This window comes from Drosophila pseudoobscura, chromosome X (assembly GCF_009870125.1).
Source record: "Drosophila pseudoobscura strain MV-25-SWS-2005 chromosome X, UCI_Dpse_MV25, whole genome shotgun sequence".
In the NCBI taxonomy this organism is placed as follows: Eukaryota; Metazoa; Arthropoda; class Insecta; order Diptera; family Drosophilidae; genus Drosophila; species Drosophila pseudoobscura.
This window is the reverse complement of record NC_046683.1, coordinates 43,343,533-43,464,101: the sequence shown is the minus strand read 5'-3', so window position 1 is coordinate 43,464,101 and position 120,569 is coordinate 43,343,533. Positions and strand designations below refer to the sequence as shown.

The following is a 120,569-nucleotide window of genomic DNA, read 5'->3' as shown; positions in this document are numbered from 1 at the left end:
AATTTCGAGGGTGATTTATCCAATGCAGATACCAAATCTTCAGAAGCTGCGAGAAGAGTGTGCGGACGCCGAGAAACTGCTCGCGACGCGATGGACAAGGAGCGGTCCAGACCATGGGGGTAGTAGGCGCAGGGAAGAGCACAAAGTACATGAATTGGATGCGAACACTCACGACCCGGAGGAACAGACCGAGGCATTGGACGCTGTCCATAGGACGAGGGAACCCGGAGGCGATCGCACCCAGCTGAGGTGCTGGAATTGCGCTCAGCCGGGTCACACCTATTTTGAGTGTGAGTCGGCCGTGCGTAACCTGTTCTGCTACAAGTGCGGGCTGGCCGGGGTCATCCTCCCTAAATGCCCTAAATGTCGGCCGGGAAACGCGAAAAGGAGCACGACACTATTGGAGGAGTCGAGTTCCACGTCGCCGCGAAGCAGCCAATGGATAGATTCTCCAACGTTAAATTAGATACCCCTAAGGAAAGAAGTAGCAATAATAATATTTACACTACCATATATAAGGTTAACCAAGCTGTATTACCCGAAGCTAGATGGTCCGAGCGCAAGCCGATAAAGGAAAGACAGCGGCAGTACGAGCAGGCTAGGAATCGGATAATGGGGGACGAAGCCGATGAGAGTATCCGAACGGGAGCAGTCAGAGCACAGCGGGCTCGGGACAGGTTTCAGGGGCGCAAGAGGAGGCGGCTCCAGGTGTGTGCAGCAGTCCACTCGGCAATGCGTCAGGATGACAGGCCATTCGCACGAGTAAAGTTGGGCCCGAGGACGCTGATGGGACTACTGGATACACTACTGGTGGCCTGGAACTGATAGGAGAATTGGAGCTGAAACTTCAAGACATAAAGAAATTCTCAGTACATACAGCGGGCGGCACTCCTCATAAAATACTGGGACATGTGTCGACGGTAATGACGTATGGAGGCCAGAAGCAGACTATGGAGTTGTTCCTGTGTCCCTCGCTGAAGCAACCGCTGTACCTAGGGGTCGATTTCTGGCGGAAGTTTGGTCTGGCTCCGCATATAGTAGGCCTAGAACGATACAAGGAATTAGCCGAAATTGATGCTGAGGTGCTGACTAGGAGTAGACCAATGGAACCGCACGAGTTGACGCACACGCAGCAGACACGTCTGGACCAGGTGAAGAACAACTTCACGGCATTCGACACACATGGTTTGGGAAGAACGACGCTCGAAAGGCACGAAATTCAATTAATCGAGGGAGCCGTACCCGTAAAGGAGCGATTCTTCCCGGTATCTCCCGCGGTGCAAGAGCTGTTGTTTGCCGAGGTGGACGAAATGTTGCGTCTGGAGCCTGAAAGTCGGACGTACACAGCATTCACGGTGCCGGGCAGACCACTCTATCAATTTAAATCGATGCCCTTTGTGTTGAGCAATGCAGCTCACCGGCTGTGTCGGTCGATGGATCGAGTAATTCCACAACGACTCCGAAGCCATGTCTTTGTATACTTAGACGATCTACTAGTTATTTCCCGGACGTTTGAGGAGCTTCCCCTGTTGGAGGAAGTGGCCAAGTGTCTCAAGGAGGCAAACCTGACAATTGGAAGAAAAAAATCGAAATTCGGCTATTTAAAGTATTTAAGGTACATCGTAGGCGACGGCGCACTTAGGACAGATCCGGAGAAAGTACAGGCGATCACCCAAATACCAATGCCAAGGAACTTGAGACAAATCCGGAGATTTTTGGGTACAGCTGGCTGGTATCGGCGGTTTATCCGAAATTTCTCGGCACTCTCGGCTCTTCTGACAGACTGTCTGAAAGGAAAAGGGCAATTTAAGCTGACGGAGGAGGCAGGAAAATCGTTCGATGAGCTCAAAAAAGCACTTACCAGCGCCCCCGTGCTACATCACCCGGACTTTAAGAAGCACTTCTTTATCCAGTTTGATGCGAGTCACGTGGGGATTGGAGCAGTTCTCTTCCAGAGGGATGATGAAGGAGCAGAGCACCCGATCGCCTTCTTTTCGGCGAAGCTAAGAGGGGCACAGCTCAACTATAGCGTACCAGAGAAGGAGTGTCTGGCGGCGGTAAGAGCCATAGAGAAGTTCCGTGCATACGTAGAACTGATACCATTCACGGTGATAACAGATCACGCAAAGCACTGGATGGGAGGCTAGCCAGGTGGTCGTTGGCTCTCCAGGCTTATGACTTCGAAATCGAGCACCGCAAAGGAAAGGAAAATATCATCGCCGATATGCTGTCACGTCCCTTTGACGTTGACGCTATCGACTTCCTGGAGTTCGACACCACAGCCTTCGAGGATGAAGAATACCGAAGAAAAATCGAGTCCGTCCAGAGCGATGAGGATGAGTTCCCAGACCTGAAGGTGGAGGAAGGACTGCTGTTTAAGCGCACACAATTTGGCCGGCCGGAATTAGAGGAGTTTTCGTGGAAGCTATGGATCCCGGAAGCCCTGACGAGCACACTGATCCAACAGGCTCTCGACAGCGATGTGGCAATGCATGGAGGAATCGCGAGGACACTGGGACGGCTGCGACAGTTTTATTATTGGCCCCGGATGACCGTGCAGGTGAAGGCATATGTGGCTGATTGTGACACCTGCAAAGAAACAAAACATTCAACACAGGTTCACCGTCCACTCATGGGGGCCGAAACCAGAACGGAGAGGCCGATTCAAAAACTGTACCTGGATTTCCTGGGCCCATATCCGAGGACTCGAAGTGGCAATGTAGTCATACTAATAGTCCTCGATCACATTTCCAGATATGTCTGGTTGAAGGCTTTGCCTAAGGCGACGTCTTCGGCCGTGATCCGATTCTTGCACGCCGAGGTCTTCGCGCAGTTTGGCGTGCCTGAAATAGTACACACCGATAATGGAAAGCAATTTGTATCAGCTGAATTCTCTCAATACCTGGATAGGAGAAGCATAACGCACCTGAAGTCGGGGAGCTATGAACCGCAGGCGAACGCGGCCAAACGAGTGAACCAGACAGTACTGGCAGCACAAAGGACGTACGCTAGTGAGGATCCCACGCGCTGGGAACGATAGGCCAGGGTGGCAAAGAGGCGGATCATAACAAATGGCGCCCAATGGTAATAGAAGGGATCGATTTTAAACGCGAGTCTTAAAGACCCGGTGTAAAATGGAACCCTGGTAGATCGAAACTCAGCCGGTGCGCGAGCCGGGAATAAATCCTAGCCGTCGTAGCCGCTGAGAGGAGTGGAAGTGAGGAAAATGGACATGGTAGCTATGTATCGGAGGTAGAAGGGAAGGAAGTGTGTGTCCCGAGTTGTGGTCCAGCCTCGTTGTCCGACTCGTGGAGCTCGCTGTCCGGATCTGAAAAGAGGAAGAGGTGCCGGAGGATCTGTCGAGTCGGGGTCCGGGTTATGTCCAGAGGCATTAACGTCGTTGTCCGATTCTGGGGGATTTAGTTATTTAGTGTTGTATTTAATTAGGCGATTAATTGTAGATGTAGGTGCTTATTTATTTGATTGAATCAATTTAGATATTTAGATTTATCAATTTATTGATTTAAATTAACCGATTTATGTATTTAAATTTATTTATTTGGTTATCTAAACATTGAATTAATTATTCGCTTATTTATTTATTTGTTTTTTCGTTACGATTGAAGGTATTGAGGATTAATTAGCCAGGAACTAGGTGTTTAGTGGAGTAGGGTAGTCAGATAATAAACAATCCAATTTATTTATCACCAAGATAGTTAAGTAAATAGGGAATAGACGAAGGAAAGGAGTACGTTAGGAAAATTGGTTGATGAGTGACCCGGAGAATTTTAAAGGGTCGGGAAAGACAAGGCGTAGCCCAGAAGCACAGCCGACGACTCGGTCCCAGTTTCAAGTTCGTCGGACAGAGTTCGAGCGAGAGCAAGAGCTCAGGGAACGCCGACAACGCCACGGGGAGTCGGCGGACCAGTACATCCAGGAGATGTTGGTGTTGAGGTCGAGATTGCTGAATCCGTTCTCGGATTATGATCTAATAAAGATCATAAAGATGCAATTTCGAGGGTTATTTATCCAATGCAGATACCAAATCTACAGAAGCTGCGAGAAGAGTGTGCGGACGCCGAGAAACTGCTGGCGACGAGGACAAGGAGCGGTCCAGACCATGGGGGTAGTAGGCGCAGGGAAGAGCACAAAGTACATGAATTGGATGCGAACACTCACGACCCGGAGGAACAGACCGAGGCATTGGATGCTGTCCATAGGACGAGGGAACCCGGAGCCGATCGCACTCAGCTGAGGTGCTGGAATTGCGCTCAGCCGGGTCACACCTATTTTGAGTGTGAGTCGGCCGTGCGTAACCTGTTCTGCTACAAGTGCGGGCTGGCCGGGGTCATCCTCCCTAAATGCCCTAAATGTCGGCCGGGAAACGCGAAAAGGAGCACGACGCAATTGGAGGAGTCGAGTTCCACGTCGCCGCGAAGCAGCCAATAGATAGGCCCTCCAACGTTAAATTAGATACCCCTAAGGAAAGAAGTAGCAATAATAATATTTACACTACCATATATAAGGTTAACCAAGCTGTATTACCCGAAGCTAGATGGTCCGAGCGCAAGCCGATAAAGGAAAGACAGCGGCAGTACGAACAGGCCAGGAATCGGATAATGGGGGACGAAGCCGATGAGAGTATCCGAACGGGAGCAGTCAGAGTACAGCGGGCTCGGGACAGGTTTCAGGGGCGCAAGAGGAGGCGGCTCCAGGTGTGTGCAGCAGTCCACTCGGCAATGCGTCAGGATGACAGGCCATTCGCACGAGTAAAGTTGGGCCCGAGGACGCTGATGGGACTACTGGATACACTACTGGTGGCCTGGAACTGATAGGAGAATTGGAGCTGAAACTTCAAGACATAAAGAAATTCTCAGTACATACAGCGGGCGGCACTCCTCATAAAATACTGGGACATGTGTCGACGGTAATGACGTATGGAGGCCAGAAGCAGACTATGGAGTTGTTCCTGTGTCCCTCGCTGAAGCAACCGCTGTACCTAGGGGTCGATTTCTGGCGGAAGTTTGGTCTGGCTCCGCATATAGTAGGCCTAGAACGATACAAGGAATTAGCCGAAATTGATGCTGAGGTGCTGACTAGGAGTAGACCAATGGAACCGCACGAGTTGACGCACACGCAGCAGACACGTCTGGACCAGGTGAAGAACAACTTCACGGCATTCGACACACATGGTTTGGGAAGAACGACGCTCGAAAGGCACGAAATTCAATTAATCGAGGGAGCCGTACCCGTAAAGGAGCGATTCTTCCCGGTATCTCCCGCGGTGCAAGAGCTGTTGTTTGCCGAGGTGGACGAAATGTTGCGTCTGGAGCCTGAAAGTCGGACGTACACAGCATTCACGGTGCCGGGCAGACCACTCTATCAATTTAAATCGATGCCCTTTGGGTTGAGCAATGCAGCTCACCGGCTGTGTCGGTCGATGGATCGAGTAATTCCACAACGACTCCGAAGCCATGTCTTTGTATACTTAGACGATCTACTAGTTATTTCCCGGACGTTTGAGGAGCTTCCCCTGTTGGAGGAAGTGGCCAAGTGTCTCAAGGAGGCAAACCTGACAATTGGAAGAAAAAAATCGAAATTCGGCTATTTAAAGTATTTAAGGTACATCGTAGGCGACGGCGCACTTAGGACAGATCCGGAGAAAGTACAGGCGATCACCCAAATACCAATGCCAAGGAACTTGAGACAAATCCGGAGATTTTTGGGTACAGCTGGCTGGTATCGGCGGTTTATCCGAAATTTCTCGGCACTCTCGGCTCTTCTGACAGACTGTCTGAAAGGAAAAGGGCAATTTAAGCTGACGGAGGAGGCAGGAAAATCGTTCGATGAGCTCAAAAAAGCACTTACCAGCGCCCCCGTGCTACGTCACCCGGACTTTAAGAAGCACTTCTTTATCCAGTTTGATGCGAGTCACGTGGGGATTGGAGCAGTTCTCTTCCAGAGGGATGATGAAGGAGCAGAGCACCCGATCGCCTTCTTTTCGGCGAAGCTAAGAGGGGCACAGCTCAACTATAGCGTACCAGAGAAGGAGTGTCTGGCGGCGGTAAGAGCCATAGAGAAGTTCCGTGCATACGTAGAACTGATACCATTCACGGTGATAACAGATCACGCAAAGCACTGGATGGGAGGCTAGCCAGGTGGTCGTTGGCTCTCCAGGCTTATGACTTCGAAATCGAGCACCGCAAAGGAAAGGAAAATATCATCGCCGATATGCTGTCACGTCCCTTTGACGTTGACGCTATCGACTTCCTGGAGTTCGACACCACAGCCTTCGAGGATGAAGAATACCGAAGAAAAATCGAGTCCGTCCAGAGCGATGAGGATGAGTTCCCAGACCTGAAGGTGGAGGAAGGACTGCTGTTTAAGCGCACACAATTTGGCCGGCCGGAATTAGAGGAGTTTTCGTGGAAGCTATGGATCCCGGAAGCCCTGACGAGCACACTGATCCAACAGGCTCTCGACAGCGATGTGGCAATGCATGGAGGAATCGCGAGGACACTGGGACGGCTGCGACAGTTTTATTATTGGCCCCGGATGACCGTGCAGGTGAAGGCATATGTGGCTGATTGTGACACCTGCAAAGAAACAAAACATTCAACACAGGTTCACCGTCCACTCATGGGGGCCGAAACCAGAACGGAGAGGCCGATTCAAAAACTGTACCTGGATTTCCTGGGCCCATATCCGAGGACTCGAAGTGGCAATGTAGTCATACTAATAGTCCTCGATCACATTTCCAGATATGTCTGGTTGAAGGCTTTGCCTAAGGCGACGTCTTCGGCCGTGATCCGATTCTTGCACGCCGAGGTCTTCGCGCAGTTTGGCGTGCCTGAAATAGTACACACCGATAATGGAAAGCAATTTGTATCAGCTGAATTCTCTCAATACCTGGATAGGAGAAGCATAACGCACCTGAAGTCGGGGAGCTATGAACCGCAGGCGAACGCGGCCGAACGAGTGAACCAGACAGTACTGGCAGCAATAAGGACGTACGCTAGTGAGGATCACACGCGCTGGAAACGATAGGCCAGGGTGGCAAAGAGGCGGATCATAACAGTTTATTAGAATAAAACTACAATAAAACATAAGACATGTGTTTTTAATGGGTTTTCGCGCAGAATACTTATACAAACGCATACTCCATTCGGTTTATTAACACAGACATGCATACATACATGCATGTATACATTTGTGTAAAAAAGCACCACACGAGAGCCATAATTTATTTGTTGATTAACTAAACAGATTTGCACTTCAAAAACCATCGTACGAAAATATGATTTGTTCGGTTTTCGTTCCTTCGTGGTTTTTTTATACCCTATTTACACTTGGCTTGAGTTATTGAGCTATTCAATAAGCATATGTATGTAGGCGTCTGGTGGTGTCTAAAAGTTTGGTTATGATTGTATTTCTCGAATATTTTCGCCCCCGTTCTGCTTATCGTGCTAAACATCCACAACTAGCAACAGCAAAAACTAGCGGATCAAACTTCTCATCAATGTATTTAAACATTTTAATAATCTGGAAACACCCGCACGTTTAGGATAACAAATTCATGTCAGCATCAATTGCCAGTCAGCGTGACCTCTTCAACTGCGTATGCTTATATTTGCAGAAGTGTAAGCAGCAGCAGCTTATATTGGCATACAAAAATAAATACGATTTCGACTTCAAAAAAATGTAATTCTTTGTATTCAAAATACGCAAAAACAGGTGAGAGTCTTAAAGTACGTATTAAATGTTCGTTTTGTCTTGTTTAAAAATGTTTCATTTTATTTTCTCCTCTTGGTCCTGTTGCTTCTCTTGACCCTTTGGTTCCCCTTGACCCTGTGGTTCCTCCTGTCCGTCCTCCAATGCCATGGGTTGTAGTGGCTGCAAGTCCTCCGGATCCACCACTAGTGAACGACTTGTGGTGGTCACAGCATCTAACATTCTTTGGGTCAGATATATGCGCTGATTGACTTGATTCTCAATTTCACTCGACATAATGGTCAATAAGCCATCAAAAGTTTTGTCCATATTTCCTGCGGGAAATAGCCAAAGGTATAAATAAAATAGTATCGTAATCTATAATTTACAGTACAAACCTTCTGCTTATGGACTTCTAATAACAATCAACAGGTTTTTTCTCGTTTGAATGAACGTTTTCTCTGTAAATTTCCTTTTTTGATTTCAGGCGCATCAGAGACACGATAAATTCACTCCACACGACTTTTCGATCAAATAACGGATGACGTCGGGTTTCTTTCACTGGAGGTGTGAAACCATCGATAGTGGCGCAATCAATAGATTGGAATGCTTGGATTCCAAAAATCGATACTATCGTCGTAGGAAGTAGTTCATTTTAAAAAGGCTATTATATTTTCAAGCGAAGTTAAATAACGATTCTTCAAAATTAAACATCAGTCTAAAAATAGATATAATAATTCATAGTTTTAAATTATTTTCTAAAATTCTGTTTCAAATTCTACGTCATAATTGGTAATCCACCAATTTTTGGTTTAAGACCGTACATGCCCCCTCGAAAATAATTTGACCAGCTTTAAAAAACCAGCACAACTTTAGCAGGCATCAGTGATGGATTTTTTACACATGATTATGATGCATTCATTTACATATATCAGATTTTCAGAAATGGAGAGTAAAATGGTACGATCCATTTTCTTAATCTTGATGCATTGCTGTTGGCTCATATCGATAGCTGACATATTGATTAGAGTATGAACTAAATCGCGCTTAAAAAAATAAGCAAAACCAAGATAATAAAAATTCAGTATTTCGGCTATTACAATTTGAAGCCCACTATTACTAATATCGATAGGTTCTGAGCCGATTATAATTATGGTAAGGAATATATCATAGGCTTTCACCAGCACTCAGAACATGATAGATGTCATAATGACATGATTCATTAAATCTTGAGTACATTTACAACTTTAACTGATTGTATGGTTGCTGTTCCCATCCATTAACTTGATACGTTGTAGATCTCAGTCTAACTTAAACTCATTGACTGAAATATTCAAACAACAAACAACCTTGGCGCCATGTCGTGGTATTTGGAACTATCGCCAAAACATGTCGCATTCGTCAATTATATTAAATTATATTCAGCATTAAATTATTATCAATATGCTCTGCGCTTTAACACTCATATGTCGACTGTCATATGTAGCATGTATATTTTTTTTTGGATGAATAAATATTAATCATTGATTAATATACTTGGCACGATATCCATATCGCGATACTGGCCGCTTGCTGGGCTCATCCCTAGTGAGTATACATCTGACTAAGTTTCCATCGCTAGAAAAATTCGCTGTGGAACTTGCAAAAAAATACGTATTGATGAAAAAATGGAACTAGCCAGGAAATTGCGAGAAAGCGGCTGGTAAGTGAAGCATAAACATCTCGAAATCGATTGCCACTAACAGCTCACACAGGCACCTAACGGACGAGGGCATCAAGACTCTGACCGCCGCTGTCGGGGGTGAGGACACACGCAAAATTATTGATGAGGCACTGAACGTGAGTAAGTGGGCGGACCGGCTGGCAGGCGTCTAATAGCTGTTCTTATTGATTTCAGCGCGATATCCGCGATATTGGCGGTGGAGCTCTGCCAGTTAAGCGCGAGGATGCCCCTATCTCCGGCCGCATTGTCCTGCAGGTTCAGCGGGTTCGCAATATCGCGGCCCCCAAATCCAACGAAGAGTCAAAGGCGGCGCCACGCCTCTTGCAACTGGACTTGAGCGATGGCCAGAATAGCATACAGGGCCTGGAGTTGGAGTCGGTGCCGGCGCTCAATCTGAACGTGGCCCCAGGCTCAAAGATCTACTTCAAGGCGGAGAAGCTGCAACTAATGCAGGGATTCCTGCTTTTGCGCCCAAACGAGCTGCAACTGCTGGGCGGTCGCGTTGATGCAATGTACGAGAAGTGGGATCTGGCCCGCACCATGCTCAAATATGCCCGCAGCGGGCGCCCGTTGAACGGGACGTCTGTGCCGCCCCCCTGGGTGGCCTTTGGCAAGAAATTCGACTCGACGGCCGACCGCAACTTCAGGAGCCACGCCTTGGCCGACAAGGATAAGCCAGCCAGAGAGAACGACGAGTTTAATGCCATGCGCAACGAGGCCATTGCCGTGGCCACCAAAGCCGGTGGCAAGAAGGTTTTTGGTGGAGGCGGCCAGAACATCGTGGACCACAATATCAAGAAGATTCTTGACAAGGGGTTCTCCGAGGAGGAGGCCAGAAGCGCTCTTCACGTCACCCGCAACAATCTGGAGCGGGCTCTGTTCAACCTCAAGCGCCGCAAAGAATCCGGCGGCGGGCCCATCGAAATGGATGTGCGGCCCGGCCGCAGTGATCGGCACGGCAGAGAGGGCAAACGAGGTGCCAGCAGCAAGGATGAAGCCGAGGCACCCAAGCCAGCAGCCAATGCCACACTCTTCGATTTTCTCACCACCAAACTGCCCGCAACGGATGCAGGAACAAGCGTCACCGCCACTGCCACCGAATCCGCCTCCGCTGTCGCATCCACTGCCAACAGTTCAGTATTTAAGCAATATGGCCCTCGATTTGGGGAATCTTCATCGGCTAACAAATTTTCAGATCGTTCTCGCTTCGAGAACAATGTCTCGAGCAGCTTTGCCGCCAATCGTGGCGGTTACTCTGGCCCAGGGCGTGGCGGAGCCCGTAATCGAGGCGGTGGTCGAGATGAACGTCCGCCCAGAGAAGAGCGGCCACCACGAGATGAGCGTCCACGTCGGGAGGAGCGCCCTCCTAGAGACGAGCGTCCACCGCGGGATCGTGGAGGTGCATTCAATGAGCGCGGCAGTGCGCGCAACAAGCCAGAATCGGCTCCAATCAAAAATTCCAATCGTAATGGCCCAGAAAATCCGCCAATTAAAAGCAATTCAGAGTTAAAAACTGAGCACGAGGCTTCGATTTCGAATGCCAAGGACCAATCGGCCAACAGGCGCGGTAGCGAGCGTCGCGGAGGAGGAGGAGGCGGCGGCGGCTCAGTCCGTGTTGAGAATGGCACTGGCAACAGACGCCGGCCGCAGCAGGCAAGCAGTTCGGGAGTTGGAGCCGGAACCGGAGCAGGAGCAGCCAAGCCAGATCCTAAGCAGCAGAACAATTCGGGCGATGACTTCAATGCGCGCCTGAACAAAGTCACCGAGGATACTGCAAATCTTAAAGTGAGTGCCCCGAAGCGAGAGAGTCAGCCGCGCCGTCAGCGAGGCCAGGGGCAGTCAAACCGCCAGTCAACGGATCCTCCACAGACAGCACAGTCTTCACAGCCCTCGCAGAAGTCGGAAAAGGCACCGCAGACTCAGAGACAGCAGCATCAGAACCATCAACCCCATTATAATCCATTCAAGCAATCAATTGCCAACTACAGTCAATTGCCCAACGGCTATACATATGATCCCAGCAAGATAATGGGTTTCCAGAGCAAGGAGACGAACGAGTTCGCAATGAGCCTGCTAAAGAGTCAGGGCACAGGAGCCACGGCTGTTTCAGCTGCTCCGGCTGCTTCGGCTCCTTCAGCTGGAGCAGCGGGGTCGAAGACAGTCAAAGATGTTCTGCAAGTGGCCAGTCAGCCGTCTCCACCGTCGCTCTATGCCGGCATCAATCCTCAGCCAAGGGCAGTGACTCCTGCAGCGGCAGCACAGCAGTTTGGAATGTTGCCCGGTGATGGGTGGATCTGGCAGAAGGGCGATTTGTGCATGGCCAAGTACTGGGATGATGGACGCGTAAGTTTCAAACAATTCCTATATTTGGTGACGACCCCCACTAATTTGTGCAAATTTGTTCCTTCCCTTCCCCAATTCCGACAGTATTATGAGGCTGAGATAACGGGTGTCACGGAGAAAACTTGTGTGGTCTTCTTTATGGGCTATGGAAACCACGAGGAGGTCCTCAACGGTGACATTCTCCCCATCATGGATGCCCAGAACAGGCCCCTGAGCAATGTGCAGCATTGTGCACCGCCGCCGCCACTGCAGGAGCAGCACCAGCCCCAGCATCACAATCAGCAGCAGCAGCACTCGCGCTACCGCAGCGATCGCCAGGCCCAGCAACAGCAGGTATATGTGCCGCCGCACAAAAGAGAGCATTGAGACAGCCTTTGTATACACTTATAAATCCATTAAAATTTTTCGAATAAACAACTTTACAGTGTATTCAAGCTATTTACTTCGTTCCTATCGAGGCTCCACTGTGGCTGGTATTCATAAAACTATATCGATAGTATCGATAGACGAACTGCTTTCGTCGAATCGAGTATTGGCTCTCAAACATTCAATTTGTATGGGCCAAGCCAGAAACAGTATAGAAACATTTTTTTTAATTCTCGCTCTACCGAATTGTCCTTCCCTGCACTATTTATCCCAATGGATTGTCACCATTCACTTTCAAACTTGTGCGGGCAGTCGATAGTATCGATATACTTTTGTTCACATCTGTCATCTTTTCGTCAGTATATTTACAGTATATTTTTTAAATGAGACGGTATATTTCTGAGGATTGAAACCAACACTGATACCAACACTGATACTAACGCTGATATCAACACGTGCTTCGGTTCGGCTGCTTTGAATTAAATCAAATTTGTTTAACAAAAAGATTATGATGAAGGTGAAAGTAGAGCGCTCTAGTGATCCCAATGAATCCGTCCAGATCAGCGGAGACGTGACCATCAAGGAGGAGGAGACGTACGACGACAAACTGCTGTTTGTGAATGCCATAGCCAAGCCCATGGCGGGCAAGAAGCTCGCCAAGAAGTGCTATAAACTGGTCAAGAAAGCCATGAAACACAAGACCTATCTGCGAAATGGTCTTAAGGATGTGCAGACCCGTTTGCGAAAAGGAGAGACTGGGTTAGTATGAGTAATGAGCATGGGAAAACTGAAGACCCTCATCTTCTTCCTCCTCCACAGTATTTGCATCTTTGCTGGCGATGTGACACCTGTGGACATCATGTGCCATCTGCCTGCCGTCTGCGAGGAGAAGGGCATTCCCTATGCCTACACCCCGAGTCGTGCAGACCTGGGTGCTGCCATGGGCGTCAAGCGGGGAACAGTTGCGCTGCTCATCCGCCAAAACGACGACTACAAGGATCTGTACGACGAGGTCAAGGAGGAGTTGTCCGGCCTGAATGTCCCCATCTAAGCCTTTAGGATTAAGTCTTGTATCAACTTTAGAATCTAGTTAAGCTTTATAAACTAATAAAGGTCAGGCTCCCCTTCCCATTTGGGAGGTCTTGCTGCCGCCAAATAAATCCAAACATTCAAGTTTTTTTTTTCTTTTTTTGCTGTCCCTTGGGGATCTTTTTTTGTTTTTTTGTGTTTTTTTTTGTAATTTTGTTCAAAAGAATTTTCAGCGTAGCTGATTTCATATAAATTTGTGTACATATACAATACAGTTGAGAGGGGAGGGGGGCTATTTAGTTAATAATGTCTCGTTTTTTGTTTGTTTGTTTGTCGTGCGAAATGAGTTGTTGTGGCTTGTCGGGTGTTTAGTTAGGATGCGTCTAAATTTACATAAAATGTAACACTAAATGTCGTGTGTGTGTGTGTGTGTGTGTATTCGTTTGCAATGTATTTATTATCTAGAATTTCGTTTAACAAATGACGTGAGTGAGTGTGTGGGTGGGGAGAGGGGTTGGGTTGGGGGGTTGGTTGGATTATTAAAAGTACAATTATTTGTATGTATATTAAATGTAAATTTCGCTTTCTTCTGTTGCTACTCTCGTACGTGTTACATTGATTAAATAATTACAGTTATATATATATATATATATTATATATGCTTGTATATATGTGTGTATGCTTGCTATCGAAGTCGCTAGCCAAATACTACGATAAAACAAGGATCGATCGAAACGGGTCTAAACTAGTACGGGACAGGGCGTGAGCGGGGGTTCAGCATTCAGCAGAATACGATCGCCGTGCGGCAGTCGCTCGGTCGGGGTCGGGGCTGGGGCTGGGGTCGGGGTCGTAACAGTAATGTAATTAAAACACACACTTCAGAAATTTTGGATTGCCCAAGGAACAAATAACTCGTGCACAACTTTATGTATATATGTATGTATATATATTAATGGTTTTTTTTTGCCTTTTTTTTGTTTTGTTTTCCGTACACAAACATTTCAATATCCCTTTTAGCCACTTAATATATAAATATATATGCATGTTTGTATATATATATAAGTATATATTCTGAAGTACAATTAAGGATAATAAGTTGTGTATTTTTGAGTGCATGACAAAATTTCATTTTTTTGTTTTAATGGTTTTTTGTTTTTTTTTTTGTAGTTGTAGTTGTTAATAATGTTTTTGAATAGTCAACTGCTGTACAAAATTGAAAGCTTTACATTGTATAACCGAGAACTAAGGGTATAATAATATAGTAGAGAAAGACCAAAGGTTTACGTAGCATATGGACTACGGACTAAAGATAGAAAAAAATGTACAATACAAATTTTCTTGGATTACCTTAGATCTAAAGCTAACTACTCGTATGCATCCTGCATTTAATAGTTATTACATAATTAATCTTTTTTTTGTTTTTATTTTTTTTGCATTTTTTCGTATATTTCTTTGTTTTTTTTTTTGTAAGGTTTTTTTGTTTCTTCTAGTTTTTTTTTTCGTTTCATGAGTCTAATCGATAAGGTTTTTTGTGTTCATTTTTTATGTGTTTTTTTGTTTTTTGTTTTTTGTAAGGCTGCTCAGAGCAACCCTTTGGATGCTGCGAGCCGATAAATGGCGCCTGTGGCGTACTTGGAGGGGACTATCGGGATCTGGGTCTGGGTCTGGATCGGGATCGGTATCGGGATCGGACCGGACCGGAATCAATACGAACAACATCCTGCTGCGGCATTTGGGACGAGCTTTAGTAACCACTAAACATTAACTAAATAGGTTTGTATATTATTAATTAATCATAATAATTCACACGCTCAACTTATGGCTATCGTAAAAAAAATAATTTGCAATTAAAATGAAAGCAAAATAAGGATAGGGGCAACTATAATTAACAAGCAGTTCTTTTTCTATATTTTCTCTTTCCTTCATTTATCGTTTTCGTTTCCGTTTTTGTTTTTTCCTTTTCCCTTTTTTTTGGGGGGACATTTTTACGTTTTTTTTTGTGTTCTCAGCTAAGAATTTTGCAATTTTTTTCTTTGTTAATTTTCTCTTTTTTTTTAGTTTTTATTTTTGTTTTTGTTTTTTGTTGTTTTATTTTAAGACCCTTTGATGCCACAACAGGAGGTCGTCCGCTGCCCGTGCCTCACTGAAAATAGTTGTAGAATCCGGTTGTGGCCTGGCCCAGTTCCCGTATGGCCGCGAACGGATCCTTCTCCAGCTCGCCGCCCGCCTGCGAGGATTTGGCCGCCGGGGCGGGCTGCGACTGCGACTGCGCCTGTGACTGTGACTGGGCCTGCCCCTGCCCTTGATTCTGATTCTGGCCCTGTCCTTGGCCTTGACCCGCTCCACCAGCCGACGATGCCGCCTGTGGGCCCTGACTCAACACCGCCGCATAGGTGGTGGCCGCGGAAGAGGCCTGCTGATGCTGCTGGTGCTGATGGTGGTGATTGTTGGCCTCCGAGTGTGGCACTGGCAGCGGCATCGACTGGAACAGGTCCATTTCGTGGCCGCTCTTTAGCGCACTGAAATTGTTGTACAGCAGGCCCTGCACATGGTCGGACGACTTCACAGAGTGATCCGCCACGGCGTTGTTGGCGTGGAACAGGGCCTCAATCAGATTGGTGCCCGTGTCCAGGCCGGGCATGTTGTTGTAGCTGTTCCCGATGCCATGGCCAATGCCAATGCCAATGCCATTGCCGGTCAGGGCCTGGCGTCGGTAGAGCGGCACCGAGTTCCCATTGCTCAGCAGGCCATTGGTGCCGGGAACTCCAGCCACTCCCACGCCCACTCCAACGCCCACTCCAGCGTTGTTCGGTCCCACGTTGTTGTGCATGTTCATCTGGTTGTTGTAGGGCTTGTCGTTGAGCAGAGGATTGACAGCTGGTGGAAAACAGAAGGCGAAAGGTTACAAACGGAACAAAATCAAGGAATCAATAGCATTGCAAAGTCATCTAATATCTATATCCCCATGCGACACCCGTCTATCGTCTAGCAGGCATCTCCAGTCTCTTGTAGCTTGTGCTACACCATCGGATACCTGCGATACCTTCCATCCATCAATGATGGCCACATTCGGGGCCTGCAAACCTTTTTTGCGGAATTCCACAATCTTAAATCGAACATAACGAAACATTCGTGCTTTGCCGGGCTACAATCGGCTACAATCGACACCTCTCCCAAGCCCCCTTACCCATAAAGTTGGAGTTGTTGGCGCTGCTATTGGGCGGAGGCTGATGTGGTCCAGGTCCAGGGCCTGGTCCCGGTCCCGGTCCTGGCCCTCCTCCCTGTGGCGGCCCGCCAGCTAGATGCCCGGCATACAGACCCGGTCCCGGGCCAGGCGGTATCTTCGCCTGCTGCTGCTGTTGTTGCTGCTGCTGCTGCATGATGGCAAAGAGGCGACTCTGCTGCTGCTGCTGTTGTTGCTGCTGCTGCTGCTGCAGCTCGAGGGCATTCAATCCATTGGTTAGAGAAGGTCCCGCGCCGGGGGCACTGGCCGTGCCGGCCACCATGCCCAGCACGTCCCGCAGTATGGGCTGGGCAATGTCGTTGGCTCCGTTCATGATCGAGTTAAAGACCAAGTCGATTTGGTGATTGAAGTTCTCCAGCGGCGGCGAGGCCTCCACGGACTGTGGCTGGAGCGGCTGCTGCGGCTGGTTCTGGGGATACATCATGGGATATTGCGGCCTCTGGCCCTGGCCGCCTCCGCCGCCGCCACCGCCCATCACATGGGGATTGTTCAGCATCGGATTGTTCACCATCTGCTGGTGGGGCGGCTGCTTGAGCTGCTGCTGGTGGCCCTGCTGCTGCTGCTGTTGCTGCTGCTGCTGCTGCAGGGTGACCATCACCTGGCGCAGCATGTCCGCGAACTTGTTGGCCCCCTCCTGGCCGACGGTCTCGAGGAGCTTGAGGTACCACTTGTACTGCTCCTCCTTGGGGTTGAAGGCCATCTCGTAGATGCTCACATTCGGGGGCAGCAGGTCGTGCGAGGGAGGGCCAAAGCGCAGCGAGCTGGGGGATGGCTGCTTCGCTCCGTACATGAAGGGCGGCTGCTGCTGCTGCTGTTGCTGCTGGGGCGGCACCAGCGGCTTGTCGTAGCTGTTGTATCCGCTGCCATTGTGCCTCAGGTAGGGCAGCGGCGGCCCGTTCTCCATGGGGCTCATGGGCCCGTTGGGCACGCTGCTGCCCCTCTGCATGCCCTGCATTGGCGGCGGCGCCTGCTGCTGCGGCGGCGGCGGCCCGTACAGGTGGTGGGGCGGTGGCGGCGGAGGCTGCGCCTGGCCATGGTTGTAGAGTGTCTTCTTGGCCAAGTAGCCCAGTTCGCTGGGATTGCGCAGCAGCTGGGCAGCGGGCGGCGCATTGGGTGGCGGCGGTGGCACGCTTCCGCCGCGCAATGGCAGCGAGGGATTCGCATTTGGTGGGGGCGGTTGCAGGGATCCCGGACCCGGTCCGGGCCCTCGTCCCGGAGCAGTCACCGGTGGCTGCTGCTGCTGCTTGTTCGGGGGCAGCACGCTCCACGGATTCGTCTGCGGCGGCGGCCCCCAGAGACTGGCATTGGGATTCTGCGGCTGGGGCCCTTGTCCTTGGCCCTGTCCGCCCGGCTGCTGCTGCGGTGCAATGGGCGGACGCCAGTGCTGCATGGTTGCGTACTGGTTGTAGGGCGGCGGTGGAGGTCCACCTGCGCCCGGCGGGGGTGGTCCAGGCGGCCCGGGTCCGGGCATTCCCCGCAGATGCGGCGGCTGGGGCGCACCATTGGGCGGCGGTCCCCGCATGCCCATGTGCCCCCCTCCACCATAGTGGGGAGGAGGACCTGGACCCGGACCGGGCCCGTTAGCAGCCTTGCCCCCGCCCACGGCGGCGGCTGCGGCCATCATGGCCGCCATGTGGGTGGAGTACATGTGGGAGAGCTGCTGGTTTGCGGCCATGGCAGCGGCCATTTGGTTCATCTGGTGAGCGGCAGCCGGTCCGGGTCCCAACATCCCGGCCGCGCTGGCATAGTGGGCCGGAGGACCCGGCGGCCCGTGGGTGCCGTGTCCGTGCTGGGGTCCGTTCAGATAGAGGGCCGCCTGGTCCCGCAGATAGGCCTCCGGCTGGAGGGCGCGCGGAACGAACTCCGGGGCCAAGGGGTTGAGCACGTAGCCGCGTTTCAGCTCCACTCCGTCCAGCTGGGAGCGCAGGTTGGACCAGGTCAGGCCGAACAGAGACTTGTGCTCGTCGCAGATCTCGATGAAGCGCTCCCAGACCTTGCGGCAGCGGCCGATCGAGCAGAGGGCGACGGGATCGCCCACGACCGCTACGAGCGACTGGGCGCGCGTGATGGCCGTGTTGAGGAGCTTCGAGTTGCTCAGGAAACCGTAGTCCGTGTCGGCGTCGCCAATGCTGGTGGCGGCGGCAACCCCGGGTCCGCTGCCCTGCGGCATGCAGGTGCGCCTGGTCCGCACCGTGGACAGGAAGACGGCACGAAACTGTTTGCCCTGGACATTGAGAACGCGCTCCACAGAGATGCCGCCCATGCGGCGCTTGCGCAGCTCGGAGCGAATGCGGAACACCTGGTCCGCGTAGGGGGTCATGATGCCGATGCTGGTGTCGTTGAGCTTGCCCCAGGCGCTGGGCCAGCGCTTGCGCAGCTCGGAGACCCGCTCGACGACCTCGTAGACCTCGGCATTGTTGTAGAAGGCGGTCGAGTTCTTGTCCTGCACATCCTCGCCCCGCGTGGTGAAGAAGGTCAGCGGGTAGAAGCGCTCGTGGCGCGGCTGCTTGCCGGAGGCCACCAGCTTCTGCTCGTAGAAGAGCTCCGAGGTGAAGCGGATGATGGCCTCGTGGGCGCGGTAGTTCTCGCAGAGCAGGATCTTGCAGGGGAAGTTCGAGGGGTAGTGGTCGTAGAGCCGCTCCAGCAGCGAGATGTGCAGCTTGCGCTCCTTGGCAAAGGCCGAGAAGAGCTCGGGGCTCATCTGCATGTGGTCTCCGGCCAGGACGATGCGCGTCGAGTCGTTGGCCAGGGCCAGCGGCATGATGGCCTCGCACTCCATGGCCTGGGCCGCCTCGTCCAGAAAGATGTGCGTGAACAGGCCCTTGGGCAGGCCCAGCGTGGCCAGCTCCATGCTGATGCTGAGCGTCACGACCACGATGCGATGCCGCATGATGTCCTCCAGCGTGGGGCGCTTGAAGTTGCCGACGCCGTCCGTGATGCAGTACTTCTGGACGACGCCGTTCACTGTCGCCGACCAGCGCTTGTGGTAGTAGACGCGCAGCGGCGTGGCCTCCTCCAGGCCCTCCTCGATCCACGGGTGCAGGTACTCCTTGATGTACAGATCCGCCGCCGAGTTCGAGTGCGTGCAGATGAGTATCTTGGCCTCTGGCTGGGCCAGCAGCTGCTTGATGGCCTGCGCCAGCGTGTAGGTCTTGCCCGTGCCGAACGGTCCGATCAGGAGGATCGGCGGCAGCTTGATGCTCAGCGCGGTGGTGATGGCATTGACCGCCTCCCGCTGCTTGGCGTTCAGCTTCGGCTCGCAGGCGTCGGCCCACTGCTTCTTGGGCGTCCAGGGTATGTTCGGCTCCAGCTCCGTGGCGGGGAAGATCAGCCGGAAGTCGGTGATCTTGTCGACGGCGTTGTGCCACTCGCAGTAGGGCATGCGGTTCAGCTGGAACTGGATGTCCACGTCCAGCTCGGTGTCCGCCTGCAGGGCCATGGCCTCCACGCACTTGGCCGACAGCTTCAAGTAGATCACGTTTTTGCCCTTGTCCTCGATGAGAGCCTCGTACACAGGCCGCGTCTGCTCCGAGCCGGAGGAGGCGGACGAGGCAGAGACCTTTCTGCCGGGCTCCTCCGGCGCCGAGATGTACACGCTGCAGCAGTTGGAGAGGATGAGGCGTCCCGGCGAGGTGTCCTCCGATATGTCCTTGCCCAGCCGCATCAGGGCGAACAGCTCCCCGGCCAGCGAGTACTTGGCCGTGCTGGTGGCCATCCCCGCGGGCGTCAGTATGTAGTTGGAGGCCACTGTCAGCTTCGTGCGGACGTTGTAGCGGGCTATCTGCTCGTAGCGGGCGATCTCCTCCACGTAGAGCAGCTCGTGGATGCGCGACCGGTAGTTGTTCTGCGTCAGGCGCTTCTCCACGATCGTCGACTGGGTGAGGGTGAAGGTGGCCGCCCGGGGACAGGGATAGCGCTCGAGCAGCTCCCGCTCGTGGTCCAGATCGCTGAGGTACGCCTCGGTCTTCAGGTGGGTGCCGATGGTCGTCTCGAAGCGCGTCAGCTGGGTGTTGGCCACGTCCCAGCGGGTGGCCGAGCTGTTGATTATATCACGCTTGATCTCCTCGATCTTCTCCGCATCGTTCACGGGCAGCACGTCCACGCACAGGTGGCGCACCAGCAGCGGCTCCTGCCCCACATCGAAGCAGATGGCCTGCCGGAACGTTCCATAGATTTCCGTGTGAAATTCGACTGTTACTTCGTGGCTGAGCGTCGCAGGCTGCTGCGGCGGCGGCGACGACTCCTCCTCTCCCTCCGCTGGCTCGCTTCCGCTGGCTGCTTCGGCAGCGGCGGCGGCTGCTGCTGCCGCCACCCACTCCTGGTCAGACTTCAGCTCCACCTGGGCTGAAGCTGAGGCCGTGCCCAGCTTGATCGACTTGAGGGCAAAGTGATTGCGATGGGCGTCCTGCAGCAGGGCCACCGCTTTGAGCGGCTGCTTTGTCTCCAGCTGGAAGAGCCACTCGCGCTTGGAGGTCTTCGAGCTGATGCTGGTCACCAGCTGCTGCTCGCACTTGGCCTCTATCTCCGGCACTCGCTCGCACATCACCCGCTCGGGCGCCGTCGCCTGGATCCAGCGCTCCAGCACCTGCTCCGTGTACGACTTCCCGTACAGCTCCTTCTCGCAGGCCTTCTGCACCCGCATGCGCCGGTACTCGAAGCGCTCCTTCCACTCGTTCAACTCGTCCTGGCCGTGCGCCTCCACACACTGGGCCCCGTAGTGGCAGGTGTGTGCATCGCTGAACGTCTCGCACAGACTGTACGTGTCCAGGGTGTAGCCGCGGGGTGGCGGCCGCCATTTCCAGTCTCGTCCTAGACGGGAAAATCGAATGCGAAATGAGTGATTGCAGTATACAAAATCTATATCTACATCTATATCTATAAACAACCGATCCAAGCCCGAGGCAGATGGTCACAACGCGGCTCTACTTTTATACCCGCTGTCCGCAAAAAGAACTGGGAAATTGCTATAAAAGTGCATCGAACCGATTGGGAGATTTTATGTTTCTTTACATTTCCTGTTTTGTACGTCTCTCTCTTTCCTTTCTATTCTCACACCAACGCCAGACGTTCTATCTCGCTCCCCTCCCCGCCCCAGCGCGCACACTGCACGAGGAAGAGAGAGAGAGGGAGAGAGAGAATGAGTAGCCACTGCAATTAGTTCATTGGCTTCTCCTGACCATAATAATGGTCTTATCTGATCCAGATTGAGCAATCTACTAGATATGGCAATTATCAGTAATTCTAAGTTTCTGGTTTTCGTCTTTTGTGGGGGAGGAAGGGAGCGCGCGCACACACAGGAGTCGGCTCACAACATTTGGGTGCTCTAGTTCTTATAATCTCTGAGAACTGGTCAGATATAGCTACCGTATCGACTGGGTTGCTGATGCTGCCTCGAAAATATATACAAGAATACTTTATGGGGTCGGAGACGCTTCCCCTTCGGGTCTGCTAATGGAACCTAACTTCTCCTTGCCTCCCTTCTCGGATAAGTGTATTTTCCACCTAGCCACAAAGACGGTTTGGAAAACGTTCTGTCCTCCTTCCACATCACATATCAAATGGAAAACTTGTGCCATGGAGTCGACAGTCCCTATAAGAATCGGTTTTTCTTATGGCATGTCATTCCATACTTCGGAATATTCGAATAATCTATGCTGTTGCACCACGCACTTTCTACCGGAGCTAATTTACTCTCGAATGCAAATCCAGTGGGTTTTTATTGGGCATTCTTCGCGTATAAATTAAATCAAAATCAGTTTTTGATTATTCCTTGAAGCGGTTTTCACTGGTGCAAGCGGTCACCAAGAGGCAGGAGGTCATAGATTGACTGGGGAATCAAAGCAAATGCAAGAAAGAAGGAGGAACTCAAGGGCATACCTGCGCGAATGCCTGAGAAACAGCAACGACACTTTGCGGGGACTCTTTACTCTCGCTTTCTTTAACAATTATTAGTTTTTGTAATGCTTTTGCTGTCTAACAAGATCCTTCTATGGCCCTTGGCCCTTAATCGAAACAAATTTCTGCTCAAAAGTGAAATATTGTGGCCTGTCTGCAGTGCATTAGGTGAGGTTCAGGCGGGCGCCCAGCCTTGGGCCACGGCGCGCCACTTGTTGCGTTTCAAGGGCCGTCCGGGGCTGGGCTTGGGCATGCGACATTCGAGGTCCGTGGACAGTGGGAGAAGAAATGGGGAAACGGTTCCTACTCTTCCTTGTCGCTACAGTTTATGCGGAAGTCGTTGGAAGGGACTGATCTGTGTGTGTCAGTGTGCCTGGGGTGATGCCTCGGGTAAGGATGTGAGGTAGTAGTAGTAGTAGTAAGGATGTGTGCAGTAGTTTCGCCTAGTTTTGATCATCGACTCGAAGGCAGGATGGACCTTAAGGCATCGCCTTGTTGTTATATTCCGCATTGAACACTCACCCTCATCGCTCATGATCACCTTTTGATGGGCCTCGGTCTGGCAGTGCTGCCGCAGCTCGTTCCTCGTCAGGAAGTTGATGGCGCAGTAGCTGCAAGTGGTCGAGGGCGCCGCCTGATCCCCGCCGGAGGCCGCATCAAGGCTGGGGCCATCCGGCGAGGCCGGCTGGTGCTTGCCAGCCGTGAGCTTCATGGCCGCCAGCAGGTCGTTGGTCTTGTGCAGATTTGTGTTGGAACTGGACATGGTGCTGCTGCTGCCAGTGCTGCTGCTGCTGCTGCTGCTCGCATAGCTGCCGCTGCCGCTGCCCGATCCGTTCTGCTGCTGCTGCTGTTGTTGCTGCTGCTGCTGCTGTTCGCGCTTCTTGAGGCCCTTATTGCTGAGCAGCTTGCTGTACTTGTCCAGGGGCAGGTTGTTGGTGGCCCAGTGGTCCAGCTTGGTGTCCAGTATGGCCATTTCGTCCTCCAGCCGGGCGTGGGGTATCTTCTGCGCCTGGGCCTTGTGCTGGCCGTTCATGATCATCTGGATGATGGACTTGTAGCGCTCTAGGGTCTTGGATATGTCCGAGAATATTTGCTGGCCGCTCAGCTCGTTGATCCACTTGCTCAAAAAGATCTCGGCATCCTACGGAAAAAGCAAGGCCATCAGATATCTCAGGGATTCGTGTACGTGAGGGTTTGCCGATCCGAACTTACCCCATACTTGTGCATCTTGAAGAGAGCGTGGACTAGCCAGCGACGGGCGCGCGAGACACTGGCCAGGCACTCCGTCTGCTCGGCCAGCAGGGTGAGCACCTTGTAGGCATCGGCCAGACAGCCCTCGTACTTGCCCAGCTCCAGCAGGCACTCGCAGCGGCCCAGCAGGCAGGCGATCTGCTGATCCTTCTGCGCCCGCGTCGCCTGTGCCTGTGCGGAGCCAGGCGCTGCGGAGATCAGTTGGTCGTAGAGCGCCACGGCCCGGGCCCAGTTCCGTCGCCGGACCATGTCGTGGGCCAGCATCTCCTTTTCGGCGGCCATCGGTCGTGGGAATCGTTTACTCGTTGGGGCTTGGACTTCTCTTCGGCTGGTGGTTATTCATGCATGTGTCGGGGTCGGTTGCTGTCGGTTCGGTCTGATCCTTGTCTTGGTTGCTCGTCTAGGTCCTATATTGATTCTGGATGGTGAAATTAGCTTCTGCCTCGCGCTCGGACTACTCCCACGCCTGTACTTACATAAGTTAATTGTTTACGGGTAGCTAATAGTAAGAAATCGATTCTGGGCTTTTACATTAGGGGTTTATATACTTCTCGGGCATTATGTTTACTGCAAAGGAAACAGAGATAAACAGATACGGCGAATTAATATTGTGTGTGTGGAATGGTGTGCGTGCTGTGGAGAATCGCTTGGGCAGCCGTAAAAATTGTTTATAACAAACGCGCCGCAGAAGAAGCCCCAGAGCTTATCTGGGCGCAAACAAATGGGAGCGGAGCCGGAGCCCATAGCGGGGGCTGCACCCGCAACAGCACCTGCAGATGCACCGGCAGCCAGCGTATATTAAACAATTCAACGCATTCTTATTCCCATTTTTTGCATTTTCATTTGCATTCGAGTTTTTCTGTTACGCAAAATTTCATAAGAGCAATTTTCCCTCTCACCGGCGGCCGCTCTGCGACAGCGGAGACCCGGGGCCGCCGGGCGCACGCATCGCGGGCCACTCAAACAACATTTGCAAGCATAATTAAAAGTAATTTAAATTTTCTTCTTGCTCTTTTGGAGGTGCTGTGCTGTGCCTCTTCTCTTTTCTTGCGTGTATGTAGTAGGTGCTGTGCTGCTGTTCTGCTGTTCGGCTTTTTATTTATTTATATGCGGCCTGGCATTCGGCGTGCGTTATTTGCAGTTAATGGCGGCTGTCTGCTGGCGAATCGAATGCTTATTATTGAGTCCACAAATACAAGATATCCGATTGTAGTATTATTTAATGTTGTTTTTGCTGCTCAATATACACATTCACATATACGAGTGTGGTGTGTGTACATGTTTTTTCTCCGTAGGTTGTCGCCTCCTCAGCGGCCTGCAGGTGTTTTCACCGCACTTTGCCTATTTAATTTAGAGCCAAAAACTAGTTGGTTGAACTAGGGCCGAACTTTAGTTTATTTAGGTGTTATTTTGCGCAACGGCGGCGAATTTAGTTGATTTATTTTACCATTTTTGCTTTTACGTGCTAGGCACAGCAGACAGTCGTCAGTGTTGCCAAACGCCGAAAGTATCGCATGTGGCAATAAAAGTTGGCAATTAATTAATAACAAATGTTTCCATGCAGAAAATTATGCCATTTTATATATTCGAAAAGCATGAGTTTGAAATAGCTTTTAAGATTTATTGCAAAATTAACAGAATCATTATGATAGCGGCCGCATTTTACAACACTGCAGGCGAATGGTTTTTTGACAAAACAACACTATATATACTGCCATATAAAATAGCAACTTATATATGCACAATACATGCAAATGCAGGGCAATGCAATGCACTTTTATCTGATTAGTCGGTTATTTATATTGCACATTAATCATTTTGCGTGGCCAGCAACGGCCATGCCATGTAAAACTTCAAGGCAAATAACGCAAGTCAGAAGCCAGCTGTCACTTTGCAGCCGAACATAATTTCTTGTCCATTTTCCCGACGGCTTTTTAGACATTTTTGTTACCTTTGCACTTATTCTTAATGTTTATTCACTACTTTCTAATAATATTTTATTTTACATGGTTAAGCACAAAACTATGAGAGAAAATGCACATCACATCACGTCGAAAATTGTTAAAAATAAGTTATGTATGTATGTGAGGCAGTGGTGCCATTTCAGCTTATTTAAAGCTATATATCGCACTTTTGTTCAATATTAAAGATGGTGTGTGAAAGAAACGATGACTTTGTAAAAATTTTAAAATATTTTGAGCACAAAACGATCTAAACGTATTTACTTAATTGCTAACACAAAGACCATACCGCACCATTAAATTTTTGACAAAGTACAAAATTTTCGATATGTATATAAGTTGTGAACACAAGAAAGCTATGATTTGTTATGGAGTCTACGTCAAAATGGAAATATAAAATACTGAAAAAAAAGACTAAAACCACAAATTTTTTACTATTAACTTACTATTTGCGGGCGTAGCTGAATTTAGCTTGTTTTTTGACAGCTTCCGAGATTCTGACAGCACTGATGTGAGCTGTTGGAAAATTCGCAAAATCTGCAGCAGTGTTGGCAAGAACAAGGAGAAAAGTGCTGCCCAGCCCGAAAAATGCTTAACTTAACCCCTGAGCGGGCAATAAGATCAATTTCAAAGTTTATATTATTGTTGTACGTATAAAAACATCTTTCCTTACATTGAACATTTAATACAAATACACATTGTTGATGAAAGTAAAATTGACATAAAACACAATATTAAAATGGACTTATGTACGCCACGTGGTAAATTAGCAAAATATTTTCTTGGCGAATTTGATAACCTCCATCGCTAGTTTCAATTCCCTGGCGCCACGGACCCCGAGAGCCTCAAGATCGTCAAGTGTCATTTGGATCAGAACTTCTAAGTCGATTTCTTGACGCGTGAACATCTCCGTGAGGTGCTCGTTGCCAGAGCGGTTCAGAAGCGAACGCACCCGCGGGCTCAGTGTGGGGTGCTCCACCGGGGAGCCGTGCTTGAACCGCGGGTAGGAACTGTCGCTCAAGCCGGGTTCTCGCTTCACCTTGGTAGAGAAAGTGCTCTTTCTACTGGTACGGGAGCTGGAACTACGAGTTGTTCCTCCACCCGCCGAATAGCTGCTGCCATTTGCTGTACTCTGAGAATTGGGCGAGAAAACAGACCGCGTGCGCAAAAATGACTGCGAAAAACGTGTTGGCACAGTTAGGCGACTCGAAGTCAAACTCCGAAATTCCCCATGGCCCCTACGGCCCATGGTATCACCGCCGGTGGGCGTCAACTCCTCCTTGGTGTCAAACTTGAAGACCTGTGTGGACAGCGGAGTCAATGGCGTCAGCGGGGATCCGGGATCTGTGAAAAATTATCAATAACCTTTGGCCGGCTGTTTTAATAACTATTTTGGCAATTACCTCTCCAGGCGCGATTGTATCGTTCCATATTGCAGCTGGCTTAGTTAGATATTAATTTAAGAACAAAAATTTCAAAGCGGGACAAACATGACAATTGGATTTTGGACTTAACTGTAAATTAAAGATATCGATGAAAAAACTAGCTTAGCCCACTTAACCCCCATTTATTTAAATAGGGGGACACCTTGAGCTAAGCCGGGGAAAATAATGCTGTTTATAAATTCTTTTTGCAGATCCATCCAATCCTTTTTATTTATTGACAAAAAGAACAGGATATCCTTCTCCTAAACTGCGCTAAAATTGTTCAAGACTCATAATTTTCGGGGAGAGTATTTATATTCGGAAATCATATTCCTCGATTTTGATATTCGGTTTGGGATTGCTAGCTAGCTAAAACCCTCAGCCCTGAACACATAATTTTTTCCGATTGATAAATTAATTTTCTACAAGATTGGCTAATTTTAATTTTAATTTTAATTGGCTCTTTTTTAATTGTGTCTAAAATTGGGTCTAAACAAAAAAAGTCAAATCTTAAAACGTAAGTGTAAACGGAATGAAACGTTTTTTCATATAATTAGTATTACAATTCTGTTTTCCAAGCTGATTTGAAGCATTACTAATGACTTTGTCTCAGATCGACATGTTGAAGACCTATTTAGGCATATGATTAGTGTTCTGTATATATTTTTCGATCCAAAATTTATTTGAGATAGCTTTATAATGGGGACTGTCTAGCTTCTGCATTCATTGGAGCCTGAGATGCAAAAACTTTTCCTCAATTCTATAATAACTTTTTTTAAGGGTATGCGGAATGTTGCTAATTTTTCTATAAGTGTTGCTGACAACAAGCTGCCCATACAAATTCGATGTTGCCAACGGTAAGTGGTATGGAACGAACCGTGAACAATGTATGGAATGAGTCTCATTGTTGCTACCGATCCAGTACCCGATTCAAAGAGAGCGAAAAGGACAGCCATAGCCGATTAAACAGAGAAAAAGAGCCAATAACCGTTTTGAAGAAAGCAGTTCGGTCATCGATTCTATCGATTGGACACGAGCGGTGAGCGCCAAAGGGAAATTATTTGAAATGGACAAGGATATAAATGCAATCCAGTGGAATAATGATAAAGTAAATTAAATTAATCGATGAAGAAAAAATACTTAAGATTCATAATTTTCGCGGAGAAAAGTCGACAAGTCTGTCCATGGTTGAATTTTAATATTCGGTTGAATATTACTCGCTAAATAGAACTCCCAGCCCTGAATATATAATTTGTACCGCCTGATGAATCAATTTTCCACTTGATTGGCTAATTTTAAGTACTCTCTTCAATCGTATTGCTTATAAAATAACGTTTGAGCAGGTCTACAAAATTGTACTTTTTACATTATACCTACTCAGTAACTACACTGTAACTATACATTTGCTACATTTCAACAACTGTAAATTACATCTTTTTGTGAGAGTAAAAGAAAATAAGTATTTCAAGCGATATGGCAGCCTTGAAACTGGAGCGATCGCAGTGTTGCAAAACCTTGAAAGTAAATTTCAAATATGGAATAATTTAACCGCCACGGGATTCGAAATTAGGTTTTCAAAACATTATAAATTGGCTTAGTCGGAATCAATAATGCAAGTTCAAGGCACCCAAGACGCCATAATATTTAGCATTTAGCATGTCTAAGTACCAAATGTTGTTTATACTCGTATATCTTCACATAATATTATTTGGCTTCTAATTAAAGCGAGTTTGGCCAGTTTTTTCTTCCAGTTGTTGTTATTGTTGTAGCTGTAGCTGTAGCTGTTGTGCCCCTGCACTGTGTTTCGATTTTTGCGTCGAAGTTTTTGTGAACAACAAATGGACCGATAAAAGTAAACAATTGCAAAACAAAAACAAAGCAGAAATGTGCAAATTAAATGATCAAAAATAATCAATTTAATTCATCAAAATTGATGATGAAAATGCACAATTTGCGTGGGTTTTATTCTCCAAATACCGCAGCCGTATCATGATAAGTTTGCCGTGAAATCATGACTGCCGCCGAAGCAGCGTGCAAAAGCAAAAGCAAAAGCCTCGCATTGCCACCTGTTAAGACTAGACACCTATCGCTGTTGTTGTTGCTGTTGCTGTTTCTGTTTTATCCCATTTGCTTTTATTTTGTTGTCTTTCCGCTCTCGCTTCGCTTCGCCATCCACCATCCACCATCCGCTCTTCGTCAGGCTTCCTTTCCCTCTTTCTCACTCTCTGTGTTCCCGTCTCTGTCGCTCTGTCTCCTGTCCACATGTGAGGCTTGTTTGTTGTTGCCGGCTTTTTACCGAAAACAGCTGAGACCCCCCCTGCCTCCCACCGCCCGCCGCCCTTGCCCAACATCGCTGGCATAGAGAACCAGCTGCTTTGTGTTTATATTTTTTTCACGTCTGCGCACCGTCAGCCAATCATCCGCGCCCCTCTCCCCGCGGCCCGAGCCATCCATCATACCAGACACGAAGCCGCTGCCGAAGCCGAGGCCGAGCGCCGCCGCTGGAGAACCATATAAAACGGCCCCACATCGCTGCTTGGGGCTGAGTCGTCTAACGGAGTTTAACCCAAGCTGAGAGCGAGAAAAGTTCTGGTGCTAGCCGCAGAAAGCACCATTTCAGACAACGAAAATTCTGTTCGTATAGTTGCCTGCCTCGAAAATTGTTGCCACAGTGAACAAACAAAAACAAATAAAAATTTCGCACAAGTCACAAGCAAGTGCTCCGAAAAATACAAAAAAACCCCTGAAAATAATCGCATGGCATAAAAGCAGAACAGCACGCAAGTGTTGCCTAGATTCAAAATAGGTAATAAATCCGACAGAAATTGCAATCAATAAGCAACAAAAATCCCCCCTCAATTTTTTAACAATTTTTTTGAGACATGCAAAAGTGGCCAACAGAGTGTTAACAAAAATCACAGAAAAAGCACCAACAACGGAACGGTAACTTGCGAAACAGTTTTTTTTCAAGTGTTTTGTTTGCTGCCGCTGTGCCGTGTGCTGCCTTCGTCGCTGCTGCGCTGCTCAACAAAAGAACTTTGGGTATGTTTGTATTTTCTTGGAGCTCTGCCTCTGCCTCAGCCTCTGCCTTGCCTTTGCTCCGCTGTTTGTTTTGTTGTATTCCATGCAAATTAAATTAAGCAATTAAACGAAACACACAAAAATTGTATTCGTTGTTTGCCCAAGCTCAATTCTTTATTTCTCTACGATTGGATTACCTCATGCACGGGGGCTGAGACTCTGAGACCTCCCCGGAGTTGAGCGGAGCGGATTGCAAAAGTATCTTTATTATTAATTTTTTGCGTTGCGTTGCGTTTCGTTTCTTGGTATTGGCAATTATTACAACATTTGCACAATCGGTCAGTTATTGGCCGAGTTGATGGCAGTGCAGCACCAGTTTTTGATTCCATTGTAAGAGGAGTATGAATACCACTTTTCTATACCCTTTAGCTATAGTGTCGGAAGGCAATATTGGGCTATACCCCAAAGATATCCTACCACCCTTCCCCTTCACACTGATTCTCCCAGTTCATGGACAAATATAATGTCTTTAAAGCTACGCGGATAGTACTGATCAGATCAGATGAATGTTAAATACAGCTCGAATAAGGAAAAAAATTCGTTGCGTATCTGGTCGGCGGTCCGGGTCCGGGTATCCCATAGTTGGAATATCGACTCTATCGCTCGTACACGTTCTTTTTGTTGATTTTACTTTTACTTTGTGCGCTGCGCTTGGAAATTCAAATAAAAACTCAAAAAACTTTTTTAATAATAACAAACGTAAAAGAGAAGAAGAGTGCTGTGCTGTGCTGGAGAGGGGTCCGGGCACGCTGCACTGGAATACTCGTATATTTAATTGAACAACAAAAAGAAAGCCAAACAATCATAGGCACCCATTGCAAAGTGGTTTGTTGTTGCTGCTCCCCGCTCAAACGATATACAATGGACAGAGACTACAACTTCCAGCTAGAACAAGTGCGATGAAAAACCTGAAAATGAACTCAACCGAAATAAAATCAGCGAATTTTTTTGGAAAGTCTTTGAACCCTATTGCACATTCTGTTCCAAAGATGAATTCAAATAAAAGTTAATTTGAAAATTTTATATCTAGAACACACACAAAAATTTGCTTTGGGAAAAGTATTGGAAAAATGCAACCAAAAGCGATAAGCGGCGGAAAATTGTCTAAGACAAAATCAAATAACACACTTTTAGATTTAAAAAAAAAAGTAAAACAAAACCGTTGATCTGCGGGAAAATTATACAAACAGCCATGGACAGAAAAAATATATAATGTCTTTGGAAATCAGATTCTCTTCTATATTGCAGACCCCAAAAGTAAGATTTACTGGAAGTCAGAATTACTTAATATGGAAACGAGCAGGAACGTTGTGAGTCGCAGTTAGGGCCGCGACTCTACATTTGTACCCGAACTCAATTAGTATAGCTCTCCTCCGCCAGAAGGCGTACACTGCACGACGAGAGTGTGTGTGAGAGAAAGAGAGAGGGGGAAGAGGAAGCGCGTGGAAGGCTTTGCGTAGCCACTGAAAATTGATTTTATCATTTCGTTCATTCATAATAATAATTAGATCTGATCCAGATTCGGCAATCTGGTAGATATGCTCATTCTCTATAATTCTGCGTTTTCTCGTATCTTCAAAATTGTGGATGTCAAAGATTTTCGTTCTTTGTGGAGTCAAAAAGGGGCTTGACTAAATTTTGAAATGTATTTGCCTTAGCTCTTATGGGCTCTGAAATCTGATTTGGTCAGACAGACGTGACTGTAACGACTCGGCTATTAAACCTGATCAAGAATATATATACTTTATGGGGTTGGAAACTCTTTTTTCTGGGTGTTACACACTGTCCACTGTCAACACAAATCGAATATATTCCTATACTCTTTTTGAGTATCGGGTAAACAAAATATACCCATAGTCGAGCCCGATTGGGCCAATATTCGATGGTTCATTATGTAAGAAAGACTTTGAGGAAAAACTTTTATCAATAATCTTCTTTCTTATAAGAGATAATAGCAATGAAAAATATGACTATAAAAATACCAAAAAATATTTTAAAAGGTTTTCAGATAAAAGTTGATGAAATTATATTTAAATTCAATAATATCTGTAAAAAGGTAAAAGCAAATCTGCTTTTATTGAATTTTAATGTTTTTTGTCTGAGAGAACATTTTGGCGGAAATGCCGGAAGGGTATTTACATGATGTCGCACGGGAAAGTCGTCGTACACATATCTATAAAGTGAAAAAAGACAACGTAAACGGATTTCTATTTTGACAATAGGCTTAACTTTTAACTCTTAATTAGCCGTAAAATTGGCGCTAAGGTTGATTCAGGGAAATTTTCCGCTTTCGGGAACGAACAAAAACAGAAGGGGTTTTCGGGGCCAAAAACTAAAACGCTGATTTCAGCGAAACCTGTGACTTATTTTGGAATGTTGTGCATAGATGTTTTTTAAAAATGTTTTCGTTCCTACACAAAAAGCTTGAATACTTTTTTAAATTTAATGTCGTACGGGAGTGACATTTGGGTTAATAAAAGTTAAAAAAATATACCGTGAATATTATGTATGTTAGAAATATTTTCTGGAAGAAATTTGATCATTTTTTTTATGAAATATCTTTTTTTAATGAGACAATAATAGGGACTATAAAATAATGACTAAAAAATACCGAAGAAATTTACGTTAAGTTATTTTAATAATAATTTTTTCCAATACATTTCGTAAAAAAAATATGATATGGAAGTGTGTTTTTATTGAATTTTAATTTCTCGGTCTCAATGTAACATGAATTGATTATCGTATTCCCAGTGAATTATCTTCTGCTGGCTGTGCCTTGTATCCACTACTCTGCTTGCCGTTATTCTTGTCCTTTTCCTATTCTATTGATGTTCTCGGATCATCGTAGCTCAGAGAGGATCATTGAAAGAGGTAGGGGATAAAAGCTGTCGGTCAGTGGGAGTCAGCCGGGAATCTTTGACTTTTTTGGAAGTCCAAGGAAAGGTAAAGGAACAATAGATGAAGCTATTAGTGAGAAAATCGTTGAAAGAAACACGGCGTGTATGTAGGTATTTACACACATACAATATAATATAAATACAAATAAATAAAGTGCAAACTTTCGCTAAAACCTCCCACAAATGTTTTGCCTTAAGGAAGATTAAAACCAATGCGTTGAAAGATTTGGCTTAGCCGAGTTTGAACATTTTTTTTTTTTCTGTTCTCCGCCACTTGCCCCTGGCGCTACTCTAAAATGCAAATTAAATGCGCCAAAGTGTTTGTGGAAAATTAAATGGAAATAATTGAATTAGGCTTAAATCATATGACAGCCGTTCAATTGAATTCCAATAAAAGTCAACAGTCGCATTGAATAAATAAATATGTAATCATTATAGATTCGTGTTTAGGTGTGGAGAACCCATGGAAAGATTTGAGTAGCTTCGCAAATTTGCATAAGCCACCAAAGAAAACTAAATGGGGGGAAAAACTTAGCACTCAAGACTTTCCAGTTGGTCGATTTTACTCGAAAGGACATGTGACAGGCAGCAGGAAAAGCTGTCAATTAGAGCAGGATGCCCATGGCAGGATTTAGTTTTGCAAATGCACAGAAATGGAAATCTTTTAAATAAATTAAAATCTCGAATTCCACCAAAGGCAAATAAAAATCTGCCTCTCGTTCAACACTTTAGAGTTCTCTCGACGAAAAAAAATCCATAATTAATTGTCGGAATAAAAGCATTTATATCAAACGAAAAGTGGCAGAAATGTGTGAAATTCTATACATACATACGTGTATGAAGACATCTCTCTCGCTCCTCCACTGTGTGCTCCATTAATTCCCCAAGGATATGTTTCCACTCTGAGAACGAGCACGAGAATGAATATGAATGTGCATCGTATATTTTGGTAACTTGAGTCGCCTGCATTGGGGATTTACCAAACAAACCTACACAAAAAAACGATGCACACAAAAATTGTCCAACCAAAATTTATTCTGTTGTCGCTTTAGAATAGAGCAGCCACCAAGGACCCACTAAAAAAACCAAGGATAGAACACATAAAAATACAGATACAATTTGCCAGAAACGAGCAGATGTTGACTGAAAAAAAAAATATATACTCGTCGCTGAAGAACTGCAGCCACCATGGGCGCAGTGCTAGAATTGGTTTCCAAACGTGAGAACGATCCAGGGATACCCTAGATTAAGGAATAAACTAAATATTCGCTGAGCAAAACCTGCATAGATGAGGATAACACAAGGATGTTTTATTAGGCACTTCCAGATGCCATTTCTGTCCATCCTCTAGGGCTGGACCATTATAAGTCCATTAACCATTCTCAGTCATTTTATTGTTGCGAATAAAAGCAAAGAAACCCCTTAAAAATAAAGTATTTCAAGGGGTTGTAGTGCTGCCAGTGTGAAGCATGGATTACCTTCGTTTTGACAATTTCCAGCTCATTGTATGCCCATTGTATAACAGACAGGATATAGGAGACAGAAGACAGTAGTCGTGGGTCGTGGGTCGGGAGTCGGGAGTCGAGCCGAGCCAAAGTCACATGAGAGCAATTTTAAAACAGTAAAAGATATAAAGCAAAGGCAAACAACTGATCAAATCTCGACGCTATTGCAATGGGCGTCGTTTTCTAAAATGACGTCTTAGATGGGAGCATACGAATGGCTAAGACACACACAAAAAAAAAAAAAAGGGAACAGTCTAAACCTGGAACCCAAAGAAATGGTGCAAGTCGAGCAAGAAGCAGATGAAGATGGGCAAACAACTGAGGCTGCAATAAATCCCCGGCCAGACACGCCAATGGAGATGGAGGAGCTGCAATATTGGGAAGCAGTTGAACCTCCTTGGTGCTTTGGTCCTTGGGTGCTTTGGTGCTTTGGAGCATGGGTTCCTGGGTCGAATAGCGCAACAGAATGTCAATTACTTGGATGTGAGGTTAGGTCAAAGAAGAACTTGATTTTCATTTGGACATGCCCCACACCACCCCAAAACCCGCCCGCACCTCCCAGCCCTGCCTTGCCCTGCCCTGCGCCAAGAAAGGAAAGAGAACTTTTTCTGGGGTCCTTCCGATTGCCTTTGCCCTGGTTACTTTGACTAATTTAAGTCTGTTGCATTCGGCAATCGTTTTGCGGAAAGCAATAAATTTTCATGCAGATGCAGGAACATTTTAAGGATTAAGGCATACGGGGCATAAGCAATTTTGTACCTCCTTCCGCCAGCCTGATTGTGTGGCTCGATTTGGGGTTTGATTTTTCATATTCCAGCCGCATCTCTCACCTCCTCCACATCCTCTTCCCCCCCAATCCCTTTTCTTTGTGCGTTGCCATCGACAAGTGAACTGAAGTTGAGTATTAGGTCGTGGCTTCGTCCCGTGGTCGTCCTGTCCCCAGGTCCAAGCGTTCTTCAGTGGGCTTTCATTTATCGATGGCCAGTTTGCATGTTTGTCTGTCAATTGGATTTCGTCCTGTAAGTGAGCTAGCTTTGAGTTCTGAGTTTTCTCTGTCCAAGAGCCAGGCAGTCCAGTCGCAGTCGCAGTCGGCAGGGCACTTGCTTGCTTGCCTTTGAGCTAAGTAACATTCAATGGGCTGGGCCGAGGTCGTCTCGAACATTTCTTTGTGCCTTTGAGCTTGGAATTCCTCGAGCTTCGAGTTGAAATTTCCAAATTGTTCACAAATTTGTACATTCTTTCTGCATTGAGAATTTCTTTAATTGTTAGATTGGAAAACCCTAAAGTCATGCTTTTGAGTCGCCTTTATATATATCTGGTTCCAAGTAGATGGAATAAAATATATCTCTCATTTTTAATGCAGGCGAATCCCTTCTATCATCCATCATAGCTGATGTGAAACCATCGAGTCAATATCGAAGCTATCCATCGATTTCTTATCTTCGTTGAGAAGATATCGGTTTTCGATATTGTGAAGAAAATTTCAAGAAGATGAAAACCTTTCTAAAACAAAAATGAGAGTTTATTAGACTTGAAGTTAAATTTTTATTTGCTAATAATTTTGTAATTTTGCTATTACTATTTTTTTTGTTAATTATGTATTTTTAATCACAATCTCATAACGTATTTAATTTTGGATTAATTCCTAAATTGAATCTTCAAAATATCCATTGAAAACATTTTTTGCTTCACCAATAGAGAAGTCTATGTAAAATAAATACATATATGTATTTTAAATTCTAAAAAATAGTTTAAAAGGAATGTTGGGGCGAGACTTTAGGGCAGCACTTACTGAGCAATTTACTCTCAAAATTAGTTAAAAAGTGTCTGCTTTGCTCGAGTTGATAAACAGCAATAAATGGGGCATACTCGCAAGCTCGAAAAGAGTATAAGGGGGCCCCCACAATAACAGTTACAATAGCCGAGACGAACTGCGATGACTGTAACGAGTCTTGCTCCACGAAAGTGACGTCTTCTGGCTGTGGTGGAGGGGGAATCACCAGTCGAGGAAGAAGTTGAAGTCGTCGCATCAAAATGAATGGATATAGTTTAAGCGTACGAAAAACATACCCGAAACGGAACAACTAATGGATGGATGTATGGCTGGCTGACTGGCTAAAAGATGGGCTCTGACAGGGGATAGGGATAGAGAACTGTCAGATCGTAGTGATGCTACTGCCACTGCCACTGGCACTGCCACTGCTACTGATGTTGTTGTCGCTATTTTATTCCACTATGAACTCGGAACGCGTCGCGTCATTCGCAATTTTTCTATTGTTTGCGCAGTTTTTTTTTCCTTCCTCGTGTTTTGTTCCTTTTTGCACGTTACGTCTGTTTGTCTGACAGCTGAGCACTGTTTATATGCCAGACATATACGTATACGTATGCGTATGTATGTATATAGCCTGTATACAGATATCTGGCTAATACTTATGTCTGGTTTCTGTGAGTGGGGGCAGCCAGCAGACGACTGTCTGTCGACAGAGTTCGTTCGTATTACCCGTCAATCTTTACTTTCATGTGCTCGTTTGTTACGTTTTTACACTGCCAGCGAGGGGTAAGTGAGTGCTCAGTTTTTTTTCTTCTATTTTTGCCCCCGAACTTCATAGTAGAGGAATAGGTATCAGTATTTTGATTTTAGGCTTCAAGTGGAGAGTATTCATAGAGCTTTAGGGTTGGTTGTAACACTCTCAGAGCCTAACTGAGAGCAAAGCCATTTTTAAATAAAATTTCACGCTGATTAAAAACTCTTTTTTAACCATATTTAATCTTAAAATAATACATAAAATTTGTAGGAAATATTTATTTATTTCTACATTTTAAAATTTCTGGCATTTTTTCTCTCGGTGTAGAATAATAAATTCTTTCTAGAAATGTTCAATAAGATGCAGATCAAAAATTGAAAATTAATAAAAACACATTTCTACAATTAATTTAAACTTTATAGATTTAGCCAAAAAACAAATAATAACAAAAAAACAGGAAATGGTTTAAAAATTAATAGCTTGAAAATTAAACACTCTATATTTATATAGTTTAAGTACAGAAAATATTATACAGATATTCTTAGCCAACTCGCAAAGCTGTTCCAATTTTTTAAACTGAACCTCAAATTTTGTTGACTCTTTTCTTATATTTTTTAACTTTCTGTCGTACGAATGTCCGCAGATTTGAAGAGCTCAATTGTTACGCTCGTAAAGTGTCCGCAGAGAGTAAAACGCATTTTCTAAATGTGAAAGGAGGATATCAAAAACACTTTCACAATAAAAAAATCGCAAAATAAACCAGAAAACCCCTAATAGTTTTCATCCATACAGACGTATTAAAATCTTAAAAAAGCTCGCACCAAAGGATGAAAAAAAGAACATACATACAAACACACACACACACATACACACCAGCTACGAATGCTTTGTCCTTGTTTGCTGCTGGAGAAATGAGCAAAAAATTCCACCGAAACGGCAAACGAAGTGCGCGGGGAGGCGGGGTTGAGGTGGAGCTGCAGCTGAAGCTGGAGCTGGAGCTGAAGCTGGGGAACGAGTGCCTTGTGTGACAGAAGTGACACTATTTTCTGGTGTTGCCACAGTAGAAATTCGCTAATGCTCGTGCAGCAGGCAGCAGGCAACAGCGGCATTTGGTACACTGGGGATCCAGATCCAGCGCCGCCATGTTGCAATTATTATTTCCGGCTGGAAGCAAAATAAAGTTGGATATGCAATGAGCAGGAAGCAGCACACAGGAGGCGTGGCGTGTGAAAAAATGAGGCCTCCTAACAGACACACACACACACAGCGTCGGCCAACCTCAGAGCGTGCTAGAAATGGGACCGTGAGGAAGGATAATTTCGATCGACGAAGAAGGAAAATTCTCGATTACTACACAGTGATCGTCGTAGGATTCGTAGTATGTATGTACTCGTAAAGCACTGGTCGGGACGCATTCTGCCTGGTGCTTGCTTCTTCTGTAGAGTGTAGAGTGGCTGAGGGTCTACTGAAATCTGCTGAACTCTCCTGGCATCGATGTGCATCACGGGCTCTTCACTAATCCGTACGCCAATTTCGAAAACGGGAATTCTGTTCTTTGTTTAATGAGGTTATTGTTTTTCTTGTACTGATATTTGAGATGTGTATTGAGTGTTCAATTACCAATTCCTTGGTGGACATTTCGCCGGGAATTTTGGCTCTGATCGTGCCTACATTGACGTGCATCACGCGACTATCGCAGGACTAAAGGGTTTCTCTGTCGGTTACCCTCAGCTGCATTCCAGCCAGTGAGCCAGCCAGCCAGCAAAAAAATAACCGTACATAGCACTGCCACTGCCACGTCGTCGTCGTCGTCGTTTCCTCTTTTGTTTGTGCGCAGCGCATAATTTGCGAGACAAACATGCAAAAATGCCCCAGAAGTGAAAAAAATTTGCAAACCTACATAGATACGCGCGCACACACACACACACACACACACACGTACACTCAAAAATACATATGTACGTAGGGGTAAAAATGGCAAACAATTCCCCAGAATATTGAAGTGCAAAATGGCGAGGAGCGTCAGGCCCTAGCCCAGGCTCAAAGGGGGTGTTGGGCCTGCCAGGAGTGGGTGGGGGTGTGGCTGTGGGTGTGCGGTAACGGGTTTCAAGATTTTGAACTTTTTGCGGTGGCCGTCGACGACGTCTGGGCCGCTGTCGCTGCCACTGCCGCTGCCACTGCCGCTGCCACTGCCGCTGTTCGTTTCGCTTCAAGACGCAAAAGTTTATCTTGTGCTTAGGCGCAACAGCAGCGCAGCGTATTGCAACGGCTTCATCACAAAGTAACCGCTTCTAACGGTACTCCTTCGCTGCTCTCCTGCTCTCCTGCCCCCCATTTTATCTCTGTCTCTCTGTGTGTGTGTGTGTCTGGGTGTGCTGGTTGGTGTGGCAGCTTTTGGGGCGCTCTTTGACTTGTTTATGGTTATAAGTTGATAGCCGAAATGAAATCCTCCGAAAGGGATTTGGCTGTGAGGCTCTGTGGCTCTGTGGGCCCAAAACCTCATTATTGGACAGACCAGGCGAGAACTTCAAAGCGAACGAAATCCGACGGCCAAAGCTGGACGGAGCTACCGTTTATTTAAAGGAAATACCCTCCCACACCCGCACCCCCTCTCTTTCTCTCTACCTCTCTCTGCTGGTACATTTTTTATACCCCATGTGTGTGTGTGTGTGTATGTGTGTGTGCTTGGGGATATTATTGACTAATGGCTGCAGCGGACGGGAGGGAAATTTATGATGGTTTCCAGGAGTCTCGAATGTAATTTAATGAACATTTTTGATGGTAATTGAATATGGCGTTTGGGTTTGCCGAATTCTGATGAATTCCGTCCACTCTGCGCTGGGGCCAAAAAAAAACATTTATAGTTTATATGCGACTGATAGAGGAAAATGCATTTGTCACGTGTAAGCGGGACTCCAGCTATTTCTCAGAGCCCCTCCCATGCCCACGCCCACACCCACAGACTGACGACTAGGCAATAATAAACTATATAAATAATTATAGATAATGCCCAGAATCGGACGGTGCCTGTCACCGCATCGAAATCTGAGACTCAACTCTCAATTTTCTCCTCCCCCTTTAAACAACACCGTCTGCTGGCGCTGAGGCACAGTGGGGCAGGGTCGGCAAGTACAAGCGAAATGGAATCGTAAAAACGGAAACAAGTTGCAAATAAACAGTAGACCAAATCCCCAAGAACGTTAAGAAAGCAACAGAAACGTTTGTTTAGCACTTGAAAAATGTGCTCGACTCGACGGCACAAAGGAACGGCAACAGCAACAGCAACCAGCCCGATCATCAGGCTCATACCACCCCCATGCCTCCCCTCCCCTACCCCCCGTGCTTTGTACTGTCAACCTTTATATGAATATTTTGTAAGCCTTTTTTTTTTGTCAAGTTAGCCCAGAAAAGGGGCTGCGTGTGAAGGCATTTGGCGGTTTTCTATACAGAATGGACAGTGGTTTTCATTGCATAAAAAGTTTGTACAGCTAAAGTTTCCATCATTACAGAAATAAATGAAATTCCGATGCTCATATTATGAGGATTTTTTTTCTTATAAGTAATATAATATATTAAATATATTTTAATGAATGGAAAGCATATACATTTAAAGGGCAGGCACTATTCTGTTAATTAACACACATTTAAGTTTTATCGATATGGAAAACACCCAAGCGATATGTTGATGGACAAAGTCTGTCTTTGGAATCAGCAGGGAAGAGTGGAAAAATTGCAATTGCTAATGGATACCTTTTTGAAACGTATTCTGAATAAACAGTACATTACTTATAGTACTATTTTATTTACATATTTCGACGTTTGGAAAACCCAACCAAAATGTTGTTCATAAATAACAAATATTTTTGAGCACTGTGCGTAACCTTTTCATTCTGTTTTTTCGTCACTGTGGTCACGTCGTTGTCATCAAGGCAACCAAGGCACCACGCCCTAAAAGTTCGCCTCTCCTGCCATCATCATCAAAAAAAGCAGGGGCAAATGGAAAAGGGAGACGAGAGCGACGGCGACGGCGACGGCGTAGGGTTGAAGGGAAGTAGGGGAAGGAAGGGAAAAACTTTGGGGACAAACCGAGGAATACAACATAATTGCAATTTGCGTAATTGTGCCCCTAAAGCTGAATGAGAAATGAGCGGCAACGAGTCGTGCCTGGAGTAAGTGAGAAGCGACCAGAGTCGGAGTCAGAGCCGGAGCCAGAGCCGGTGCCGGTGCCAGGGCTTGCTTAGCCAGTGCGCGGATGACAGGCCCCGGACGGACAGTGCGGACAGCACGCGGACAAGTGAGCGGACGGAATGGAGCACGGCTAAAATATGAATATCCGAATGTACTTAATAAACAAAAATACAAAAGAAAAGTAGCCAAAACAAACAGAATGTAGTATGCATTAAAAGAGAGAGCGAACAATGCTCTCGCTTCCACTGCCACTCCCGCCTCCAGTGGGTGGAGTGCCACATTTTTTGGGGCACTCAGATCGCCCGGGGGGATACCGGAGTCGGGGGAAGTTGTTGGCTTCCGTATGACACCCATGGCAAACTGCAGCGAAGTTTTCATATATATATATTTTTTTTTGCCCTCTGTTTTGTTTTCTCGTTGGGGAATATTTTTAATTTTAATATGCATGCTGGACGTTGCCCCGGCGTTAGGGGTTGTGGTTGCGTTCGGGGGGGATACGGGGGATACCAGCTGAAAGTTTTTTGTTTGGGTTGTTATTGTGCATTTTTGAGGGACTCGTTCTTTACCGCTCACTCGTTAATATATCACACGGTGCGTTAGGGCTTTGCCCACTGAATAAAGACGGATTGGAATATCTTTTCTATGAGGAATGTGTCATACGATACACATGGAATTTTGTATAATTTTAGGTGCCCAAGATTTCAACTTTCTTGCCATCGAATACATTCCCATCATTCGATTGTACAACCTTGTTTCAATGACTATAAATCATATTTGGAAGACAAAACAGAAAGTAGCATGTACAGATGTGAAACACAATAATTATCGCATTGTGAATCCACAATTGCTGACCTCCGCACGGACTGGCGCTGCCGTGTAAAGCCAGCCCTCTACACGTCAATTTGGAGCTCTGCTTGAGTCGCCTTCACCTTTTTTGTGGGCCATGTGCTGTTCTCGGCCATGTTCTCGGCAAAAGTCAACTGGGGACTAGCAAAAAGTGCTCAAAATTACACACAGTCAGTCCACCCACGCGTCGAAAAGCCGAGGTTGTTGCCGCTGTCGCTGCCGCTGCCGCTGCTGCTGCCTCTGTGGCTGTGGCTGTTAGCCAGCTTATTGTCAACTATTTAAATGCTGCAATTTTGGCCTTTTGTGCAGTCGGAATGTGTGTGAGGCGGCCCGAGCAGCCATTACACTTGTGGCCATTGTTTGCCTTTATAGCCTTTTGTTGCATAAATCGTTTACACAGAAAAAGAAGGAAAAGTTACTGGTGCTCTCGCCACGTTTTTTTCCCCCTGCCTGCCTGCTGCTGTTCTTATGCTGGCTGCTGGCTGCTGGCTGCTGGCTGCTGACTGCCGTGTGTAATTTGTCATTCACACCACGTGCTTGGCAGAAGGCGATGGAGGCGACCGAGGAGATGGTGTCGTCGGTGTCGGTGGCGGTGGCAAAGGATCCACTAGAAGCTGCAGCACTGCAGTTGTACTTTTACTTTCTCCCTACAAGCCCCCTCCCAGGCACCAACATCCAGAATTTTTAATGGCAGCGAATACACGCGTAAGACGCGACCATTTCCATAATGCAGCACAAGAAGCGCTCAGCTACAAGCATCTTCAGCGCGAATAGGTTGCACGTTGCACAAGCAAGACCAAAAGGACTCGGCTGGCACATACTCTGTACTACAACGGCTAGAATGGTTCTAGGCATTAGGACCTACTCCACGAAGTAAATTGTGAATATCCTGGATATCCTCTTCCTCGATCTAAGTTGACGAAGTGTGACAGGATGTCGCATGCCCCTAGACTCTACGATTACAGCGCATAAAAACAAAAAACAGAAAGAGAGAACAAAACTTTTTACACTCAAACTGTATTTAAATGGTTTGGATCTGGGTCTGCGTGAGTCTTATCCTGTTTCCCCTTCTCCTTGGCGCAGCATCTCCATGCCCTTTTTTTTTGCTTCTTTTGGCGCACTTTTGTTCTTAAAATTCTGCGAACGTGATCGAAATGTTTGGCTGTGTAATACATTCGGATATTCAGTGCTGGCAGACCGTACTCCCCATGTATCACTTGAATATAAATGTATTTTATTTCGTTTTATATATTGTTTGAATTTATGTAAATTATTCACTGAATTTAGTGGATTTCATTTGGGGAGTCTGTGTGTGTCTTTGGCCGACATCTAAGTTCATGAAATACGTATAAATTCTCAGCGGGTTCTCATTTCACAGAACCATAAATGTAAATGATTCAATGTCTTTGGCTAATTGAGAGTAGTTGTAATTTCCCAAAGGAAAAAATCTATTGAAATGTTTTTGTTGCGGTAATACGATACAATAATGTGCTCTGGCGTCTCGCCTTCTTTCTGGGATACAGGACACAGCTGTCGTTCTCATCACACTCCTTTGAAAACTTTTATCCTGTGTCTCTTATCGAGTGTAACAACACCCCTTTGTTCGCTTGATAATTATATTTCGTGTGTTTATCGCTTTACGAGCTAATATCACGTATACGCCACAGTACACAATTCGTTTATTCATTCATATTTCAGCTATGTGTTTTTTGGTGTTGCCAAACACGATTAATATGCTTGTTGGGTTTTGTGTTTACTTAGGTCTAAGTATCGTAACCAAAACAGGTGGCTCCCCTCAAAACTTTGGGCCTCTCAATGACCTTTTGTCTTAATTACACAGACACGCACAGCCCCACATCCCAACAGCCCAGTCAACCTGCTTCAAGGCGAGACGACTCCAAGAGCGCGTCTCCCATGCAAAGAAATATTAATGAGCTGGCTGAGGCTCCGGCTGTGAGCTCCGAGTGCTGTCCAAACAACAGCAACAGCATTTTGTCTACCGCTTTGTTTGTCGTTCGTTTGGCCATAGATTTTTGATTCAAATTTAATTACTTAAAGGAAATTATACTCAAATTGGCTTTCAGCCCGGCTCACGCAAGTGGAAAACATTTTCATCATTTCTTCATCAAGATTATTTTGGGGCTGCTTCGACCAGAGGGGGTTGTGTTTTCTGATTGGGTGCTGGTGCTCTTTTCTGTGTGTGTTTAATGCTATTAAAAAGGCTTTCAAGGGTTACTTGAAAATCAATTAATCCATTAAATTGTAGATATTTAATGGCACAAAATGTTTGTGGCTCCCTCGATGCCAGTTTTTGGGATATTTTCCAGCAATTTGGGGTTTTTACCAAAACGAAAATGATATTTTCAACGGCCTGTAATTAGGTGAAGCACTTTGTTCGAGATGATAAATTAATTAGATCATTTACGGTCGTTTTACTAATGATTTCTATTTATAGGCAAGCTAAATTGTATAATACTGTTTATATTCAAGATATTACAGACAAAATGTTCTTTAACTCTTCAAGTTTGGCTGGATCTAAGTTAATAAAATGTTTTTCTAAAATACTTCAATCGTATTCTTTTAAGCATATTCTTTAGATAAATATATAGATAAAATATTCACATTTAATCGAAGTTGTTACTATATCACAATTCATGTATTTTTATGTCCTACAACTTTTGTGCTTTTCTAATTCGAAAAAATATGATGCACATTTAAATAGTTGCATGACGTCGTATGAAAAAGAAGCTGCAAAAATAAAGTAATCAGACTCGGGTTTAAAGCACATTTGCACATTCCTGCCCAAGTAAATTGCGCAAATATTGACAATATGATCAAGCCAAAGTTGAAGCCCGAGACCGAGGAAACCAAGGAAACCAATGCCACGACAATTTGCCAAACCCCAAGTCAAATACCAGATTTTCATCACAAGAAAAGTGTCAGCCAAAGGGAAAATTTGCCAAAATTCTAATTGTGCCAAGAAACAGACAAACAAACAAACACAGAACAGAAAAATACTTGCATGAACAACATATGTACGAAAATATGTATGTATATGTATAGAGAATCCTCGCATGTGCAAGTAAATCATAGTTCAAGGCTGGATTTAATGCATTTGCAGCCATCTCGGGCTTAGCACAAGGGCGACGACCACTTGGGCCTGGCTGTACTTCAATAAAAATGCAATGTTTCATGCACCAAGTATACACCAGGCACTATATATGTACATATCATATGTACATGCATGGTCGGATACTCGGACACTCATACCACGAAGCACTGCCAGTACCAGTACCAGTACCAGTTCCAGTACTAGTTCCAGTACCATATAGAAGACCGCAACTAGCACTTAATACAAATAGAAATAAAAATGGGAGAACGGGAGAACGGAACTAGGTTGCCCCCAGCCCTGGGAGAGGGAAGCCAAAGTTACATCAGAAAAGAGAGCTTTGCCTGACCTTGACTTATACACACTTATAACAATTATTTTTTATTTTAGCGTTTTTTTCTCTCTGCTGCTCCGACGACTGCTTATAATTCCAACAGAAATCATTAAAAAAAAGAAGAAACAGAAACCCACTCGACTTGATGCAAATAAGCAAAGCAGCAGCAACGTTTGCTTTGAGTGATGCTTATGATGAGGCAGCGGCAGCTGAGTGGGTCAGCAGTCGGGGCAGGCACATGCAACCACAGTGCGCACTGGCTATGGCGAGCCAGCCACGGAGGGAGGGCTTGCAGTGGGGAGTGTAAGGGCTTGGGTGATTTATGGCACAAGTCAAGTGATAGGGAAAATCGAATGGAATAAATTAGTTGACATATGTACACTTTATATAAAATTGCAGTGGGAATTCTTGTTCCCAATTGCTCCCAGATAATGCAAAATAGAATACTCCAAAATGTAAAATAACAGCACCCATGTCGTGTGCATGATGAGGTGTTTGTAGGGCTGCTTTCAAATTAAAAAAGCCTTTTTAGCGCTGGCATAGGCTTTAATAAATTATTAGCGGGAACAATTGGATTGGAATATTAATATAATACCATAATTATTGTTTTTTTGTGCACATATCGCCAGTTTAGAGAACAAACTAATTTTGAAAACTATTTTTAGATATATAGCATAGCATCATATACATATTCTCTAGCTTTAAACATAGCAATTTTATCAATTTTTGTTGTACCAAAATGCAAAACAGTTGCCATCATATCGAGCACCTACTGTTGCCTCTTTGAAATGCACACACTCGGTTGACTCTCAGCCAGTTATAGATGTGCCCATGTGGGTTGGGCCCGGTCCCAGCCCCCCGGCCACCACTCTCCGGGCACTTTGGGTGGGGGGGAGGTGGGGAGTGGGGTGCAAACCGAACAGAATCCACAATATCCAAGCACGAGTTCTATGAAAGTCGAACAATACTCGTAATGATTGTAACGAACCTCAAAACTCAAAACCGACTGAGGCGCAAGATCAATAATTAAAATCGCTGCTAGGTGCTGCTTCTCTTGATTACACAGAAAGATACTCGGCTACAGCGGCAGGTACAAAAAGAGGAGGCAGAGATGTACAGAGAGAGAAGCTCTAGGCAAAGAAGATGAAGATAGTTATCTGCGAAGAGCAGAGAAGCCAGAGAGCGTAAAACAACAGCAACAAAGCGTAAACCGCAAAACGAAACGAAACGAAAAAAAACAACAAAAACACAAAATGGCATCGTTGGATGATGCGCCTCAAGGTCATGTGAGCATTTTTATCGTATTGAATTCACAGCGTTGAAAATCAGATAAAGAAAAATATCAAAAATAATAAAAATCATAATAATAATAACTCGAAGCAATTAAAGTCGAGTAGGAAAGGGTCTGCTGGGCATTATCTGTGGTCGGGACTGAACAATTGATTGAAAAGAGATGGCAATACTTGATAAATTTACCGAGTTCTTTAAACGGAACTGGAAAGTCAACTATGTATAAATACCAAAAGGAGAGAGGGGATACAAAGGGGTACGATATTGATAATTGCATCTTTTCATTGCTCCAACATGTGTGTACAGCAAGCCAGAGGGCTTACAAACTTGTTGTTGGGGACTCTCGAACATCTTGTGTTAGAAAGTTATAAGGCCGTAATCGGTTATCCTGTCCTGTTGTTGGCTTAAGTGTGTGTGTGTGTGTTTGCCTGTTAGCGGAGTGTCAGGAGTGGAGCTGTTGAAGCGCACCGAAGGGCGGCAAAATGTGCGACACGAACTGTCAGGGCAAAAGCTCAAAACTATGTATGTATTTTGTTTGGTTCGGGCCCCAGAGGCGTTCTCAACCTGTCAGACAGCGATTGCAAAATGTCTCGCACAACCGACGAGCGAACAATCGCAATTGACACGAGCTGGATAAGCTGACAAAGGTGCTAAAAAATGTGAGAAGATTGAACGCTTCAATGACTGAATGACTGACTGAATGACTGACTGCCAGTTAGGGAACTGACTGACTGACTGACTGCCACTTTATCAAATGACGTACGGGTGACATCTCCTGTTCCCCCCTTTCCAGTTGGCATCTATTTTTGTCGCTTAGTTGTGCATCTACTGGTAAGCTGCTAAGTAACCGAAACTGGAATTAGCCGAAGCCATATTTAGTGACAATTAGTGAGAAAACAACAACACCAACAACAGTGGCAAAGCAAAACAATTTCGAACGAGGAACGAGGAACGAGCAGTACGAGTATTATATGCCAAAAATGTGTAATGCGACACAGTTTGTGAAATGCGAGACCCAACGAAAAGTTCATCCAATCGCTGGCTGGCGGTGGCGACTCCAGCCGGCAAATGTGGCAGGCAGGTGCCGCACACTGTCGACCAAAATGCAAATTTTAGAGCGGATTTGATGGGATTGCTGTTGTTTTGAAATGCCCGGAGTGGAGCATTCGTTATGTAGATGGATGGATGGAGCTCCGGGTACGATAACGAGATGAGATTTTCAATATCAAAAGGCACTTTATCACATTATTAAAATATTGAGAGGAGTTTTCTGAAATAAAGAAATATAAACGAATACGAATGGAAATTAAATGAATAAAAATATAAATAGAATACATAGTTGACTGCAGGTAAAAAAAGCAGCGATCACGCACACAACGTGTATGTTGTTTTCGCTTCAGTGTGTCCTGTGAGAGCGATGGGAGACACTCTGAAGACTGACAGAAAAACATATAAAAAGCGATTGGGTAAGATCTATGTACAAGCCATCAAAACTGTCCCAGATAACGGCTATAAAAACCAAAGCCCGACATTTGCAGCAAGACAACGTAACAAACGTAATGAATTATTGGCCAAAATACTTAATATTCTGTGGATGAAAGGGCCAAAGACCAGAAAAAATCTGTTCCACGTCCATCTCCAAGTGACAACTGGCACTGGCCTCAGGGGGGGGGTCTGCGGGAGGCGGTGACTGGATGGAGTCTAACGAGTGGCATTGAAACACTTAACGCGTTTATATTTAAAATGTATGACTACGCATATGGTGTCTGGCTAAGTACATAAATGTATAAGTGTCTCTACGATATACTGGGGGTCTACTATACATACATACATACATACATATATGCATACGGATCGTACGCGTATGTGGGTCTTGAGTTGTTGCTGTTTCTGCTGAGCTGCTTCTGCTTTTGGCTTACAGCACACACACACACAGTGCATACATAATTAATTTATAAATTGTTAAGACAACGAACGAAACAACACTTGGCTGTACATTTCTTTTGATGCTTTATCAACTGAGTGAGGTGGAGTGGGGGTCGATTGCGGCTGTGGCTGGGTGGGTTGGGTTGGGTTGGGTGGCAGCGATACGCTTCGTTTGGGCTGGCTTGACAGCTGCCTACTGGTCGGGTGGTCGGGGTGGTCGGGATGGTCGGGGTGGTCGGGATGGCCGGGGCGTGTGTGATTGGATGGGAGATGGGATGGCGAGTACAGTCAGCCCGTCTCAATTAAGCGCAAATTGAATTAAATACTTTCACATGCGAAAACAAAGCTGGCCAAACACGCACATGGCCGGAGACACAGCCACACAGACTGGCAGAGATAGACATGCTGGGGAAGTGTTTTTGCTATTAAAAAGGAAGATGGGAATGTACCGGAGAGCAGGAGACAGGGACAGCCAGTCAGCGGAGGCAGGACTTGAAAGGCAGTGAGCACCTAAAGGGAAATTCACCAAAATCTGGAAGACGAAATAACAACCTGAGAAAGCCGAGATGCAAAGATAACAAATTGAATCTCCGAGGGAGATTGTGGGAGTAGTCGTTTCTTAGAGTTTGGCCAAGGTCCTCAGGAGTACCACTGGCTGGCAAGGACACGATTCAATGACTTTGGATCGCTGTATTCCACAATTAGGCGGCACTCACTTGGCTGTGCTGTTTTGCCCCACTGTGCTAAGGCCTCTGATTGTTGCCGTAAATCCGATTCGCCGCCGAGACTATTACGTGGTTAAACGCACAATGTCCACATAGGTCTCAGATGGCAGATCCTCCTGCTGATGCGGCTGCTGCTGCTGCTGCTGTTGGCCAGGCACACACAATCAGTTGACCCACACGAGCACACACACGTACGATAGATAGAGGGATACATGGGACATAGATACAAATTCAATCTTTTACTGCCTCCTCCTATCTGACGGCATCGTTTCACTTTTGTTTCTACAATTTTACACTTGCTTTGGTTTTGGCTTTGGCTTTGGCTTTCGCCTGGGCTGCTGACTCTCTCAATTCTGGCCCTGGCCACCTTTTTGTTTTATTTCGGGTGGGGTTTTGTTTTTGGTGTGGCACAATCTCCTCCAGTGCCCGGTTTTGTACGAGTGTGGCTCCTCCTATCCGCTCCTGACAGATTTTTCTGCGTTGATTTGTCTTGGTCCGTGTGTGCGAGTCGGTTCAGCCTTTAATTCATTAGACCACAATCGTATTAAGTCTGCAGTTGGGGCGGGCCTGCAATTTCATTTCATTTCAGTTGAGGTTTTTTCTTTTTTCTCTCCCTTTCATGACACTTTTTTCCCCATGGCATCGCTTACACACACACACAAACACACAGGCGGCCACACTTGGCTCTGGGACATGACAGCTTTTGGCTGTCATGTTTAGTCCGCGCGTTGTGTTGTGATTTCCGTTTCCGCTGGCACGGCAATCCGGCAATCCGGCAAATGCATGCGGCTGTCTCTTTCACGCTTTTTACGCACCCCACCGCACCGCACCGAACCGCACCGCACCGCACGCTACGTGTCGCGTCCAATGAAGAGTACAAGCAAAAAGCGAGCAGACGGAAAAAAGTACTACCGACGGAATTACAAGTTATCCCGCAGAATGGGACACGCACCGCCATTCACTTCGAAAGCTGTAAAAGTCAATAACATCGTTAGCAAAAAATAAAAGAATCAAATTGAAAATATAGTAAGACAGCCACGACAAACACACAAAAAAAGCACCGAAACGCAGCGAAAATAAAATAAAACTTCAGACATCGCTCCGCTAATAAATTCGTCAACGGAATAATTTGCCAAAAAACAAAAAGAAAGATAAAGATACTCTCAGCAGTGCTTCGACTAGGAGATACTCAGTACTAAGGCAACTGATTGACAGGGAAGGGTAGTAGAATTAGAGACATGACATGATAACTGATCTTTCTTAAGATAGCTTTGTATCTTTGGGATGCTTAGATGACTTTCTGCTAGCCTGCTATCATATGATTGATTCTTAGAAGTTCAGTGGGTTAATTAATCCTTTCAGATAAAGATCTTTTAACTGTTTAAACTATTATCAATTACTATATCCTTAGATAAAGTACAAGCACATGGAAATGTGAATTGTTCCTTCATTAGTTAGGAATGGAACCCAGTGCTCGTTAAGAGACGATTTTTCAATCGATAATTATCGATAATTACCATTATAAAGTTCGTATTCCGCTGTGCAACTCTAAGTTTGTCTATTAAGACCTGCTATAGGTTATATATGGTTTCCTTAGCCTCGATTTGTAATCGATCTGGTGGCTGCAGGGCTTCTTCTCTCTCTCTATCTCTCAGCTTAGATTGGTCTTGAAGTGTAGTAGAGCACGATCACAATCGACAGTTAAATGTATAATGCTTCAGTTCAGTCTTCTTTGATTCTAATAGGAAAATCAGGAATCGGCTGTCAGTATGCAAAAAGATGATATTTTTTCTTAGTCCTTTGCCCAAACGAACACTGAACATTTTCCAACCGTTTAAGGGCGCCGCTCCTTGCCCATTTCGTACATTCCCCGCCGCAGAGCTCTGCATACCCCGTTAGGATAACCTCTTGGTTATTGGGTATTAAAAATGTAGAGACTCTAAGCGGATTTCAACATGCTTCATCCGCCCACGCTCGCTCATTGCTCATTGTGTGTGCGCGCCTGTGTCTGTGTGTGTGTGTGTGTCTGAGGAGACGATTTTGTCGACGCCATCGCTGCCTGTTACAGGAAATCAAAGCTTATCAGCGACTACAAGGACGACTGTCGTTGGCGCTGCGTCCTCGCTGCGAACCCTCCATTCCCTTGGAACCCTCTTTAGGCCTGGCATGCGATGCTATTCTATGCTATTCGAGCATCCAGAACAGTCAGAGCAGCCAGAACCGCCAGAACAGCCAGAAATGGCGGGGATTCGGATTCCCACCCATTAAATTACATGTCGATGGCATTTCGAGCATTTGCTTTTTTTGGGTGGCAAGAGCAGGGCGGAAAGGGGAGGGTGTGCATCCACCCACACTTGTGTGGTAATCGTAATGTGCGTGGAAATTGATGTCAACAGGTTAATAAGATCTATATTTATGGCGCATTTATACTATACTCGTCGTATGTGTGTTCTCTAAGTGACTCCCTCTCTGCCCCAGCCCCTGTCCGCGTCTCTGCCTCTGGCATTGACTCCGTCTGACTCACGCCGCGTGTGTACCGAGCAGATAAAAGATTATACAGCTTTGCTTCAAGTGGCTTGAATGTGTAATATAATGCGCCATAAGAGGTAAGTGGGTGGTTAATTAAGGAATCTTTTTAAATACGTGCCACGGTATTTCTTTGAAACTGAGGAAGGTATCATTTCGGTTGCTGATCTGGTGGGTGTCGTGTCTCATTTTGCCCTGAGATTAGCAAAAAGGATTATTCGTGTCCTGCAAGTTGGACAGAGTGTTTTCCAGCACATAATTTATGATATATTTATCTAGGAATACCTATTACCCATCCGAGTACCGGACTTTAGATTTTCTCAGCGTAACCCCCAAAAACCACATCACAAAGAACATTTTTAATTACATCAGTATTTCGACTTTTTAGTCCCTCTCTTCCCTGTCTCTCTTTCTCTGTGTCTCCCTCTCTACTTAATACTATGGCTCAAGCGAAACTTTAATATTAATACTTTGGTGAAAGGAAATAAAAAAGAGAAAAGTGAAAATATTGAGAGCAAATTTTTCACAGTCCATTTAATTTAATTAATTTTCATTCGCAATAAATTTTGTTTTTCTGCTGTGGCGGGCATTCTGTCCTCGGAAAGGATGAGGGCGAGGACGAGGGCGATGACAAAGACGTCGACAGAGCAGAGATGAGATGCGACGAGCGAAAAAAAATGTTGAATTTAAATATATATCATGCTTCGATATCACAGACACGGCTATGATTGACTTTTCCACTAAGTGGAAGGAGCTGGCAGGGGGTTCCGGGGGGAGAGTCCCCGCTCGTATAGAAACCGGGCTATCTATAATCAATTTACACAATTTCCTCGTCATTTCCGCGATGCGATGCCTGCACAGAGCCACGGCCATGGCTGGCAGAGCCATGGCACAGGCCAAAGTAAGCTTTTAGAGAAGTAGCCTGAATTAGTATCCCACTGATTGCTTTCAGCTCTGCTCTCTCCCTTGCCCTCCCACGTCTTTCCCAATTCTTTCCGCGTCTATCGCTTTCGCTGGCTTCCTTTGAGCCAGCCATAGTACAATGTTCCCTGTCAGCAGTAGTTGTAGGACAGGCGTTTTTGTTAGCCGCTGCTCAAAATAGATTAACATCTTCACGCAGCAGCAATTAAACATGTAGCAGACACATAGATTTTCCTCGGCACAAATGCTTTCCTCCACTCAAGTAAAAAGTTCATTGGAAATTGGCAATAGACGAACAAAAGATGCTCTAGAGAAGCTGTGCTAATTTTTCGGGGGGGATTACATATCCCATTCCATACGCCTTTGATATCATTTCTTACGAACTTTGAGGGCGTTCTTGGAATCCTTCGACTTTAAATTAGAATGAAATATAAATCAATATACAAAATGTATACGCCACCAAAATGATTTAGCTTCTGGCTTAGTTATGATTAGGGGGAAGCCTTCATGGGGCTCCATCCTTATTCCCAGTTGCTTATTCCGTATTCCCTTCTCCATGCTACCCCAAGTGAGGGCATCTAAATACTGACCCCGCATATTGATACGCAGACGACGACGTAAAGTCGACTTAGGGTACACGAGAACTCCACCCCAACAGCCAGCCGGATGTCAGTGGAAGTGGAGGAAAGACAAGGCATAAGAAGGCAACTTTTCTTTGGCTTTGGCTTTTCTTTTCTGGTTTCCTTTTTTTCGCCATGCTGTACGTTCGCTTTAGTTGTGTTTTGTGGGCGGCGCACATGACTGGAAATTATTTAAGCAGCTGTCAGCTTTGCACCGTCGCGCTTTGCCACAGCCACGGCCCGTCCCAGCCTGGCCCGCCCCGACCCCGAGCTGGAGACAGGCCCAGAGTCAGCGACAGGGCCAGAGTCAGAGCCAGAGCCAGAGCCAGAGCCAAGTCGAGATGAGGAATATGGTAGGATCGGAAATGGGAGATAGGGGTAGGGTTGGATGAAGAGACAGTCACAAATTGGCAGGCTGCCTTCCTAGTTTGCTCCGTTGACTTTTTAAGCGCCAAGTGCGCACCCTGAACGCATGAAGATAAAAAGTACGAAAATAATCTTTCCCGTCTGTCTGCCTCGCCTCTGTTCCAGTGCTCCACTCCGCCAGTGCGTGTGTGTGGCGTGGTGTGGCTTAACTACCCGTACGAGGAGTATGTCTGCATAAAAGTGAAGTTTAAGGATAAGAAATGGGGAGCGGAACCGATTTTCTGCCACGTCCAAGTTGCGCCACTACAAAAAATGAGAGAACGTGGAAATTCAATCAGCCAAGAGTTCGGGGTTAATTAAAAATTCGATGGCTGTGGTTGTTCCCAAAGAACCCTAATGGATTCTCCGATGCTGTGCCAGTGCTCAAGTAAATAATCATTGCATTCAATCGAAGATTTCTATCTGAAGTTCAGACTTTTATGTAGCACAAAATTACATAATTAACGATTTCCAGTATCCGTTCTATTTAATTGTTAAATTGATTTTATTTATAAACACACCAAGGAATAACACTACAGATAAGAGCACTGTATCTTTTATTTATACCACGCACTAGATTGGGTTCTCCAGATAACGAATGTTGTCCAGTAAAATCCCAATCCATTCAAATGGATTATGTGACCAGTGTTAAGATGCGTCGAAGGCAGTCAGCTTGTGTTGCTATCTCGCTCCCTTCCGCCAGAGGGCGCACACTGCACGAGGAAGAGTGTGTGGGAGAGAGAGAAAATGAGTAAACGCTTGGAAGGGGGTTGCGTAGTTTCATTTGTTCCTTCTGGCTATAATAATGATCTGATCTCGTAGATATGGTAGTTTTTTCGGTTTTCTCGAATGCCAGATTTTCATTTTTTCGGGTGGCGGAAAGAGGCGGGGTGTAATTTTGAAATACACTTGAAATAGTGTGACATCACAGGAGTCTGAATACAAAATTTGATTACTCTAGCTCTTATTGTATCTAAAATCTAGGCGCTCATCGGGACGGACGGACAGACAGACATGGCTATATCGGCTATCCTATTGATGATGATGAAGAATATATATACTTTATGGGGCCTGAAACGCTTTTTTCTGGGTGTTACACAAATCTATTTCCACCACAAATATAATGCATCCCTAAAATCTTTGAGTATCGGGTATAAAAATGTATGCAATAAAAATTGGCAATAAAAGTATATATATCTTGTTCCAGGATGTTACATTTTTCATACACCTAGGTTTCTTTCGACACTGATTTTTTTAAACTCAGAATTCTTATTTTTGATCTCTGCTTTTTTATTGTTAGCAAATAGCACGATACTTTTTATGCAGCGATAAAATCACGAAAAAATATAATTTATGAAAAAAAAAATTGTATTCTATTCCATGCCAACGAATTCTAGATAGGCCCTTTAATAAGATAAAATGGCAGCCCTGCATCAGTGTTTCAGTATAAAATAGATTCAAGGACTAGTATAGTTAGACTATGCGATGAATGTTCTTTAGTGTAGATCCTATGGACACACTTCTTCAATATTCAAAATGTTCCCATAACCAGCTCCATGATCAGGTCGATATTTGGAGTTCCAGTTAAAAACCGAAATAATTTAATACGATCCTTGAATTGGCTTACTCTCGGTAACAAGTCTTTGAAGTGGAATGCAAAAAATGTAAGAAAAATAATGTGAACTGTAGATGGAATTTCATTACTTGCACCTTTGCAAAGTAATTGAAATGTTTATCTAGAAGACATCGCAGCTAGTCCCAACTGACCCTAATAAAGCCGGAAACTATTTTAGCTGCTTTTTAGCTAAGAGATATGTATGTATTTAATCAAATAAAAGGTTTCCCATCCCACAAAGCACCTCGACTTAAGGACTTACCATATGCATATTGCCAACACGCCACATCGTGGATGGCAAAAAATGTCAACCCAAAAGGGAAGGAAAAAATAGATGGGATAACTTGCTGCAGTACCGTACTCCAAACCCCGAACCCGAACCCGTACCCGTACCCGTACCCGTACCCAAATACAAAGACTGTGGTGTGGTTAAAGTCAAAGTTGGTCTCGAGTTGATACTGCTGTTGCTGTTGGGATGTTGGGAGTACTGCTGTTTGTTTTTTGGGGTGTTTGAGAATTTATTTATTGGCGCAGACTGGCATTGCTGCTGCTGCGTTGCTGCGTTGCCGCGGAAGACGTGGCAGTTTTGGTGGCAGCCGTTGGTCGGGCAACATTTTAGTGCCGGCTTTATTTAGCTGCAGCGCACGGTCTGAGGACTGAGAACTGACTCCCAGAGTAATGGGTTAAATAAAAAGCTAACTGCTAACTGCTATGCAGGTGCACGGGCGACTATCACCGAGACAATGTTTAACTATGGCTTTAAATGCTTAATTGTGAAATAGTTTTGCCGCTAGGACCAGGACTCTGTTCCTGTTGGTTCGGCTGTGTTGGCCAGTTGTTTATTCCTGTTGCCCCTAATGGAGGTTTAATGCAATTTGTGTACACAGTACAGAGAATGCCAACACACAAAGAAATTGTTTGCTATCGATAGACGGATACTTTACACTCGGAGAAAAAAAGGCCTGACCACCGATAAGATACACTTGGATTTAAATAATTACGTATGCCAATTATATTTGCCACGAGAGTGGACATTAATATGAAAATATTTCACATTTAAATTAAGTATTTTCATATTTCAAATAAATTAAATATGGGCTGTATCAAAAACGAGTTTTGGATATATTTATGTTTAAATCAAATTCTATTTAATTTAGAAATTTTTAAATTTCAATATACCATTTTTCTCTCAGTGTTGTTGGCCAGGAAGTGCAGTCACACCTTTTGTGGTGTTTAATTAATTCTTAGCCACTGTGCGCTGTAGTCTTTTATTAAAAAAGAATCTAGACTCTGCACGTATACATATAAAGAGTAATCTATCTATGGATAAATAACAGAGCAGAAAAGATGCACTTACGATTATAGTTTGTAAGATACATCACTTATTTTGGTTAGTTTTTGGGATTATCGTTGTAGTTTTAATACTGTAGCTGATTAGTTCGGAAAGATTCGGTAAGATTTTGATTTATTGGGTATTTTTGTCGTCGCAAAAGCGCAGCCACACCTGTGATTATTGCTACTCAAAATACGTACTATGGGTATTCGCGTGCCTTTCCCCAAAATGCCGTTCACTGTTTTCTGAAGAATCCCTGAACCACAACACAAATAACGTTTATTCCTTCAACTTCTGCTTAGCTCTCCCCTCGGCTGTTTTCGGGGGGGGGGAACCCCACTCCTGCTCCTGCTGAGAGCGTGGTAATTAAAGCGAAATAAAGTGTGGGTGGGTGGGTTTTTATGGCTTGGTCCCGAAGATGTGGAATGTGGGATGGGGAGGGGGTGGCAGCCTGCCGGCAATCCTTTAAATGTTTGTCTAGCTGTTTGGAAGTCATCCTTATCCTTGGCAGTAGGGGGGAGGGAGGGAGCCCCATGTAGATGTTGGAGTTATGGGCGTGCCTGGCATAGTTGTTGTTGCTGCTGCTGTCTGCTATTCATCGTCGCTGCCGGGGAGGTTCTGCTGTAGTCACAGTCACAGTCACAGTCGCACTTTCTTTTGTTGCTACTGTTGCTGTTGTTGTTCGTACTACGTAAAATTAATTTGCACAGCCGTTTTTCATTTCGTTTGTCGCTTCAATGTTTAATGTCTACGCTGTGTGTGCCTGTGTCTGCCTGTGTGCCTGTGTGTGTGTGTGGGGGAGTGGGCGTGGGAGTGGGCGTGTCTGTATCTCTGTGTGAACGTTCCTTGCATATTTTAGCAAGATTGCATTCATTCCAAATTCATCGCACTTATACCCACCCACCCAGAAGCCCACCTGCCCTACACACCTTTCGCTCCAATACTTCCAAAAGGAGCTACAATCACTTACTCCTCTGCCTGGCACGGCCTGTCCTGGAGTGGACTGGGCCTGGGCCTGGGCCCGAGACTTGGAGCACTGGGAGCACCGTGGGGACTGTGACTGCGACTGCGACTGCGACTAAGAGGAGCAGTTACGACGAGGTCTAAAGGTAGATTTATTTGTGCTTAGCTTCCTCTGAAACGTTTACCTGCAAATTTATAACATTTTTAATGCTAATGCAAATTTGCAAACACAATTCGAGCGTTTATGCCATGAAAGGAGTTAATTTCCTTTATGAACAAAAGGCGTCTACATTGTGAGCACCTCGACCCAGATCCTTTTCAGAGGTGGGATGGCTGGGGATGGGGATGGGGATGGTAAATGAAGGAATGCCATAGAAATGTCTCAGATTTTCTTAAGTAAGCTTAAGGCTTAAGGAGAATATTGAAAGAAAAATTACAATCGAAAGGGTGCTTTTATATCGGGTGTTTATATCGTAGCTACTCATTATTTTCCTTAATACTATTCATAGATATAAATACGAGTATGGAGACTAATTGATAACTATATTTTCCACTTTCCTTGCAGAACTTGAACGATTTAAACGAATGACTTGAATGAATTTGTGGAAGACTTTGAAGGAGAAAAGATTCAGCAGTCGCATACTTTATGAGCCACGTAAGTCCGATCTCCCAGCTCATTAACATCGAACCCCCATCGGGCTGCCGAGCAGTCGATATATCATTTTACGAGTGCCGTCATGGGCCGCCATCAAAGTAAACAATTTGACCAGAATGATACCCTTAAGCGCGCTGCAATAGCTGGCAATTTACCTCTTTTTTTGGGTTCTGAATGGCCGTAAAGTCTGTGTCGGAGGGCTGAGAGAGACAGAGAAAGAGAGAGAGAGACAGGGAGAGAGTGAGAGATATATAGAGAGGACTGAAATTGGGAGGCAAAAAAAATTTATAGACAAACTTGTGCTACTGCAGCGCGGGGCGAGGCGAGGCGGTGCTTGGGTGGCCGAACTTTTGCCTGAATATAATATTCATAAATTTAATCCGAACAAACACTTTTCGCGTATTTCGTGGGCTTTATATTTGGTTTTTCTTGGTTTTGTTCTTGCTCTTATTTCTGCCCGTTTATCACTGAGACGACGTCAAGTATTCCACTTTTGCAACATTTTCCGGGTTCGGTTCAGTTCGGTTTGCTTTTGCTTCTGCCTCGCCCCCGCCATCACCCGCCCTCTCCCTGTGTTTTTGGTGGCAGAGAAGAAATAAACAAAATAAATAATTCATAATGCAAATAGGCCAAAATACACACAGACAAACCGAATGCCAAGGCAACGAGAAAATAAGAGCCCGAGGCACCATTGCAACCCAGCTCAGACTCAGCCCCATCCCTAGCCTCAGCCTCAGCCTCAGCCTCAGTCTCAATCTGGCTCTGACTTAGATTCGGACTCCACTCGACTCCACTCCATGCCAGGCCTCCACGCCACTCTAAACCACTTGGATCCGTCGAGGACTGGGAGGCAATCTGGCCTATGTCCTGTGTCCTGTGTACATAAGCAGTTTTCAGCCGAAAGGATTATCAAACGAATCAGGTATTCCCAGCATTGTTGGCATTGCCCCCCAAATGAGGGATTCTTTGGGGACATAAAACAGTAAAACAATAAAAAAGAATGTCAAAAGAACGCTTCAACAGGCACTGGAAGAAAATTCTAAACTATTACCAAATAAGTTTATATTTGTCAATGTTTTAGGAATAGTTTAGCCAAGCACAACTGGATTAGGGATCAGTCATGCTTACATGCATCAGTTTTTCAGAAATGAGGCGTAAAAATAGTACGGTCCATTTTCGTGTTGGATTCATTGCTGGTGCTTTATTTCGATAGCTGATAGTATTGTTAAGAACACGCCCTAAGTCGCGAAAACGATTATACGAATGTTTTTCGGTGCGATTCGCGAAACTTCGAAGTTCGATAGTTCCTGAGCTGATTATATTCACGACGGTGCGATAGTAAGGAATGTTTCAAAGGCTTTTACCTGCAGGCGAAAATATGGCACATGACACCTGATACATGATGCATGATACATTGTATATTAATTGAGAGATCCCTTTCCCTTAAATCATGTAACATTGAGAGCGTTCATCAGCACAGCTTGCTCAGCGCTCAGTGATGGACTGCATACGATAGTGTCGATGATTAGCGATTGTCATGCATGAATTCATGCAACAGATGGAGCATAAAAATGCATGTGATGTGCTCCATGTGATGCATTTCTTTTTGCCTATATCGAACTGATGGATGGACTTATGCATGTGCAAATTAATCATCGCCACTATCGGATGAAATCCATCACTGAGTGATGATCCATTGATTCGGATTGTCCAAAACTTGAATAAACCAAATTCAAACCAATCTTTAAAGATTTTGTTGTGGGAACACGGCTATTTTGGTTTAATTAATTCAACAGTCTGTGGCCCTGTCTGCATTAGTGGCAATAGTGTCAAGTCCATATCCCCTTTTCTCGCTGTGCACGCTCTTTCGGGGTGAACTTATGGTCTGCATGGCTAAGCCACGGTTAAGGGTTTTACGGCTTAAAATAGTCAACCAAGGCTAAGCAGAAACAGGGGCCGCAACATCAACCGGATGCGGGGTGCTTCGCGCGGGGGAGGAGAAGAGAACTGGAAAGGGCAGCAGCGCATATATTAAATAAAAAATGCAAAATCGTGGGTCGTCTGAGGGTGATGAACGGGGGTGTGGGGGGAGGTAAATGCAACTAAAATAATCAACAAAAAAAGAAGGAAAAAGTAGGTGGAAATGCAAGAAAAAGCAGCAAAAGCAGGCAACATCTAGCGTAATCGCCATGCAACACACAGATACACACACCAACACACACCAGCACACATACAAAGAGAGAACATGGTAAAAAATGCAACAAAATCGGATTAAAAAGTGCTCACGGGTTGAGCAACCGAGCAAAAGACCAAAGCCAAAGCCAGGCAGAAACAAACGCAAACGCAAACACCAAAACCCTCAACCAAAAGCATTTTTGCCCTGGCAAAAGAGATACAAATTGCAGTAAGACGGTTTTTTATAGTTCAACGATGGATTTACGATGTTGCCTGACTTTGAACTACATTTATTGGGGTTGTGTTTCAGCCCCCAAGCCACCGGGCCACCCAGCCACCGAGCCACCCAGCCACTAACCACGCCACATGGAGGAGACCTCTGACTGACAGCGCGCCTCGCGAGCCGCTTAAGTTGCCGGGAAGGTTCATCTACTTCCACTACGTAGTGGTACTATGAATGGTGCTGGAGGAGACTACGGGCATCTATCTGTCTAGTTGGTTAACAGCTGGCTGCGGTACACTGCGGGAAAGTCCTGGCCGAAGAACCATGGAAGACTGATCGCTAGGATATCGTTTTTCTCAGTGCAGTCCGGTGTGCTGCTCCACCGGGTGTAACTGTACTTGGGTGCTCGTTCGACCGTTACGAGTCTGGGGCTGCATCGTAAAAGTTGCAACTTTCTCTCTGCCTCCTACACTCGATGAAGTACAAGTAGATGCAAAAAAAGAGAGAAATAATAAAAGCCGGAGGAGTCAGAGGAGCCGGCAAGGAGCATATAATACGGCCGTAAACTGAAATGCTACGGCCGCCGGAACGTTGCAACAAAATTGCAACCATGTTCTAAGCCGTTTTACGGTCACACCCACAAGGGAGCAGCGGAATGGTGGCGGGTGGAGGGTGGAGTGTGGAGGGTGGAGGCATTTCAGGGAAATTACGGATTCAAATTAGCGGCACTCAATCTCAATCTAGAGAGTTCTGGCCGCCCACTCAACCGCCGTCTAATGCGTTTTATGATGCCCACTTTGTAGGGGGGCCGACCACCTCTCCACCCTCGCAGGCCACTCCCCCGTGCCGTCGTTCGTGTTCGGCCCAGTTCTATGCAATTTAATCAACTTATCGCGTTAAATGCACAAAGCGTTCTTTTTTTTTTTTAGTAGTTTTTCCTCCAGCCACCGCCCATTGACCATCGCCCATCGCAACCCCAACAGCAACCCCATCGGTATCCAAAGTAATCAATGATTTTTCAGTTTTTGCATTAAAATGCAAAAACCCACCGCCCGTGCCCCTGTCCCTGCCCGTGCCACTGCCCGTGCCACTGCCCGTGTCCCTGCCCCTGTCCCTGTTTGCGCTCTTTGTTTCCCTCTTAGCCCAAACTTCCCCGCCATTTGAGCCACATTTTACTCATTGGCTCTGTTGCTTATTTAGGGCTAATTAAGTTTCATTTAATGGCTGCTGCCATTGGAAGTAGCTGCTCAGCTGTGAGTGGGGGGAGCGGTGAGAGGGGCCTTGGGAGCAGGAGTGGGGCTGCGAGTAAAGTTGGCTGGGGCTTGGGTACTTTACAGTTTAGCAGTTTGCTGTTGTTGTTGATGGGTTGCACAAAAAACAAAAACAAAAAAATAAAGGAAAATAGAAAATTTCCGCGTGCCGCTTTTTAACTTTTCCCCGAGTTGGCAATTGAAAGTTTCTTGCGGCTGCGGCAAGGGGCTGTGGATAGAGCCAGTGCAAAGGGGAATGCCAGATACATACATATATAGATAAAGATATAGATATAGATACCCCCGCCCCTTCCCAATTTAGGATTTTAAGTGAACTATGGATAACTTTTGTTTGAATGATCCGAGTCCTATTTGGACAGAGTTTTGGTTTTTGTTAGAGTGCACTCTGCTCTCCGCTCTCCGCTCTCCGGGTATCGTTTAAGGTTTGCTTAACCCAATTGGGGTATCGCCCTTTTGGGATGATTAATACTAATCGGTAATGCTTTACTGGTTACGTTTCGATTATCCATAACTAGTTGATGGTTGATTGAACAACACCCCTAGGCCACTTTAAGCTATTAGCAGCCGTCCTGGCTAACTAAACTTTTGGCTATTTTTAATGTAGACTCGAATAAATGTGCCTTTATCCGACAATATATCGATGGTCAACCACAACGGTTTGCTCAAACATGGTCAATATAAACAAACACTTCATAATAATTAAGCTTAAAACCAAAAACTATTCCATCAGCGGAACATTACCAAAACATGAAGACAATAGTACCGCAGGACCACTTGGTCCTTGACCATATTAAAAATTCCTTGACTACGGCAAGGACTAGGTACGGATATCAACTATTTTACCATCTGCCCAAAGAATATTCCACTCACTTACGGAATTTCCATCTGCAATATCATACAATACAAGAGTACCAAAAATATTCCGGAATACCCACACTGATTATTTACTATTAGAGTACCAAAAATAGTCCGTAATATCCACACTGATTATTCACTATTATAGTACTGGTACTCTTAAAGAAAAAAGCATAGCCATATTTAAATTAAATATTCGTTTTAAAATACAAAAATAGAGAAGTTATATAGAATTAGCTGTGATTTGAACATAAATTTTTATATAAAAGTCTTTTAAATACGGCTCATATTTAAACCAAATATAAAACAATTTAAAATCAATAGTATAATATATTACATTTACAGGAAATATATTTAATTTATTAATAAATAAATAATATAATAAATACAAAAAATATCTGGCGACGACCCAAAGTAAAATTTTGGGCTACGAAGACGACCCAAAACCTTTCTTTATATCAGAGGGAGTTTCGAAAATATTTAATTTAAAATTTATTTACTTTAAACATGAAATATATTTGTGCCAAAACTAAAGTGCAGACACTTGCACTTCCAGCAACATGAAGGAATTAGCGCCGATCACCCGTGCAAAATACAAGCCGATAGATGATGTTTTGAGGGTCTTAAGCAGACACGAGACACGAAATCTGTTAATTACATGTACTACGTTAAGCTGACGACAATAGCAATACCCGTCTATGAAACTAGAGTAAGATTCTAGTACGGGGGCCATTCAAGTGCGGTCTTGATTCAAACTTAAGCAGAAATTATGTGAAGCACAGCATTGTCAATCAATTAGGGCTCTAAACAATGCACATTGTTCAGGGCCAGACAGGTGATGTTGTGGTGCACCTAAATCCGAAAATCCTCAGTGGAACAATGGGTATTGCCAAGCTCCTGATGTTTTCATTCTACACATTGAACTCTAAAACTTTGAGCCCAAGCAAAGACCCATCTCAACATATCATCAGAATGAAAATAAAAATAATTGTTTTAATTAAATAAATTAGCTGACCACAAGCAAACCTCGTGTGGTTTTTCTCCTACACGAGTATACGTATTTATGTACATCATTAGTCGGCTTGTGGCTTTAGTTCACAGAACAGAAATAGCAGGCAATTTTCGACTAATGGTTCGACCTTCTAGGGTTGAGATTTAGTGAAAATTATTTCGTAAATCTTTCTGGTTTCAATCATTCACAGGTGGTATACAATCAGCTATGCCCATGCTACGGCATATAGCTAGAACAGACTTAAATGATTTATAATTGACAGCTTGAGCTGAACAGAATATAGCAGAACAGAGCAGAGCAGAGCAGAGCAGAGAGAAACCGAGTGGAGTCACTTGTAACACCAACACAGCAGCCCTGTCCAGTCAGCTGGCCCGGTCGGTCGGTCGGACGGTCGGGCACTCATTATTCATAGACAGTCCAGGCCAGGCCAGGCCAAGCCAGGCCGGGCTAATATATAGATTTGTGTATATACATAGGTATACTCGTACCTGCGGGGCAGCGTAATCCGAACCGGTTCGTGTAAGGCATTTCTTTCAAGTGCACACTCCACTCCGCGTGCTGTACGTAGGTTCTCGCTCACCCTTTACTGCGCCAAACCAAGCCAAACCAAACCAAATCAAATCAAATATATGTACTGCGAGATATACTGCATACGAGTATACCCGTGCTGGTGCAAAACAAGTTTTCGAGCAACAAACTGGCTCGGCAGGCCATTTGAATATTTATGAATTCTAGTGCAAAATGAACAGCAACCAATACTACGCAAATGAATACAAAATAAATACAAAATACATAAAAAAAACGTTGGATTCGGGCGCCGAATCGTATCACACCCTTGCAGATCGATCCATAGCCTTTCAGGCAGGAATACAATGAAACTCATGAAGGGTATTCATAAGATCGCATAGTGTGAAGGTGAAACGAACCAAAAATCGACAGCTGTAAATCGTGTGCATCTTTATTGGTTGTGGTTTGTGTGATTTTAGCTTGACTTTTGTTTTTGCCCATTCACACCTCGAGTGGAAAACGAGAGAGATGCAGATACACACTTAAAATAAATGCTGCGAGACAATTAACCGAGACTAAGTACTTCGCAAACAGTTACAAGGTCAAGGCAGCCCCAAAGCCGAGAGAGTTACGTCCCCCAAAGCCACCAGAGACACCAGAGCCACTGGACCACTCCATGAATTCCGACAGTGATTCAAACAGAAACAGCTGTTCCGAGCAATCGACGCGTTACGCCTGCGCACAAATATGCAAATTTTTCAATGAGACTCCCGACCAAAGATTAAGACAAAGACAAAGAGACAACAGCTGTCTAGCTGCAACAGCTGACGGAGTAGGAATGTGTGTGCCTCTGCCTGTGTGTGTGTGTGTGTGTTCGAGGCAAAGTTCTCTAATAATTTAGTGTGATTAGGGTGGGACTAATTTGAGTTCTTTGTTTGACGATAATATACATACGTATGAAACTGAAGTGGAAAAGTTGGCAAAGTTGGAGATGAAATTTCAGCAGTAAGCTGACGCTGTGGAACGGACACCAGTTGGGGAAAAAGTAATAAAATGTTGGGGAAGAAATAAGCTCATGCTGCCAAGTAAATTTATTAAATAGATGGCTTTAATTAAAAATTTGAAAACAGCTTTAAAATATTGCCTTTGACAAGTACAGACATTCAAATAATTGCAGGACTGTGGCCAAACACATTTTCCGAGTCCAAACTAATTATTTAATCCCGTAAGAAAATGATTCGGATTCTCGATAAATATAATTCAATTAAGAAATGTCCACATTCCGTGCCAAATCAAACAACTACTGACGGACGTGGATGGAGACGTATGTACATGAGCAGTGACAACCTAATTGAATCTTTGTGTCGGCAACAATTTCGGCAAGGTGAAAATGTTGTTATTCTACACTTGAATTACATTTGCATGTAGCTACACGTGTATCTGTCCAAGGACAACAGTGCGTATTAGTAATGCATATGCTATGCATCGGCGTGTATGGGCCTTCTGTGGGTGGCGCCAGGGCACAGGCGGAGGCCCACAGAGAGCATCCGCCTGTCACCCTCCTGTCCCCTTTGGGAAATATTTCAATTCATGCGGGATTCATTTAAATTGTCCATCTTTAATGCTGTTAATAGTCTGCAATCAAGCGGTTATTTGTTGTAGTTGCTGTCCTGGCTGCCTCTCCTGTCGGCTGTGCATGCTAATGCAATTTCTAGACAGCCGAGAGACAGACAAAGCGTTAACAAAGACGTCTTGTTCGCCGTCTTCGTCGTCGTCTTCGTTCTCGTTCTCGTCCTTGTCCTTGTCGTCGTCCTGCTAGACAATGTTCATTGGACTTGGTCTGGGCTGGCTGGATAATTTTGCATTTATAATGCTGTCAAATACATTCAGTGTTGTTTTTGGCCTTAAGATAATTTATTTAGCAGAGGTAAATGTGGTCAGGTGTGTGTGAGGAGAGTCCTGACGATGGGGAATTTGTGGTTGGCAGACGACTGTTTCGATAGTGTGGGCTTGGACATTCAAGGAAGCCTCTTGGGGTAATTCTGGTGGCGATGTAAATACTTCATTGATCAAATATATCGACTGATAAAGCCATGGTAGATCCCAGCGGCTGGGCTATAGCCGCATTTGGTGTAGTGTTCGGAAATGAGGAGAAAAGTATCCTACTTTGCTCTCCATCCACTGGGAATTGTGTAAAAATGGGAGTTTAATTGGCTCGAAATGGGCTGTCCTCAAATTCCATCCCACCTTGGATTACCCATCCCTTGTGACGCTTTGATCATTCCAAATATATTAAAACTAATTGCCGGATATTTCGATGACAAAACGACAAAAACATTCAGAATCACTTCTCAGTTTTTGGGGCGAATTTAATTGCATTTTCGTTATTTCGGATCGCTAGACGGGGAGAAAGAAGATAAGCGAATCAGGTTTCAAATACGTTTCCAAACAAATTGTACGAGTATTTTTTACGGCATATAGCACATTAATTTGGCAATGAAAACATCAGAAAAAGTGTCACAAGATGAGCTCCGTATTTGTCCAGCCAGTATTTTATCAGAGATCTAAACGCTGATTCTTATTAGTCATCAATTATGGCGGCTATAAGAAGAGACAGTTGATTAGATTATTCGCAGTACTATTGAATCGAATGTTGCTCAGAACCCTTTTAGCAGGTCTATAAATATAGTCTCGGCTTTGGGGGGTTAGCGTAATAAACATTTATGGCGGCTAATACTGGTATTGAACTGTGTGAAAGAATTATTCTTGTTGGGGGTGTGTCATCGTCATCTCAACCGTCGAGCCCGGCCGGATAAAGGGGCAAGTTCAAGACACATAAATTACATTTGATTATCAAAAACAGTTACCAAAACTACTTACAGCCATTCTCATACTTTCTGCCATAACTTTGAGCCTCGTACCCACCCAGCCCCGACCACGGGGAAAAAATGAATAGATGAGAATACAAAAGACGCCCACAAAACTATGTCAGTCGGTGGGCTGTGGGTCTCCTCCTCCCCTGCCCTCTTGCCCTCTTGTAGTTACATGTCAAGCTGCCTTGTCAACGGCAAAGTTTTCCCCCCTTCCCACATGTTGGGGTGTTGCGTTCTCCGTTGGTGGGTTGTTAGGGGTTGGGGGGTGGTTGGATGGTCGGGTATGGCGTCCGGATAATACGTATTTGGGTCTATATGGTTGGGTATAAATTTCACTTTGTGTTTCGCTGGGCTTATATTTATTTGGAGCCCCTCCTTGTGCCGGCTGTCTGTCTGAGGATTTGTGAGCGAGTATTTTCAATTATACATATACATACATATACACGCAATTTCGTATACATGGTAAGTACGGGTATCCCACACACAGATCCAGGCATGCATAAACAAAGTAACAACAAAGTCGACAGGTTGAAACAGAGCGCAAATCGGATGGGGAAGACGGAGACGGAGACAGAAACAGAAACAGAGACAGCCGGGCCAGACATACGGACGGACAGACAGACGTAGCTGTGCAAAAGTTAACAAAACACAAAACCAATTTAACTTCTTGATTTTTGGTTCATTTTCATAAATAAGTGAAAAAGCGGCAACAGCACAAGTCCCGGAATAAACCCCATGCCATACCCTAATCGTAATGCCGCTGCACGCTCTTACGCCTCGACACCCAACAAGCCCCGGTTCCAGGTCCCACGTATCCCTGCCCGTATCCGAATCCCCCTTCCGATTCGTGGCCCCTTCACACACGTCCTTGCCTTCACTGTTCCGAGCATCATCAGCTGCTTTTTGTGTGCTCATTACGGCAACTTGACATTAATAGGCAGCAAACAGCAACACACACACACACACACAGAAATCTATACAAATATATATATATTACGTATTACGTGTGTGTGTGCACACACACAGATACAAACGATTACAAATAAGCCCTGCTGGGCTTTTCCCTCCCTCTCTGCAAATAATTAAATTTTCAATTATAATCAGGAGTAAATCGGGAACGGCTTTTTTTTGAGTGAGATTTTCTGTCTTGGCAGATATTTATATAAATGTGCAATCTTTTTGGGGATTTGTAGGACGGACTGTATTAAAGGGAGAACCACATTTGGCTTGAACAAGGGCTTTTTCGACCGATCATTCATTGATCGTTCATTGAAGCACTTTCTTTAAGAGATTCATATATTTATTGAACATTTAGTGGGTAGTAATTTGTTTTCTTTTAAAAACTATTCCTGTAAGAGGCACGCTCTTATGGCTTCGACCTACAACACCAACTATTTACAGATTATCCTTTAAATCGTGTCCACTTTCAGTAGTTTTATTTATCTGAATCCCAATTGAAACAAGTCAACGAAGTATCGGCTCAAATGAAATCACAGACGAGTATGACGTAAAGTTCCGTTTGAAACTAACTAAATAATCTATTAAACTAAGCAGAAAAATTACCATAGCTTTGTTTATTATTTGCACTGTTCGAGAATGCATACATACTCGTACATGTATATGTTTGTGCTCTGTCCGTGTCCGCCGTGTATACATATATCCGACATGAATACTGTGTGCACAACGTATTCCTATGGCAACAAATATGGCGGGATATAAAAAGTTGACATTCATTTGTGTCTCGTTTTTGGCCACCATACACGTAATGCCGAAAGTTTTTGCTAAACCGATTTCCATTTGTAAACAAAAACCTTCGTTGTTGTCTGTGTCCCAGAATATTATTTGCATTTGGTGCGTTCTGCTCGAGGGGGGCGGTCGTGTCAAACTTTCTGTCGACTCCACAAAAAGCAGGCATCCAACATATTCTCTATATAAAATGTGGAATTTCATTTTCTAGTAATTATTATTCGGAGCTTTCAATGCGTGTCTGTCCGCCGGTGCTGGCCTTGGCTTGGCTTGGTGTTGGTGTTGGTGTTAGTGTTGGCGTGTTCGAGTTCGAGTCCGCTCTTCCTTGCTCAAGTGGTCAAAGTTTTATTGGCTTCTCTTTGGTTTTTGTTTAATTGCAAAATACCCGGAGAGTGTGGACCAACTTTGGCTTGACCAACGTCATCTGCTTGGCTTGACTTGTCCTGGCCGGGACCCCTGCTCTGCTCTGCTCCGGTCTGGTCTGGTCTGGGCCTGTTTATGGCCCAAGTTGAGTGAGGTAAAAGTTTTCTTATTTACCTGTTGGAGCAGACAATACTTTATGGCCTGATGATGATTATAACGCTGGCCCCTGACTCCAGATTTATGAGGTCTCTTCGAGAGCCGGTGAACAGGAGCTGGTTCTGATTGGAAGTGTGTGTTCTTTCAAGACAGATTGTGGTGGTTCACTGCACTTTTATTTATGTTTTCATAGCAGCCACAAATAGAGTACAGGCAACTGATTATCGATTTCACAACTCAGATTGGTCGCAATGAATGTCTCTTGTGGTATGCTTACCAATCTGTGGGGCATCAATCGTCGGAGGAATAGTCTAAGACACTCTTAGCCCTGTCCATCCACACGAGAACAACATTCATCGATTATGCCTAAGCCTCGACATGTCCGAATGGCTTAGCGCCAAAATATTCGGAGACAGTAGGACAAGAGCGAGCATCCACAACAATTTCGTCAACGTCCATTTGGCATGAGTGCAGAGTACATCCAGTGTCCGAAACTATCAATATCTAAATATCATTTAGCACTAATCCCCGATACAATTTCGTTGCTCTGTTAATGCCCCTGACAGCTGACCCGAAAGACCGTTTCAACACTTTCAATCAACTGGGGCCAAAAAGGTTTCTCATTCATTTTCATTTTAAGACTCAGACATCAGCTGCTCCCCATCTGCCCAGGGACGGGGCCATCTTCCCTTGCTCCCTTGCTCTCGGGCTTCATCTCTTGCCAAATTGTTCAAAGTTGGTTTTGCTTTTGTTGCTGCTGCTGTTGCTGTTGCTGGTGGTTTTTTGTTGGCTTAAAGCTGCTTCTCAAGTGGCTTTTTGGGAGGCGCCAACTTTGCTTTCGCTCTGTGCTTTTGGCTGAAGATATTCGCTTATAACTTGGAAAATTACAAAAAAATTTTGCGTATTTGTTTCGGTTGGGCCGACCGGCTTTGACTGGGTGTTGCGGTACACATGCTCTTGTGTCCGTCACCCTCTCTCTAGTGGTGCAACAAGAGCCAAAGGGAAAATCAAATAAGCAACAGCCAACACATCTCCGACGCCGACTCCGACGCCGACTCCGACTCTGAAAGCATAAAGCTCTGAGCAGGCAGGCAGCCGAAGACGAGCGGCATGCAACCAAACCATCAAAAGCCGGAAACTAAAATTTTGTGGCAGAAGTTAAGGCAACGCGCAGAACTTGTCGATTGTGCGTTGGTTACCCGCCTGCTCGTCTGCCCATCTTTCCCTCTGCTCGGCTGCTCGGCTGCTCGGCTGTCTTTCTGATTTTCTGCCGTCCTGCTGGCTTGCTTCTGCTTGCTGGCTGGTTCAAAACTTTATTTTTTTTTCATCATCCCCATCTTTTTTTTTTCGGTTTATTTTTGCCTGCAAAAATCGTGCCAACAACTGATTTGACTGAGGACTTTTACCGCACTCCACTCGCTGTGCGGAAGAGTGGTTAGGTTTTTCTTTGGGTGTTGGTGGGGCGTGGGAGCTGCTGGCGGATGGGGGGAGTGCTTCTTATTTAGTTCTTTCCAGCTACTTTGCCACTGAGCGAAAGAATCGTGGCTGTCTTGGCCTGGTAGGACTGCACTTGCAGGAAATTCCGGATGCAATCAATTGGCTTGAAGTGGAGTGCTCACACCTTGCATTGTTCAACGCCAATCGTATTACTCAAGGTATCCTTTGCCATGCCGATAACTAGTCTGACTGTACCTTGCCTTTGAGTCGAATGCCAATTTTCTCGCAGTGCTCTGCTGGCTCCACTGGCTCCTTCGCTCTCTGTGCATATTGCCGGCATCTTCTATACGTATCCATTCAGTTCCCAATTGCGTGATGACTTCAGTTCAGAAGGGGCGGGTGGAGGGGGGCTGGGTTCAGGCTCAGGCACTCAACTACTTTATTTGTGCTTTTGTAGCTGGTCGCGTTATTATTTAACTTGTGAATGCTTTCAATGATGCGTAGTTATTTATTTTTTCGCTTCGCATTTTATGCTGATTTCGCTCCAACTCTTGCAAACAGCTATTGTGTATAGTATTTTAGGATTTGCAACACCACAGCAGAGCAAAGCAGAGCAAAGCACACCCCACCGCCCCGAAAATGAGGGAAACACGCGCCAGAGACGGCATCTGGTCGAATGGTTTGGCGTACTTTTAACTTTCGTTGGCCATTTGGTGAGCATGTTTTTCTTTTCTATTTGTTGACGGTCCGAATCCAACTTTGCGCCGCAAAAGTTTGTTTATAAATCAACTTTTTGTTGCTGTGCAACAACAACAGCAGCAGCAGCAGCAAAAGGAGCAGCTACGAGGGAACTTTTCTTTGACTCCGACTCTGGCTGCCCCTCTGCCTTTATCCAGCCCTCCCCCACTTATCCATCTCTCTGGTGGATAGTTTGCATACAACGCTGCGTATGCGCAACGTCAGCGAGTCCAGTACTCCGGCAGAGTGCACTCCAGTCTGCCGCTCGCTGGGGGACCTGGACGTTCCCCGGCAAAATTTGCATTTATTTTGGTGCAAATTATTGAGTAAACAGATTGCACCTCAGCGACTAAGCGAGTGAATGAATGAATGAGTTAGTGAGTAAATTTTCTCGCATTTTCGATGGCTCAACAGCGGGCAACACTTCCCCATCCTTTACTCTGGCATTCCCAGTTGTATGCAACAGTTTTCTCTCCGTGTGGCTCGCTGGTTGCTGGTTGCTCATGGTGCAAGGTTCTACTTGCTGCAAAAGATTATAATGATCTTTGCTTAATGTAGTGTGCTCTCCTCTGCCAAGGGAATCCCGCTTAGTCCAGTTAAAGACGTCCTAAATAAAAGGAATGAATACAAACCGCATTCAGCATTTATTCTCCGAGTTAAATTGCAATTTAATTCCCCAGTCCTGTCTGTGTATAAATAAACCATTAGCCTCTACTTTGACTGATGGCCTGTCCCTGGATTTCGTGATTAAAGAACCCGCCACAAACCCTTTTCTCATTAAAAATCGACGAGCAAAACAGCAACGGAAACCGAAACAGAAACAGAAACCGAAACAGCAACAGAAACAGAAACAGAAATACTGAAACGTGTTAAAACCAAATGCTATTGGCAATGCCAGTTGGAGCACTCTGACAACGCTGACAACGCTGACAACTGACTGGCCGAAGATGGCCCCAAGCCAAGCCAAGCCAAGCCAAGCCAAGTGGGTTTCATTTCGGCTGGTTTTCGAAATGGAATCGGAATACATACATATCTATCCGCTTCCTACATTTCCAGCCAGACTGGCCATCTGACGTTTCATGATTAATTATTTGCATAGTTAAAGTGGTTTTGAATCCGCACTTTCGACAGACTGCCATTTGAATTGATTTGTGGAATCATTTGGTTATATTGTAGTAGCTCCCTCCCCCAGCCCAATCATGAACTATAAACAAACGCCTTGAGGACTTTGAATTGAGTTGCAAAAACTAGACGGAATATTGATTTTTTCTTTTTTTTTTAAATCAACTTCTGATGACATTTCCATGAGCATTAAATTCCCGTGAAAACTTGGTAAATATTTTCCAGCGCATTCAAACTTCGTCTTGTGCCATTCGTTTTAATTAAAAATATCTTTTTATTGCCCCGAAACAAAGTTAATGTTCAACAACTTGTACGAGTATTTACATTTCTCTGCTGTCCACCGTTTGTATTTTTATTTCATTTTGCTCACTCATGTATTTATTTGTTAATTTTCTCCAATGCCATTTTGCAACTGATTTCAGGCAAGAAGCCTCATCTCATTTTATTTTATGTGCAACATTTTGTTTCGCTTGTTTCTGGCCTGTCCCTGGCTCTGGCTCTGGCTATGGCTCTGGCTCGGGTTAAAGTGTAGGCACAATTGTTGCTGACAGAAAATTAATTGCATTTAATCAGTGCGAGCCGGGCTCGAAGGGGGTCCACTGGGGCCACCGCGCCAGATGCTTGAAAATCGTTAATGGGTTTTTGATTAATAGTTCCGACGCGCTGCCTGGACAATGGGCAACATTTTGATTTGCATTTTGAAATTTTAATTAAACGACGGAAAAGGCCCATGACCCATGACCCACGGGCACCCCAAATGGATAAGATAAATAGATTGTTTGCAGATTTATTTCCTTTAATTGTGTATACCATACCATCCATACCATGTTTATTGAGAGCATTTCCAAGTCGACTCAACGAGTATTTGTTTTGTTCGTTTTTTTTTTTCGTTCTGGCATGTACATGCAATTTTCTATAAGCAATAAAAATAATTTTAATTAATTCGATTAGGGAATGCAATGGGAATGTTTTTATTTATTCATTATTTTTTCTGTTTTAGTTCGCCTGCAAAGGAGTTTTTTCAGTTCTGTTTGCTATTTGTTTATTAAACAATTGGTTCGTGTCAGCCACATGAGGTGGACAAACAGCTTCAGGGATTACATTATTAAAACCATTATACTGGGAAAAAACCTTTATATAATTATAAAAACACAGACTTGGGTAAATATTGGCCGACAGGAAAGTGAACAAAGGCGAGATCTGCCGCCATTGGTTGCACAGCAAATTAAATGTTTTACGTGCTATTTTTAACCATATATAAACTAGTATGTATATATCTATAATCTCCAGACAAGTCTTAAACAAAAACAGTTGCGAATGAACTAAACCTGATCCAGCCTGATTTATGGCCCGGCACTCGAGAACATCATAAAACTTTATCGCTCAAAGGGATTTAAAGAAAGTCACGACCGACTGTCTATGGCAGCGCCAATCCATATAAAAGTCGATTAAAATATTTCCCGCTGATTCCCGGCGAATCATGGCCAATGCATGGAAACCTTTTTCATTTTCCGTATTTTAATTGACGCGCATCATGTCAGCGGAACAAAAAACCTGAGGGCGCTGTACGCGAGACAGGGACGGGGTGGCCTGTGGGTGCACCCTGTGTGATAGTTACCCAGTTAGTAAAATCATCGATAGTTGATGCCGGGACTTGATAGATTGGAAACAAGCACAGCAGCAGTAGCAACAGCAGCAGCAGCAGCAGCAGCAGCAAAAATGCAACAAAAATAAAGCGAGAGCCGGTGAATGAGTGGGTGGGTAGGTGGGTGGGTGTTGGAAAAACCCTGTATTTCACAGTTGCCGTCGGAAAATGCAGCTGACAGCAGCCGCCGACATGAACACGACGATGACGACGGCGACGGTGACGGTGACGGCGTTGGCGACGGCGACGGCAACGGCAACACGAAAGCTCGAAAAGAAAAACTACTGAACTACAAGTACAAAATCTATAGACCACATTCCGACTGCAAGATACCCCCTATTCGGATTGATTTTAGACGCTCGATGGTGAGACATACCTGTCATACCTGGACAATGGCACAGTCCGTCTTTGAAGGAACTTGATCTCCTCCTGATAGTCGCTGAGATCCAGGAATTAGTCAGACAGGCCGGCAGGCAGGCAGCCTGTAGATCTGAACGAGTACAGGGTACGGCACCCTTGTACTGTACGAGTACCGTGTCTATGTACGGCGGCACTCGTATAGGAGTAAAGAGGAAGTGGGAATATGTTGAGCGGATACGAGAGTTGGCTGAGGAAATGAAAAAGTCATTCATTTGGCAGTAGCCTATCCCAGCCCACGCAGTGCATACATACGATGTGTGTGTGTGTGTGTGTGTGTGTACATATCTACAGTCACAGTCACCTTCGAAAAATCGTTGACATGTGAAATTTTAATTAAAACATAAATGAAAATAATGCATCGGCAAGAAGAGCAACAGCACCACAGCAACCCAACTCTTATATAAAGTGCAGTAACAATAACGAGAATGCCAAACGAAAATGTCAAAAATATCAACGGCATAAACACGCGTCACCAGGCGGGCCAGGTAGCAGGGGGGATTGTGTGTGTGTGTGTGTGTGTGTGGCACAAAGCTTTTAAGTGCTGTCAGCACGAGCGGCAGCCCCATCAGGCCGAGGCCGAGGCCGAGGCTGAAGCCAAAGTTGGGTAAGGTAACTGCAAAATGGCTGCCTGCTAACATCTTCACTGACTGCAAACTGCAGCTCATTAGCACCTCATACTAGCACACGGGCACACGCTGGGGCACACGGATACTCTAATACTGAGACACGAACCTGGCACTTTTGGTCGCGGTTGACTTTCCGCAATGGCTGCCTTCAGGCTTCAGTTTCAGCCCCGACGATGCCAGGGATGCCAGGGATGGCGGGGATGGCGGCTTCCTTTGCACATTGATGCAGAAATTTTGTTGAACCAAAGTTTAGCGCGCTGAGTGCATGTTGCACTTGAGTAAAATGAATGTAATTGCTATTTGAAATCAGGTTGGTTACTTTTTTCCACCTCCACCTCCGCCTCCGCCTGCGCCTCCGCCTCCCTTTCCCTTTTTCCGGGACACGTTCTGGTGCTGGTTCATGATGGGGTGATTCATAATTAGATTTTACAGCCTTCGGGCGCATTATAGACACTCATTCAAAGTCTGAAGTATGTCTTAGTGTGCATCCTGCTCTAACTTTAAGTGTTTTATAAGAGCTAAATTTAATTACAGGCATAATCTCAAGGAAAGCGCTACGATTAAGTTATCATTAAATACAAATTTAAATTTAAAATAATCGGATTAATGAAAGATTCCGCTTCTAGAGAAACTTTAGCACTCTGATTTGTTCTGACTGATTTGCTAAATAAATTAATAGATTTTGTATAATTTATTTTATACATAAATTTTCCATGTTCCGACTGCCACCTTTAATGCCCTTTGCCGCTGCCACTAAGCGCCCTCCGCTTAGCCGAGAGAACGTGTCCAATGTATTAGGGAATAGATTCTTCATATCTTCACATCTCACTTGATTTTCAATGACCGAATTGGGCCATCAAAGTTTTTTGGAAACCATCTCCGATCCCTCTCCCACGAAACCACTTACAGGCTCGGACTGGACGACTGTCACAAATGTCCGCAATAAAAGTTTTCGTTTTCTCAACTTTTTTCAGCTTTCTTTGCTGACCGACCATAAACTTGCAACACTTTTCCAACACACACACACATTCCCACACGCAGACATACATACATACATATGTACATATATAGATGTATCTGCACTGACCCACCGATGCTTCCAAGTGATTAAGTCGTCCGTTCGGTGAGAGATATGAGGAGCAAAGGAGAAATATTTTATTGATATCCACTTGTTCTTGTTGTACTGTGTGGCCGTGTGGCTGTGTTTGCACAACCAATTTGGCCCGAAGAACAACAGAAATGTTGCCTCCCGAACAAGCCAAAAAGTCAACAGTCCCATGGGTAGATTTAATAGTACAACGGGGTACGGCAAGCATTTGTTTTAGTTGGATTTTTATACCCTAAAGGAGGGGACCATACGTTTGCCGATCGTCTTCTTCGGGGTAAGCCCTTTAAGACTTGTTGCTTTGCCCCGAAGATGTCCAGCTACAATTTTTCACGCCATAGACCTCAAGGATCGTACTCGTAAACCCAAAACTTGCTGGGTTTCAGTTTAATGTACTGCATTTAATCTGGGAATATATGGTTCAAGGGTATCCGGATTTTCGGCCCAAACGATCCAACACTCGTAACTTTTTTGGGGGGGGTTTTTTTTTGTGGAAAAGTTGTTTGGCTTAGATGGAGTTTTTGGTACTTTTTGGAAGGGTGGGGAGCTGGAGGCTTTTGGGTTTGTCGGGAAACTAGTAAATCTAATTTCTAACCACACACCAACGCACAGGCAGGGGTAGGTGGCAAGGGGCAGGAGGCAGGGGGCCGGCAGGGGCCCATGTAACTGCATCCGTATGGGAGGAACTTCGTCAGTTTTCGTCAACGGCAGGAGTTCTTCAGCATCAGCATCGGCGTCAGCGTCAACGTCAGCGCCGTCGGCTGTTGCCATTTTTCGAGCTTACCGACTTAGCCAACTTGTAGCTGTTGGCCTGGTAAGCACTTCAGTTAACACTACGCACGCACACACAGCCCCAACTTGACTGTACTTATATGTTTGCGGCTTGTTTTTTGGAGAGTTATATATTTTATTTGTTGCAAACTACTACAAACAACTGGCAAAAGCCAAACGCAAACGCAAAGCCAAAGCCCCAACTGGCACTGGGACTGGGACTGGGACTGGCACTGGCACTGGCACTGCTCTTCCATGCTCTTTACAACTTGGTTCAAGTTGTTCTGCTTCTGCTTTTGCTCCTGCCCCTGCTTATGCTTCTGTAGCATCAGCGGCAGTGGCAGCAACATGTTAGAAGTCTGAAGTGGTTACATGCATACAATCATGAATGAATGCAGATACAGCAGCCGCACAAATACCCGTCTGAAAAGGAAACTTTGACCCGAAGTAGACCAGGAAATGGCTTGAATGTTGTTTCTGGAAAAGTTTCCTTTGGGCATTATTAATGGGTTCGATTCCGATCGCCAGTTGGGAGAACAATTTTCTGATTCTAAGTGTAATCATGGCTCACGATAGAAGGTTCTCCGTTGAGTGGTTCTTCCCCAGGGAGATCCTTAATCACTTTAAGTGGACTCTCTGTTGGTTCCTTGGTTCATATGCTGATCTCGACTACCAGAACAGATTCCCTCATTCCATAGATTAACAATAAGAACATCATCTTTTGAGTCCTTTTTTCAGTTTGGCTCTTTAGTTTTCGCATCTTTATTTGCCACCGAAGTGCAACTGTCGTTTACTTTAGGAAAAGCCTGCAATCAGACGCCGAAACCCTCTTTTTTGCATGGCACTGAGGGGGCACGGTCCTGTTATGCGAGCTGTTGTGGGGGAGTGGGGGATGGGAGATGGCATATGTGCCATTGTGGCACATGGATATGAAACAAAAATGCTGTCATGCCAAGTGCAACGCTAGTCAGAGGCAGCAGCAGCAGTAGCAGCAGAATCAGAATCAGCAGCGGAAGTTAGCAAGCAAAGCGGCGGAAATGTAAAATCAATGTTGTAGCTGTCGCTGTCGTTGTCGCTGTCCTTGTAGCTGGAGCTGTAGCTGGACCTGGCAGTTCCTTGGTTCTGTTGGGTTCTGTTCGTTTTGGTTGGATGGGGATTGGGCCATCCTTCTGCTCTACGCTGCTCTGCTCTGCGCTGCTCTGCTCTGCTCTGGGCTGGTGTGGCTGCTGCCCCTTTTGCTTTTGTATTGTTGCCTTCAACATTGAGAATTGTTGAGGCATTGTTGTCACTGTTTGTGCTGCTGCTGCTCCTTTTTTTTGTGATTGTTATGGCTGTTTTTGATGTTGTTGCTATTATTATTATTGTGCATTTACGCTCGAAGGCGAATTATGTATGTGTGTGGATAAAAAAATGCATAAAAAGTTTTGCTTCTTTGCGCAGCGAAATGTGCAAACAAAATAAACAATCCGAAAAACACTCATGCACACACAGATACACAGGCACAGACGCATGCAATTATGCCAGATTTACAAATACTCACATGCTTGCTTAGACTCACCCCCACAGCCCCTCACAGCCCCCAGAGCACCCACAGGCCCCACCGCCCTCTTGGCATTTGCATATGTAAATATATTTTAAAGTAAATCTTTTTCCTATCTCTCCTTTTTTCTCATACTTTATTCTCCTTTTTTGTGGCATACTTGTTTAATGCCTCTGCCTCTGTTATTGTTATATTTTGAGAGCCATTTTTAAGCGCTGTATTTGCTGGGAAGAAGGGTTTCGAGGATGTCTACATATACCTTTTGCAATTATCCGCACTCTGAGAAATTTGATCGGATGCACTGCCAAGGCAGGAAAGGAATAAAGAGGGAATACAAATACCGAGGCCTCAGAAGAGAAAAATCGAATTTGTATTTTTGATGTTTAATCAAAAATTTAAAGCAAAACACATCCAATTAAGCTCGAGTACAATTTTGGAAATATATTCATAGTATTTTGGGTTGAATTGAAGTCACAGGAGATTGAATGCTGTGCTGGTCATCCGCTATTCCATTCGTTCCTCCAAAACACTCTTCCGCCTTCTGTTTTTGTTCATACTCGTATTGTTTTTGTTCATTATGCTTTGGGCCTTTGTTGTTGGCCGGGCTTGGCTCTCTCGCCGTTCCCAGCATCTGTGCCGCTCTGTGCCACCTTTTTTTAATGCCTCTTTTGGGAGATTTTTACATTGAGGTGTGTTGATTTTGTTTTAATGCCAAAACAAATTTCTTTTTTGTTCAGAACCTCTTCCTTTGGCAGCTTAATGCCGCAAGCCGATTTCCGCGGTTGCTTTTGGCTCTTGTCGGCGGTTTTCCCCCAGTACTCGCTATTAATTTTAATTACAAACTTTTGGCAGAAAGGCATCTGAATAATTTAGCTCTGAAGCCTGTCCGTGGATGTTCTTAATATAAATTTGTGATAATTTGTGTATCTACATCTCCACAAGCGAGCATTCCCACAAATCAAGTCTTTAATCAAGGTGTTTGTGCTCCAAAACTAACATTTATATTATATTATATTTGAGCACTAGCATATATGTATGTCCGCTCTGCTCGGACCTGGTCTAAGCCACAAGGCAAACACAACATAAAGTTTTCTGTGGTTGTTTCAGTTGGTCTTTTGTCGCCTTATCGCTCTGCCTAAAAGTTTTACACAACTTTTCCCACCAACATCCACACCCACATCCACACCCACACACACTGCGTATGAGTAATTTTTTGTCGGTTTATTATCATATTTTCTACCCCCGCCTGAAACAGCAAACAGGAAAAGCCAACAAAAGGCCTAAGCATTCTTTTACCTTTCCCCCAACTACAAACAGTGGACGGAAAAAGGTTGACAGTGTTTTTTCTTGTTCTTTTGCTTGTTCTTGTTCTTTTTCTTGGTCGACTTCAAGCTCTTCTCTTTTTAGTCAAGTTCAAGAACACAAGCAGCAACAGAAATATGCATAGCTATGAACATTAGTTTCAATTTTTGTTTGCCATTAGAAAAAGTGTGTGTTTTGTAGGTCTCTCCGGCTTACCTTACCTCAGCTCAAGAGCCCAGCCGCACTCACCTTGCCCTCTCTCTCTCTCTCTCTCTCTCACTCTGTCTCGCCATCTCCCTCTGTTCATTTATATCTGTCTCTCTCTGCTTAAGAGCTTGTCGCCGCTGGTAAGTATGCAACACTTTTACTTTTTGCTGCTGCCCCTTCTTTTTTTTTCTTCTCTCCTTCGGGGCGTGTGAAAACATGAAACGAACTGGGACTGGGTCTGCATCTGGCTCTGGCACTGGCGCTGGCACTGGCACTGGCTCTGGGGTCTTTGGTATGGCACCGAACAGGTGATAAAGGGGGGAAGTGGGGGGACAAAGCTGCTTAAAAACACCAAACCATAACAATGTAACGTCTTGTTGATGCTGTTTCTGTTGTTGTTGTTGTTGGAAAATATTTTACACCTTTACACAAGAGTGCAGAATCTATGGGTTGTATGAGGGATGCGGACCTTATCTGGGTTTCCCCAAAAATACACACACACACACACACGCATACAGAAAACTGGCAGAGCCAAAACACAAGCAACAAGGTAAACATTTTGCGGTAATTAAGAAAAATTACCTTGCTCAACAAACCAAACAGGAAAAACGGACCCAAAAACAAGAAAAACAAAAAAACCAAAACAAAAAAAAAGAACTTGCAAAGCAGGTTTGCCGAACCTTTAAATACCCTGGCCGTATCCAAAGGGCCTTCAGTATTCTGATGGAAAATTGATACTTTAATTTGCCTTAACTTTTCCTTGGAACAACTGATCTTTAAATATAAAAATGTAGGAAATCGAACAATAATTTTACATCAGGGATTTTCGTTGAGTTTTAATTCATTTCCATTGATGCTTTGTTGCCGAGTTGAAAGCTGCTCAAAATCCAATTAATCCCAAGGCGGCTATAATATTCAATGAATCAATCTTGGTGATTCCAACTGCCTATTGAAAAACTGAGATTCTACTTTTGTATAGATCCAAGCCAGACGGAGGGAAGGACGGAGGGCCGGAGTCGGAGCGAAGTACTGTGGAGAGCAGTACTTTCTTGAGAGGAGTGCAAATTTTGACCAGCACTATAATGCCTCTGCCAATTATAATACCCTCTGCAAGAAAAGCACAACAGCAAAGCAAAGGCCATAAAGTAGTCCCAGCCAAAGCCCCACACAGGCAGACACGGACACAGACACAGGACAGACTTGGTCAGAATGGACGGACGGACAGACGACAGGAAGACAGTTGGAGTGTCAGCTGTGGCAACCCTCGATGGGGCAGAAGCCGCCCCGTTCCCGTTCCCGTTCCCTTTTTTCCAGCATCACTTTGCGCTGAGTCTCTAAGTTTACCATTTCCTAGTGGCTGCGACTTTTTGGTGTTAACTTTAAATTAGCAGCAAAGTGGAAAGTGTTGTCGGTTGGCTTTTAAAATGTTTTGCGGTGTATTTTATTTATCATGAAGTATATCTGGTCGGGCAATTGCCCGGCCCCTTCTTCGGCTCCGTCCTGCCTGTTGTCCTGGCGTCCTTCCCACCTTGTCCCGGCTGTCATTTGTCTGTCTTGGCCATGTTATAAAAGAATGTGTAAATGTCCTTTTCTTTTTGCTCACTTCACGGCTCCACTGCTCCACAGCTCCACAGCTCCACACTCTTCCTATTTTTTGTATTTTTTTTTGTTCTTTTGTTTAATTTACTTAATGTGCTGCTGGGGTCGGGTCTCTTTATGATGTCTTCTTGGGGACTATTTTTGCGCTCCCTTTTCCTTGTTTTTTCTTGTTTTCCTCGGGATTTTATTTTTTGTTTGGCTCATTTACCTTGAGCGGAGAGAGGGGTGTCCCCGCGTTATCATTAATGTGTGTGCTTACTTCCTTAATTAGTGACGGGGACTGGCCGGAAAATATCGAGTAATAAAACACACAAAAAAGTTCCCAACGCACAGATACGCTGGAGATGGAGATATGCTAATTTATGCACTTAATGAATGTTCCGTGGAGTTTCCTGGGAATTGCTTAGGAATGGGTTTTTAATAGTGAAGTGAATCCAAGGTATCCGAATGTGGTACCAATCACTGGGCAGCATAACTTTCCCTTCATACTGTGATCCGTTCTACAGAACCTTCGAACCATACTTATAGTGTTTTATCTATAGTCTGTCTTCTCCTAGTCCGGGGTACGTGCTAATTTGCAACTTTTATCTAATAGAAAACTTCCTTGAACCATTTCCCGTTCAAATATTAAACAGAACATGCCTTTGTACCACGTTCAAATTAACATCTGAGGAAAATCCAGCATTTACATTGATTAAAACGTAATTGGCTTGAATTGCTGACAAATTGAATTAATTAGGATTTTACACATTCCGCTAGGGCGACGGAGACGGAGAGAGAAAATTTCGACTCGAGCTTGCAACATTTTTACGTGGCGCTGCGCCCTCTGACACATTGCCAATCACCGAAATTTAATTAAAGCAGTCAACTAAGCGCACCATTTACCGCTTAAGTCAAAAACGTATAAGTAATTTCATTAACAATTATGACTCTTGCATCAAAGCCCCCAAGCCGGCAGGAGGGGGGCGTGGCAAGATGGCATTGATGTGTGCCACTTGACAAGGCGGCGGGGAGCGGCGGAAGGAAAGCCCAGGGAAGCGTACCATAAAAAATATTTAAGACGCATACCGCTCCGTGCGGGGTGCGGCGTGTGGCGTGCGCGTGAGTGGCAGCTTTCTCCGTTGCTGTTGTGCTAATAAAATCAAAACTGATTACCACATCATCTTCAACGAGCAGAGCAAAACAGAGAAGAGCAGAAAGGGCAGAACAGAACAGAACAGAACGGAACCAAGCAAAGCCCTCAAGAGAGTCCCAAACAGAGCGCAACGCTCAGAATCGAAGCATGCATATCATATTACACATACGCCACGTTATACAATTTACTTACAACGTCAACGAGCTGAACGTTGACAGACACGCAACACAACACAACACAACACAAGACGAGACGTAACGACACGGTGGCATAAAGGGGGGAGGCACGAGGATGCAGAGTGGGTGGATGAAGACAAATAGATGGCAACAGCGTGACGCACATACATACATGTGTACATATGTGTGGGTATGTGCGTGTCTGGATGAATGTGCGGAAAATGGCAGCGAGAGCAACAGCAACAGCAACAGAAACAGAAACAGCGACAGCAAGAGAGCAAGAGAGCAAAAGCAAAAACAATTAATTAAGTGGGTGGCAAAGAGATTCCATGACTTGGAGCACGGAGCATGGCCTGGCAAAGTGCAGCGAAAGATAAATCGTTTTGCAATAGCGCTATAATTTAATCAAATTTGTCACTTTTACAATTGAGCAGCTCGCGCCAAGACTGAGGGCCCAGAGAACCCTCTCCTCCTGGTGGAATTTATGAATGGGATATCTGGGACAAAAGGTGATGCTGTGTGTGCGTCTGCCTGGCTGCCTGCCTGACTGCCTGGCTGTAACTCAATCTTCTCTCTCCGGGTAGGATGCCGTGTCACGACACCAGCTCTGAGCTTTTCTGTGTGCGGCCAAGTGCGTGCCCTGCGTTCGCACTTTGTAAATTCAATTTGAAATGCGCTCGATGCGCACAAAGGCAGGTACAGTTCCGCCGCGTGCCCGTCTCCGTCCCCACCCGCCAAAAACCCAGCCCCGGCGTCGGCCTCGGCCCCGGCCCCGGCCCCGACCCCGAACACAGCTCCGCTGGCTATTGTTGTTGAGCCGCAGTTAGACCCTTCCGATACCCTACAAGTGACATTACGCAGGGGTCGATCGGGTGTGGGTGTGGGTGGGGGTGGAGGTGAAGCGCCCGATGCAATGATGGCCAAACAAATGCCATCGCTGCCAGGCGGCTAAGCGGTTTGTCAGCCCGATGGGGGCAGAGAGCCCCCACTGGCAATGTTGACGATAAACGTCATGGACGACGGCCGCACCTGGACATGGCCAGCTGCAGAGGAAGTTCCGCCAGTCTGCAGTCTACACTGAGCGTTCAGGTGGAATCGATTGACCGATTCTGTAATTGAATACTGGTGCACCAGCCACACGCATTTTCTGGCAGTGTGCGCCGCGCCGCTGGCATGGAATGCCCGTGGAATTGTCGCTAAAACTGCCAACAAATTCTCAGTTACGCGCTCACGTTCATGGTGATCACACACAGATAAAAGCCCACGCACACACACACCCACACAGAGCTAACTTCAGAGGTGCCCAAGCACCTCTCTGGGAATGCACGAACCAATTTCAACAAATCTCCCTCCTGCGGGTGGCACCCACCCACTGCCAGTCAAGCCCAACCTTCTACTGCCATTGCAATGTTAAACATTTTATCAACGATACGCAAAAAAAGACAAAAAAGTAAGAAGGTTTTAGTCGAAAACAGTCCAACTGTTGGATACCCAGCAATAGCAATCGAGAGAAATCTCCATCGCACTCGCGATGGCTGGTGGCTGGCAAGAACGATATATAACTGAACTAATGATAACATAATTGAATAGATATTTAATGTAGTACTTTCTAATGCCATACACCCATGTACTCGACGAATGCAGGGTATTCAAAACGGGAGAAGAGCGAAACTCGTTCGAATTTTTAAACAAAAATCCAAAAACGTTGGCCATAAACGAACAGGTAACCAAACCATTGGGGAGAGCAAGTATTGAAAGAGAGGAGAGTGGGGAGTGGGGAGTGGCGAGGGGCCTGTTGGAGCTTCCTGGATGTTATTTTTCAAACATCAAATGTTCGGGGCAACGTTGACGTCAACACCAATGGGAGACCAGGGCCAAAGCGACGCTTCTTCCAGCTGTTTTGTGGATGAAGGCATCGTTCCCTTCTTTCGTCCTTTCGTCCAATGGTCCCAATTGGCTGCATTTCCCAGGTCGACCATCCCAGCCCCACCCCCACCATCCTGTCACCCCTCTGGCGCTCCACCTGACCTGACCATTTATTGCAATATCAGAATGTTTCCTTTCCGCTCTTGAAAATGATTGAAAAATATTCGTTGTTTTGAGTGGAAACTTCTTCCATGGGTCTCCTCTTTAAAGTTGACTTTAATTTTTCGATTTATATGGTCTGCTTGCAGGGAATCCTACAAGGAATAATGCTCAGGCTTCTACTGGTTCATGTAATAACGATATGTGTGCTACTAAAGAATGTTAAGTCTGGTGTGCCTATTGGTAAGTCAACTAACGATATAATCGAATGAATTTGACCCCTTACGAGCAGCTCTCGTGGCTGTCCTTTGTCCTTGAGTAAACAATGTTATTACCAATGCGTTACCGTCTCGTAGGAACCGGCGGCCCATCAATTATCTTGGAAGGCAAAGATGCTTTGTTAACCTGTGTCGTGTCTGAGAACTCCATCAACAATACAGTGATATGGAAAAAGGGTGACGAGATTCTGACCGCCGGCACAGTGCGGGTAACCAAGGATCATCGTGTGCGCATCCTGCACGATGAGAGTAAGTCCTAATGCATCACACGAACCCCCAAGAACAGTAACCGACCACAATTATTTGGTGTTGCCATTCAGATCCAAAGGGTAAGAATCTGGAGACGGGCGGTGAGGTTTGGGTGCTTTTGATCAAGAATCTCAAGGCCGGCGATTCGGGGGCCTACAAATGTGAGCTCAACTCCGATCCGGTCCTCCGCAGCATCCACATACTGACAGGTGAGTGAGGAACCTCCCATTCCCCTCCCCATCCAATTTAAGCTGACCACCATCTGCCCAATAGTCAAGCAGCTGCAGTCGTCGACAGGAGGGCCCACCAATGGCACGGATGTGTCCGCGGCCGAGTCGAGTGACGTGTTCCTGCTGCCCCCGCCGCTTGACGCGCAGGACAATCGCAGCTTCTGGCGGCCCAGCCAGGTGGCCCCGCTGGTGACCCACGACTTCACAGAATGCTGCGAGCGCGGAAATGTCTCGGCCCAGTGCATGGGCTTCTGCAACGTACACAACATCCTGGATGGGACGACGGGCATCGATCCGGAGGCCTGCGAGAAGGACTTCCCCAGCATAGTGCGATGCATGGCCGACGGACGCAATCACGTGCCCTGCTGCGTGGACAAGCAAATACCGGACCTGTGCCAGGACATGTGTCGGGGCGAGTACACGCCATTCACGGACAGGCTGAAGACGCGCGTCTCCTGTGTCCAGCACACGCTCAGCGGTCTGCAGTGCATCCTAAAGGGTGTCCAGCTGATTCCGAGCATGCCCATCTTCGTGACCATCGAGAACGTCAGCGAGACGAGCGTGAGCATCGGCTGGACGGCGCCGGAGAAGCTCACGGACCGTGTCTCCAGCTACACGGTAAACGTGACTACCCTGCACAGCTTCGACGAGGACGAGTTGAGCGGCGAGATCGTCCACAGGACGGCCGCGGACTCGGCGGAGTCTGTGGCCCTGCACAATGTGCCCGCCAACCAGACCCAGCTGAAGCTCGACGGCCTCACCCCGCTCACCATGTACGCCGTGATCGTGACGGCTGTCAACGAGTTCGGTTCCAGCTTGCCGAGCGAACGGCTGCGCTTCTTCACCCACACGAGTGCCTCGGCCGCAGAGTCACGGGCCGGCACCACCGACAAACAGATGATGCCCACGCTGCCCGACATCCGGCAGTGCTGCGAGGACAATGGCATGACCCACCGCATGTGCCTGGACAAGATGTGCGATCCGCAGAAAACCGATCTGGCCACGCTGCCCGACTTCATGGTCTGTGCTCCCTGGTCGAACATCACCTTTACCTGTCTGGCGAACAACATTGATCATACGCCCTGCTGCCGCTCTCGGGGCATTCCCTCCGCCTGTTTTCCACTGTGTGCTGGCAAGCTGACGTCCCTGGACTTTAGTTTGTTCAAGTAAGTCCACACCAATATTTGTAATCCATCTCTGCATCCCCTGCAATGAATTGATTAACCAATTAGGCCCAAATACTCCCATCCCCATCACCAACATAGATTTCTCCAATCACTTTACATACATATCTAGGGATTTGAAGGCACTCATTTTGGAATTCCTGCTAATGACGACGCTGTGTGGAACGAGTTTTTACCAAATGCCAATTACAGTTCTGTTCTGTCTGTTTTCGTGCAGATGCCTGCGCTTCATGTCCGAGTACAGCAGCTGCCTGTTCCAGGGATATGGCGTGCTGGCCGATCCCCCATCCAAGCTGCGAACGGTGGCCAAGACGGACAACTTTGTGATTTTGGACTGGAATAAGCCGAAGCGCCTGGCCGACACGGTCAGCACATATCATGTCAAGTTCCGACGTCTCGGTGTGGGCGATGACTATCTGACTGTGGAAAAGGTATCCTATCCCCAGTAAATTTGCTCCCTCCTGTTGTTTGGCTAATTCATTAAGCTCCGCAGCGCCAGCCACCACTGATACTTGAGGGCCTCGAGTCGGACATCTACTACGAGTTCTATGTGGTCTCAATAAATGCGTACGGCAAGAGCGAGCCGTCGCCGCGCCTGATTACCCGCACCCAGCCCGCCGAGCCCGTCCAGGCCCCGACGTCCAGATATAACATGACAACGTGTTGCCAAGCCTCGGGTTTGCTGCCCCAGTGCGCCCCACTCTGCTCCTACAACATTCGCCTGTCGGACATTGAGCGCCTAGGTCCAGCATGTCGAGCACAAATGCGTAAGTAGCATCTGCAGGACTGGGTCTCATCTCATCCCCTTCCCGTCTTCCTTCAGTGCTTACACACTGAAAACACTAATTAGTGCCAGGATATATATAGGGGACCAGGGACATACTCCTACTCGTACTCGCACCGGGAGTGGGGGGAGTGGGAAGTGGGAAGTAGGACGGGAGACGGGAGAACAGGCCTATTGTTCTGCCCTGGTTGGGCCTTTTTGTTAATTTAATGAGCTCGTTTTGCAGTTTTCGCTTCGTTTCGTATCGTTTGCCGATGCAATTTGGAATATTAAGTGGATACTCTTGTCATTGGGCATAATGAATTTTTCGTACTTATGCAAATCAATTTTTAGTTAATTAGTCGCACACAATGACCAAAATGGCAGGCAGGCAGACAGCCAAACAGGCAGACAGCCAGCCAAACAGGCAGACAGCCAGCCAAACAGACAGACAGACAGGAGGAGTCTTTATCTGCCTATCTTTTGATAGGATATTCGTACAATGTTTTCATCAACGAACTCTGCCTGTAATACCTTTGTCAGTGAGGCTGGGCTTTAAGGTTATTTCCAATTTTTTACTTAAATTTAAAGCTGATTTTTTGTACAAGTATAATAGATTCAGCGATTATGTCCGTTTTGCTCGACCATTTTGTCCATCCACACAATTCCGCGCTCGTGATTATTCCCATTTCTATCGCCAAAAAAACTGGGTCAAGTGGTGTTTTGGTTTGATTGGTTTGATTTTGAATAGAGCGAATCAAATAATAATCTATTGTTGCAAGGTCGGGTCTACACGGTGGAAATGGCATCATATCCCAATGTAGATCCAATAACATTTGGCCGCTGATAAAAGATGTACATTATTAGGTGTATTTCCTTTAAATATTCCCATATTTCCAGATATCTTTAGGTGGTAGCACAGTGGGTGAACTTACAAATCTAGCTGGAAAAAATCCATAGCTTCTGAAGTATTTAATATAACATAAATCGACTTTTACAAGAATATGTATGTAGAAAAAATGTTAATTTTCAAAATAGAGAACAACTTTTTTGCTGGTTAGTTTTTAGATGGAGCAAATAATACCAATAACTAATATTTCGATTAAAATTTGCCACTGTGTAGACCAGGATACCCCATCGAAGTGGCAAGTTCAGCTGCAGATGCAGAGTGGTTGAATATCATCCCAATTTCGTGCCACATGGCGTATGGGCAATGTTTTCCCGTTGAGCCAGTTAAGCCACTTATTCAATTATTTATTTAAATCTTCAGCCAAAGTATTTTGATTAATTATTGTCACTGTGCAGACGATGGGGTATCCCCATCGAAGTGGCAAAAGTGGACTTTTTATATATTTTTATGTTTTGCCAGCATCAATTTTACCTCGAATTTCGTGGTGTTCTTGGCCCTGGTCGTCTGGGTAACGGCGGTTTTCATCAACCATTCCCTTGTGCTCGTCGTCATCAGACGTTCTACTTCGAAGCCTCCAGAATGTAATTTCTCAGACCATAGTAGGATGGCTTTCTTTCCTTTTCGGAAGTATATTAGCAATTTATGCAGAAAATTTGTTTTTTTATTTTTAACCAACTTGTTGTCGATTGTATTTCTGTTTTAAAGTTTAAAATTGTATTTTGAGACCAATAAATCTGCCACATTTGTGCGAGTTGTGCAAGAAACACGCTACAAAAATGTGGACATTTTGTTGAATTATTAGCAAAGATTTAAGGTTAAAGATATTTTCTTATGAGTTGAGCAAGCCCCAATTTAAAATAATCTCTTCAGGGGAATACGAATCTGAAAGGACTTTTTCGGCAGCACAATAATTGAGTCAACTGGGAACTATAACGAAACAATGCGGGGTCCCTTGTATAGAAAAGCCAAACTATTGATTATTTTAAAATTGATTTATTTCTGAAAATTTTGTGACTGTGAATATTTAACAGCTACACTTTAAATGTTACGCACTTTAGTCGTCGGAAAACACCAGCCAACAAAGATACTCTCCATCAAAATAATTCAATAGCCACTTTGGCCGAAAGATGACTGGGCAGAACCCCAATCCCCAATCACCTTGTCTTGCCCATGATGGGGAATCTTTTGGTTAATTTCCTGTAAATTGGTCCAAGTTGTTGACTCATGGGAAATCCTTTAGAGTGGCGGGTATTTGGGAGTAAATTTGTAAATTGATGACTTCATGTCACAAAATGAACCATAACATTTGCTAATGCGAGTATCTCCGTCCCAGAGAACAATGAGCCGTAACTGAGTGGCAGGCAGGCGGGGAGGCGGTTGGCAGTTTATGCAAATTCAGCCACGATATTAACCAAGTTTTCCTATCCCTAGCCATACTGGCACGCTGTGCAGCTGGCGGACGTGATCACAGTCCGTGCTGCAGTCGACGCGGCGTCATTAACGCCTGTATGCCCCTCTGCCGCGGCGTCATGCCACTTGCACTGACCACCAAATCGGCAACAGCAACTGCTGCAACAAATAGTGCCAGTAGCGGAGCAGGAGCCGGAGCAGCCTCAACATCTGCATCATCATCATCATCAGTAGCTGGAGCATCAACGACGGGAGCAGGCAGTGTGCCCGATTGTTTATCATATGCCGGGAACATTCTGCAATGCTTTGAGGAAGGTAAGTTGTAGTCATGGCAGCTGCCAGAACCTGTCTATATCTGTGCCTGTATCTCCCTCCGAATACGTTCTGCTGTAGTGGTGATGAGCACAGCTGTGACTGCAATGAACGTGAATGAAGGGAAGAGCTCGATTCAAGAGCTGGCAGACTGCCAATCTCCACTTGGGAAATGCAGCAATTGTACAGATTTTCCAAGTTAAATTAAGTGAAAGATGTGTGCGCCTTCAAGATGTGAAGAGATGAATCATTATCCCAATATTAGGCGCACTTTCCTGCAACAACTTCGGCCAAAGGCCATCACTGTGAATGCAGCACAGTCTCAGTTCACAGTTACAGTCATAGTCGCAGCTCCTGCTGCCGTCACTGGGTTTCTGGTCACACCCCGTCCGTTGTGTGTCTGTGTTTGTCTTTCTGTTTATCGATGGGCTGGTGCTGGTGCTGGTGCTGGTGATGGTCCTTTGTCCGGGCCTGCCTGCTTGCTGGGGCTTGTGTTTGCAGCTAATTCTGTTTGTTCAATTGCGTGTCTGTGCACGTCGAGCATACGCACTGTTGCACGCCATTGTGCGCTAAATTATTTGGGCAGTGCTTTAGGGCGCACCAACCACAGCATGGCAGACAAAACCAATATTGGCCAATTAAAGTTGCATTATAAAACAAAACACCATCTCTCTGTCTCCCAGGCACACAGAACATTCCCGGACCCCCCGAAGATGTGCATGCGACATTTGTGAACCAGACCAGTCTCAGTCTGGCCTGGACAGCGCCCGATGTGGAGAGCAGCAGCAGCGGCAGCAGCAGCAATGGCAGCAGCAGCAGCAGTGGTATTAGCAGCAGCACATCACCAGGTGATATGGTAACCGGCGACGAGCTGGCAGCTGGAGCTGTGGCTGTGACCGGAGAGGTGGTCGCACCAGCGGATGCAGCCAAGGAGCCGTCCATCGGCGATGCCACAAGTGAAGCGGAGGATATTGATTTTATTGTGCAGTATGGCAGAGTCAATAACATGACCATGTACGAGACAGTTGCCAAATTGGAAAATGTGAGTATATTTCTGGATGGACAATAGACACTCCACACACAGACTTTTCCCCCATAACTATCCTACCATCACTACCATTCCTCCGTCCCTCTACCCGCACCTGTGACTGGCTTGGCAAAAGGTTCCTCCATCGGGATTGGAGACACAATGGAGCACTTCATTTGCATGGGGGCTGGGGTCTGGCCCTACAGCATGGGGCCTGGGCCTGGGCCTGGCAGGCGGTCCTTATTACGATTTGCCTTTTGGGGCCAAAATGCTGACATTATATATTTCGAGTGCCAATGGAATTGAAAAGAGCTTACAAATTGCCTTGTCTGAGTGCCAGTCCGACGCAGGACAATAACCATTTCCAAAAACTTTTGGCTTAGGGAACACTGCCAGCCGAATGTGCCGACAAGTTAATGAACAGAAGCTCGAACTAGCTTCGGTATGCGTATCTTCCAGCAGAGCCTGGAGAAATCTGTTCAAAAAGTATGAGAGAGAGACGTCCAGCTCTTCGGCCCCTTTGAGTTCTTAAAAATCCAACCATATCAACGGATCTCTATTGCTATTAGTGTCGGATGAACGCACAGACACATTTAGAATGGCTTGACTGTGAGTGGATTTATTTGAAGCCATATATTTCTGTGAATATTTAGGAATACGAAACCTGTTTACGACAGCTCAGAAAATAACATATCTAACACAATTAATAAGCGAAAAACAGTCGCGCTTCCAGCACCTCCATTCCATTTGGGGTGGGGTTGGGGTTGGGATGCTTCAAAAGTATAAGTTCAACTGCAGATGCAGAGTGGTTCAATGTCACAATTTCGTGCCACATGGCGTATGGGCAATGTTTGCCCGTTGAGCCAGTTAAGCCACTTATTCAATTATTTATTTAAATCTTCAACCACCGAGTAAATCTCACTAAATGCATATATCGACGGCCATTGTTTATCCACCAAATGAAATCAATTGAAATTCTTCCCGCTCTTCGACCAAATTTCCACTGCAATCCTCTTCAACCAAAATATATTCACCCTACATACATACATATACATTCTCGTAGAAATATATTTATATATAAGAACTTTTTTTATTGGTCAGCCATCGCTAATCCAATTCAATGTAATAATCTTTGAACTCTGTCCAAAGGGGGGATGTGGATGTGGCTGTGGCTGTGGATGTGGCTGCGGATGGGTTAGCTTTGGGAGCTTTTGATACGAAGCTATGGGTAAAGTTTTTGACGCCAGCTCGTCGATGCCTGAAGAGGGGCAGGGTGCGAACTGGTGCGTACTAGGTACTAGGGGGCTTATGGACGCCATATGCATGGGCAACGTGAAAACGTGACTATAAACTGGAAAAAATGCAGGCGATCCAACGCAACTAAAAAAAGAAACTACAAAAAAACAAAAACGAGTAAAGAGTAACCAAACCAAACAACGGACCAAAGTTGGCTCGAGCTTTGCCATTGGCATTGTTCATGTTGTTGTTGTTGTTGTTGTTGTTGCTGTTGTTGTTGTTGTAATTTTTGTTTGTTTTTGCAAATGTAATATTTGGCGTTGTTGTTGCTGTAGTTATTGGCTGCTGTTGTCACACATCAACGCGCACTGCTGGCAGCTGGGCCTGCTGTTGCTGTTGTTGTTGCTGTTGTTGCTGTTGCTGCTGGTGCTGCTGGTGCAGCATCACGGCCATCCACAGAGTTATTGGCCTCGAAAAAGTTGCAAATGCTAAAAAATACGACAGCAGCAAAAGCAGCAAAAGCAGCAAAAGCAACAATAGCAACAACGCTGCCAAGAGTTTGTCGCGTGTTGATGCGCACAGAAATGTATTTAACGTGGGGTCGATGGTGGCCGAGCTGATGCCCGGTGCGGGGGAGGGGCCATACTCAACCTGACCACGACGACCTGCCAATGATGCCCCCAAAGCCTCCGCATCGATGGGAGATGAGCGCGTGTTTGAAAAGCAACCGAACCCCGTTACCACCACCCGATGACGAGTTACATACCGATAGTTCTGTTATCAGTCTTCACCCAGAATCGATAAGGGAAGATCCTTCTCGGCAGAGGAGTTCTATGAACACCCTTCATCCACTGTGAATCGGTTGTTACTTGAGAATTCCCTTCAAAGAGAGCTCCTCTGGAATCTGCCCGCGTATCTTCCATCACGCGGCCATCACTAGACCGAAAAACGAATCGATATGGGAGATACCGTGTGGTGTCAGCATTGCTTCGCAGTTTTTCCTTTTCTTCTTTTTGTTGCTGGTGCTGTTGCTGCTGCTGCTGCGGGAAAATTCGTTCGCCCTCTTCGATGGCGATGGTCTGGGTTTTGTTTGGCTGCTTTGGTCAGCAGGGCACGCAGCTGTTGCGGCTGTTGTTGTTGGCTTAACTTGGGGCTAGCTTGGCTTGGCTTAAATGCTTTTCAGTTTCAGTTTTTTGCGCTGCTGCTGCTGCTGCTGCTGCCACCGCCTGGTGGTGTCAAATGGTTTAAACGCGCCTCTCTGCAGATCTTCCGCCGCCCCGGCTGCCGCTCCGCCACCCGACCGGATGGGTTATGGTATCGTATATATCGTATAGGTTCATGGCTATCGCCGCAGTCTGCAATGCGTTGACTCAGTGTGACACTTTTATGGACAAACTTAATTGCTTTTGGACGTGTCAGAAATACTGTTCCGGAGCGGCAGCTCTCCGCTAAATATCAATGGGGAAATGAATGGAAATGGCGTAGTCAGCCGTTGGGCCAAGACTAATGGACGGTCCACAGTTTCATCTGTAAATGGGTTCACCCCATCGTCCCAAGCAAAACCCAACCAAAGCTAACCAAAATGTTAACATTAAAGGTAATTTCCCAGCCAATACCAAGACCAAGACCAAGACCAAGACTTCTCTGTTTTTCCTCTTGGGCCGCATCGGCCTACTCTGCCTCTTCTTCAACCCTTCCCGATTGAATCAGTGCCAATAATTTGGCAATTTCTATTCGTCGCCAATGCACGGCGGCATTGTGTCACCAACATCAACATCAATAGCAACAGCAACGACACAACGACATCAACAGCACACAAAAACATTATTCGACTCTACAGGATATTACGTACCATCTAGGAGCGGATAGGGGAGGGGGCACGAAAATGGAGAACGGAAATAGAAGGTTTTCCTCGACAGTCGCATTTTTCCAATGACTCCCGAAAAGACGTAACTTTTGTGATGATTTTTAGGGCCACCGCTCTGCCCGCTCGGCTCCACTCGTCTCCACTCGTCTCCACTCGTCTCCACTCTGCTCTGCTCCGCGTTAGTTGGAGTTGACTTTTATTTCTCTGCTGTTCTGTTTGTGCTGCCAAACACACGACCATAAAAAACTTTTTAATGTAGCCTGCAACAGTGACAAAAAATACACCGCAAACGGAAAGAAAAGACTGCGGGGGGGAGGGCGGACGGTGGACCCCGAGAGCTGACCACGACCATGCCAGAAATTAGACACATTAAATATTCTGATACAGTTGCGAAGGAGGGGAGAGGGGAGCGGAGAGGTATCGTCACCCTCCTGAATCCACCTCCTCGTCCGGTCTCCTGTCCCATGTCTCCTGTCTCCTGTCTGAAGGGGTTATGTTATGGCGATTATGTGCTTTGTCTCTGCAACTCCTGCTACGGGGCCAAGACAACTCCTAAATGAGCAACCAGGGACCTAGTTTTATGGCCGGAGTGTGCCCCGAGTTCATGGAGAGAGAGGGAGAGAGATATCCGTGCAAGACTTGGCGCTAAGCATTTTGAATATTTATTCGTTCAAGTAGTTGCTGGGGACTCACCTAAATTCCTGGCGGGAAGAGGGAGAGGGTTAGGGTGAGGGAGCGGGAACGGCAGCGGGATATCTGCATTAATTATTCAGCCTAGGACCCCGCTCGTCATGCCAATTGTGGCACATTTAAGTTGCGGCTATGTAATTACCCAAAAAGGGACTGGACTGGCTGAAAGACTGAAGGACTGGCCACTAAAGCTAAAGTGACACACAAAATGGCCAACTAAAAGTCCTTGGACTGCTATTAGTGTTTTTCTTTTACCCATTTTCTCTGCTTTTCTTTGGGTTCGGTTCGGTTTGGTTCGGTTTGGTTCGAGAGCCTAATAAATCGTTTTTCGCTTGGCCCTTCTGGCTCTCTATTCTGTTTTGGGGTTTGAATTTAATGCGTTTTAGATAAGTTTCTAATGGAAGGAAATTAGTATTGAGCCGGGCAATTTATTCTCCCGGGGCCCTGCCCACTAAATTATAGTTTATCAGAAATGGGTTTCTGTCTAGCTACCTGTGTCAAAAGGGGTTACTCCCTGGCTGGAGTTGGGATCGGGATTGGGATTGGGATTCACTCCTAAATGGGGTCGTATCGTATTTGACAAGAGCCGTCACAAGCAGCGTGGACAGGCCAAGCGGACCCCGGACCCCGGACCCCGCACTCCGCACTCAAATTGAGATTTACGACTGAGCCTAGGCCCGAAATGGCCAAAAATACAACAAAAACAACAACAAAAAAACCTCTAGCCAAATGCGAGATGAACCCCGTATGAACATATTTAGCGATTTCTGCCGAGCAACACAAACAGCTCTCCGAACAGATGTCCAACATTGGCCCGACATTCTGACACTGACTTACATACTGAAAATGACTCGCAGAGGGGCACGCCAAATCAAATCAAATCAAATTATTTTAGCCAGATTATTTGAGTAGCTGAAACGCTGAGCCGAGCTGTGGATGGAAACAAGTTAATGCAGCCCCGAACCGAACTGACTTTGCTTTTGAAAGCAAACAGCACAGCACACAGCACGGCATACAGCGCGGCCATACTCGTTAAACGAAATAAATTACTTAACGCGCCGCATTTTTTCGCACTGGCCACGCGGCCAAAAATGCAATTAAAGGCCAAAAACCGCACCGACGACGACGACATCTGCAAGAGATTACAAAAAAAAACAGCAAGCAGAGGGCCAAAGAGAGAGAGAGAGAGAGAGAAAAACAGCAGGAGAATCGGGCCTTTGTAAATGATTGAGATGGGTTTTGGAATGGAATGGTCGGGGTGTAGGGTACCCAGGAATTCGAGCTATGGGGGTTCTTCCAAGAATGTCACCCAAATTATTTGCTATCCCCGAATATTAATATTTGGATTGGATTTTGTATTCTATGTTACTGATGTACTGATCAGTTATCAATCATCGGTTGTCAGTCATTCAATAGTTGCATACATCCCCTTGATGGGAATCCATGTGCCACACTCGCTGGCCCCCGTACACTGTGCAGCGCATCCGAATGCCCCACGAAGCTGTAACACCAACAGATTACGCTAACGATTTTTAATGTAGATTTGGCTGGGGTCGAGTGTCTGTCCGTGTCCGTGTCCGTGGCCCGAACTCCATGCATAGACAACTGGCCCCGAGATATAGCTGTCAATTTCGTGGATGGCTTTTGAAACAAAATAACGTCAATGTGGGCAAGGGACATGGACATGGACATTGGGGGAAGAGGGAGAAGGATGACAGGGACCTCGATGAGTTGACTCACTGGGACGGGGACGGGGACTGGGACAATGGAATGAAGCGAATGACCCTCGGATATATGTATGAAGCTGGAAGCTGGAAGCTGACTGACTGACTGCCGGACCGGACCGAATCGGACCGGGTGTGGTGTCGTTTGGTGGGCTAAACACCGCAAATTGCGCTGCGTGGCAGCAATTACAAAAAGTACTAATCATGGCGACATGTCTTTCAGCGAAATCAAGCCAAACCACAGCCACAAGCAGACTAGGACAGACCACACCACACCAGACCAGACCAGACCAGGGGAGCGTTGTCAAATTTGTTTCACTTTAAGCGTATCTGTACCCTGGGAAAGTGTCATGATTTGGAGTACCGCTGGCAAAGATAGCACAAGTCCATAATTGAATTAAGATTTTATCCCAGCGGAACAAATAGACTAGAAATCGAGAGAGAGAGAGCGGGCGCTCTACTTCGTCCATTGAAGGCAGTCAAGGCTAGGGTATTCAAAGCATCCATTCGATTCTTTTGGCTCACTTTATTCATTCGAGTTCTCTAACATTTTTTCATCTTGCTTCTTTTTCTGTTTTTCTGCTCTTTTTGCTCTTTTCAACGCAATTATACACTTAGGAATTGACCACCAATGAGACGAGTATCGATCTGACGAATTTGGAATCGAATGCCTTGTACCGCATTACGGTTGTGACGCGCGGCAAATTTGGCACATCGCTGCCAGCCTCGATGCTGCTGCTGAACACCACCAACATGAGCCGCGAAGGTGAGTGGAATTGGAGCCCAGCTCCTGATTATCTAGTCGCAAGTTGATTTAACCGTTGTGTGTGCCGTTGCAGGTCACGGGGAGGGGGAGGTGGAGGGGGAGGGCACCACCTGGGGCTCACCCTCGCCACCACACTCGCTGACTGTGGTGGCGCACAGTGCCACATGGATGCAGCTGATCTGGCAGCCGCCAGAGTACGCCCATCCCCATGAGCGCATCACCTACAGGTGGGGACGGGGACACGGGTCGGGGCAGTGGGAGTGCCTCCAGTCGGCCACGCTAACGCTCTCTCTATTCCACTCTTAATGCAGGGTCTATCACAAGGCGATGCGGGCCGAGCAATTCATTAAGATTGAAACGAAGCTGGCCTGGCTCCGAATGAACAGCCTCAAGCCGAGCTCCCAGCATGTGCTCTATGTGGAGGCGGTGGGTGAGAGGGGTGTCTCCCTGCCCTCCGAGACGCTCGTTGCCTGGACGGATCCCGCCCTGCCGGCCTTCGTCGATGTGAGTTCTTAGTCGGAATGAATTGGAGACGAATTAAGGGATAACTGGGGGCCATTCTATTCTATTCCACTCCATCCTTCCAGCCCCCCACTGTGCATCCGGCCGACAACATTGCCGAGGGAGGTTCCATGACCATCCTCTGTCTGGCCCTGGGCAATCCGGCTCCAACGATTTCGCTCTACGTGGGTGGCCATCTGGTGCGGCAGGACACTTCGCGGCACATGGTCACCGTCATTCACAACGTCTCCGCGGATATGGAGCATGTCTCCTGCTATGCGGACAACGGCTATGGGGTGCCGATGCAGGCGACGCGCCGAGTCAATATCTGCTGTGAGTAATGGGGCATAAGAGGATCTCCAAGCAGCTAATTGTGGGACCTCTTTCCGTTTCAGACCCTCCCAAGATCCAGGCAGCTGGCATCACCGTGGCCTCTTTGGGCGATGAAATCGAACTGCGGTGCACCGTGGACTCCAAGCCGGCGCCCAAGACCATTTTCTGGCGCGAGAAGGACGGCCGAGTGCCGGTCATCAATGGCGGCAATTACTTCATCTCGGTCAAGGCGAACGAGTCCCGGGCCTCGATCTACACGATGTCGCTGAGGATCAACAAGCTGCAGGCCAACGATGTGGGCGACTACTTCTGCCACGCCGAAAATCCCTTCGGAGACACCACCACCCCAGTCTCCGTGCGCATCCGCAACACCCCCGCCCTCAACCACAACGTGTCCGCGTGCTGCGCGGAGCAGAACGTGTCCCTGGCCTGTCGCAGTGCCTGCAGCTACTACGTGGACTTCGATGCGATTGCCGACCAGCCCGAGTGCATCGTGGACTTTGACAAGCTGATGAGGTGTGCCGCCGATGGATCGGACCATCGCTCCTGCTGTGCGGATGAGCACGTGCCCCGCAAGTGCCTCAACTGGTGCCGCGGGGAGTCGGTGCGCTCCAAGGAGATCTGCAGCCTCCAGTATGGCCGCACCATAGTGGGCTGCTTTGAGAAGAACCGGGATCGCCTGCCGGGACCCCCGGAGAACATTGTGGTCAGTGTGATGTCCGACAGTGAGGTGACTATAAGGTGAGTTGGAGCGAAAGAGTCCCTCGTTAAAGTTCGACCGAGCAGAAGCAGAAGCAGAAGCCATTGGGCTTTGGCTTTGGCTTTAATCCCACGCTAGGACACGTCCCAGCAACTAAGCTAACGCTCTGTCTAAGCTCTTAAACACTTTTGTCCGGAGCGGAAGTAGACTCATCCATTTAGCACACCCGACCCAATACATTCATTATCCTTCTCTCGTGCCTTCCATCCCGTCCTTCTCCCTATCTCCCTCCCATGTGTACGTACGTTGCGAACGAGTGTGTGTGTGTGTGTGTGTGTGTCCGGGCACTAATAGACCGCAAATCCATTAAAGCTGAGATTTTTTATCTCACTTTAATACACTTAGTCAACGTCAAAGGTTGCGCCATAGCGGGGGAGAACGGGCGGCCGGTCGGCCAGGACTTGAACCGGAACCGCATTAAATTTATTAAAATTCCAGACGAGTCCTGCGCCTGCAACAATATTACCAAGCACTCATAATACGGCGCCGCTCTATGAAAACTATTTCATTACAGATGGGATGCGCCAACAAAGAATCCAAATGCCGTTGACGGCTACAGAATATTTTACCACGAGGCCGCCGTCCTGCCGCCAACATCACCCTCCGCACCAGTCCCTGCCGCCTCGGAACCAACTTCTTCAATGGAGCAGTCGGGCATGGATACCCTGGCCCCCATGAATAATGCAACAAGTATGAGTGGCAACGGCAACGGCAGCGGCAACGGCAATGGCAATAGCGCCATGGCAGCTCTCGAGATACGACGCATCGACGTAAAGGACACAACAATAAGCATTAATGGCCTCAAGAAGGATGTGCTCTACGAGCTGGTGGTGAAGGCTGGCAATACGTACGGTGCGTAGGACGAGTGAAGTGGATGATAGTAGATGGCTTTGGGCCTGGCCTGGGGTCGGGTTTTAATTTGCTGACTTGTCTTGCAGGTGCCAGCGTACTCACAGATCCGATTAGATTTACGCTCGGCGAGCATCATGTGACCTCGGCCACCAGCAGCTACTCGAGTGCCGTCGGCACCATCAGCGGCATTGTGGCCAGCATTTTGGCCATCCTCCTGGCCGCCGCAGCCATTGTATTCTACCGTAGGCAGCGCTCCAGCCACGGCAAGTCGGCCAATGGCAATGTGGCGTTCGAGAACCCCACCTACACACGGGGGCTCGAGCAGGTCCAGGTGTGTATAATGATGTTTATGGCTTTCCCCTTCTGCGCTACACGAGGGTATTATCATTTTATCCCGAAAAGTTTTGAGCGCCCAGGAGGAAGCATTTACCACCCGATAAAGGCAACGACCATGTCTGTCCGCATTTTCAGTTTCAGATACTACATAAGTAGCTAGAGTTCTTTGAGGCACTCTGGGTAAAGGTCGGAACTGGCAGGATCGAAAGGGGATTCTCGAAAGAGTTTTAGAAATCAACGTGCAATTCAGACCAATTTCCAACGTCCTGCCTGGCACTACTGTCTCGTGTGGTACTTTTAAAGGAACATTTCAACCTCTAAAGAGGTATTCGAAAACTCGTTCTCGAAATATAGGCTTCTGTATCGTTTTAGCGTCTGTTGCAGCCATCTGTGTTTTAGATACGAGCAGAACTATAAAAGTAGTGTGTTTCTTAGACGTTCATTTGCGTTTTTTTTATGTTATAACTGTCAATGTCTTTTTCTATCCCTGCCACATCAACATCAACATGAACATCAACGACACCCATGCCCGATATGCCACAGCTTCCCACTGTCACATCGGCCATCACGACGCAAAATGGCAACCACCACCACCACCACCACCATCACGGCGGAGGTGGAGGTGGGGGTGTGGGTGCTGGGATGAGCAGCAGTCACGGCAATGGGCGCAATGGCATTGCCGCCACAATGACGACATCCACAACAACAACAGCGCCAACAGTGGCAGCGGCAGCATCTGCAGCATCCTCAGGTGCCACATCGACGGGCCACGGGCACGGGCAAGGGCACGGGCATGGGCAAGGGGGCGGCAGGCAGCACCGGAGTGTGGCGGATGCGGCGCATCACTTCCACAACCCGCTCAGCAATACGCAGTGCAATGAAGTAAATCCCACAATTTATGAAGAGCTCAAACTTGGCCAAGAAGGTGCTGGATTTAAGAAACTTGTGCCATAAATGAAGCACAATAGCAATAAAAACACCAACACCAACAACAACAACAACAAAAACAACAACAACAGTACACATAGAACAACAACAAAAACAAAAACAAAGTATAGCTAGCGAACTTATACATATAGATAGTATATATGTACATACATATATACATATATATTATATATATACATATATACGCTAAATGTAGACATAGGCCGTGTAAACAGCGCGAAGCGCAACCTCAAACAACTACACACGCACACATATACACCAACACAAGCACACACACACACATACACGCGACACACTGTGTACTGCGACATCTTTACAGAATGCATTGCGAGAAATCTTTGGGTAACAATTTTTTTGTGCTTGCAAAAATCTTTTGGGTAGCCTGTAATAAGTAATAAATTTTTAGTATGTAACTGTGATTCAACCAGTAAAAACAGACAAAAAACCATGTAATATAATTAACTAATTGGTAATGAAAGTAAGCAAAACTAAAAAAAAAACTGATTGAAAGAAAATACCAATGAATAGTAAAAATCTATATACGCTAAATTTGTTTTGTCTTAGTTTGGGCTCAGCATTAATTGTAGAGTTAATTGCAGGCTCAGCTATTAATGGTACTCGTAAGCCAATTGCTTTATTAGTTGTGGGTCTCATTTTCATTTCGATGTATTCGCTGTATTTGATTTGTCGCTTGGTTTCTCTCAGTGTGCGTGGAAGTAAACAACCATAGAGTACGATATTAAAAGATGCCTGTCAGTACACCCCTGCCAGCCTCCCGCAACCGACTAGCATCATCCTCATGTTTACGCCTTTCTCGGTGCTTCTCATTTTGATGAGGAGGACGATGCCAGATGGAAGATGGAAGCCTCCCTCTCTGACGGCATATTTGTTCGTGTAATGTTGCATACGTTATGGCATCTAGAACACCCGAACACACATGCGTACACATACACATGTGTGTGGTGTGTCTGCCTTGGTATTATTAGCAAAAGGGCGCATCAGATGAAGGAGAAAGCAGCCAGAACAAAGTTTAACTTTCTTATGTAAATTTCTTTTTATTACAATACTTGTATCTGAAAGAGATGAAGATGAAGAGGAAGATGATGATGAAGAGGAAGAAGGAGGGGAAGGAGTTTTGCCGCTCTCCACCATGATACACTCATAATCCGCTATGATATGATACTGATATGGATGATGCCATCACACCGACAGGCTGTGCCACAAGAGATTATTATAATTTAGTTACGAAGGCAAGTCGACGTCGACGTCGACGGATCCGGCGACACTTGTGCGGCGATTCCTCTTGCAAAATAATCAAAAAATGCGCAGATTTTCCTCGTATGATTTCAGTATGTAAAGCGTGTAAACAGCGATAGAGTAAACTTCATAAATGTCAAGCAACATGAGCCCTTTCCTTTCCCTTGAAATGCCCTGGCATCGGGCATCAGAGCACACAAGTCGTTTCCTCTCCTTTCAAATTCCACTTTAATAAGTAAGCAGGAGCTGAGTTCCAGTTGAGCTCTTGGTCCCATCAAAATGTTGCTGGTCTGTGCTGTGCCGTGCTGGGTTGTGCTGCTTTTGTGAAGCTTCCGTTTTTTGATCTGCTGATGACTGCCGAGAGCAGCTGAGTGCAATGGCTCTGAATAAACGCCGCCTGAATTATGCAACACGTTTAAGTGCCTGCATTCCTTACACACATGCAGCTCCTGCAGCTCTTGCTTCTTTTGTGGATTCTTGTTTACACTGCCGCAGAGATGGGTTGCTTGGCTGCCTGGCTCCTGCTGCAGATAAGAATGTTGACAGTAGCCAGATAAAGCCGAAAATTTACAAGTAAATGATATTGTTTGGCCGGAGCAGCTGCTGCCCACTTTGTGGCTGATTGCACTATGCTTTTGTTCAGCAACACCAGAACACCTGTAACCTTCCTTCCCTCCGAAGGCCATAATGAGATCCCCCCTGCTTAGAAACTTTTCTGCTATGCATAAAATTATAGAAGCTCATAGATAAACGCGGATTTAAGACATTCAGACATTCGTCTGATGATGCTTTAGGGAAAGACAATTCAGGGGAGATGAGGATTACACCAGGAGTTAATTCAAAAACAAAGGTGGAACGATTTATACAAAATTCAATGCATTTTGTAGGATCATCCAACCTGCTGTTTATCATGAGCAATTGCGGAGGTTTTTTACAGACCTCTACTTGCATCTTGTTGAGTGGAATCATCAGAAAAGTTCCCATCTCAGGACACACTTCACTCCATCAAATACTTCTCGGACACAATACAACCCCCAACTACTAGATCCCAGAATTCACATGCTATGGACATCACATCAATTGACAGCCAATAGCTTCATTCAGATACTACACAATAGATTCCCCCACGAAAGCTATTTTAAAATTTAGCCCCACTCCAAAATCATAAATAAATGAAAGCAATAGCAATGGATGGGGACATAAAAGCCAATTTCATAGTCCGCCAAGTGATTTATTGAGACAGAGAGGTTACTTCTTCTGCCCTCTAGTCCTCTGCTATACCATACACATCTCTTCTATGCAGAGCGGCAGCTTTTATTTATCGCTAAACTAATAAATCTTGGCGTAAAAATGGAAAATATTGTATACGCCATGTTGTGCTGAGTCCTGGAAGCCTGGCTAGAAAAAACAAGGCCAGAGCAAAAACTCATAAGTGGCGGCGGTTTAAGCAGCGGCCACAAAAAGTTTATATCAATATAAATTTCATATTAAATAATGGCTTAACGATTTATTTGTTTATTCGTTTCCGGCTTCCAACCAATTAACTCTAACGAACTGCAAACTACAAAAAAAACCCGACCGACAATCATAAAAAATGCACAGACACGCTGCGTGTCAAAGTACAGTGGGTGAGTGCCAGCGTTATTAATTTTTTAATGTCCTTGTCCCCAAAATTGTTATGAAGAGCCGTTTCCCTTTTCGGCTTTGTTCTTGGCCTTCTCAGTGCCTTTTATGATTATTACTTGATGTTTGCCAGTGCGGAATTATTTTTAATGAATTTTTACAGCCTCCCAAAGCAATGCCCAACGCACAAAGCAAAAAAAATCACAAATCACTTTTGTTTCTGTTTCTGTTTCTTTTTATTTGTATTTTTATTTCCGATGCCTACTTTTCGGGGCCGCGCTGGGAAGGCCTTCGAGTTTTAATTGCCAAATCGAGGACGGGGTCGGGCCAGTGGTTGCCTTCGTCCTGCCACAGGAGCAGCACAAAATTTGGGTTTAATGTCATTGCGTGAGTGGATCCCATTAGAGCAGAGCAGATCGCACACGTAAGTAATGCTCTAAAATGGAATTTTTTTGCCCTGTTTGTCCAGCATTTTTTACACAACCCAGCCACACATTATTGTACTTGTAATAACAATTAACAATTAACTTTTTATGGGGTCATGCATGTTGTTGTACATATAATAAATGTTTGTTAATGCCACCTATCGATGCTGTTATTACTTCTCCCTCCGCTGCCTCCGGTGCCTGCGGTGCCTCCGCTGCCTCCACTAATTATATATTACACTCGCGTACGAGTAGTTTGCATATGGTTGCCGTAAATTTGGTTGTAAATATGAGGCATTAAAGCAAAAAAGTACGGTAAAGAGGGACTTCAGACTTAAATCCATCGAATGGCGTAATCACACATCCGAATTAATACATGTATCGATGTGTCTGTATCTGTGGATGCGGTGGGCACACAATACATTCTTAATGGTTTTATTGCCCGTGCTTCTGTAAATCCGGGATCCAACTGCTGGGTGGCTGCCTTTTCTGGCGCTATGTTAATTGTGCCTGATTGACCCCTGCGCATGCCGAACGAAAATGATAATCAGAAATTACCGGAAATTGCAGTTAAAAGTTATTGAGAAATTTCTCTTAATAATCTCATCACAATGAGCAGACCACATCCTAGAAATGCTCTTAACCAGCTCAAGAATGCTCAGAGTTTAATTAAGAAATATTATAGGGAACATATTGTAGTTCCCCATCCGCTAACGTTTAGGAGCTACCGAAATCTTGGGGCAATGAAGAAATTTCTGAGCTCAGGACAAAAATAAACAGGAGGTTTGGCTTATGCCGATCCATATAATGAAGGCCATCTGGATAGTGACCACAGATGACCACAAATATTGTCCTGGACATAACCAAGATGCATTAACCTAGGACATGTGTGGCGGAAAATGTTTCTCTGCCCGGCAATGCGGCGTATGCGTAATGTTTCAGCCAACATCTGCTCTGCCCTTTACCCTTTTTGGCCATGCGTTGTGTCAAAAGACAGAACACGAACCGCAGGTGCGGTGGAGTCTGCCTTCTGTCTGTGTGAGTGGAGTCAAGCGTTTTTGCATACTGTGGCTATGGCCACATGCATACAAGGCACACATTTTTGTAAGCAGAGTTTACAGCGCGGTTAACAAATATTCATGGCGCACATGGCGTATGAGTGTTGCCCTTTCAGTTTCGTCGCTTTAGAACTTGGTAAAATGCGGACGCGCTGGTCCATAGTGCCGTGGAGCCCAGCTGAAAGTCAACTTTGTGGTAGCACGTGGGTGCTGAAAGGTAGTGTTTGGAGAGACAACCAACATATTAAAAGCAAGACTTAAACACTTCATTATACTTTCTAATTTCCTTTTTATACTCTTGCAGAGGGTACTGTGCGTTTTTTCAGCTTTTCAGTTTTCAATTTTTCCTCTCTAAGCTGACCTAAATCTAAACTTCTGATTCACTCGTTTTTCTTACGCTCAGAACTGCCGATGAATTTATATTTACTGAATGAAAAACTAAGATAGTTTAATATATTTAATTTATTATTAAAATCCACAAGCAAAAAGATCGAGAGAATATGTACTAGAAACTACAAGAATATGCGATAGACATAGGACCATAGATAAATAAATTGGAGAACAAAATGTATGCAAAGTGAGTTATTCTCTTTTCTTGGAAAACAAAGTACCAAGGGACATCATCTAGTCCTCTAGACGCCTTCGTTTTATGATTATCAAAGGGAGAATCGGAGAGCAGACAAAGTACAGCTGCACCTCGAGGCCAGGTCGTACGTTTATAAAGATAACAAAACGTTTAAATCCATACAAAAGTAATAAAGATCATGCTAGCTCGTGCCTGAGTAGGACTACAATGGAAGACAAATACATTTCCATGCATTCCAAAAGAATCATGCATGGGCAAAGTGGGAATGGGAATTGTTGTGGATTTTATTTGAAATAATTTAAAAAAAAACAATTAAGAGGTCCAAACAGGAACTTCAGATACAAAACAGTTATGACGATCGGTTCGAATAAAACGTTCCACGCCGGCCATACACATATCCCACCACACGGAAACCGAAATTAATTGCTCAAGTGTGATGTTGTGAAATTACAGAGAAATGTTAAATTTGCTTAAGCCGGGTAATGAGATATCCTGGCGATGTCAACAGCACCTCCCACCTCCCACACACACACACAGAGACACATACATAATGCGGACCCACACGCACAGAGTTGAGATGCTTAAGTACGAGTGGAGCTTAACGCATTTTTGCAACACACACAGGCATACCCATGTAAGGCCTGCGAAGGCCAGGACAGTCAGGACACACAGACAGACAGACAGTGAAAAATATGACACCCTATTTCCGTTTCCCGTACGCTGACAATAATGGCAGACAATATGGCGCAGCTTACGCCCAAAAGTGATTGCCACACCAGCCGCCAGCAGACAGCAGCTAACCAAAAGTTTCTTTGGATGCAAAAACAAAAAAAAGAGGCGCATACACAGACACACAGACACACACCGTGTAAAGAGAAAAGCTGGCAAAAGATTATATGTCTGGGATTTTTGGGGTAATTTAAGCGGCTTTTTGCCAGGAACCCAAAAGGAAAAAAAATCTAAGCCCAAAAAATAAAAATTATATGTAGAGCGGAGGCTAACCCTGCGCAAGTTTAAAATTAATTTTCATTAAATGTGGCGCACACAAAATTGTTTTAAAGTGATTATGGCCGTGGAAAATTATTCTTCTAATAGAGGACCAAGGACAGGATGGGGATATGGGCGATGGCCGATGGGGATGGGGATGGGCTGGGTCTGCGGATGCGGATGGAGTTGGGAATGGGAGGGGAAGGTGATGTGGATGTGGATGAGCATGGATGCTCTAAAAGCAGGCCACGGCTGTTGACAATGATGGCGCATTTAAGGGTATTAGGCAGGAAGTCGGGGTATGGGATATATGTATATATGTACGTATATGTATGTTTTTGAGTGTGTCTGTATTAGACTCAGCGGCTGTGTTTTAAAAACGAGACACGAAATGAGGTAGCAGGAGCATTTGGTCGCCCAGCCATCAATACTCATATGCATGGCCTTTTCAGAAATTTTTTAATAAATATCTTTTTAATTATGCATAAATTATAATTAACTACTCGGTTCTGGCTGCCGGGCCGCCGCTCTCAGCCCCTCGGCCACGGGCATCCAGGCGAACGCCGAGTGTCAGCCGAGGCCGAGTTGCAGTCGCGTAATAAATGCAGGACGCGCATAATTAGTGTTAATTATTGAATTAATGCACTCGCTATTGTAGTTTCATCCCCATCCCCATCCCCATTCCATCTGTGCTGTCCGTTCCAATTTCAGATTTGCGATTTACATTTTTTATTTTTCATCAGTAAATATAATAAATTTAACATGCGCTGCGTATATGTTTTAATTATGCCTTTAAGTGATTTACATTGATATTTCGCGCCCAAGCGAGATTTTCAGCACATGGTAAATGGATGTACACACATCTGTGTATAAAAACAGAATAGCAAAGACTAATGAGCTGCACTTCAGGCTGAATCGGAATGCGCCAAATGAATTGATTGCTCCAGTAAGTGGAGTTCGAATGGTACAAGTATTCATGGAAGCTATGGAAGCTTTAAATATCCACTCAATCGTAAGTGCATGATGATGCAGCTTTAAATGATGCTGCAGCCTGATGCATGTATTTAAAAATTCAATATACTATTCTGCATCCATTATTATCTCTACTCCAAGAGATTCAGTTTCATCTAGCTTCCTTGAGGTAGGTGCACGTTAATTCCATTTGCTACCATTTTATTGGAAGTAATGAGTCGAACAAATGTATCGAAATGCTAACCAAAACTAACTGGACTAATTTGAACGTTTGTTTGCAATGCCAAGGGATATCTACTACAGCATTGTGTTGGCTTACCCATCCACCCAGCCACCCCGCAGAACCCAACCGAAAAGCAATTCCTCAGAAATTACCTGCGAATAAAAATATAATACCATCGAAAATTAGAGGACAAACCACTTTGTAAGCACCGCAATCGGTTGCCATGGCTGTCTCTGGCTCAGTCTCTGGCTCAGTCTCTGTCTGTGCATTGGTCTGTCTCTTTCACACCCAAGAAACCTCTCAACTTTATTTATTAAAAGTGCTTATTACTTTAACACTTGAGCGCGATTTAACACAATTTGCTCAAGTATTTTCGTACGACAACGAGGACACATTCCTCCTTGACTCTGCCGGGGCCGGGGCAGGCGAGTGTCAAGGTATGTCGCTGTCTGAAGCTGTCGGTCTGTCCTGCTGGTACTGCTGCTGCTGCTGCTCGAGTGTCCTGTGCTGCCTCGCTCCCCCTTTCCATCCGCCTTCTGCTCAGGATCCTTGAGTATTTAGCTTACCTACCAGACACCAAAAGCAGTTTCATCTTTTTCATGTGCAGGAGCAAGAGCAGGACCCTGCCAAGGAAGCTGCTTCATCATTTTTACTCTTTTACGTGCCTCCCACCCACACAGTCACAGGCACAGACACAGACCCAGACACAGTTGTCCTTGTTGGCTCAGTGCGAGGTGGGTCCTTGCTTGCTCTTCAACGCCTGACTGTTGGCTGTAGATCGACTTGACTGCCGCCTCTTGGCCTGCCTTGCCCTGCCCTGCCCTGCCCCGCCATGCACTGCTACGAGAATCATTGCCAGCATTTTGTTTGGGTTTTCTGACTGGGGCCTGCCCCTAATATTGCCCTTGACTGTTGTCAACATGTTCAACGTATTTGTTGTTTCAGTTGTTCTTCCTGCTCGGCAGATCCTGCTCCAGCTCATGCTCCCGCTGTTGGCCTTTAAGTGTGTTGATTTCATACAATTAACTTTTTGTCCGTTTGTTTTGTACGTCTTCGGATTCTGCTGGCATTCGCCATACACGTAATTTCCTGCTCCGCTCCGTTTTCGGGGGAGAAAGCCACTGACATCGTTTGACAGCCACGTGAGTTTAAAGAAGCTGCAGGAAAAGCTGAGTAGAGCCGGGCCGAGGCGAGGCGAGGCAAGAAAAGCAGACGCTCGACGTGGCGTATACGCAACGTGAATTGTTTTTTCCTGCCAAAGCATGCCGCTAAAATTTAATATTTATTTTTATGTTTTTTGATTTAATTTTTCTCTCTTCCGACCTTTTATGTGTGTGCATGTGCGTGTGCGTGTGTCTGTTGGTGTTCGCCGCAGTCATGCGGGTTTTTTAAGGGGTTTCTGCGTTTTGCTGCTCTGGGGATTTATGAAAAAGTTAGTTTTTCTTGTTATTTTTACTGTTCAGGTAATTTTTATATTTATTTTTATTTTGTCACGGGACGCGTTAGCTTCACGTTTTATATTTTTCACTCCTCTTTCTTTTTTTACGATTTCGAGCGCAAGTGCGTGTGTTCCTGCCTATGCGACTGCGGCTGCGACTGCGGCTGTGTGACATGCCATTTGTTTTAATTTACCCGACGTACGCAAGCGAATTGTTTTAATTTATTTGGCATTAAGTCGAAGGCATTAAAGCCGCCGGATCGCAGCAAATTCGAACATTTCCAGTCACGATTCAATTGAAATCGGACTGGAACGTACCCATTTTCTGGCTATTCCGACAAATCTTTGCTAATTTATCGCATTTGCATAGATTATTCTCCAAAAATGCCATAAAAAGCAGATCTATAGAGTATCTTCTTGGTGATTAATGCATCATAATTAGAATTTTGGGTCTGAGTACGTGCATAATTCCACGTGGCAGCCCCATAAATCATTCCCCTGTACGAGTATCGTATCGGTAAGTATCTCGGTGTGTGTGGGGTGTGTGTGTGTGTGTGTCGTAATCTAACCACCAAATTTGGCTGTCTGTCAAAGACACTTAACTTTTGTGCTGGCAGGTTCAGCGCCGAACCGTTTTGGCAAGTGTCAGCGGCAGCAAAGACACACCACGACACACCGCACAGATACCCTTGGAAACGCACACTGGCAGAGAGAGAGAGAGAGAGAGTGAGAGAGAGCCAAAATAAATGTGTTTTGCGTGCGCTTAAGTGCTCATTAATTTGGAATGTCAAACTACGAGTATGTTGACTAACGCAAATGCTCCACGTTTAATCGTTTCGAAAGGGACCTCGTTGCGGGCTTGATGAGTAGTCGGAGTAGTCGGAGCAGTCGGGAGTGCTAGTGCTTCCTGCCAGGCCATGGCGCATCTCCGTCAAATTGATTTAGAAGAGCTTCATAAAAGCAGGCAGCCTTTAGCCTGGTCAACAACATTCAACCTGCCTCACAGATGGGTGGATGGTCGGCTACAGGAATGCCCGGAGAACTGCCAACCGAAAGGCATTTAAACTGAGATATTTGCAAATGTTGCTGCTAAAGTCTCCCCCAGTCAGGTACTCCTATTGTTGGCTTAATCTCCAGCCTGAATTGGGAGGAAAATGCGGTCGGCCCAAAAAAGATTCGAGCACCCCCAGTAATGTGCATCTAGAGGCTGGCCGACGTGCCTACCTTGCGGTCAGTTGTTGCACGTTGCACGTTGCACGTTGCTCGTTGCTTGGCTGGGAGACGTTCGGCTCGGCTTGTATTGGCCTGCTAATTGAAATTCCAACACACAAGGGTTAACTGTGTTCCGGGGATCCGGAATCCGTTCAGCGAAGCCGAGGAACAAAACTGAAGAACTGTTTGTTCCAATGGAGGGAGAGTAGCTCCCAACTGAAGATAATTAAAGTTTATAAATTAAATCGTGCATAGATTTACGGGCTACTTCTTTTGATATCCTTTGGTCTGGCGAAGCTCATGTTACATTCCATTTAATTATACAAATGTAAAGAAAAGTAAGAAGACTGTGTTGGAAACGCTCCTTTCAGCGGGTGAAATGCATACCAAAAGCACCTAGGAGTATCAGCCGTAATTATTTTGTACAGCAAGGGAACTAAGCTAAAGACTGCGTTTATTTTAATACTCCTAAATATGTAAGTACTTCATCGCGTCTGTTGCATCAACATGGGGCATAACTTATCTCCACAAAAACCATTTTCTCCACTCCTACGAGTGTTTGTGCGAAAAGCAGTTGGCATTCCATCATTAGGAATTAAGTAAAAGTCAGTGGCGGAAGTTAAGTACTTGTCAAGTGATGAGCATGCCAACGGGTAGCGAGGCTGGTTGGAGTTCTTTGCAAGGCCAAAAGTTCCCAGAGTATGCGGGTTACAGCGAATTCCTCGCCCTTCGTTCCCTTCCTTTCCTTCGCTGCTTTTTTTTATTTTATTCATTCTTCCTTCTGATTCTGCTGCTGCTGCATCCTTAAATATTTTCCCTTTAATTAAAATTTCAACAAGCCAGACTGGGCGGCAGGGAGGAGTGCAGACATGCCCGCATAAATTAACTTTTGCGTAGGTGAGCTGTGTGTACGAGTATGCCGTGTGGCATGTGGAGTTGGGCTTGGGAGCTTGGGAGCCTGGGAGTTGTAAGGGCAGCGTTGTAAGCCTGGCGTAAGTGCCTTATCTTAATGCCCGCCATATCTGGCCTAATGCATATAATAGGCCAGGCCTGCTATTTAAAGTCTAACAACCCTTTTTATATGCAAATTGTTGCGCCCCACGTACACGCCTTAACGCCCACGCCCACGCCCACGCCCCTGCCCCTGCCCCTGCCCCGCACCGCCTGACAGACTGCGTTGCCCTGGCCCTTCCCGTTTCCCCTTCCGGGTCCCGTGGCAACTTGACATTTTTTCTAGATACGACCCAGCACTGTGAGAGGAAGTCTCTCCCTTTTTTTAATTCTCCCTCATTTAAACATTTTGTGAAAAATGCATGTGTGTGTATGTGTGTGGGCGAGTTTTTCTTCTCCCCGGGCCTGTATGCGTGAATACTCGTAACGCTTTCAACTTTTTACACGACTACAACTACAACTACAACTACAGCTACAACATGGCCTCTCTTCAGTGTCTCTGTGTGTGAAAAATGTTAAAATAATTTGCAATTTAAATAGTTTTAATTAACTTTCACTAATTTGCTGTCGCTCAACCTACACAAGTTGGCAAACTAATTTTAAAGTGATTTATTATTTAAACAGCTTGATGATTGGCAGCGCCCAAAAAAGAGACGATTACAACCCACAACCTGCAACCTACAGCCCAACTGCCGGCGGCCTAATTAGGTAAAGGTAAAGGTGCCGGAGTCTCCGGGAATTGCCCTGCGGTCTGCTCTTTGACAGCGTGCAAATGGTGTAAAAATGGCAAATGGTTCTGGCAGCATGCCCAGGGAACGAGGCTAGTTCAATTTATTGCCAAACTTCAATTAAACTGCGCTCAGATATAGAACAGAACGCCGAATCCTATCGCCGATTCGGGCCCTCGTCGTGCGTCCAGAACCCCGTCGCAATACAGCCGCCGCCGCCATAGCACAGTTTGTGATGATGCCTCCGCACAAGGTACAGTCCCGTCGGCATCAGAAGCAGGATGATCAGTAGCACGACGCCGATTGTGAGCATTTCCCAGTCTAGGCTTGCATAGAATCTATTCATATGGAGGGATAGCATCAAGTGCGCTCCACACTCACCGCTGCCCCCTGGCCAGGATGCCACACTCGGTTGCGGTCTCCGTCCCACTCTGGTTCTGGCAGCAGGGATGCTGCTGGCAGATGCAGCTGGATTCCGCGGGATCCATTTCAGCTTTCAATGATATCGGTCACATGAATTTTGAATTTTGAATTTTGAATTTGGAATAAATTTACATTTCTAAGTATTTTATTGGGGACTTTTGCTTGGCATGGTTGTCAGAAAAACCGAGCAACTGATCGATCGACAAGCAGGCTCTGTACTAGTATGTGTATTTGGGTTTGATGCGCATTTTATTCCGTGCGATTGGTTTTGCAATCTTAAGTAAATTGTGCTTAACTAGTATTTGAGTCGGGCAAATGCTTGGCTTATCGGGCCATTCAAGTCTGGGCCAAATTAATAAAATTATGCAAATTTAAAAGCTGGGCCATAAATCATGGCTTCGAAATGGCCCAAAGGCAAATAATGGCAACGTCATTAGATAAATTTATCTCGAATGCCGAACAAATTGAAAAAAAAGAACAACTGACAACAAAATGGCAAACAGAAGAGGAAAATCAATATTTGAAACCGAAAATGTACAGTAATCAGCATAATATGGGAAACCGCCATTAAAATCATTATGTACCACGTTTAATGCCTATTTATGGGTGATTTCAATTTAAGTAGCACCCACACCCAGCCCCAGACCCAGACCCAGATCCCCGTTCCAGAGACTGGCGGGAAAATGCGAAAACAAATACCGAATGGTACTACGGAATAACAGAATAACGGAAAACGGAATACGGAATACGGAAAACCTGCTGGCGTTAATTTTCAATAAAAAGCTGCTCCGCGAAAAGTAATTAACAACAAATTACGGAACCGTAGCGAACAACAACAACCGCAACCAACACACTTAAAGCTAATTAAATTTGGCTCTCTCCCTTCCACAACGGGAGCCACATCGCAACAGCTGGAGGCGGCAGAGTTGCCACCATGCGCCACAACTAATAAATAAATAGAAGTGATCAAAACTTTTTGGTATTCATTTGGAAGAAATCAAATAAATTAACCGCTGACCCACAGCCAACAGCCAACATCCAACATCAAACATACAATTTCCAGGCCCAACCTAATTGATTTGCCAATAAAATTCACAAGACTTCAACAACAGCCTCAAAAAAGGAACCCTCCGCCACATGGAGGAGGCACAGCCTGTAATTTGTAACTGGCCAACTGCAAGACCCCAAGTAATTGACGCCACCGAAAGGCACACAGGGTTCACGCTCACACACACATATGGACATTAATTACCGCAAAGTAAAGGAACCAACGACCACGGGCAGGGGCACGGGCACGGGCACGGGCACGGACACGGGCACGGCGAGAATCAGAACCAGAACCAGAACCAGGACGACGAGAGCTGAAAACCATTGGAGCCAAGCGAAGCGAAACTAATGTGCAACGGCATGTAGAAATGTCATTTCTGTGCAATTTTTGTTGCTCCAGTAAATTATTTTTTCAATTTTTCCCATTAGAGAAACCGCATCAAAGCAGCCGCAACACCAGCGCCCACCACGGATGACCACTTCAACGGGACAAACCGAACCTTTAATCAGTGTCAGTGTTGCACATGCAAATGGAGTCCTAGTAATTGAAGGTATGTACATACATATATATTCCTATCTTTCTTCATTAATAGAACTACTAAGCATCGTATTGTTGATGAAAATCGTAGGCCAAGTTTGCAATGTTCCGCAGTAGTCAGGCATCATTGGTTAGACAAAATAGAAGGTTTCCTGCTGCTGTGCTCTCATACAAAAGTTGTGCAAAGTGTTGTGCCCTCGCGCTGAAATGGAATAACAAAACACAACAAAGGCAAAGACAAACAAAAAAACAGCAACGGCAAAGGCAATGGCACTGGCACTGGCAAAAAGTATCAACAAATCAGCAGTGCATTGGTGCAGTGCCGACCATGTGAATGCCTCAATGGCGCCCCACAGCGCAAATCGCAATCATATTAAAAGCAGAGCCGGAGCGCCAAACATTTGATGCCAAAACAGAGCGCTAACGCGCGGACAGAACATGTGGCATGTGGCGCGGACAGGCATTCAAATGGGGCTGGCTGCTGCGGCAGAGCGATCCCCAACCTAAACTAATCATGGCTACCCATCAACTGTGTGTGCGGGGTGGGGAGTGGCGAGAGCGAGGGGAAAAAAAACCCCAAAAACCGTAACACTTTGCCAGGCATTTGCATTTTCCCGGGAAGAGGGTTGAACCAACAGAGCAGCCACAGGGGGAGAGAGAGAGAGAGAGCCAGAAAAGGGGCTGCCTCAAAGCGAATGCTGCCAAATGCTAATTTCCTGGCTGAAAACTTTTTTGGTCATTTGCTTTATTAACGACAAAAGAGCCAGCAAAAGTCGGCCAGAGCTTAACCCACTGGAGCCAAAACATAAGTGCACTAATCATGGTGATCATTTGGAATCATTAGGAGATCGGTTAGAGATGGAAAATACAGCTTGACAGTTCGTCATGGGTGCCCTGGCTACTGCCTGGACACTGCCCCACTAGAGGGTTAAGTGAAATGCTTAAGTTTGAATTTAATTTCAAAGACGCAGGATGTGGTACTAGGTGCACTCCCCACTCCGCATTTCGACCCAGCATTGCGTACGTATAACTCGTTAATGGCGAAAGTTTCTGCTGCTGACAGTATCAGAGATGTAGATTGGACCCGACCCAGCCTCCTCCGACATGATCTGACAAAACCCAAACAAGCCTGATATATCTGCTTATGCAAGGGTTAAGTAACGCATTTATCAGGCTGGGATTGCGAAAGATGGCCACACAAGGCATGTCCATCATGATGATCATAATCGTAATGATAATTTGCTGCATACGCAACAAAAATTAATTGCGCCCACATGCAACAGGAATCCAACGAAAGCCCGGCCACAACTGGGAGACTTGGGCAATCGCATTCACACATTCTCATGCGGAGACAATTGAAACTTTTTGTACAAGACGAGGAGTGTAGGAGCAGGACGACGACTACGACTACGACTACGACAACGACGACGTCGACAATTCTGTTCTCATTCATATTTGAGGACATGGGCTTTGCTTTTCTTTTTGGTCCGTCCAGAGCTTGACATGCGTTGGCCCGACCCTATCCTCATATCCTACTAGCCATTCAGCTTTGTGTCCTTATGTGCCGAAGCATGAGTACATATAAGTTGGCCAAGCTGCTGGCCTGCTTGTGGTCGGCTTGCCTGCCAGCCATATACCCATCCATTCATTCATTTTGACATGGCAGCTGCCTGGTCAGCCACCCCTCCTACTCGCACTCCCACTCCCATATCCCATTTGCCAGCCCATTTGCCCATCCGACCATCAGAGGACCTCTTGTTGTGCACGCCTTGCTTGCGGTCCCCTACATCGGACGAGAGCGGGCAAAATGCAACAGCTTCGACATGGTGGGAGTTGCAAGAGTGCAGCTGAGTGGCAAGACAAAGCTCGAGTCCTCGGCGGAGTTGGAGTTGGAGTTGGAGTCGGAGTCAGAGTCGGAATCGGAGTCAGTTGAGTGCCTTTGTTGCGGTTCATTCAGTTGTATATGGTTGGTTATACGGCCAAATGTCGCTACCCTGGTTCGCCCCGTTCCTGGCTCGCCTTCTTGTGGCTGTCGCATTCTTCAATGTCTCCCTTTAGTAGCGACATGGGCTTCATACTTTGTATTGAAAAGTTTTCTCGCGCGACTGACAGCAGCTGAATGCAGGCGAAGACTGCCTTTTCTTTCCGCACATACATAGGAGTATGTACATTTATATACTTGGGACTTGGGAAAACTTTTGTTAGGCCATAACCCAGCAGGCAAGTGGGTCTTCGTTTGATTTTCGATCACTCGCCAAACATTCATCTCACCAAATTGGGTATCACAGACTCTTTGAGGCTGCTCGGTAAATTCCTCTCCTCAACTACTTGTTGGCCTCTAATCAAGGATTGCCAAGGACTCTGTTCGGACTTCGGTTGCGAAAAACTTTCTATTATTTTTATGTTAACCTTAATGTTTATCCCACTGGAAACTATGAAAATTCTTTGCTTAATTTGCCCACAGAATGCTTGCTGGGTTCACTTTTTGTCCACGGCAGTCAATGTGCTTCTTTCCCACTATGGTCCCGCCATGGGTATGTGTTTGGGCATTGTCCTGGTTGCCATTGTTTAATGGTCACATTAAAAATGCCTCATTGTTGGCTCTGTCGTCGTTGTCAACTTCTGACCGCGCCCTTTGCACAGTATTTTCCCCTGCATTTTCCCTCCCTCGTATTCGGCTTCTCTTCGCCTCATCGCCCCATCGCCTCATCGCCTCATTGCAACTTCTTCTTGTGGCACGGCGCAGGAAAGTATGCAATACAAAATGCATGCTGGCGGCAATGGACTTTTTAGTGGCTTTCATTGGATAGTGCTGCTACATCCACTGCTGCACTTCTGTTGACTCTCGCGCTCCCAAATGAATGTGTGTGCTGTGCTGCACGTGAGTATATTAGCTGAAAATTTAAGGCGAGCACGTATGTGTGCTCTGCTGCTCCTGCTGCTGCTCCTGCATAGTGGGCTTTTACAGCAAACAAAACATCTTTTGTAGCCATCGACTTTCGGTGGACTCTGCGGCAGCCGCCACAGCCTCGAATGGGGCAGCAGCAGCGGCAGCGGCAGCGTCCTTCATGTGAACACAATTCCGAAAGGCAACAAGGTGCTGCACTATCCTCCGTCCCTGCGGTATTTGAAAGAGCTTATTATGGCAGATGCCTTGCCACCCCCTCCTAAGCACGCCCATACATACTCTGATTGGGTGCTGAAAAATGGGAGAGTTGCAGGAAGGCAGGGAGGAAGCTTATTTGAGTTGTTAACTGATGAGGGCGTGACTCTATTGGGTCTTCTGCTGGTTTGTTGTGTGAGTGTATGCTGTTGATAATTGAAAATAAAACTGGAAACTGGCTGATACAAGCATATAAGTTTACTGATAAAATTATAGAAAAATCGCACATGAAAGGAAAAATCTATTAGCCTGAATTAGTTCCAAAAGATCCCCGAAGCGCAATTAGTTGCTGATAAAATTGTCAAAGTTTTTCAAAATTTAGGCACAATAATATTTATGCTCATTCCAGAAAATAGCTCGAAGACCACAAATCACGCAGCTAGCCGGAAACGGCATTAAAATAAAACATTAACATCACCAAACGTTGCGTCGCCCCCACAAAAATGTGATTAATTTAAAGGAGTGGGTGCAGGGCGTTGGTGGCTGGGTGGAAAACGAGGGAGAGTCGCCTTCTAATACAAATCACGAGTAATAGCATTGTAATAAAAACAAATTTCCCCAAACGTTTGGCCTAATTGTACAATGGACAAAAAATGGAAAAAATGGAAATACTGAACAACACCAACTGAAAACCAACCGACAAAAATGTTCTTGTGGGGGCGTGGACCTCTGGCTGGGACTGTTGCTTGCTCGGGTGACCACCGTGACACAGAAAATTTCACAGCACTGCCGAAAGCACTGAAATCCACACAAATTGTTCTGCCCAAGGAGCCCAAGGAGCCCGAGGAGCCCAAGTTGCATGTGAGTGGCGCATAAGCAGGAGTTGCTCTGCCAAGGTGCTGCACGATGGTGGATGTTGACGTTGACGTTGACGTCGTTGACTAAGTCGACGACAAAATACACGAATATAAACCCATACACACGTACAGTAACACGGCCACTACTACAACAATACAAACACGATAAGCCAAAAGTGCGATTTCCTCCCCCCTTTGGGCGCTGTCCCCCCGCGTGTTAATGTGGGCGTGAGGCGTGTGGGGGTAGGGGCAAGGGTAAGGGTTCTGTGGTGCAGTGGCTCGAAATGTGAAAGAAACCAGTTTTTGCTGTACCTCATTCCATTTTAATCGCTCTCCGTGCATTTCTAATTTTGTTTTAAACATTACTTAGTGCAGCCCCCAACCCCCAAATAATCAAACTGAGACTTCATATTTCTACACTATATAATTGTTGCATTTTATATAAAAAAATAGTCCAACAAGGTTATCTCAGCTAAGTCTAACATTTGGCGACTTAATCGCTACGTTTACGCAAACAAAATTTCAATACTTTTATTCTGAAGAATATCATGGTAATTGTTTAGGAAAAAGGGCAGATGCTAATGCTACCCAAGCGACAAAAACATATCTCAGGTATTCGTTCCCAGAATGTAATTAAAATCCTACTTGAACAAAACAATTTTTAATTTATTGGATTATTTTTTATGGTTAAAAATTATTAAAAATCGATGAATTAATATTTATTTATTTCATGGTATATCCCAGCGCTACAAGTTTACAGAAAGTTATTTAATTAAGTCCAACACTTTTATATTACAATTTTTATTATTATTTTAAAAAAGTTTACAGTATAGTGCCGATAGTTTATTTATTTTTTTTTTAATTATATATATTTTTTTAAAATTTGTTTATTAATAATATTTTGATCGACTTCTCAATAATTCTTTTATTGCATAATAAAATTAATTTGCATACCCAATTGATTTGAGGTCGTGCTGAGTCGCTGATCACGGGGTAAAGAGTAAAGGTGTCTTTTGAAAGAGTAAAGCTTAGATCAGGGCAGGCAACCAATACGGGCTTAGGATCTACTACCTATAGAAATTCCTCGATAGCCAACAAAAGCTTTTACCGCAAGCACAACAATTAGAGAGGAGAAAGATCCCTTTGGCCATGCCACTGGCTGAGGTAATAAGTGGTGCAATGAGAGGGCACAAAACTCTGAAAGGTGAAAAAGCCAAACGGCTAAGAGAACCTAACGAATGGCCTCCATGCCACGCCAGACCATAGTTTTCTCCCTGTGCAGGTGTGTGTGTGTGTGTGAGTGGGGTGGTGTGGTAGGGGGTGGGG

At 45.6% G+C, this 120,569-nt stretch overlaps 6 protein-coding genes and 1 long non-coding RNA gene across 14 annotated transcripts; 3 read left to right on the top strand and 4 right to left on the bottom strand.

Moving 5' to 3' along the window:
• Positions 1-7,764: 7,764 nt before the first annotated feature.
• Positions 7,765-8,274, bottom strand: LOC26533028 (uncharacterized). Its single transcript, XR_001453076.2, has 2 exons — positions 8,109-8,274; positions 7,765-8,045 (listed from the first exon to the last, which is right to left on the bottom strand). It is a non-coding gene; the product is annotated as an uncharacterized lncRNA (long non-coding RNA).
• Positions 8,275-9,182: 908 nt separating this feature from the next.
• On the top strand, positions 9,183-12,205 carry Tdrd3 (Tudor domain containing 3). The gene is made up of 4 exons (XM_001353164.4): positions 9,183-9,412; positions 9,465-9,549; positions 9,608-11,776; positions 11,861-12,205. Exons 1-4 carry the CDS (start codon positions 9,378-9,380, stop codon positions 12,140-12,142), a joined length of 2,571 nt encoding a protein of 856 aa, XP_001353200.3. The 5' UTR covers positions 9,183-9,377; the 3' UTR covers positions 12,143-12,205.
• A 342-nt stretch (positions 12,206-12,547) lies between these two features.
• NHP2 (NHP2 ribonucleoprotein) lies at positions 12,548-13,315 on the top strand. Its single transcript, XM_001353163.4, has 2 exons — positions 12,548-12,901; positions 12,962-13,315. The coding sequence occupies exons 1-2, from the start codon at positions 12,651-12,653 to the stop codon at positions 13,191-13,193; spliced, it is 483 nt and encodes a 160-aa protein (XP_001353199.1). The 5' UTR covers positions 12,548-12,650; the 3' UTR covers positions 13,194-13,315.
• Positions 13,316-15,218: 1,903 nt separating this feature from the next.
• Helz (Helicase with zinc finger) lies at positions 15,219-26,101 on the bottom strand. 6 transcript variants are annotated; one of them, XM_001353162.4, is made up of 6 exons: positions 25,969-26,101; positions 24,038-24,128; positions 23,523-23,979; positions 22,833-23,451; positions 16,359-21,224; positions 15,219-16,048 (listed from the first exon to the last, which is right to left on the bottom strand). In XM_001353162.4, the coding sequence occupies exons 3-6, from the start codon at positions 23,841-23,843 to the stop codon at positions 15,312-15,314; spliced, it is 6,543 nt and encodes a 2,180-aa protein (XP_001353198.4). In that variant the 5' UTR covers positions 23,844-23,979; positions 24,038-24,128; positions 25,969-26,101; the 3' UTR covers positions 15,219-15,311. The 6 variants fall into 6 exon arrangements, with proteins under 6 accessions (XP_001353198.4, XP_033241105.1, XP_033241102.1 ...); XM_033385214.1 differs by having other exon boundaries at positions 23,523-23,968; XM_033385211.1 differs by lacking the exon at positions 25,969-26,101 and adding an exon at positions 25,513-25,686.
• Positions 26,102-26,161: 60 nt separating this feature from the next.
• gnu (giant nuclei) lies at positions 26,162-27,079 on the bottom strand. Its single transcript, XM_001353161.4, has 2 exons — positions 26,926-27,079; positions 26,162-26,866 (listed from the first exon to the last, which is right to left on the bottom strand). The coding sequence occupies exons 1-2, from the start codon at positions 26,951-26,953 to the stop codon at positions 26,289-26,291; spliced, it is 606 nt and encodes a 201-aa protein (XP_001353197.3). The 5' UTR covers positions 26,954-27,079; the 3' UTR covers positions 26,162-26,288.
• A 2,382-nt stretch (positions 27,080-29,461) lies between these two features.
• Positions 29,462-102,364, top strand: LOC4813049 (Ig-like and fibronectin type-III domain-containing protein 2). Of its 2 annotated transcripts, none has more exons than XM_015187123.2 (18): positions 29,462-29,752; positions 58,321-58,410; positions 85,589-85,682; positions 85,796-85,966; positions 86,038-86,175; positions 86,240-87,362; positions 87,598-87,811; positions 87,874-88,147; positions 90,485-90,778; positions 91,459-91,817; positions 97,938-98,085; positions 98,159-98,312; positions 98,397-98,589; positions 98,673-98,919; positions 98,982-99,660; positions 100,194-100,531; positions 100,618-100,862; positions 101,411-102,364. In XM_015187123.2, the coding sequence occupies exons 2-18, from the start codon at positions 58,402-58,404 to the stop codon at positions 101,819-101,821; spliced, it is 5,091 nt and encodes a 1,696-aa protein (XP_015042609.2). In that variant the 5' UTR covers positions 29,462-29,752; positions 58,321-58,401; the 3' UTR covers positions 101,822-102,364. The 2 variants fall into 2 exon arrangements, with proteins under 2 accessions (XP_015042609.2, XP_015042610.2); XM_015187124.2 differs by having other exon boundaries at positions 29,462-29,988.
• A 10,777-nt stretch (positions 102,365-113,141) lies between these two features.
• On the bottom strand, positions 113,142-113,889 carry LOC6900364 (uncharacterized). 2 transcript variants are annotated; one of them, XM_002134723.3, is made up of 2 exons: positions 113,657-113,889; positions 113,142-113,613 (listed from the first exon to the last, which is right to left on the bottom strand). In XM_002134723.3, exons 1-2 carry the CDS (start codon positions 113,761-113,763, stop codon positions 113,433-113,435), a joined length of 288 nt encoding a protein of 95 aa, XP_002134759.2. In that variant the 5' UTR covers positions 113,764-113,889; the 3' UTR covers positions 113,142-113,432. The 2 variants fall into 2 exon arrangements, with proteins under 2 accessions (XP_002134759.2, XP_015042608.2); XM_015187122.2 differs by having other exon boundaries at positions 113,142-113,596.
• Between the last annotated feature and the right edge of the window lie 6,680 nt (positions 113,890-120,569).

Excerpts from the sequence above, each read along its gene's own strand:
- Tdrd3 (XM_001353164.4), top strand. The coding sequence starts at position 9,378 with ATGGAACTAGCCAGGAAATTGCGAGAAAGCGGCTG. Across the intron at positions 9,413-9,464 it reads AAATTGCGAGAAAGCGGCTG|GCACCTAACGGACGAGGGCA; the intron begins GTAAGTGAAGCA and ends CAGCTCACACAG. Across the intron at positions 11,777-11,860 it reads AGTACTGGGATGATGGACGC|TATTATGAGGCTGAGATAAC; the intron begins GTAAGTTTCAAA and ends CAATTCCGACAG.
- NHP2 (XM_001353163.4), top strand. The coding sequence starts at position 12,651 with ATGATGAAGGTGAAAGTAGAGCGCTCTAGTGATCCCAATGAATCCGTC. Across the intron at positions 12,902-12,961 it reads TTGCGAAAAGGAGAGACTGG|TATTTGCATCTTTGCTGGCG; the intron begins GTTAGTATGAGT and ends CCTCCTCCACAG.
- Helz (XM_001353162.4), bottom strand. The coding sequence starts at position 23,843 with ATGGCCGCCGAAAAGGAGATGCTGGCCCACGACATGGTCCGGCGACGG. Across the intron at positions 23,452-23,522 it reads TCAAGATGCACAAGTATGGG|GATGCCGAGATCTTTTTGAG; the intron begins GTAAGTTCGGAT and ends CTTTTTCCGTAG. Across the intron at positions 16,049-16,358 it reads CAACAACTCCAACTTTATGG|CTGTCAATCCTCTGCTCAAC; the intron begins GTAAGGGGGCTT and ends GTTTTCCACCAG.
- gnu (XM_001353161.4), bottom strand. The coding sequence starts at position 26,953 with ATGGAACGATACAATCGCGCCTGGAGAG. Across the intron at positions 26,867-26,925 it reads ATACAATCGCGCCTGGAGAG|ATCCCGGATCCCCGCTGACG; the intron begins GTAATTGCCAAA and ends AATTTTTCACAG.
- LOC4813049 (XM_015187123.2), top strand. Across the intron at positions 98,920-98,981 it reads GCGCCGAGTCAATATCTGCT|ACCCTCCCAAGATCCAGGCA; the intron begins GTGAGTAATGGG and ends TTTCCGTTTCAG. Across the intron at positions 100,532-100,617 it reads GAAGGCTGGCAATACGTACG|GTGCCAGCGTACTCACAGAT; the intron begins GTGCGTAGGACG and ends CTTGTCTTGCAG.
- LOC6900364 (XM_015187122.2), bottom strand. The coding sequence starts at position 113,763 with ATGGATCCCGCGGAATCCAGCTGCATCTGCCAGCAGCATCCCTGCTGC. Across the intron at positions 113,597-113,656 it reads ATCCTGGCCAGGGGGCAGCG|ACTGGGAAATGCTCACAATC; the intron begins GTGAGTGTGGAG and ends ATGCAAGCCTAG.